Source organism: Loxodonta africana, chromosome 3 (genome assembly GCF_030014295.1).
Source record: "Loxodonta africana isolate mLoxAfr1 chromosome 3, mLoxAfr1.hap2, whole genome shotgun sequence".
Classification (NCBI taxonomy): domain Eukaryota; kingdom Metazoa; phylum Chordata; class Mammalia; order Proboscidea; family Elephantidae; genus Loxodonta; species Loxodonta africana.
The window spans coordinates 26,468,662-26,570,410 of NC_087344.1; the positions used below are offsets into that span (position 1 = coordinate 26,468,662).

The 101,749-nt window shown below is 43.3% G+C and overlaps 1 protein-coding gene across 2 annotated transcripts; it reads right to left on the reverse strand.

Moving 5' to 3' along the window:
* Positions 1-28,523: 28,523 nt before the first annotated feature.
* On the reverse strand, positions 28,524-55,491 carry LOC100659438 (zinc finger protein 791-like). 2 transcript variants are annotated; one of them, XM_064280739.1, is made up of 5 exons: positions 55,186-55,491; positions 49,280-49,527; positions 39,198-39,324; positions 37,889-38,039; positions 28,524-37,285 (listed from the first exon to the last, which is right to left on the reverse strand). In XM_064280739.1, the coding sequence occupies exons 2-5, from the start codon at positions 49,280-49,282 to the stop codon at positions 35,515-35,517; spliced, it is 2,052 nt and encodes a 683-aa protein (XP_064136809.1). In that variant the 5' UTR covers positions 49,283-49,527; positions 55,186-55,491; the 3' UTR covers positions 28,524-35,514. The 2 variants fall into 2 exon arrangements, with proteins under 2 accessions (XP_064136809.1, XP_023408137.2); XM_023552369.2 differs by having other exon boundaries at positions 55,147-55,491.
* Between the last annotated feature and the right edge of the window lie 46,258 nt (positions 55,492-101,749).

A 101,749-nucleotide genomic window follows, 5' to 3' on the forward strand; every position in this document is an offset into this window, starting at 1 on the left:
TTTTTTTGAGTTAGAATTTTGTTCTACATTTTTACCAGCTCTGTCCGGGACCATATATTGTGATCCCCATCAGAGCAGTCAGCAGTGGTAGCTGGCCACCACCTAGATGTACTGGACTCAGTCTGGTGGAGGACATGGTAGATGTGGTTCATTAGTCCTTTGTATCTTTAGCTTTCTTCATTTGTCCTTGCCCCCAAAGCGGTGAAACCAGTGGAGTATCCTAGATGGTCACTCACAGGCTTTTAAGACCCCAGATGCTACTTACCACAGTAGAACGTAAAACATTTTCTTTACAGCATATGTTATGCCATTTGAACTAGATGTTCCTGAGACCATGGTCGCCACAGCCCTCAGCCCAGCAATTTGGTCCCTCAGGGAGTTTGGATGTATCTATGGAGCTTCCATGACCTTGCCCTGTACAAGTTGTGCTCGTTTCCCCAGTATTGTGTGCTGTCTTAACCTTCACCAAACTAACCACTTATCTATTGTCTATTTAGTGTTTTTCCATCCTCACCACTCCCCTCCCTCATAACCATCAAAGATTGCTTCTTTTTGTGTATAAATCTTTTCATGAGTTTTTACAGTAGTGGTCTCATACAATATTTGTCCTTTTGTGATTGACTTATTTCACTCAGCATAATGCCCTCCAGATTCATCCATGTAATAGGATGCTTCACAGGTTGATCGTTGTTCTTTATCGTTGCATTGCATGTACCACAGTTTGTTTATCCATTCATCTGTTGTTGGGCATCTAGGTTGTTTCCATCTTTTTTGCTATGGTGAACAATGCTGCAATGAACATGGGCGTGCATATGTCTATTCATGTGATGACTCTTATTTCTCTAGGATATATTCCTAGGAGTGGGATTGCTGGATCATATGGTATTTCTAATTCTAGCTTTCTAAGGAAGCACCATATCGTTTTCCAAAATGGTTGTATCATTTTCCAAAATGGTTGTATCATTTTGCATTCCCACCAGCAGTACATAAGAGTTCCAATCTCCCCACAGCCTCTACAACATTTGTTATTTCCTGTTTTTTTGATTCGTGCAAGTAATGCTGGGGTAAGATGCTATCTCATTATGGTTTTGATTTTGCATTTCTCTAACAGCTAGTGATCACAAGCATTTCCTCATGTGTCTGTTGGCCACTTGAATGTCTTCTTTGGTAAAGTGTCTGTTCATTTCCTTTGCCTATTTTTTAATTGGATTATTTCTTTTTGTTGTAGAGGTGTTGGATTTTCTTGTAGATTTTAGAGATCAGACATTTGGCTGATTTGTAATAGTCAAAAGTTTTTTCCCAGTCTCTAGGTTCTGTTTTTACTCTTTTGGTGAAGTCTTTTGATGAGCATAAGTGTTTAATTTTTAGAAGATCCCAGTTATCTAGCTTATCTTCTAGAGTTTGTGTGTTGTTGGTTGTGATTTGTATCCTGTTAATGCTGTGTATTAGGGCCTCTAGCGTTGATCCTATTTTTTCTTCTATGAACTTCATAGTTTTTGGCTTTATATTTAGGTCTTTGATCCATTTTGAATTAGTTTTTGTATATGGTGTGAGGTATGGACCCTGTTTCACTTTTTGGCAGGTGGACATCCAATTTTGCCAGCATCATTTGTTAAAAAGACTGTCTTTTCCCCATTTGATGGACTTTGGGCCTTGTCGAAGATCAGGTGACCATAGGTGGATGGATTTACATCTCGGTTCTCAATACCGTTCCATTGGTCAATGTATCCCAGGCTGTTTTGACTACCACAGCTATATAGTAGGTTCTGAGGTTGCATAGCACGAGTCCTCCTACTTTATTCTTCTTCTTCAGTAGTGCTTTACTTATCTGGGGCTTCTTCCCTTTCCATATAAAGTTAATGATAAGTTTTTCCATCTCTTTAAAGAATGTTGTTGGTATTTGGATTGGGATTGCATTGTATATGTAAATCACTTTAGGGAGAATTGTCATTTTCACGATGTTGAGTCTACCTATCTATGAGCATGGTATGTTTTTCCATTTGTGTAGATTTGTTTTGGTTTCTTGCAGTAGTGTTTTGTAGTTTTCTTTCTACAGGTCTTTTACGCCCCTGGTTAGATTTATTCCTAAGTATTTCATTTTTTTAGGGGCTATTATAAATGGTATTATTTTTCTGATTTCCTTTTCATCGTTCTATTGGTGTATAGGAATCCAACTGATATTTTGTATGTTTATCTTGTATCCTGCTGCTCTACTGAATCTATTAGTTCCAGTAGTTTTCTCATGAAATCTTTTGGGTTTTCTGTGTATAGAATCACATCATCCACAAATAGGGACAGTTTAACTTCTTCATTACTAATTTGAATGCCCTTTCTTTTTCTTACCTTATTTTCCTAGCTAGGACTTCCAGCACAATATTAAATAGGAGTGGTGATAAAGGGCATCCTTGCCCTGTTCCTGTTCTCAAGGGAAATGTCTTCAACCTCTCTCCATTAAGAATGATGTTGGCTATTGGTTTTGCATAGATGCCCTTCATTATGTTGAGAAATTTCCCTTCTATACCTATTTAGCGTTTTTATCAGGAATGGGTGTTGGATTTTGTCAAATGCCTTTTCTGCATTGATTGAGATGATCTTGTGATTATGTTGATTGATTTTCTAATGATGAATGATTCTTGCATACGTGATATGAATCCAACTTTGTCTTTTTTTTTTTTTTGATATGATGCTGAATTCTATTGGCTAGAATTTTGTTGAGAATTTTTGCATCTATAATTATGAGAGATATTGGTGTGTAATTTTCTTTTTTTGTGGTGTCTTTGCCTGGTTTTGGTATCAGGGTTATGCTGACAGAATAAATTTGGAAGTATCACTTCCTTTTCTATGTTCTGAAATAATTTGAGTAGTACTGGCATAAGCTCTTCTCTGAATGTTTGGTAGAATTCTCCAGTGAAGGCATCTGGGCCAGGGCTTTTTTGTTGTTGGGAGTTTTTAAAATTACCTTTTCCATCTCTTCTCTTGTTATGGGTCTGTTCAGATTTTCAACATCATTTTGTGTTAGTTTGGGTAGGTAGTGTGTTTCTAGAAATTTGTCCATTTCCTCTAGGTTTTCAAATTTGTTGAAGTATACTTTTTCATAATACTCTGTTATGATCTTTTTTATTTCAGTTGGGTCTGTTGTAATGTCCCCCATTTCTTTTGGGTCATTTGCATCTTCTCCTGTTTTTCTTTTGTCAATGTGGCCAGTCATTTGTTGATTTTGTTGATCCTTTCAAAGAACCAACTTTTGGTTTTGTTGATTCTATTGTTTTCTATTCTCTATTTCATTTATTTCTGCTCTGATCTTTATTATTTCCTTTCTTCTGGTGGCTGTGGGGTGCATTTGCTGTCCTCTATTTTTCAAGATGTGTATCTAAATTTTTTATTTTGTCCCTTCTTTTTTGATGTGTGCATCTATTGGTATAAATTGAACACTGAGGACTACCTCTGCTGTGTCCCAAAGGTTTTGGTATGATGTGTTTTCATTCTCATTTGATTCTAGGAATTATTTTATTCCATCTCTGATTTCTTCTATTACCCAGTGGTTTTTAAGCAGAGTGTTATTCAGTTTCCATGTAATTGATTTTTTTCCCTTGCTCTTCCTGTTGTTAATTTCTACTTTGACAGCATTGTGGTCAGAGAAGATACTTTGCATTATTTCAATGTTTTGGATTTTGTTGAGGGTTGCTCTGTGGCCTAAGATGTGGTCTATTATGGAGAACGTTCCATGTATGTTGGAAAAGAATGTGTACTTTGCAGCTGTTGGGTGAAGTGTTCTATATATGTCTATGAGGTCAAGTTGGCTGACTGTGCTCTTCAGCTCTTCTGTATCTTTGCTGAATTTCTTCCTAGATGTTCTGTCCTTTACTGAGAGTGGCGTGTTGAAGTCTCCTAGTGTTATTGTGGAACTGTCAGTTTCTCTTTTCAGTGCTGTTAGAGCTTTTTTAAATGTATTTTGGAGCCGTCAATGGGTGCATAGATGTTTATCATGGTTAAGTCTTCATGATGGATCAACCCTTTAATCATTATATAGTGCCCTTTGTCTTTTATGGTGGATTTTGTTTTAAAGTCCGTTTTACCTGAGATTAGTATTGCCACTCCTGCTCTTTTTTGGTAGCAGTTTGCTTGATATATTTTTTCAATCCTTTGATTTTTAATAAATTTACAGCTTTCCTTCTAAGGTGTGTCTCTTATAGACAGCATATTGATGGATCTTGTTTTTTTATCCATTCTGTCACTCACTCTCTGTGGGTCCATTTACGCCATTTACATTCAGTGTAATTATTGATAGGTGTGAGTTTATAGCTGTTATTTTGTAGTGCTTTTTTTGTGGTACTGACGTTTTCTTTGTTCCTCTTACTCTACTGTGCTGAATTCTTTTTCTCTGTAGATTTTCTTCATTTCTTCTGTCTTTGTAGATTTTGTTTTTATTGATACTTTATGTTTTTCTTCTTTATTTTGATGAGTAGGTTTGTTAACTTTCTTTGTGGTTACCTTGATATATATGTCATCCCGTTGCCTTCTTGCCTGCACGGTTTCTGCCAAATAATCAGAGCTTAGTCTTATTGTTTCTCCTCCGTATGTGACTTTTTGTTTTCCTCGAGCTGCAGGATTTTTTTGTCTTTGGTTTTAGCAAATGTGATTATGATATACCTTGATAATTTTCTTTTGGGGTCTATCCTATATGCGGTTCATTGAGTTTCTTGCATGGCCAGCTTTTCATCTTTCATGATATTAGGGAAGTTTTCTCTGAGCAATTCTTCAATGACCCTCCCTGTGTTTCCCATTTTCTCCCCCTGCTCTGGAAATCCAATCACTTGCAATTTTTTGCTTTTAACTGTATCCCACATAATTCTCAAGGTTTCTTCATTTTTTTCATTCTTTTTTCTGATTTTTCCTCAGAGTTGTAGCCAAGTGTTTGTCTTCAATTTCACTGATCCTGTCTTATATCATTTCAAACTTGCTCCTCAGCCCTTCTATGAGACTGTTCATTTCTGAAATCTTGTTATCTTTTGGATTTCTAATTGTTTTTGTATGGTTTCTAACTGTGAATTTATTTTGACATTTTGTTCCTGTATTAGTTTCCTGAATTCTTCCATTTTTTTATATGTATGTTCCATGAAATTTGTCTTTTCAAATAATTTGTCTATTTTTTCCTTGTTTTTGTCTGCTTTTTGCTTCCACTCTTCCACAGCTCTGAATATTAGAGATTTGAATTCCCTGTCAGGTAGTTCTACTGGGAAGCCATCTAGTGTTTTATTTTGGATGCCTACTGGAACCATTCTGTCCTTTTTTTTTTTTTTTTTATGTTTTGATATTGTCTGCTGTCTTCAGGACATTCAGTAGTTATTTTCTTCTTTTATTTATTGTAGATCTGTTTGTTTTATCCTGCTCTTCTTTGTTTTATTTGGTTATGTCTGAGCAGGCAGGCTGTGTGTTCTTTGTTGTTTGCTTATCTGTGGTCATGATGCTTTTCATCTCCTTGTCCAATGGGCAGACCCAGTTGCTCAGCTATGGTACAGCAGGCAGATCCAGCTGAAGGGGAGGGGCTGGAATGAGTTGTTTGTGGCTCATATTAGGGCCAACAGGGCAGGCTGGGAATCAGTGCTGGGCAGGTTCCAGTAAGCCATACCTGTGCTGCTCAGGGGTGTGATGTTCAGCACACAGTGCAGGGAGGTAGGAAGGGGGAAGGTTGTGATGTGTGGAGCTAATATGGGCATAGAAAGAGGAAAGAACGGACAGAGAAACAGGAGCCAAAAGTAAACAAACAAAAGAGTATCAAGCGAGCTTGCCATTGGAGTGATGAGAAACCAAGAAATAGAGAAAAACAAAAAGGGGAAAACGTAACTAGATAAAAATTTGAAAAAAAAAAAAAAAGCCCCCAGGGGTCCCAACAGTGTGGCTGCAAAGACCGGGGAGTGACCCCCAGGCTGAACAGTACAGTCTGGCTAGAAGGGGTATAGATGTCACCCAGTGCTAGGTATTCAGGAGACAGGAAAACAAGGTAAATATAGAGATACGAGAACTGAGAAATGAAGAAAGAAGAAAAAAGAAATGCCCCCAGGGATCCCACCGACTTGGGAAGTGGCTCCTAAGCCATGCAGTGCAGCCCAGTTAGAAGGGGCTCCCAAGCAGTGAAAAGAAAAACGAATAAATAAAACAGAAGAGAATAAAGCAAAACAAAGTTAAAAAAAAAAAAAAAAAGCCCTGGGCATCCCACCAGCGTGGTGTCGTGGGCCAGGGGAGTGGTACCCCAGCTGAGTGGCACTTCACAGCCTTTCAAGTAGAGGCAAAGAGGACACATGGAGCCAGGTGTTCGAAAGAAAGGGGGGTGAGGTGGTGGTAGGCACGGAACAAACCAAATGAAATGGAAAAAAGTGACACCAGCAACTGACAAATGGCACTCAGGAAGCCAGCCAGTGTGGACAGGGTGAATCCAAGCAGCCCGGGGTGGAAGCAGCTGCCTCCTGGCCAAGAAGACTACAGCTGGCAGGAAGCAGAGGAGGCCGAGTGGAGGGGTGGAGGGAAGAAGGATGGGGGTTAAGAAAGTGTGTATCACTGGTTACTGGGTGCTCTGTTTCCTGCTTGGAACTGATGAAGCTGCTTTCCCATACACCCTGTCCACAGATCTCTGATATGGGCAGGGTGAATCCAAGCAGCACAGACGCTGCATTTCCTGGCCGACCAAGCCATTGCAGCCAGCCAGGAACTGTGGAGGTAGAGCAGCAGGGAGAGGATGGGGGGTGGGAAAGTGTGTATTGCTGGTTACTGGGTGCTCCGTCTCCTGCTGGGAGCTCCGTGAAACTCCTTTCCCATGCTCCCTCTCCTCCGATCTCCAACAGTAGTCCAAAATGGTGGATCTGTGTTGCGTTAGCTGATAGGAAACCTCCGTACCTATCTCTCCTTGATCTCTTTTTCTTATTCCATTCGGTGTTTGACTGAATTCTTTCTCTCTTAATTTGGCATTTTGGGTTCCAGGAGTGATGTTTGTCTCTGTTTTAGTTTTTTGGGTCTTTGCTGTGGAAGGATGGCATGGTGCTTCTGTCTATGGCGCCATGTTGGCCATACTCAGATGTTTTCTGTGTTCATCCTCCCACTGTGCTTGACGGCTTGGTGGCACCCCCCACATTGGGCCTTTCCTGGTAACTAAAGAGGCCAAGGGGGAGAGACCACCAGTGGAATAACCCTGGGCACAAGAGCACCTCTCTGAATCCCACCAGTCTGAAGTTAAGGACATGTTCACAAAGACCACTATGTTTATTGCAATTGCTAAAAAATGAACAACATTCATAATAACAACGTCCCTTTGCAAAACCACTTGGTCTTGGTTTACCAAGGACCAAGTAAGTTGAAACCTCTGCTGATCCAAGCGACTGAGACGAGCAAAGCCGGCACCCGGTGGCCAGCAGCACTTCTGTCTGGAGACCCTGGAACCAGAACCACAGGGAATGCACATGACCCCCCCAGAGCCATCAGCATGCTCAGTGGCTGTGCTCGCCTGGGCATCTGTAGGTCTGTGCATGTGCACCGAGGGCATGAGAACAGCCACCGCCTTGGTGTTGGGCTCCAGAGAGCTATGGAGGGACCAGGCACCTTCGAAAAAGCCACCAAAGCCCAGGCTTGCCCCCACCAGGCCAGCAGGGACAGAGCCAAGAGCGCAGGAAAAACAAGCGCAGTGGTCAGACCCCATGAATGCCGCCCCTGCAGCCTGCTTGCCTGGATGACTCTGTGGAACGTGGCTCACTCTCAGGGTTGACACCCTAACTCTTCTGTGGTCATGGTCAGATACTTGCTGCTGAAGCTGCAGAAGAGTTCACCCACCTCACAGGTGAGGGTTCGGGTGGGGGACGCAAAACGCAGTATTCCACGCTGCAGTGCAGGTAGGCGAGTGGCAGACAGGTGTGCACTCACCTGCATTCCCCTCAGGGCCGCTCTCTGGCAAACTCACCCCCACACGCTTGTTCTCCATCTGCTCCTCCGCCTTTATCACTCCCCGGGGTCTGCCTAAAGTCGCCTAGAGGAAGAAGCTAGTATGCCCCTCCTCGAGTGGCCTTCCCTGTCCCTCAGCCTGGCTTTGCCCTGGGGACCCACAAGGACCCAAGTGCTGCTGTGTGCGAGGCTAGGCATGGCAGGAGGAGCCCCAGGCACTGACACCAGCCGTAGTTTCAGAGCAGACCTCTGTTATGTGTGTGTGCTCCTACTCCTACCTGCATGCATATGTATGTGTGCATGTACACCTGCGCGTGCAGGGACGCACACTTATACTTGTGTGCATGCCCATGTATTCCCGTACATGCATATACTGTACATAGACATGCATGCATACTACAACACATGCACACATCAGTGCATGCATGATGTATGAAACATAGAATGAAACAACTCTCATGCAGGCAGCTCAGAGGCTTGCTTCCTCACCCAGCCATGGGCTTGGCAGCCTTTCCAGGTAAGTCAGATTTTTAAACTTTGAATAAGTAATGCTGCTGTTACTAGGTGACTCTGAGTTGGTTTTGGCTCATATAGACCCTATGTATAACAGAACATTGTCCAGTCCTGCACCATCCTCACAATCATTGCCATGCTCGAGCCCACCACTGCAGCCACTGTGTCAATCCATCTCGTTGAATAAGTAACACCCACTGCTGCTGCGTTGATTCCGACTCATAGCAACCTCATAGGGTTTCCACAGCTGTAAATATTGACGGAAACAGATTGCCGTATCTTTTTCCCATGAAGCCACTGGTGGTTTTGAGCTGCCGACCTTTTGGTTAGCAATCGATCACTTTAACAAGTATGCCACCAGGGCTCCTTAGAATAATATTGGGTGAAAATCAAAAGGTGCAGAGGTTGTCCCGACTCCCAGGTCTCAGTCTGGGTCAAGGATGTTCACATCATATATGAACAAGTCAGGCACATTTATATCTGGCTCATAAATACAGACTCTGCTTCACCAAACATTCTGTTCTTTTTTCTTTTAGAAATACTTCAGGAGAAAATCAAATGATGTCTAGTCAGTACACAGTAAACAAAATATCACTGAAAGATTATGCAGCCTTGTTATATAAACTTAAAACAAAAATGGGATACCAGATTTTTTGTAGATTGTTTTCAAACAGACTTTATTTTTAGAGAAGTTTATGTTTACAGAACAATCGTGCATAGAGTCGAGTCCCCATGCCCCCACACCTACACCCACGGGGTTTCTCCTATTGTTAACATCTTGCATTCCTGTGGTGTGTGGTACATCTGTTAGAACTCACGTATCGATATTTAGACACTGTTATTAACTAAAGTTCATAGATTAAGTCAGGGTTCACAGTTTGTGTTGTATAGCCCTAGTGGTTTTGACAAATACACAATGTCACGAGTCCATCATTACAGTATCCTACGAATAGTTTCACTGCCCATAAAATCCCCTGCGCTCCTCCTATTCATTCCTCCTCCCTCTCCCTGAACCTCTGGCAACCACTGATCTTTGTACTGCCTCTACAGTTTTGACTTTTCCAGAATGTCACATACTGGGAATCACACAGTATGTAGTTTTTTAAGCTGTCTTCTTCCACTTAGCAGTATGCATTTAAGATTACTTCATGACTTTTCCTAGCTTGATAGCTTATGTCTTTTTATCACTGAATAATCCTCTACTGTATGGATGCCCCACCATCTGTTTACCCATTTACCTACTGAACGACAACTTGTTGCTTCCAACTACTGGTGATTGTGAATAAAGCTGCTATAAACATTTGTGAGCAGGTTTTTATATGGACACACGTTTCTGACCCATTTGGGTAAGTACCTAGGAGCACTGTTGCTGCATCAGAATGGCAGGCCTATGTTTACATTTGTAGAAACTGCCACACTGTCTTCCAAAGTGGAATTCCCACGGAATACTATTTTTACCTTCCATTTTGGCAAAGATCGCAGTTTAAACACTGTGTTGGTGATGGTATGGGGAAACAAGCACTTTTATATATTACTGGTACAGTTTAAATTAGCACAGTTTCTACAGAAGGGAATTTGGTACCAATTTATCAAAATTTGACCGTTATTTCCTTAATACACCACTTAACTGTAAGCAGAGTTTGTGAATTCTGTGAGACATCGCAGTGAATAGCCAAACCCAACTGGGGTAGAGATGAGTGTGAAAGGAGGGAGAGTGGCCAGTGTTGGAGATGGGGTGGCTCAGCAGCTTGCAGAATGTGGAAATCTGGGATGTATTTGACCTCTGCCTCATAGGAATTGGCTTTGTGCTGATTCTTATCTTTGAAGTTATTTTTACAATATTAAAATGTTGTTTTTCCTTTATCCAATATAAATTCATGATCTTAATAATTTTACATCTTTAATAATACTTTGGGGCTTAAAAAGCATCAATAATTCTATTATAGCAAAGAATTTTTTAATTTAGAAAAACCCGCTGGGAATAAAACTGTCCCTCATCGTATGTTGTGGGGGTGAGGCTGCAGGACCTGTTTTTAATGACAGGTGATCAGATACAACAACAAAAGAACGAGCAGCAAAAGACAAAATAGATAAATGGGACTTGATAAAAATTAAAGACATTTGTTCATCAAATGACTTTATCCAGAAAGTGAAAAGACAATCTATAGATTTGGAGAACATTTTCAGGAACCATATATCAGATAGGAATCTAATGTCCAAAATTGATATTTTTTAATAATCTACAACTTAATGACAAAAAGAGAAATAACCCAATGAAAAAATGGGCAAAGAACTTAAACAGACGTATCACCAAAGAGCATATTCAAATGGCCAAAAAACACAGGAAAAGATGCTCAACTTCATTCATCATTACAAAGTCATTGCCCTCTAGTTGCTTCTGACTCATAGTGACCCTATAGGACAGAGCAGAACTGCCCTACAGGGTTTCCAAGGAGCGACAGGTGGATTTGAACTGTTAACCTTTTGGTTAGCAGCAGAGCTCTTAACTTCTGTGCCACCAGTGCTCCTCATTAATCATTAGGGAGATGTAAATCAAAACCACAATGAGATACTACCTCGTCCCCCTTTATAATGGATAATGGCAATGATCAAAGAAAGGAAAACAATAGATGTTGGCATAGTTGTGGAGAAAACTGGAACCTTCATTCATTGCTGATGGGAATGTAAAATGGTATAGCCACTGTAGACAGTAGTTTGGCCCTTTCTCAAAAAGTTGAATACAGAACTACCATTATAACCCAGCAATTCCAACCCTAGGTATATACATACGATGGGATATTACACAGCCATAAAGGAAAACAAAGTCCTGATGCATGCCACAGTAACGGATGAACTTTGAAAATATTATGCTGAGTGAAATAAGTCAGTTACACAAGGACAAATATGGCACAGTCCCACTTATATGAAATATCTGGAATAGGCAGATGTATAGAGACCAAACGTCATTACTGGTTCCCGGGACAAGTCAGAAGAGGAAATGGAGGGGGGATACTGCTTAAGTGGTAGAGTTTCTCTCAAGGCTGATGAAAAAAACTGGAATCATAGAAGAGTGATTATTGTACAACATGGGGACTATAATTAATGTCACTGAACTGTATGCATAAAATGGTTGAAATGACAATTGCTTTGTTATATTTCACCACAATTAAAAAAAAAGGAAATGGACTTGGTGCTATCAAGATGTGGGGACAATTTGGTGATTGGTTTTCCTAGTAATTTTCAGCTAGGAAGTGGGGTGCTTCAAGAGGGGTAGGGTAATCATTCCACCACCCATCTGTCGGTTTGTCGTTCTGTGGTGGCTTACATGTTGCTGCGATGCTGGAAGCTATGCCACCAGTATTTCAAATACCAGCAGGGTCATCCACAGTGAACAGGGTTTAAGCAAATCTTCCAGAATAAAACAAACTAGAAAGAAAGGCCTGGAGAGCTACTTTGAAAACTAGCCAATGGAATCCTATGCATCAGAAAAGATTATTGTTTGACTGGACTCAAACATCATGAGGATGATGCAGGACCCGGCAACATTTCGTCAATAAAGTTATGATGAGTCAGAGCCAACTCAACAGCAACTAACAATAGGTTAATCATTGGTAACTGTTTAGAAGAGAAGATGTTAGTTGTCAAAAGGGGGTGTTAAGCCATGGTATTTTCAATTGTCTCATATGCATGTGAAAGCTGGACTATGAATCAGGAAGACTGAAGAATAACTAATGTACTGGAATAATGGTACTGGTGAAGAATACTGAATATACCATGGAATGCCAGAAAAACAAACAAATCTGTCTTGGAAGGAATACAGCCAGAATGTTCCTTAGAAGTGAGATGGCAAAACTTATCTCACTTTCTTTGAACACGTTAAAAGGGGGAACTCAATCCCTAGAGAAAGACATCCTGCCTGGTAAAGTAGATGGTCATTGAAAAAGAGGAAGACCATCAAGGAGACGGATCACAGGAGATTGCCACAGTGGCTGCTACAACGGGCTCAAACATAGCCATGATTGTGAGGATGATGCAGGGCCAGTCAACGTTTTGTTTTGTTATACACAGGGTCTTTACAAGTCAGGACTGACTTTACAGCACCTGACAACAGCAACAAGAAACTAAGACACCTACATGCAGTGTCAAAATTGTTAGTCCATACCACTTTGATAACCAAATTTATCAACTAAAGCACAGTGCTTCTGTACAGTTCTTTCTGTTTTTAGCCTTACATTTTCCAGCAAAAACATGGTTTCCAAAGTTCTTCAGGTCAGCCCTTTTTTCTTCACCAACATCAGTGAGATAATGTTATACATTTGTTATTTAGATTCAACCGTCACAGTCTGATTTCCATTCTGGGATTTGCCAATATTCTGGAATATTTTTAAAAATTTGTATATAATATAGTTCAGTCTTTGTGATGTATATGTAATTCTGTGGAAGACAAGAACTATCCTTAATGGAGCCTGCAGTTTAGTGGGAAAGATAGGTCAAAGATACAAAGGCCTACAGGAGACAGGAAATGGACCTAAGTTTGTGAAATTGCCCCTGGTGTGAGAGGTTAGGTGATCAGACCCACTGTCTCCTATAGATAGCCTATGCCAAGAATCAAATGGAGGGATCACTGTGATGAAGAAGACTCTGGGGGACTGGAAGGAGCCACAAAAACCAAACCAAACCTGTTGCTGTCATTTTGATTCCAACTCATAGTGACCCTATAGAACAGAGTAGAACAGCAGGCAAAGCCCAGAGAACAGCCCCACAGGGATACCAAGAAGCAGCTGGTGCATTTAAACTGCTAACCTTTTGGTTAGCAGCTGAGCTCTTAACCACTGCGAAACCAGGATTCTGAAGGTGGGGCTAAATCAGCAGAAGAGGATCACAAGGTCTGATCAGCACAAGAGGACATAGCAAACATTTATTATCACAGACTTTGGTAGGGGCTGCCAGTGGGAGGCCCAATCACAGTGACAATAGCTGATGGTGCAGGTGACTGTACAGTGACCTTCATTTTCCAGTTATTACCATTATAATTAGCATACGGCAGTGAGCTGAAATCCAGAGGGCCCACAATTTTAATATCTCAAACAAAAATCTGCTCCCCTCCTCAATGTGTGGGATATCCCTGCAAAGGATTCTCTTATTTTGGCACATTTTTATCAATTACTCCTCAAGGGCATTTTGTAGGCTTTCCTACCCATTCTCTTGCCCAAACAGTTCTACTCTCAGTCTCTTTCCACTTCTACATCAGTCATTCCAGTAACTAGATTCACAGGACCGTATTTGTGGTAGCCAGTCTCCATGATGGCCCTGAGTAACCCCCACCTCCTGGTATTCATGCCCCCATGCAGTCCTCTGCCATGCTGAATAGGACTGAATTGTGACACCAGTAAAATTCTCTGAAGACATCTTAATGCAGCTTCCAAGGCTAGTTCATAACAGACAGTGCAGATTCCCCCTTGCTCTCTCTTTCCCTGTTCACTCTGAGAGGAAACTAACCACCATATTGTGAGGACACTCAATCAGCCCTATGAAGAGGCCCATATGATGGAGAACTGAGGCCTCCTGCCGAGAGCCAGAAGCAGATCCTCTAGCCCCAGTCAAGTCTTCAGATGACTGCAGTGCTAGCCAGTATCCTTCATCAGAGATTTTGAATTAGTATCTCCAACTAAGTCACTCCTGAATTCCTGACCTACAGAAACTATTTGAGACAACAAATGTTGATTATTGTTTTAAACCAGTTAGTTTGGTGTTAATTTCTTTATGGAGCAAGAGAAAACTAATAATGACATGTAATTCTCAAAATCCTGTTTGTCCACAATAATGTATCATCGTATCTTTTTTAAACCATTGTTGTTAGTTGCCATTGAGTCGATTTCAACTCAGGGTGACCCCATAGACAGAGCAGACCTGACACACAGGGTTTTCTTGGTCCTAAACTTTATGGAAGCAGATCACCAGGTCTTTCTCCTGCGGAGCTGCTGAATGGGTTCAAACTGCTAACCTTTTGGTTAGCAGCCAAGAGTTTAACTGTGTGTGCCACCAGGTCTCCTTTTTTCTAGATTAGATCTGCTAAATACATATTTAAGGGATGTTTGATCCCCAGGATAAAAATCTTTCATTGGGAGTTTGCTCAGATGTTTTGCAAGAGAGACAGGACGATGCAGTCATCTCCACTTTCTCCCCCTCTGCCTTCCTCACTCACTGCCCTTCACAGGTACAGAGGTATACTCCCTGTGTCAGGGACATTCTCCCTGCAGTACTAGGACAGGAGCACTTGGAAACAAGTTCAGATAAATGAGACTTAACAGAGCCTGGAGTTGGAGAAGCTTAGCCTTCCTGTGGAAGAAATCCATAAAAATTCCCCAGTATGCAGCAAAGCTAAGGGCTTCCTCATGAGAACAGTGCCTTCCGTCATTCAACAATAAGGCAAGGCCAGGACTGTCTCTCCCGGGTGAAGAATTGAAAACCTATTAATTTTTTATGGAACCTATTTTATAGTATTATTGTAAATGGTCCCTTAGCTTCTGACTATGCACTTATCAGTAAGGAAAACGGTTCTCAGGCACGCTCCACCCAGTCCCCAGGAAATCCCTCTCTTGTCCCTAACTGCAACTGTACCAAATCTGTGTGATGCCTAAATTATCTGGAGTATTTTTTTTTTTTTTTTTTTATGCAACAGTTCTTAAATAGCAATAATCATGACTGGAATCCAGGCTCTAAACAAGGTCTAGTAATATAATTAGTCTGTGATAAATTCCTAGGCTACTATAAAGTCTATGACTGCAAAAATTTTTAGCAACCACACCACATTCATATTAACTTTGCAATCAGCTAAGACTTGCGGATATTTTCCACATAAGCAAATGGGGTCTTGGAAGTGAAAAACTTTGGTTTCAGAAGTGCATGTCAGATGGCAGCAGCAGAGTCTAGGGAGCCCAAAGAGGAATCAGAGCTGCCAAGTGGAGGTGGAAACAATGGGGACCACAGCACCACAGTGCACCAAGCCAAGAGAGGGGAAGTGGTGCTGGTGGAGGTGCACAGACTTCATGATGCACTGGTACAACTGAGAGGAAACCAAAAGACACAGATGGACATGGAGCCTGAGTCAGGCAAAGTTAGAAGGAAATCGCCTGGTGTGGAGCCACGGGGCCCCTTCAGGAACACTAGGAAGCAAAATAAAAGTACAGCTGAGCCAGGAGACCTGTGGAAAAGAAGACCAGCTGAGCTAAGGAAAGTTATGGGGACAAGATGTGGGAACCGTTTGAAAGGAAGCACACCCCAACTGAGGAAGACTGCGCCTGTGGGGAAGCTGCAACTTAGATCAAAGTGAGGACCAAGTGCAAACCCAATCTCCAGGGACACCACTGAGCTGCGGGAAAGGGAAAAGGCTCCCCTCAGGGGAAACCAAGGGGAAAGGCCTGAGTTGGAGAACTAGGGAGTGAGGAGGGAGGAGGACTTATCAAGGTACAAGACTGGGTTGGTGAGCCAGTTCCCGGAGTTGAGTGGGGGTGGGGGGGAGGGGCCCAAGACACAGAGAGGTGCTCACTCCTTAAATTGAGCACCATGGAGGCATCACTGGTCTCACCCTAGAACAGGTCCTGTTGGCTTGGCATAATTCACTCATGATGTGGATTCATGCAGTGACCAACCTTGACACAGCTGGGAACCTTCAGGCCAGGCCACAGCTGAAGGGACCACAGGCTCCCTACTGGCAGGTGGAGCCCAAGGAGAGGTCAGGGGAGGGGCCAGGCCTGCATGTCTAGTCCCTTTTACCTAAGTGTTAAGAGGAGTCATTTTCCATGCTGGGAAGAGGTGCTGGGAGGTGGAGAGAGGCCAGAAATGGCTCCTGGTAGGTGTCCTTCCACAGGAGAATGTGAGAGAGATGAAAGCAGTTGGCTGTGGGCAAAAGTAAGTGTCATTCTTCACCTCTCCCCGTATCTGTATCCACACTCTGTACTATGTGAGTTTGTGACTCCACCCACCAGATGGGCAATTAAATTGGCCTAATATCTTGCTTGGAGTCCCTGAGTGGTATCAACAGTTAACTCGTTCTACTGCTAACCTGTAAGGTTGGTAGTTCAAGTCCATCCAGGGGTACCTCAGAAGAAAGGCCTTCCAATCTACTTTAAAAAAATCTGCTATTGAAAACCCAGTTGCACCCAGTTCTGCTCTGACACACATGGGGTCGCTGGGAGTCAGGTTCAACTTCATAGGAAACTGCATTTTTTTAGTGATTTGCTTTGGCACTAGAAAAATGAGTGTGTGCAGATTCCCAACTAGGCCTCAAGAAACACTGAATGCCTCCTCTCACTCTTGGGAACCCCCTCCACCAGATGAACAACATGGGCTGCCCGCTGGACCAGGCACCTCGTGGAGCAGAGCATAGTTACCCCACCCGGGGCCATCCTGTACCAGCTACCATCTAGCCAACCTGAGCTCCTGAGAGAACACAGCGTGGAGAAGCTGCTGCCTCCCAGACCCACAGATGACGGAGATGCATGCAGGGGCCAGCCAAGATCGAAACCCACCCTGCTGATCCAGAAATAAGGGCCTCTTGTTTTAAGTCCCTGAGTATTCACACAGTTATAGCCAACTCATACAGTTTGTCCAATGGCATTTACCAGGATATACAGAGAAAGAGAACTCTTGCATTTTTCAACAGAAACTTTAGGACAAATAGAACTGGCCAGGACTACAAAAAGAACATCATATAAATAACTAGTCCCAATAAAATATACAGGCCAAGTAAACCAAAATAATCAAACCCACTGCCCTCAAGTAGACTCTGGCTCATAGCAACCCCATGTGTTACAAAACAGAACTGCTCCAAAGGGTTTTCTTGGTTGTAATCTTTACAGAAGTATATCAACTTCCTTGGCACTGTGGGAGATGGGTTTGAATGAACCTTTAGGGTAGTCGTCGAGTGCAAATATTTGTCCCACAGACATAGTAGAGGTTGTTATTCATTCTCACAGAATAGTTTCTGATTCCACGTAGCAAGCTTTGGCCAAAGGCCTCTGAGCCTTTGACGTGGCCTTTTTGGCCGTGTGCATTTCTGAGCATAGCCCTTAAGAGATCTTGTGTGTTTTCACTGCTCTCGAAAGCCTCAGCCATTTCAATGAGAAGTCCATGCCCTGGCTAGCCTACTGAAGAGACATGGGGAGCAGAGCCAGCCTGGGCACCCACAGCACGAAGTAGATCTGCAGCAAGAGCTCAACAATGGACACCAGTGATTCAGATGGAGTGTCCTACACCCACAGGTCCAAACATTAGATGATTTAGTGAGTGCTGACCATGTCCCAGACCCTGCATAAACTCTTTCACTTGCATACATTTTTACTGGGTCCTCACATTTACTTTGAAAGGTAGAGTATTTTTATTCCCATTACCAAATAAGAAAACTGAGGCTCAGAGATCACAAGCCTGCCATAGGGACAAACAAATGCTCACGGCAAGTATGTGTATGTGTACATACATAAAAACATATATTTTGATTATATATTTACAAATATACACACATATATAAATACACACATATACCTACTATATACACACAAATACATATGCATGCATATTGAGTCCCTGGGTGGCGTCTGTTGACCACTGAACTGCTAACCAAAAGGTTTACACTTCATGCCTACCAGAAGCGTCTCAGAAGAACAGGCCTAGATATCTGCTTCTGAAAAGTCAGAGACCTGAAAACCCTATGGAGCACAGTTCTAATCTGACACACATGGGGTCCCTGTAAGTCAACACTGACTCAATGGGCAACTGCATTTTTTAGTGACTTGCTTTGGGCAACAGGAAAAACTAGTGTGTGCCAGGTCCTAGCCCAGACCTACAGGGCCTTTAATGTCTCCTCTCACACTGGGCACCTGCCACCCCCATGTGAATAGCCTGTGTTGCCCCAATGTTACACTGGTGGTCAGTGGTGGCCCCAAAGGGCTATTCAGAGGAACATTAGTAAGAGAATTAATTCTCAGGCTATTGCAACCCTTAGCACAAATGTTTTGTTCTATTTATATATATGTGTGTGTGTATAATACATACACACACACACATATATATGTATATATATACAGTTGCTTTTGTATATACCACGTTAATGGAACATAACCACAACCATTTGTATATGTACCATCTACAGCTGCTTCTGAGCTACAATGGCAGGCTTAAGTCTTTTCACAGGTGTATATGTGGCCTCCAAAACCTAAAATGTTTACTCTCTAACCATTTACAAAAATGTTTGCTCAACCCTGCTCTAAGTCACTGTCTGGAACGGATTTTATTTTAAAGTAGAGCTTCTTCGTAGAAAGGAATGAATACCCTGTCTGTGTGAGTAGCCAAAAAATTGTTATGTCCGTATAAACATGTGAATGTGCTTACCCCAGATACACCTACTGAATGACAGGACCTAAAGGAACATGTACCATGAAACTCTTTGTAAAAAATGAGGCTTTCTTCACCACTCTTATTCAACATTGTGCTGGAGGCCCTAGACAGAGCAATTAGGCTAGATAAAGAAATACAGGCTGTCCAAATTGGTAAGGAAGAAATGAAAGTATCTCTATTTGCAGATAACATGATCTTATACACAGAAATCCCTAAAGAATCCACAGGAAAACTACTGAAATTAATAGAAGAGTTCAGCAGAGTCTCTGGATACAAGATAAACATACAAAAATCAGTTAGATTCCTCTACACCAACAAAGAGAATGTCGAAGAGGAAATCACCAAATCAATACCATTTACAATAGCCCCCAAGAAGATAAAATACTTAGGAATAAATCTAACCAGAGATGTAAAAGACCTACAAAAAGAAAACTACAAGACACTACTGTAAGAAACCAAAAGAGGCATATGTAAGTGGAAAAACATACCTTGCTCATGGATATGAAGACTCAACATTGTGAAAATGTCTATTCTACCTAAAGGGATTAACAGATACAATGCAATCCTGATCCAAATTCCAATGACACTTTTTAAAGAGATGGAGAAACAAATCACCAACTTCATATCGAAGGGAAATAGGCCCCAGGTAAATAAAGCATTACTGAAAAAGAAGAACAAAGTGGGAGGCCTCACATTACCTGATTTTAGAACCTATATTATACCACCAGACGAGTCAAAACAGGCTAGTTCTGGTATAACAACAGATACATAGACCAATGGAACAGAACTGAGAATTGAGACATAAACCCATCTACATATGAGTAACTGACATCTGACAAAGGCCCAAAGTCTGTTAAATGGGGAAAAAAACAATTGATGCTGGCATAACTGGATATCCATCTGCAAAAAAATGAAACGAGACCCACATTTCACCCCATGTACAAAAACTGAAAATGGATCAATGACTTAAATATAAAATCTAAAACGATAAAGACCATGAAAGAAAAAATAGACACAATGCTAGAAGCCCTAATACATGGCATAAAGAGTATAGAAAGCATTACAAACAATGTACAAACATCAGAAAAGAAACTACATACCCGGGAGCTCCTAAAAATCAAACACTTACGCTCATCCAAAGACTTCACCCAAAAGAGTAAAAAGACTACCTAAGACTAGGAAAGAGTTTTTGGCTATGATAAATCCGATCAGCGTCTGATCTCTAAAATCTACATGATACTGCAAAAACTCAACTACAAAAAGACAAATAACCCAATTATGAACAGACACTTCACTAACGAAGACATTTAGGTAGCTAACAGATACAAGAGGAAATGCTCACAATCATCAGCCATTAGAGAAATGCAAATCAGAACTACAATTAGATGACCCCAACAAGGCTAGCATTAATCCAAAAAACCCAAAATAATAAATGTTGGAGAGGTTGTGGCGAGACTGGAACATTTATACACTGCTGGTGGGAATGTGAAATGGTACAACCAATTTGGAAATCGATTTGGCACTTCCTTAAGAAGCTAGAAATAGAACTACCATACAATCCAGCAATACCACTCCTTGGAATATAGCCCACAGAAACGAAAGGCCTCACCTGAACAAATACATGCACACCCATATTCACTGCAGCACTGTTTACAATAGCAAAAAATGGAAGCAATCAAGGTGCCCATCAACGGATGGATAATTATGGTATATCCACCTAATGGAATACTACACAATGATTAAGAACAACGATGAATCCATGCAACATCTCATAACATGGAGAAATCTGGAAGGCATTCCAAATCAAAAACCAAACCCACTGCCGTCGAGTCAATTCCGACACACAGCGACCCTATAGGACTGAGTAGAACTGCCCCATAGAGTTTCCAAGAAGCGCCTGGCAGATTTGAACTGCCGACCTCTTGGTTAGCAGCTGTAGCACTTAACCACTAAGCCACCAAGGTAGGATGAGTGAAATTAGACAGTTTCAAAAGGGCAAATATTATATGAGACCACTGTTATAAGAACTCAAGAAAAAGTTTAAACACAGAAGAAAATATTCTTTGATGGTTATAAGGGTGGGGAGGGAGGGAGAGGGGTACTCACTAATTAGACAGTAGGCAAGAAATATTTTAAGTGAACGAAAAGACACAATACAGGGGAGATCAGCATTAACTGGACTAAACCAAAAGCAAAGAAGTTTCCTGAATACAACCAAAACCTTTGAAGGCCAAAGTAGCAGGGATGGGGGGTCTGGGTACCATGGTTTCAGGGGACATCTAGGTCAACTGGCATAACAAAGTATATTAAGAAAACGTTCTGCATCTCACTTTGGCACGTGGCATCTGGGGTCTTAAACGCTAGCAAGTGGCCATCTAAGATGCATCAATTGGTCTCAGCGCACCTGGAGCAAAGGAGAATGAAAAACACCAAAGACACAAGGTAAATATAAGCCCAAGTGACAAAAAGGGCCACATAAACCATAGACTCCATCAGCCTGAGACCAGAAGAACTAGCTGGTGCCCGGCAACCACCAATGACTGCCCTGACAAGGAACGTAACAGGTAATCCCTGATGGAGCAGAACAGTGGGATGCAGATCTCAAATTCTCATAAAAAGACCAGACTTAATAACGGTCTGAGACTGGAAGGACCCTAGAGGCCATGGCCCCCGGACCGTCTGCTAGCCCAAGACTGGAACCATTCCTGAAGCCAACTCTTCAGACAGGGATTGGGCTGAACTGCAAGACAGAAAATGATACTCGTGAGGAGTGAGCTTCTTGGCTCAAGTAGACACATGAGACTATGTGGGGAATTCCTGCCTGGAGGCAAGATGAGAAGGCAGAGCGGCACAGGAGCTGGCTGAACAGACATGGGGAATACATGGTGGAGAGGAGGAGTGTGCTGTCACATTAGGGGGAGAGCAGCTAGGGTTACATAGCAAGGTGTGTCTAAATTTTTGTATGAGAGGCTGACTTGAATTGTAAACATTCACTTAAAACACAATAAAAATAAAAAATGAGGCTTTCTTCCCCTCATCTTTTCATTTCTTCTAGAATCTATCTGCAGTATCCAGAAGTCAGAAAGGAGAAGGGACAAGATGGCAGCACAGATAGTAGCACCCTCGCAATCTCCCACAACAATGACAAAGAAAACAAGTAAAAATCTGCACGACCAATGATCTTGGAACTCTGGACACCAAATGAAGGAATGAGGAACCAGGCTGAGCACCTAATTAGGGGAGAGTAGAAGCAGAGACTGTAAGGTGGAGATTCCTGGACCATCCGCACCCTACTCACTACGGAGCTCAATGTGGCCATTCTGAGATGGTCACAGGTTCCAGCAACTTTTTTCATAATTACCAAAAATCCCAGGGTGGGAGCAAACAGAGGACTCAAGACTAAGACAGGCCTGGAAGGAGTGACAAGGTGGGCAAAGCACGTACAGGGACTAGGCAAATCTGAGAGGGAGTAGCGCAGGAATGCAGCATAGATTTGAGTCCCAGGAAAACACAGGGTACAGTGGTGTAGACTGGCCTGGGGGAACTCACAGGCGGAGGGCAGGAAGGACAGAGTGTGCACCCCTGGAAAGGGACACCAGGTAGCTTTAACTATGTAGGCATGAGCCATGGTGAGAGATCACGAGGAACAGGACTCAGAGTAACTGTGCAGCCATGGGACAGCAAATCACCGGGAAACATCTTGCCCCCCCACCCCACCACGGCCAACTGAGAAATGGCTCAGTGCTTCGTCACTGGCTAGGGCCCCACTCCAAGAAGCACAGTGCCACTGACACAGATTTTTATTCAATAGCCTTCTTTTGTATCGAAAGTCTTGTCTGTTTCTCCTTGAAGTAATCTCCAGATAAGTCTTAGAAACAAAGTACCATTAAGCCTTTGTGGGCCAGTGGTTAAAAGCTTGGCTGCTGAACAAAAGGTCACTGGTTCAAATCCACCAGCCAGTCTGTGGGAGAAAGATGTGGCAGTCTGCTACCATAAAAATTACAGCTTTGGAAACCCTATGGGGCATTCTACTCTGGCCTAGAGGATCATTACGAATTGAACCAACTGGAAGGCTCACAGCAAACATCCATCCATCCATCCGAGACAGCAATAAAAATACAACTATAGGTATGCCAAACTAATAAATGCTCCAAGGACAAATGAGACTTCCACTTTCAGTAGTCTGAGACAAGTCTTCCAGTAAAGACACCTAAAAAGTCTGGATGAAATAAGATATATCTTCCTAAGAGTATCAAAAAATAAGATATACAGTGGGCTGTCTCATTAGGGGGAGAGTAATAGGAAGTATGCAGCAAGGTATATATAAGTTTCTGTGTGAGAGACTGACTGAATGTGTAAACTCTCACTTAAAGCACAATAAAAATTAAAAAAAAAAAAAAAGATATCGAGGAATTGCTGGACCCAATTCAGAAGAATGGGGAATTAGAGAGAGAAGCTAAAAATTTCAGGTTAACTTTACCAAAAGGAGGCCGATTCAGTTAGAAAACTATGTAAACAAGGTTCAGATGTAGACGGCACAACTTGGAACTCAGTCTTCCCAAAACTGGGAGCCATAGCAATATAACACAAGGACCTGGCGGCCTAGCTGTGAGCCATTCAAATGAGGATCTCAAGCTCTGAATACTTTTTAAGGTCTCTGAGATTGGTGGCAAATTCAAACATCTGGTGTACCAAAAATTTTTTTAAAATCCTCTTTGGAAGAAAAAAGTTTATCATATCTTCCATTATGTCTTTTAAACATCTACCTTATTGACAGCTATTGATTCTTGCATTTTATTAGTATATGTTAAAAACTGTTCAAAAAAAGAAAACCTAATCAACGCAACGTCTATCATGTTGTTGTTGATGTTAGGTGCTTCCGACTCATAGCGACCCTATGCACAACAGAACGAAACACTGCCCAGTCCTGCGCCATCCTTATAATCGTTGTTATGCTTGAGCTCATTGTTGCAGCCACTGTTGTCAATCCACCTTGTTGAGGGTCTTCCTCTTTTCTGCTGACCCTGTACTCTGCCAAGCATGATATCCTTCTCCAGGGACTGATCCCTCCGGACAACATGTCCAAAGTATGTAAGACGCAGTCTCACCATCCTTGCCTCTAAGGAGCATTCTGGCCGCACTTCCTCCAAGACAGATTTGTTCGTTCTTTTGGCAGTCCATGGTATGTTCAATATTCTTCGCCAACACCAAAACTCAAAGGCGTCAACTCTTCTTCGGTCTTCCTTACTCATTGTCCAGCTTTCACATGCATATGATGCGATTGAAAATACCATGGCTTGGGTCTGGCGCACCTTAGTCTTCAAGGTGACATCTTTGCTCTTCAACACCTTGAAGTGGTCCTTTGCAGCAGATTTGCCCAATGCAACGCGTCTTTTGATTTCTTGACTGCTGCTTCCATGGGTGTTGATTGTGGATCCAAGTAAAATGAAATCCTTGACAACTTCAATCTTTTCTCCGTTTATCATGATGTTGCTCATTGGTCCAGTTGTGAGGATCTTTGTTTTCTTTATGTTGAGGTGTAATCCATATTGAAGGCTGTGGTCTTTGATCTTCATTAGTAAGTGCTTCAAATCCTCTTCACTTTTAGCAAGCAAGGTTGTGTCATCTGCGTAACGCAGGTTCTTAATAAGTCTTCCTCCAATCCTGATGCCCCATTCTTCGTCATATAGTCCAGCCTCTCGTATTATTTGTTCAGCATACAGATTAAAATAGGTATGGTGAAAGAATACAACCCTGACACACACCTTTCCTGACTTTAAACCACTCAGTATCCCCTTCTTCTGTCCGAACAACTGCTGCTTGATCTATGTAAAGGTTCCTCATGAGCACAGTTAAGTGTTCTGGAATTCCCATTCTTCGCAGTGTTATCCATAGTTTTGTTACGATCCACACAGTCGAATGCCTTTGCATAGTCAATAAAACACAGGTAAACATCCTTCTGGTATTCTCTGCTTTCAGCCAGGATCCTTCTGACATCAGCAATGATATCCCTGGTTCCACGTCCTCTTCTGAAACTGGCCTGAATTTCTGGCAGCTCCCTGTCGATACACTGCTGCAGCCATTTTTAAATGATCTTCAGCAAAATTTTGCTTCCGTGTGACATTAATGACATTGTTCTATAATTTCCACATTCGGCTGGATCACGTTTCTTGGGAATAGGCAGAAATATGGATCTCTTCCAGTCAGTTGGCCAGGAGGCTGTCTTCCATATTTCTTGGCATAGATGAGTGAGAACCTCCAGCACTGCATCTGTTTGCTGAAACATCTCAATTGATATTCCATCAATTCCTGGAGCCCCGTTTTTCACCAATGCCTTCAGAGCAGCTTGGAGTTCTTCCTTCACTACCATCAGTTCCTGATCATATGCCACCTCTTGAAATGGCTGAATATCGACTAATTCTTTTTGGTATAATGACTGTGTATTCCTTCCATCTTCTTTTGATGCTTCCTGCATCGTTTAATATTTTCCCCATGGAATTCTTCACTATTGCAACTCGAGGCTTGAATTCTTTCTTCAGTTCTTTCAGCTTGAGAGATGCTGAGCGTGTTTGTTCTTCCCTTTTGGTTTTCCATCTCCAGGTCTTTGCACATGTCATTATAATACTTTGTCTTCTTGAGAGGCCCTTTGAAATCTTCTGTTCAGTTCTTTTACTTCATCAATTCTTCCTTTTGCTTTAGCTGCTCGACACTCAAGAGCAAGTTTCAGAGTCTCCTCTGACATCCATCTTGATCTTTTCTTTCCTGTCTTTTCAGTGACCTCTTGCTTTCTTCATGGATGATGTCCTTGATGTCATTCCACAACTCGTCTGGTCTGTAGTCACTAGTGTTCAATGTGTCAAACCTATTCTTCAGATGGTCTCTAAATTCAGGTGGGATATACTCAAGGTCATATTTTGGCTCTCCTGGACTTGCTTTGATTTTCTTCAATTTCAGCTTGAACTTGCAAATGAGCAATTCACAATCTGTTCCACAGTCGGCCCCTGGCCTTGTTCTGACTGATGATATTGAGCTGTTCCATCGTCTCTTTCCACAGATGTAGTCAATTTGATTTCTGTGTGTTCCATCTGGCAAAGTCCATGTGTATAATCACCGTTTATGTTGGTGAAAGAAGGTATTTGCAATGAAGAAGTCGTTGGTCTTGCAAAATTCTATCATTTGATCTCCAGCATTGTTTCTATCACCAAGGCCATATTTTTCAACTACTGATCCTTCTTCTTGGTTTCCAACTTTTGCATGACAATCGCCAGTAATTATCAATGCATCTTGATTGCATGTTTGATCAATTTCAGACTGTAGCAGTTGATAAAAATCTTCTATTTCTTCATCTTTGGCCCTAATGGTTGGTACATAAATTTGAATAGTCATATTAACTGGTCTTCCCTGTAGGCATATGGATATTATCCTATCACTGACAGCATTGCACTTCAGGATAGATCTTGAAAGGTTCTTTTTGACGATGAATGCAACACCATTCCTCTTCGAGTTGTCATTCCCAGCATAACGTCTGCCCCTCCAACATGTCTGTCAGTTTGTCGTACCATGGGGGCTTGTGTGTTGCTGTGATGCTGGAAGCTATGCCACCGGTATTCAGATACCAGCAGGGTCACCCGTGGAGGAAAGGTTTCAGCTGAACTTCCAGACTGAGACAGACTAGGAAGGACCCGGCAGTCTACTTCTGAAAAGCATTAGCCAGTGAAAACCTTAGGAATAGCAGCGGAACATTGTCTGATATAATGCTGCAAGATGAGCCCCCCAGGTTGGAAGGCACTCAAAACGTGACTGGGGAAGAGCTGCCTCCTCAAAGTAGAGTCAACCTTAATGACGTGGACAGAGTAAAGCTTTCGGGACCTTCATTTGCTCATGTGGCACAACTCAAAATGAGAACAAACGGCTGCAAACATCCATTAATAATCGGAACCTGGAATGTACGAAGTATGAATCTAGGAAAATTGGAAATGGTCAAAAATGAAATGGAACGTATAAACATCAATATCCTAGGCATTAGTGAGCTGAAATGCGCTGGTATTGGCCATTTTGAATCAGACAATCATATAGTCTACATCTATAATAGAAAACTAAATTATCAGGCACACAGGAATGACCAGCATAGACAACAGAAACAGATACACAGATATATAACACCTATGCTGACCACAGTCATTAGGATAAAAGGCAGAAACTAGAAATAACAAAGGACCCTGCAGATTTGAAAGGAATCAATCAGAAATTCTGTACTGAAATATATAGTTACAAATTTAGAGGGAATAAATGGGTTTAATACCATTCGATACACAGCAGGAGACAGATGTCATGAATGTAAAAGATAGGCACAAAAAACCAAGGAGAATAAAGCAGAGCTATAAAAGTTGGAAAACATTGAAGTGATAGTAAGCAAAACAGGATAAAGAACTCATGGTAAGGTGGGTTGAAGTGGGCAAACTTCCAGTAGTTATGAGCTCTCGTTTGTGGACATTCTATTTTGTGTGAAAGCCTCCTTTCTTCAGGTCGTTTCTGGATTTTTCAAAATCTATTCAACACTTTGAATTTCATGTCACACCCTTTGTACCTCTGATTCCAGGAAACCCTATGGGGCAGTTCTATTCTGTTCTATAGGGTCGTTATGAAGTGAGACCAGAATTGTTCTCAATTCCTAGTATCATTTGGGGGCTCCCCTTCATTCCTATGTAAAATCCTTTGTTCCCCTGTCTTTTGACTATTCAGCTTCTTTCTACCTACATTATGTTGTTTGCCCACCTCCCATTTACTCAACTAATTAATGACTTTGGAAGCTGGCTCATGCTTATCCTGTTTCCTAAATTCTCCATCATTTTTGGGGGCTTAAGTGTCTGCATAGATTTTTACCTACTACTTTGGCTTCTAGTTTCATTGACCTCATTGCTGGGGACATGCCACTCTACTCCACTTCAGATAACCAATTCCACCGACCTGTGGTCATCAAGAAGAGCTCTGTGCCTCTGAAATCAATGTCGCTCACTTCAAAACATCTGCTCACTTCCCTGAAGCGTGACCCACATCTATTCCTTGATTAAACAAAACCTATATTCCTGCAGTTCTTCCATCTCTTCCTTCTCAGGGCACTCTTGATTCTACTACTTTCAGACACCATGAATACAATGATGTCATATATCCAATGATTTCCTAAAACAAGATACATTGTTGTTAGGTGCTGTCCAAACAGTTCCAACTCATACCGACCCCGTATACAAGAGAATGAAACACTGCCTGGTCCCGCACCATACTCAAAAATCATTGTTATGCTTGAGGCCATTGTTGCAGCCATGGTGTCAATCAATCTCAAAGAACATCTTTCTCTCTTTCACTGACCCTCTAACAAGCGTGATGTGGTTCTCAAGGGAGTGATCCCTCCTGACATGTCCAAAGTACATAAGATGAAATATTGTCATCCTTAATTCTAAAGAGCCTTCTGGCCGTATTTCTTCCAAGTCAGACTTACTCAGGCGCACCTTAGTCCTCAAATTGACATCTTTGCTTTTTAACGCTTTAAAGAGGTCTTTTGCAGCAGATATGCTCAATGCTCCTCGTTTGATTTCTTGACTACTGCTTCAATGGGTGTTGACTGTGTAACGAACTAAAATGAAATCCTTAACGACAACTCTCGTTTCTCCATTTATCATGATGTCGCTTACTGGTCCATTTGTGAGGGTTTTTTTTTTTTTTCTTTATGTTGAGGTGTAATTCATAGTGAAGAATGTAGTCTTTGATCTTCATCAGTAAGTGCTTCAAGTCTGCAATTTCAGCAAGAAGGCTGTGTCATCTGCATACCTCAGATTGTTAATAGGCCTTGATCCAATGGTGATGCCGAGTTCTTCATCATATAGTCCAGATTCTTAGATTACTTTCTCAACATACAGATTTAATAAGTATGGTAAAAGAATACAACCCTGACGCACACTTCTCCTGATTTTAAACCACGCAGTATCCCCATGGAAACCCTAGTGGCATAGTGGTTAAGTGCTACGGCTGCTAACCAAGAGGTTGGCAGTTCGAATCTGCCAAGCGCTCCTTGGAAACTCTATCGGGCAGTTCTACTCTGTCCTATAGGGTCGCTATGAGTTGGAATCGACTTGACAGCAGCGGGTTTGGGTTTTTTTGGTTCGTATCCCCTTGCTCTGTTCAAACGACTGTCTCTTGGTCTATGTACAGGTTCTTCATGAGCACAGTTAAGCGTTCTACAATCCCAATCTTCACAATATTACCCATCCTTTATGATCCACAGAGTCTAATGCCTTTGCAGAGAAAATAAAACACACAGATAAACATCTTTCCAGTATTCTCTGCTTTCAGCCAAGATCTATCTGTTATCAGCAATGATATCCCTTCTTCCAAGTCCTTTTCTGAGTCTGGCTTGAATTTATGACAGTTCCCTGTTGCTGTACTGCTGGGAGCATTTTTTAGTTACGTTCAACAAAATTTAATGTGCAAGCAATATTAATGGTAATGTTCAGTAATTTGTGCGTTCCGTTGGATCACTTTTCTGTCGAATAGGAGTAAATATGGATCTCTTCCATTCGACTGGCCAGGTAGCTGTCTTCTAAATTTCTTGGCATGGACGAGTGAGCCCTTCAAGCACCATATCCATTTGCTGAAATATCCCAATTGGTATTCCATCAATTCCTGGAGACTTGTTTTTCCCCAATGCCTTCAGTGCAGCTTGGACCTCTTCCTTCAGTACCATCGGTTCCTGAAAATATACTACCTCCTGAAATGGTTGAACATTGACCAATTCTTTTTGGTATAGTGATTGTGTGTATTCCCTCCATTTTCTTTCAGTGCTTCCTGTGCTGTTCAATGTTTTCCCTGTAGAGTGCTTCAATGTTCCAACTCGAGGCATGAATTTTTTCTTCAGTTCTTTCAGCTTGACAAATGTCAAGCACGTTCTTTCCTTTTGGTTTTCTAACTCCAGGTCTTTGCACATGTCATTATAATACTTTACCGTGTCTTCTCGAGCTGTCCTTCAAAATCTTCTCTTCAGCTCTTTTACTTTATCACTTCTTCCTCTCACATTAGCTACTCGATGTTCAACAGCAAGTTTCAGAGTCTCTTCTCACATCCATTTTGGTCATTTCTTTCTTCCTGTCTTTTTAATGACCTCTTGCTTCTTCATGTATGATGTCCTTGATGTCATTCCACAACTTATCTGGACTTCAGTCATTACCATTCAATGCATCAAATCTATTCTTGAGATGGTCTCTAAATTTAGGTGGGATATACTCATGGTCATACTTTGGCTCTCGTGGACTTGTTCTAATTTTCTGCAACTTTGATTTGAACTTCCATATGAGCAACTGACAGTGTGTTCCACAGTTGGCCCCGGCTTTGTTTTGACTGATACTGAACTTTTCCATCGTCTCCCTCCACAGATGTAGTCGATTTGATTCCTGTGTATTCCATCTAGTGAGGTCCACATGTATAGCTGCCGTTTGTTGTTGAAAGAAGGTATTTGCAATGAAGAAGTCATTAGTCTTCAAAATTCTATCACGTGAACTTCAGCATTGTTTTTATCACCAGGGACATATATTTCATCTACTGATTCTTCCTGTTTGTTTCCAACTTTTACATTCCAACCACCGTGTAATTATCAATGCATCCTGATTGCATGTTCGATCAATTTCAGACTGTAGTAGTTGGTAAAAGTCATCAATGTCTTCATCTTTGGCCTTAGTGTTTGGTGAGTAAATTTGAATAATAGCTGTATTAACTCAGGGACAAAGAAAAGTACCAAGATAGTACAGAGAAAGGGCAGCTGAGGTGACGATAGAAGAGTTGCTAGAAGTGGTAGCCTTACAGAGGGGTCTTGATGTAAAACTAAAGAAACAGCGAGGGCAATCAATTTTAGACAGGTAAAATGGAAATACAGATGTTAAGCAGGACAGCAACGTAATTAGACTCCGCATTTAAAAACCAACATTCTGCTAGTAGTTGTATATTCGCTAAAGGATACAATTACAACAAGATCGATCTCTTTGGAGCTTGTTGTAATGATTACAGGACATCTGCGGCTTAAGCCTGGGAAAGACATCACTGCTGGAGATATGGGCTTGAAGGATTTGATTGCATTGGTGGCTGAAACTAAGAACATGGGGGGCTGTATCACCTTTTCAAAGGAGCTTAAACATGTAGATTGTGAAAGGAGCTGAAACATAGCCAGAAGAAGATTCTAACTAGTTTGGAGCAATTTGATACTAAGGGTAAATAATCAGGAGACAGGAAATATTGAAGACGCTGGAGAGAGAGTAAATGATTGATGGTATAATGCATCAGAGAAGGGAGGGAACCCACAGCTGAAGGAGAGGGCCAAATTTTTCACTGAGATACAGAGTATGGAGGTGTGGATGGGTGTAGGTGCAGAAACTTTTGTACGGAGAAGCAGGAAGTCCCAGCCTAATTGTCTCTAAATATATTCATTCATTTATTCACTCATTAAAATTTATCGAGTGTACAGACATCAGGTGCACACTCATCAGTCTGGTTAAGTCCATTTTCTAATCCTAACTAAAATTCTATCAGTCACATGATACAACAGTTGAGGCACCGGTTTTAGGGGCAGATGGAGCTTATTGGTCTCAATTTCTTACTATCTGTATCAAAAAAAAAGGAAACTAAAAAATTCCCACTTCATATGCTAACTGTGTCATGTAGTAATCTCAGGGTCCTGTCCTTGCTTGGTTCTGGCAGCAGCCAGCCATGCAGGATTCTGTCTCTGAATCTAGCCACCTGAGGGTAGGGAAGACCACACAAGTTAAAAGGACGCCATCCTTTAGGCTGTCAAACAGGGAGACACCAGCTGCAAGTCTGGGAGTCTGAATAACTCCCAACTTCTGATCTACTTGCTCAATGTCTGGAGTTTTGCTCTAACCCCCCCTCGGAATACCAGCCTCAAGATCAGAAGATCCCAATCCTGTTACTTCTAACCCTTTCAGTTCAATAACTCACCAGAATGACTCAAGAATTCACAAAATGGCCATCCTTATTATAACGGCTTAAATATAACAAAAAAGAATAAAAACGAAGAGATGCACGGGGTGAGATCTAGGAGGATACCAGTGCAGAGTTTCCATGTCCTTAGGACATGCTACCCTCCCCATGGATGGATATTTCTCACCAGCTGGGAAGCTCCCTTTAGTCTTCAACTTTTGGACTTTTATTGGCCAATCCTGCATTATAAGCTAAATTATACTTCAAAAAGTTAGCATCAGGCCACCAGGTAGTCCCTCTGACCTTACCCACCCTCAGTCTCAGCTGCAGTTCAACACTCAGGAACCTTGAACAAAGGCCAAATGGCTTTCTGCACAGTTGTTCATCACATGACGGTAAGCAACTCTGAAACTATGTTTATTCTATGATGCAGCAAATAATGCACTGTGGATAATCAGAGCCAGGAGTGTTACTGTTAGAGAAACAAGAACATATAAAACAAGGCAAAAGGCTAAAATGAAACATGGTGTTGGGACGGGAATCAAAGATATGGATATGTTCTTGTGGTTTTTCAAATATATACAGATACATATAGAAATCGGTATAAACACATGTCTTTCTACATGCATGTTCACAAACACATATTTCCTAGATCTTTCTGCTGTAAGGGCCAGTAGACATAAGCATGTCTAATGCTGAGATCTTTGTTTTTAAATGTAATTTTCTAATAAAAGGAACCAGTGTTTCTCATAGAAAAGTCTAGCTCCACAGCTTGAGCAGGAAAAGTACAAGATAAGCCTTGAACACTGGAAGACAGAAATGTACAAATTATAATGGGGATATGTCAAAAAATTTATAACACACATTTTATATATACATATATTTTGCCTATTCCAAAGAAAGGTATTCCAACCAAATGTGGAAACTATCAAAAAATATCATTAATATCACGTATAATCAAAATTTAGCTGAAGTTCATTGAAAAGTGGCTGTAGCAATATATTGAAAGGGAACTGCCAGAAATTCAAGCCAGATTCAGAAGAGGATGTGGAACCAGGGATATCATTGCTGATGTCTGATAGATCCTGGCTAACAGCAGAGAATATCAGAAAGATGTTTACCTGTGTTTTATTAACTATGCAAAGGCATTTGACTGTATGGATCATAACAAATTATGGACAACAATGCAAAGATTGGGAATTCCAGAACACTTAACCGTGCTCATGAGGAACCTGTGCATAGATCACAAGGTAGTAGTTCAAACAGAACAAGGTAATGCTGCATTGTTTTAAAGTCAGGAAAGGTGTGTATCAGGGTTGTATCATTTCACCATACCTATTCAATCTGTATGCTGAGCAAATAATCTGAGCTGGACTATATGAAGAAAATGGGGCATCAGGATTAGAGGAAGACTCATTAACAACCGGTGTTATGCAGATAACACAACTTAGCTTGATGCAAGTGAAGAGGACTTGAAGCACTTACTAATGAAGATCAAAAACCACAGCCTTCAATATGGATTGCACCTCAACATAAAGAAAACTAAAACCCTCACAACTGGAACAATAAGCAACATCATGATGAATGGAGAAAAGACTGAAGTTGTCATGGATTTCATTTTACTTGGATCCACAATCAACACCCATAGAAGCAGTGGTCAAGAAATCAAGGGACACATTGCATTGAGCAAATCTGTTGCAAAAGACCTCTTTAAAATGTTGAAAAGATGTCACCTTAAACACTAAGGTGCACCTGACCTAAGTCATGGTGTTTTCAATCACCTTAAATGCATACGAAAGCTGGACGATGAATAAGGAAGACCAAACAAGAATTGACACCTCTGAACTGTGGTGTTGGTGAAGAACACTGAATATACCATGAACTGCCAAAAGAATGAACAAATCTGTCTTGGAAGAAGTACAACCAGAACGCTCCTTAGGAGCAAGGATGGCCAGACTGCGTCTCACATGCTTTGGACATGTTATCAGGAGGGATCAGTCCCTGGAGAAGGACATCATGCTTACAAAAGTAGAGCATCAGCAAAAAAAAAGAAAACTCTCAACAAGATGAACAATGGCTGTTACAACACACACAGTGGCTGCAACAACAGACTCAAGCAGAACAACGATTGTGAGGATGGTGCAGGACTAGGCAGTGTTTCTTTACGTTGTACATAACAGTCGCTATGAGTCAGAGCTGGCTGAACGGCACCTAAGAACAATGTGTTGAAAAATACATGAAACTACTTAAAAAAAGCTGTCAAGTAGATTCCGACTCATAGCTACCCTGTATGACTGAGCAGAACTGCCCTATAGGGTTGTCAAGGAGTGGCTGGTGGATTCAAACTGCCAACCTTTAGGTTAACAGCTGAACATTTGATCACTGAGCCACCGGGGCTCCAGAGCCTACTCAAGGGAACTCCTAATAACCAAATCTGTGATAATTTGAGCTAGGAAAAAAAGAATTTGGATTAGCCTATACTGGTATAAACAATAATAATAAAGGGGAGAAAAGGGAAAGATATCCTTGCAGAATTCCAACTAATACACATAGAAAAAATGACTGGAACAGAAAATACCATTTGGTAAACACTACAGTGAGAATATTCATAGGTAATAATTATCAATGGGTACTAAAATTAGCAGGCTAAAGCACAATGAAAAAAACAGAATATTTGTAGTTTCATGGTATTGGCCTACGAGAAACTTACTAATTACTTTCCAATAAAAAACCAAACCAAACCCGTTGCCGTCAAGTCAATTCCAACTCACAGTGACCCTATAAGGCAGAGCAGAAGTGCCTCATAGAGTTTCCAAGGAGCATCCAGTGGATTCCTGCCGACCTTTTAGTTAGCAGCCACAGGTCTTAACCACTATGCCACTAGGATTTCCAACTTTTCAATAGGAAAGAAAAACATAGAAGAAATGATTGGAACAGAAAATACCATTTGGTGATCACCACAGTAAAAATACTCAAAGGTGGTAATTGTCAATGGGTACTAAAATTCGTAGGCCAAAGCACCATGAAAAACAGAATATCTACATCTCACAGTAATGTCCTATAAGGAACTTCCCAATTATAAAGGGTACAAGTTTAATTTTCAATACAAAAGAATGGAAGGACATGCGATAAATAGGGAAACAAAACACTCTTATATCAAATACAAGATCAGTGTATTTTATTGTTTGCAAAATAACATCAATAAAACTTTAAGAAGTATAAAATCAGATTTATCGAAGGTTATTCCCTGCAGCCTTATTTGTAATAACTGAAGAATTTAAGAAAGGTAAAATTTAGCTTGGATTAAGAAAGTAACAAACACTGATGATGACAGTGCAGCAGTTATAATGAAATTGTCATTTCTCCCAAAGGCACAAAGTAGCTCTCATGACCCACTCTTTGAGTTCATATTGCTTTCTTACTCACTGAGAAACTTTGTTCTTTAATCAGAGACTTTGGCAATTTGGTATTTGAAATTATACCAGTAAGGATGAAACAACCCACTTTGGACATAGTCTTTCCACTATGAGTTCTTACGTGTCCAGAGAGATAGGAAAGAATGACTAAAGGTTTTCCCACGTTCCTTACATTCATAACGTCTTTCTCCACTGTGAGTTGTCGTATGTCTAGTGCTGTGTGAGGAATGACTAAAGGCTTTCTCACATTCCTGACATTCAAAAGGTCTTACTCCACTGTGAGTTGTTATATGTCTAGTGAGGAGTGAGGAATAACTAAAGTCTTTCCCACATTCCTTACATTCAAAAGGCCTCTTCCACTGTGAGTTTTTATGTGCCTAGAGAGATAAGAGGAATGAGTAAAGGTTTTCCCACATTCCTTACACTCATAAGGTCTTTCGCCAGTGTGACTTGTAATATGTTTAGTGAGGTGTGAGGAATAACTAAATGCTTTTCCACACTCCTTACATTCAAAAGGCCTCTCTCCACTGTGAGTTCTTAAGTGTTGAGAGAGAGAGGAGGAATGATTAAAAGTTTTCCCACATTGTTTACATTCATAAGGTCTCTCTACACTGTGAGTTCTCATATGTCTAGGGAGGTCTGAGGAATAACTAAATGCTTTCCCACATTCCTTACATTCATATGGCCTCTCTCCAGTGTGAGTCCTTATATGGGTAGTGAGGACGGAGGAACACCTAAAGCCTTTTCCACATTCCTTACATTCATAAGGTCTCTCTCCACTGTGAATTCTTATATGTGTAGTGAGATGTGATGACTGTCTAAAGGCTTTCCCACACTGGTTACATTTATAAGGTTTCTCTCCACTGTGAGTTCTTATGTGTTCAGAGAGGTAATAGGAGTAACGAAAGGTTTTCCCACATTGCTTACATTCATAAGGCTTCTCTCCACTGTGACTTCTTAAATGTTGAGAGAGATAGGACGAACGAGTAAAGGTTTTCCCACATTGCTTACATTCATAAGGTCTTTCTACACTGTGAGTTCTCTTATGTCTATGGAGGTTTGAAAAATAACTAAACACTTTCCCACATTCCTTACATTCATAGAGCCTCTCTCCAGTGTGAGTCCTTATAAGGGTAGTGAAGACTGAGGAACACCTCAAGTCTTTTCCACATTCCTTACATTCATAAGTCCTCTCTCCACTATGTACTCTTGTATGTGTAGTGAGATGTGATGGCTGACTAAAGGCTTTCCCACATTGATTACATTTATAAGGTTCCTTTCCACTGTGAGTTCTTATGTCTTCAGAGGGGTAACAGGAATAACTACAGGTTTTCCCACATTGCTTACATTCATAAGTTCTCTTTCCATTGTGAATTCTTACACGTGTGAGGGATGAGGCCTGACTAGCCTTCCCACATTCCACACATTCATAACGCCTCTCTCCACTGTTAGTTCTTATATGTTGAGTGAGGGATGCCGCACTAAACGCTTGCCTACATTCCTTATGTTCATAAGGCTTATCTCTATTACAAAAATTTTTATGTGAAATGAGGGATGAAGGATGACTAACGGTTTTACAACATTCTTTACATTCACACCTATGACCTCTCACATGTGTCCAAAAGGATGATAAACTACAGAAATCTTTCCCACACTCATTACATTCAGATCGTTTCTCACCAGTGAGTGCTGTCTCAGAATTCTTAAGGGTTGAGATACAGATTAAGTCCTTCCCACATACCTTACATTTATGGGATTTCTTTCCAGTACAAGTCCTCATAGGAGTGGTTAGGTGTGAAGGACAACTCCAGGCTTCTCCACATTCCTTAGACTGATACATACTGCATCCAGTGTGAGATATGGCATGATAGTTATGTGACGAGTTATCCATGAAGGCATTTCCACATTCACAGCATTCAAAATGATTTACTTCTTGAGGATTTCTCCGTAGCACAGTTTGACTTGGAATCCGGCTGAAGGTTTTCCCACATGGATTACCTTTACTACTTTCATAGAGGCTCTCTACTATATGACTTCTGTTAAAAATGGGCAACATGCTGTTGGAAATAAATTTGTTACCATTTCATGATTAACAAACACAGTCAAAGTGCACAGTTTTTGCCCTGACTTGTCTTGTATTTCATAGGTTAAATCATCTAGCAGAAATACTACCATTACTGTTAGTTATTCTAAGATATGTGGCACTCTGATAACTGTGTCCAAAAGAAATGTTTCAAATACTCAGTATCTGACTCAAATTTATGAGAATGTTATATTGTGAAAATTCTCTGAGCACATAATTTTACAACTACGTTTATGTATACTGTTGTTAGGTGCTGCCAAGTCAGTTCTAACTCACAGCGACCCCATGTATGACAGAATGAAACACTGCCTTGGTAATGCACCATCCTCACAATCGTCACTATGTTTGCACCAATTATTGCAGCCACTGTATCAGTCCATCTCATTGAGTGTCTCCCTGATTTTCGGTGACTCTGCTTTACAAACTATTTTATATATACACATATATATATGTGTGTGTGTATATATATATATATATATATATATATACACACACATGTGTGTGTATATACGCGATGTCAGGGCACCTTACAACTTTCTCCTGAAACACTGTTTTCTCTTGTTTGAATGGCACTCACCTCAAATGTCTCTTCTGGTTTTTATGCTGATCTTTATTGCCATACGATTTGGAGACTTCTCCTAACATGGAGGACCATGTGTTCTTCTTCATGAACTGTACCATTACATGTTCGATGAATAGCGTTTCTGCATCATTAAGGTTTTGAGAGACTGACCCAAAAATTCAAGTTGAGGTTCACAATGTAAAACAAAAAGGAAGAGAATTATTTGGAAAATAAAAAGACTGCTAAACAAAACCCACTGCCATCAAGTCGATTCCAACTCATAGCGACCCTACAGGACAGAGGAGAACTGCCCCATAGAGTTTCCAAGGAGCGCCTGGTGGATTTGAACTGCCGGCCTCTTGGTTAGGAGCCGTAGCACTTAACCACTATGCCACCAAGGTTTCCATAAAAAGACTGCTATGAACAAAAAAAGACTTAGTCACGTTTTGTTGTTTCAGCCCTCTGACAATGGTTAAAAATCAATTTGCCAGAAAATATACCCATGAAGATTGACAGTAATGATGACACAAACAGGTGTAATTAGGAGAGCTAACTAGAAAGATACTGGACACAATACACATGTAACATTAAAGGATGAAAATGGACTCCATAACCCAGGTGTGAGAGGACTGCTAAAGTCAGGAAGGTAAGCTCAGGTATCTGTGAAGCTGTGTCCTCAAAACAAAAGAGACTTCTAGTCAACTAATTCAAATGTAATTCCCTCCATGCAGGTCTGGCCCTTCAAAAAATTCTTGCTTTCCTGGTGCTTACTGACACAGTGGCCCGGGATGAGTTCTATCTCCACTGTCCTTCCTTCTTTGGCAAAACCAACGGGTATAGCTGACATGGTGCTTACAGAGAAATGAATATCATTAGGGAAGATAGGACAGAGCAATGAACATTTCCCTGACACTGAGCCAATACTTTGCTCATCAGGGTCTCTGAAGATGGGCAGGTGTGAGCTTATCTGCAGCAAAACAATTATGTCAAACTTGTAACGAACACAGTCAAACTCTCTACAAGGTCCCAAAACACAAATCTCTCAGAGGTCCAAAGTGACCCCTGAAGCCAATACTAACACTTAGAACACTCAAAGAGCCTCAAAGTTTTTAATCACAAGAGAACTGAAAACCATAATACACAGAGCTTTATGATCATGGGGAAGCCAGGATTTGTGAGGTCCATATACCAAGGAACCATTCTTGTTTTATTTAATGATTTATTCCCATTCCTCAGCCCAGATACTGGAGCAAACTCAATGAGTAAAATATTTTTGTTCACTGAAGGGATAAAATTATTTTTTTTTAAATGATACCAATCTTACCCACAGAGGCCAGGTTTCTGAAGGTTTCCATCATCACATCTCTGTAGAGCTTCCTCTGAGCAAGATCCAGCAAAGCCCACTCTTCCTGGGTAAAGACCACGGCCACATCCTCAATAACCACTGAGTCCTAAAACATCCCACACATTATGGATCAGCAAAGTACCATATACTCTAATGTGTACAAAAATGAACAGTGAGGCTGACTGTCCTGGGGAACTGAGAATTCAAAGGAATTGACATAAGGTTTTGTGTTCTCCCAAGGTATACTGTAGGGTATACCCATTACCCTTGTCCCTATACTAACTACATTCACCTCCTGTCTCACAGACTTCCAACACACTGAAATAATCTCTCTACAGTTTGACTGTGACCAATTGCAGTCTTAGTCCTCTCTGTTTATGGTTTAGAACAGTTAGAAAACATAGCAGAAATTAGAGAAATGCCCTAATTCAGGTCATCACTTCCTTCTGTACAATTTCAACTCTTTCCATAAGACCCACTAGAAGACTCAACAAAACATAAAGCACAGGCCGAAGGAAAAACGAGGTATTAACAACTGGGAAACACTGTAGAAGGGCAGTGATTCCTTTTGCCCATCACAGCCACTGGAGAAGGGGCCCACACAGACTGATAACCCTAGGCCTTGCGCTAATCATATTTTCTTGAACTCTAGGAGATCAAGAGGTGACAGATGCACATGCTAAAAAAAGAATCTTTTGGAGAATTAGCAATTTTTACATGTCAGTCGCCTATTTTTTTTAAATTGATTATTCTGTCATCTTTTCTATCCCTTTCATAGGAACAGGGGAAAGTAATAAAAGTTTAAAAAAAAAAAGCTCAGGTGAGAGACAGGAAACATGAGAATCCAGATCTCCCCATGAGTCTCAAATTTCGAGACCTGATGTAAGTGTACACCAATTATTAGTGCCAGTTCCCCTCAACAAACATAACCCATAACCCTCCCCCCACAAAAACAGAGTCTAATCGTATAAGACAACAAAGATCACTACCTCTGTAAAAACAAGAATAGCATGTCCTTGCGTTTGCCAACCAAGAAGCAGTTACAATTCCTGTTTCGTAATGACTGCACAACATGATGAACGTAATTAGTGTCACCAAGTTATACACGAAAACATTGTTGAATTGGCAAATGATTATGATTATCTAAATCCTTTGCTGTCATTTCAAAAATGTTCACAGAATCATCAGCAGGAGTAGACTTCATCTCAAAAAACCACTTTCTTTGCTCATCCTTAAGAAGCAACTCTGCATCTGTTAAAATTTTATCATAAGATTGGAACAATTCAGTCACATCTTCAGGCTCCACTTCTAATTCTAGTTTCCACCACATCTGCAGTTACTTCCTCCAGTAAAGTCTTGAACCCCTCAAAGTCATCCATGAATGTTGAAATCACCTTCTTTCAAATTCCTGTTAATGTGGATATTTTGACCTCCTCCCACAAATCACAAATGTTCTTAATGACATCTACAACAGTGAATCCTTTCCAGAAGGGTTTCAATTTACTTTGTCCAGATCCATCAGAGGAATCATTATCTATGGCAGCTATGGCCTCATGAAATGCATTTCTTAAATAAGAGGACCTGAAAGTCAAAATTACTTCTTGATCCATGGGCTGCAGGATGGATGCTGTGTTACCAGGCATGAAGACAACATTAATCTCCTTGTTCATCTCTATCAGAGCTCTCAGGTCACCACTGTCGATGGGCAGTAATATTTCAAAAAGAATCTTTTCTTCTGAGCGGCTTAAAATATTCCGTAAACCATGCTGTAAACAGATGTGCTATCACCCAGGTGGTTTTGTTGTTTATAAAGCATATGCAGAGTAGATTCAGCTTATCCTTAGGGGATCCAGGATTTTCAAAATGGTATATGAGCATTAGCTTCAACTTAAAGTCACCAGTTGCATTAGTCCCTAACAAGAGGGTCAGTCTGTCCTTTAAAGCTTTGAAGCCAGGCACCGGCTTCTCTTCTTTAGCCTTGGAAGTCCTGGAGGGCATCTTCTTTCAACGTACAGCTGGTTTGCCTACACTGAACACGTGCTCTCTACTGTGGCCCCTTCGTCAATTAGCCTAGCTAGATCTTCCGGATAACGTGCTGCAGCCTCCACATCAGCACTTGCCGCTTCACCTTCTCCTTTTATGTTATGGAGACGGCTTCTTTCCTTAAGCCTCAGGAACCAACCTCTGCAAGCTTTTCTTCTGCAGCTTCCTCACTTCTCTCAGTCTTCATAGGAACAAAAAGAGTTAGGGGCCTGCTCTGGATTACGTTTTGGTTTAAGGGAATGTTGTGGCTGGTTTCATCTTCTATTCAGACCACTAAAACTTCCTCTACATCAGCAATTACTCGATTTCGCTTTCTCATCTTTTGCGTGTTCACTGGAATAGGACTTTTAACTGCCTTCAAGAACTTTTCCTTTGCATTCACAACTTGGCTATTTGGTGGGAAGGCCTAGATTTTGGCCTATCTTGGCTTTCGATATGCTGTCCTTATTAAGCTCAATCATCTCTAGCTTTTGATTTAAAGTTAGAGATGTGCAGCTCTTCCTTTCACTTGAACACTTAGAGGCCAGTGTAGGGTTATTAACTGGCCTAATTTTAATATTGTTGTATCTCAGGGAATACGGAGGCCCCGAGAGAGGGAAAGAGACTGGGGAATAGCCAGTCAGTGGAGCAGTCCACACACCACATTTATCAATTAAGTTTGCCATCATCTATGGGTGCAGTTCGTGGGGCCCCAAAACAATTGCAATAGTACTATCAAAGAACACTAATCAAAGATCACCATAACAAATACAATAATAAGGAAAAAGTCTGAAATATTGTGAGAATTACCAAAACGTGACAGATGAAGGGCACACGTGCTGCTGGAACAATGGCACCAGCAGACTTGCTCAATGCAGGGCTGTTAAAAACTTTCAATTTATAAAAAACACAGTATTTGCTAAGTGCAATAAAGCAAAGCACGATAAAACAAGATATGCCTGTACTCCAAAGTACACACTTATTGAAAAATTCCTTTCTCCCAGTAAAAGCAGATAGAAAAAAATGATACTCATCGTTCCATTCCGACTCAACATTATCCTAAAGGTTGTAGCTGGTAAATGCCAAAAAAAGAAACAAAGAACAGTAAAGAAACAAAGAAATAAGATGTTAAACGGGGGTGAGAGGGAGGAGCACAACCACATTTTATTCTACAAGTAACTTACTGTTTATTTAGAATCCCTAAAGATGGTATATGTGATAATAGGATTGTGAGATTTTAGGTAATATTCAGATTACAAAAAAAGAAAATCAGAGAAGGGTTTACTTTAAATATTTCAGTTCTATACACCAGTACTAAGCAGTTGAGAAATTAACTTTTAAAAGACAACATGTATTTTAATAAAAAGTACCTAAAAGGAACATAATTAAAGATAATAATGAGAAAGTTATAAAATATTATTAAATGACATCCAAATAGACTGAAAATAAATGAAAAGGTATGTATGCTCTTAGAAAATCATTCTCCCCAGATAGATCATTATTTTAAATGCACTTCTATAAAATTCCAACCAATTTAATTATTTTTTAGGACTTCACAGAAGAAAAAAAAAAACACATTAAAAATGTATTTAATGTATACATTTAGAACTGCAAATGCCCACAAACTATCAACATGTTCTAATAAAAAAGGCATGGGGGCTTGTCCAAACATGTCCATGTGTAATTATACTTTTATATATTTACTTTCCAAATAAAGCTGTAATATTCTAGACAGGGGAAACCCTGGTGGCATAGTGGTTAAGCGCTACGGCTGCAAACCAAGAGGTTGGCAGTTCGAATCCACCAGGAGCTCCTTGGAAACTCTATGGGGCAGTTCTACTCTGTCCTACAGGGTCACTAGGAGTCGGAATCGACTCGATGGCAGTGGGTTTGGTTTTTTGGTATACTAGACAGCATGGTATCAGTATAGGAATACACAAACATACCAACGGAAAAAACAAACAGCCCTGAAAAAGGCCCATTGATCTATGTTAAGTTGACTCATGACACAGCGAGTAATGCAGGTCAGTGTCAGAAAGCACATACATTTCCAAATGTGGGGTAATGTCAACTAAATGAAGTCCTTGCTTAGCGCAACGGGTTAAGCGCTCTGCTACTAACTGAAAGGTTGGTGGTTTGAGTTCACCCATGGGCACTTACGAAGGTCTAGTATTATACTCCCCAAAAAATCAGCCACTGAAAACCCTAGAGAGTACAATTCTACTATGAAACACATGGTATAACCATGACTCACAATCACTTCTACAACTAGCTTATTTTTTTTAATAAACTAATTACCTAATTCCCCCACGTATCTGTCAGTTAGTTGTACTGTGGGGGCTTCTGTGTTGCTATGATGACAGAAGCTATACGTCATGGATTGAATTGTGCCCCCCAAAAATATCTTTCAACTTGGCTAGGTCATGATTCCCTTGTATGATTGTCTATCATTTTATAATCTGATGTGATTTCCCTATATGTTGTAAATCCTATCATTATGATGTTATACTGACGAGGTCTACAAGATTAGATAGTGTCTTAAGCCAATCTCTTTTGAGATATAAAAGAGAGAAGCAAGCAGAGACACGAGGACCTCATACCACCAAGAAAGCAGGGCTGGGTGCAGAGCGTGTCCGTTGGACCTGTAGTTCCTGTGCTGAGATGCTGCTAGACCAAGGGAAGACTGATGCATCACAAGAACCTTCCTCCAGAACTGACTGAAAGAGAAAGCCTTTCCCTGGAGATGGCACCCTGCATTCGGACTTCTAGCCTACTGGACTGTGAGACAATAAACTTCTCTTTGTTAAAGCCATCCACTCGTGGTATTTCTGCTATAGCAGCACTAGATGACTAAGATACTATATAACCGTTTTCAAATGCCAGCAGGATCACCCATGGTGGACGGATTTCAGCTGAGCTTCCACAACAAGACAAAGAAGAAGGACCTGCCGGTCTAATTCTGAAAAAAATGCGCCAGTGAAAACCTTATGAATAGCAGGAGAACACTGTGTGATATAGTGCTGGAAGATGAGTCCCTCAGGTTGGAAGGCACTCAAAACACAAATGGGGAAGAGCTGCCTCCTCAAAGTAGGGTTGACCTCAATGACATGGACAAAGGCAAGCTCTGGGAACTTCATTTGCTGATGTGACATGACTCAAAATGAGAAGAAACAGCTGCAAACATCCATTAATAATTGGAACCTGGAATGTACAAAGTATGAATCTAGGAAAATATGAACTTGACCAAAAATGAATGGAACACATAAACATCAAAATCCTAGGCTTTATTGAGCTGAAAGGGCTGGTACTGGCCATTTTAAATCTGACAATCACACGGTCTACTATGTCAGGAATGACAAATGGAAGAGGAATGGTGTAGCATTCGTTGTCAAGAAGAACATTCCAAGATCTATCCTGAAGTACAACGCTGTTAATGATAGGATAATACCCATATGCCTGCAAGGAAGACCAGTTAATATGAGTATTATTCAAATTCACGAACCAACCACTAGGGCCAAAGATGAAGAAATTGAAGATTTTTACCAACTCCTACACTCTGAAATTGGTCAAACATGCAATCATGATGCATTGGTAATTACTGGCAATTGGAAATGCGAAAGGGGGAAACAAAGAAAAAGGATCAGTATTTGGAAAATTTGGCCTTGGTGATAAAAAATGATGTCGGAGATTGCATGATAGAATTTTGCAAGATCAACTGTTTCTTCACGGAAAATAACTTTTTTCAACAACATAAACAGTGACGATACACATAGACCTTGCTGGATGGAATACACAGCAATCTAACTGACTACATCTGTCGAAAGAAACATTGGAAAAGCTCAATATCATAGGTCACAACAAGGCCAGTGGCTGACTACAGAACAGACCATCAATTGCTCTTATGCAAGTTCAAGTTGAAGATGAAGTAAATTAGAACAAGTTCACCAGAGCCAAAGCACAACTTTGAGTATATCCCACCTGAACTCAGAGACCACCTCAAGAATAAATTCGATGCACTGAACACTAATGACCAAAGACCAGACAAGTTGTGCAATGATATTAAGAACATCATACAAGAAGAAAGGTCATTAAAAAGACAGGAAAGAAAGAAAACAACAAAATAGATGTCAGAAGAAACTCTGAAACTTGCTCTTGACCTTTGAGAAGCTAAAACAAAAGAAGAAATGATGAAGTAAAAGAGCAGAAGATTTCAAAGGATGGCTTAAGAAGACAGAGTATTATAATGACATGTGCAAAGACCTGGAGTTAGAAATCTAAAAGGGAACAACACACTCTGCATTTCTCAAGCTGAAAGAACAGAAGAAAAAAATTAAAGCCTCGAGTTGCAATATTTAAAGATTCTAGGAGCAAAATGAGTCAGAATCAACTTGACAGCACTGGGTTTTTGGTTTAGGAACAAAATACTGAATGAAGCGGTAAGCATCAAATGAAGATGGAAGCAATATACAAAGTCACTATATCAAAAAGGATTGGTCAACGTTCAACCATTTCAGTAGGTGGCATATGATCAAAAACCAGTGGTAGAAAAGGAAGAAGTCCAAGCTGCACTGAAGACATGGGTTAAAAACAAGGCTCAAGGAATTAACAGAGTATCAATTGAGATGTTTCAACAAACAGATACAGTGCTGGAAATTTTCACTCATCTACGCCAAGAAATTTGGAAGACAACTACCTGGCCAGCTGACTGGAAGATATCCATATTTATGCCTACTCCAAAGAAAGGAAATCAAACAAAATATGGAAATTATCAAACAATATCAGTATCACACATGAGAAAAATTTTGCTGAAGATCATTCAAAAGCAGTTGCAGCAGTACCTTGACAGGGAACCGCCGAAATTCAAGCCAGACTGAGAAGAGGATGTGTAGAACCCAAGGACATCATTGCTGGTATCAGCCAGATCCTGGCTGACAACACCAGACAGATGTTTACCTGTGTTTTGCTGACCACGCAAAGGCATCAGACTGTGTGGATCATAACAAATTATGGATAACATTGCAAAGTATGGGAATTCCAGAACACTTAATTGTGCTCATGAAGAACCTGTACTTCAACCAAGAAACAGTCGTTCAAAAAGAACAAGCGGATACTGTGTGGTTTAATGTATGGAAAGGTCTGCATCAAGGCTGTATTCTTTCACCATACTTATTCAATCAGTATGCTGAGCACATAATACGAGAAGCTGAACTATATGACGAAGAACAGGGCATCGGGATTGCAGGAAGACTAATTAACAACCTGCAATACAGAGGTGACACAACCTTGCTTGCTGAAGTGAAGAGGACTTGAAGCACTTACTGATGAAGATCAAAGACCACAGCCTTCAGTATGGATTACTCCTCAACATGAAGAAAACTCAGATCGTCACAACTGGACCAATAAACAACATCACGATAAACAGAGAAAAGATAGAAGTAAGTTGTCAAGGGTTTCATTTTACTTGGATCCACAATCAATGTCCATGAAACCAGCAGTCAAGAAATCAAACAATGCATTGCATTGGGCAGATGTGCTGCAAAAGATCTCCTTAAAATGTTAAAAATCAAAGATGTTGCTTTGAGGACTAAGGTGCACCTGACCCAAGCCACGGTGTTTTCAATCACCTCATATGCATGTGAAAGATGTGCAATGAATAAGGAAGACTGAAGAACTGATGCTTTTGAATTATGGTGTTGGCAAAAAATACTGAATATACCACAGACCACCAGAAGAACAAACAAGTCTGTCTTGGGAGAAGTATAGCCAGAGTGCTCCTTGGAAGTGAGAACAGTGAAACTTCCTCTCATATACTTTTGGACATGTAATCAGGAGGGACCAATCCCTGGAGAAGGTAAGAGGTAGTAAGGTAGAGGGTCTTCGAAAATGAGGAAGACCCTTGATAAGATGGATTGATAGAGTGGCTCCAACGATGGGCTCAAACACAGTAACCACTGTGAGGATGGCAAAGGACCAGGAAGTGTTTTGTTCTGTTGTACACAGGGCGGCACCTACCAACTACAGTTCAGAAGGGCTTTTATATGTAAACTATTGATACCCAGATCTTAGAAATTTACATTTATATTCACTACAACAAATGTTGTAAAGCAAAATAATGGATACAATCCCAGCAACCATTCATGCCCATACACTTAAACACAGCAAGGAAAAAAACTAAGGTCACTTGTATACAGTATTCCGAAGTTTTTATAAGAATTTAGATTTAAGCTCTCTATGTATTTTTTTTACGTATTGTTAGGAAACCCTGGTGGCGTAGTGGTTAAGTGCTATGGCTGCTAACCAAAAGGCTGCAGTTCAAATCCACCAGGCGCTCCTTGGAAACTCTGTGGGGCAGTTCTACTCTGTCCTATAGGGTCGCTATGAGTCGGAATCAACTCGATGGCAATGGGTTTTTTTTTTTGTTTGTTTGTACTGCTATGATCAACGGCACTGGGTTTGGTTCTTGGTTTTTTGTTCATTGTTATGAAAAGATCGCCAGGATAATTTGTTCAGTAAAAAGTAAGTGTAAATTCCATTCTGTCTTTTGTGTAACAAACTAAGGGAAATAGAAATTCTATTTGCTTCCATATACATAACACTGGCAAGATGCTTCAAACAGTAATAAAAACGGTTATTTAAGGGAAGCTGAGGGAAGAGGGATGACCTGGGCGATGACAAGAGTGGGAACAAGTCTTCATAAGCTATACTTTTAAAATTCATATTAAGTTTCAAACTTCGAAGGTATTATCCACTGGAAAAACGTAGTTTCAGTGAACTATATTGTACTTTTAAACATAAATTTTTACTTGGAATTCACATTTGTAATAATAAAACCATTTAATCATTTAGGACCAACTGTTGTTAAATGATCTAATGCTTGTACAAATCACAAAAGTATAAATTAAGAGCTCTCTTTCTAAACACAGGAACCAGGGATATCAGAGTCCACACATTCATTTTAGCTCAGCCAGGACGTTTCTAAAATGGCTAAAATATGCAACACGTTAGGGTTTCTGGCATGACTAGTTAAATGTAACAGAAGTCTTTTAAGATCCATCTCAAAATTTAAGTAAGCTTTAGAGTAAGTTTTACATCACTTAAAATAGACTACTCTGTGTTTCAGAGGTTTATATTCGTTAAATTGAAAAATTATCAGTAGAGACACAGCAAATGATCTAGAAATTTTCTTCCAGTGGAAACTGTAAACACAAGAACTTAAATACACATGTCTCAGATGTTGAGCTTCTCTAGCAAAAGAGAACACTTTAATTTTAGATTCTAATTCAAGACTATGGAGAACAGTGAAAAATTACAGGGATTAAACACCAGCTCTAGGCATAGGCGGGACACCAAGAACCTACATAAGGGATGCTTTCCACACACTTGCAAGCCTCAAGGAAAAAGCATTCCCCATTGTGGGGTGGGGGAAGGTGAAAAAAAACTGTGTCTGGAGACTCTACAGAAGTTCCAGATGGACTCACTGTCCCGAGGTTCATACCTTTGGTGACATTAGGAGAGCACTACCACCACCCAGGACCCCATAAACAGGGCCTTTACCCACAAACTCTCTTCCTCCTTTTCTAACACATAGCACTGTGAGAAAAGTGGAGCTGTAGTTTTAGAACAGCACAGAAAATGCTCCAGTGGCTGGGAAAAGTCAAGAAAACTGCTAAGAAATATAGGACAAGGATGGCTCTGGAGGGCCAAGTCTCAGCCTCCACAGCCAGAGCTGCACTGTCTTCAGGCTCTGGTCAGGAGACTCTGTCATTCAATACAGAGCACCAAGGCCCAGGGTAGGGATGCTAACACCCCGTGGTGCCAGTTCTGAGAGTCACATAGGGAAGGCGATCCCAGGCATCTGAATCTTGAAAAGCCACATATGCACAGAGGAAGGGCCCAGTGACAGTGGAGCAGAGCCTTAGGATGCCTCCTAGGACTCAGTCCCTTGGCCTCCTCTGCCACATTTTTTCTTCACTGAGGAACCACAATCTCAACCTTCATCCACTTACAGTAAGAATAACCCAGTTCTCTGCAGAACTCACCATTTCCTTGCTCCAGTTTCTGGAAGTCTGAGAGAATGTTGTCTCTAAGCCCAAGAACCCACTTCTGTTAAAAGGGATGGGAGTGGAAGCAGAGCACAGGGTAGTCTGGAAGCAGATGAATAATGTCTGGTCCACACACCAATCAGGGCAGTTGAAGCTGTACTTGTGATTTACAGATGTGCAAAATGGTTGCCCTAGGTTCCCAGATGCCTGGACTGGACTAGTTCTTCCTGTACCACGCTTGAGACCTGAAACGGAAGAAGGACGGGGAGGCAACAGTGTTGAGTAAGCAAGGAGTGACACGTTTCTGGCTTCCTCCCAGGCTCCCATGGAGCAGTGGTCCTTCAAACCAAGAAACTTTCAGTTAACAGCCAATCACTTTAACCACTGTACCACCAGGGTTCCAAAATGGGGAAATAGATCTGCTAAAAGCAAAGGTTATATTTAATTCAATTTGCTTGTGTTTCAATGATTAAAATTAATATCAACCTAAACTGGATTTACCTCATTCTGAAACCTACAATGGTATTTAAGCAGAAATGAGTGGGAGTAACTGAAGGGATATGAAGGGCACTCTCTGAGGAGGTGACATTTGACATGAGACCTGAATTGTAAGAATTATCAAATTCCTATCGTTAAAACCTTTTTCTCTGATAAGAAGAAATACTAGACGCAAAGGCTAAAAGGCAGAGAAAACCTTCACATCATTCAAAAAGTTTTTTAAAAATGTGTCAAGAACTTATCTAACATGAGGGCGTTATAAATTTAAGCCAGAGAGCAATACATAAGCCTGAACGTGTAGGATCTTGTCGGCCAACATAAAATATATGAATTTTATTCTAAAATAAATACATTGATTTATTTTAAAAAATTATCCTAAAATAAACAGATTGATAGCTTACTTGGTTGACATTTTTGAAATATGCCTCTTGCTGCTGGGTGGAGATTATAATTTCTTGTGACAAGAAAAAAAGTAGAAAGTTCAGAGGCTGCTTTCATAAGGCAGATCTCTCACAGACTAGCGTGGACTACTTCCACTAATCTAGTAAATGGATGCAGATACCACTTACCAGCTGGGCAAGCTAGGTGAGAAGTAGATTTGTTCAGGTGAGATTTTTAAAAGATCTGCCTTAGACATGTAAGATTTCAGAGCCATATAGTCCTTAGTGCCCCAAGTGGACTATGGGGAGGGTTTGGTCTCTGAGTCCATTGGTGCCCAAGACCCCGTATCTCAACCCGCAGGCTGTCTTCCTGGACACAAAGAATCAAACTGAAACCTCTGTAACAGGCTCCTTCCCACTTCTGAAGCTTCAAGCTGAAGGAAAGGAAAAGCACTGTTCTGGCATGTCTTAGGACTTTTAGGAAATGTGGGTGGGTTTAAGCTGATACTGTGGTGTTATCTGAAGGACAATTCTTAGATTCTGAACTAGGAAAATTCAGTAGTTTTGAGTGAAAGTTTGAATTTGGCATGAAGTGACTACATTCCCAGTCATATCTCCAAGGGGAACTCCAGTCCAAAAAGGGAGTACTTTCAGAATATCTATCTCTAGGGAAGAAAAGGGAAAAATAAAAGGCACCACATTTTTCTGTCAATGTTGAGATTACAAGTGGTATTTAATGATCATTTCTACTCTATGCATTTTTGAACTTTTGGACGCATGCAACACTATTACAATTTTCAAAAAATAACATCATTTATTTTCTCCACACATTAGTTTTCAACACTGGATTTTTAGATATGACACCAAAAATACAATCAATGAAAGACAAAGCAGATAAATTAAAAATCTTGTGCATTAAAGGACTTTGTCAACAAAGTGAAGAGGCAACCCACAGAATGGGAGAAAATACAATGAAACCTTGAGAGCAGGACCGTCTTGCTTTTATGGGTCTCGAAGTTTTCTGCCCTTGAAAAGGTGTGGTCTTACCACTTTTGTATCTCTTGTTTTTGTGGAAAATATTTGAGTTTTCCTTCTCTGGCAGGTTTCCGCCTTACATAGGTTCCAGCTTTCACAGGTGTTACTGTATTGGGGAATCATATGCCCCATAAGGGGTATCCAGGATATATAAAGAACTGCTACCATTCAACAACACAGAGACCAACAAATCATTTTAAAAATGGGCAAAAAACCTTAGACATTTCCCAAAAAATGATATACAAACGGTCGACAAACATGAAAAGATGCTCAATGCCATTAGTCATTAGGGAAATGCAAATCAAAACCATATGAGATACCACCTTATCCCTACTAGGATAATTACTATCAGAAGCACAGAAAACAAGAGTTTGTGGGAATGTGGAGAAACCGCAGTGGGATTGTAAGAAAATTATGCAGCCTCTGTGGGTAAGTTTGGTGGCTCTTCAAAAAGTTAAAACTACATCTCAGGGAACATGTAGCTCAACTGCTATAACACAGTTTATAAAAAAAAAATGTTCTACATTCTACTTTGGTGAGTAGCATCTGGGGTCTTAAAAGCCTGTCTGGGGCCATCTAAGATACTCCACTGGTCTTACCCTTTCGGGAGCAAGGGAGAATGAAGAAAACTGGAGACACAAGGCAAAGATTAGTCCAAAGGCCTAATGGACCACAACTACCATGGCATCCACCAGACTGAGTCGAATAAAACAAGATGGTGCTTGGCTACCACCACTGACTAGTCTGACAGGGATCACAATAGAGGGTCCCGAACAGAGCTGGAAAAAAATTGAGAACAAAACTCTAACTTGCAAAAAAAAAAAAAAAAAAAAGACCAGATTTACTGGCCTGAGAGACTAGAGAAACCCCAACAGCCTGACCCCCGGACACCCTTTTAGCTCAGTAATTAAGTCACTCCTGAGATTCAGTCAAAGATTAGACAGGACCACAAAACAAAATGAGACTAAGGGGGCACAACAGCCCAGGGGCAAGAACTAGAAGGCAGGAGGGGACAGAAAACCTGGTAATAGGGAACCAGGGTGGAGAAGTGAGAGTGTTGACAAGTTCTGGGGTTAACCAATGCCATAAAACAATATGTGTACTAACTGTTTAATGAGAAGATAGTTTGTTCTGTAAACCTTCATCTAAAGCACAATAAAAAAGGAAAAAAAAGTTAAACCTACAATTACCCTATGACCCATAAATTTCCATTTCTATGAGCGCTGGTGGCACAAACGTTAAGCACTCGGCAGCTAACTGAAAGTCTGTCATGTTTGAACTCATCTAACAGCTCTGCGGGAGAAAGGCTCGCAATCTGCTTCTGTGAAGATCACACCCGAGAAAACATTACGGCAGTTATGAGTCATTATGAGTCTACAATAGATTTGACAGCACCTAACAACAGCAGTAGGTATATATCCAAAAGGCTTGAAAGCAGGGATGCAAACAGGTATTTTTACACCGATGTTCACTGCAGCACTGTTCATAATACCCAAAAAGTGGAAAAACCCCAAATGTCCATCAACAGATGCATGGATAAACAAAATGGAATATTATTCAATCAAAAAAAGAGAAGTTCTCATAAATTCTACAACATGAATGGAATATGTCAGACACAAAAGGACAAATACTGGACCATCGCACTTAAATGAAATGGCTAGCACAGGCAAATGTATAGAGATCAAATGGTTACTGGAGCGGATGGGAAGGAGGCGGTGAGTCAATGTTTAAGAGGCACCAGGTCTCTGCTAAGGGCGATGGAAAACTTAGAAACTGACATTGGTGATGGCTGCGCAACATGCTGAAAGTAATCAATGTTACTGAATTGTACATGTAAAAATGGCTGAAATAAGAAAAGGTTTTGTCATACATATTTTACCACACACAAGAATAGACAGCATGAAATGACATTATTAAAACAAGAAAGAAACTCAGTTCCTTGGTCTGAGTGTGTGAGTGAAAAGGGACATCTTATCATGGGGATAGAAGGAGGAACATGTGTACTACACAGGTTTAATGCCAATCTTAGGCTGTACTAACCTAGAGAAATAAACCCAGATTTGAGAAACTGCAGTATATAAAGGAAAGACTTTTTAAGGTAATTGGATGTGGATCACCTTTTTATTAACATGAAAAGGAAAAAAAGACTGCTTCCATAACAAACAAAAATTCACATATATTATAATCCTAAATAGTTAAAAACAAACAAACAAACAAACAAAAAGAGGAGGCTAATAGCATTGGAGTTTCCAATAACTTCTCAAAGAGGACACTTAAATTTGGACACTTTAAATTCACTCCATAGGGTTTTCAGTGCTGTGACCTTTCAGTAATAGATCGCCAGGCCTGTCTTCCAAGGCAAATCTGGGTGATTCCAACCACTAACCTTTCAGCTAGTAATCTTAACCTTTTCTTCCACCCGGGGACTCCCTACTTGACACTTTTACTTTGTAAAATAATTATTACAATGAGGTACTTTTTGTAGCACAGGATCCTGCCTGACCCTTTAGGATCTGTTCAAGTACTTTGGTTAGTTTTACTACACACGCCTCTCTGCCTTCATTCCTAATATCCACTGTTCTGACATTGGGAATATGAACAGTTTTTCCTTCAAGAAGCCTTCAACCTTTTAAGAAGTATGGAGCTTTGGAAGCAGAAATTATGGTTGACTCCCCAGCATCCAATCCCTCAAAGATCACACACATTGGGTGTGTGATCTCCCACATCGCCTATATTAAGCTTGTTCGGCAACAACACATTTTACATCAGAAGACCTAGGGTTGGCTGTAGTGTTTCTCACACAATCATGATGACAGTTTCTGCCTTCCAGCCAAAGAAATTCCTCGTAACATGCCTCTTACTAAATATTTCCCCCCTGAAATTGGGATAAATATGGTCCTAAATATACAAGCTAGCTCCAACTTGTGTTTCTTAATTCTTCGTCTGTCTTAAACATCTATAACGATGTTTTAAGAAGGGGGCTACATTCCTCACCACAATCTTAACTGTTTGTGTGACCAGCAATACCCAACAAAAGTCCTGCCTTGAAGCAGCACAGAAAACAAAGGAGAGCCATTTCAGGCAGGGAAATTGTGATCAAGAATATGCCCTTTTAAGAACAGACCTGAATTTGATTTCAGACACTGCCATTTACCAGATATGTATCCACGGGCAAGCTATTTAATTTCTCCAAGACTATTATTTTTGGAAAATGCCACAAATACTCCCTATCTCTGTGTTGTTAATAAAAGGAGATGCAGTATATAAAGTGGAGCCTTGGTGGTACACTGGTCAAGAGCTATGACTGCTAACCAAAAGGTCAGCAGTTCCAATCCACCAGTGGCTCCTTGGAAACCCTATGAGGCAGTTCTACTCTGCCCTACAGGGTCACAATGTGTCGCAATCCACTGGACAGCAATGGGTTTGGTTTGTTTTTGGTTTTGTTCTTCTAGTTAGCAACCCTATAGAACAGAGTAGAACTATCCCATAGGGTTTCCAAGGAGCGGCTGGTGGATTGGAACTGCCGATTTTTCCGTTAGCAGCCGTAGCTCTTAACCACTGTGCTACCAATGCTCTTTAACATATCAAGTATTTAGCAAATTGCCCAGCCCTTCCGAAACAGCTCAATAAATACTAAACCATACATACAGAGCAAAGCGTGACTGAGGCCTAGTGAGGAGTGAAACATGACTCGTGTGTGTACGTGTGTGTGTGTGTGCGCGCGCGCGCGTTCGAGAGTGGTGGCAACTGAGAACCTAGATTGTAAAAGAAAACGAAAGGGAGCATGGTGAGCTTCAGACAGGAGGGGGCGGGAGCAGCACATTAAGACTCCAGCTGACTGCCCTGGGCATACATGAGGCCCGTGACTGCATTTGTCAAACACTCGGATGAAGTTGACGCTGGTGGTCTGAGAACCCCACTTTTACTTAGAGAGGATTCACACGATTTTACCTGTGAATGCACCGAGAGACACAGGTCCGCCCCACCTACCCGGTCGTTCAGAGAGCAGCTGCGGCCCGGTGGGCCCGGATCTCAGAGGAAGCAGCAAAGCGAAACAGCCAGCGACGGCGGCAAAAGGGCAGCGGCTCCCCCGGCTAGAGAAGACCCGAGGCTCTGGGAGGCCGCAGAGACCAGAAGTGCCAGGCAAGCGGGAGACGCGCCCTTAGACCCCGAGACAGGAGCCTGTGGGGTCACCTGGTATTGCCTTAGGCTGACTGGTGACAAAGCAAAAACTACCTTACACCGGAGGAGAATAGCAACCAAACGAGGCTGCCTACGGAGGACGCCCTCCCCCACTTCCGGTTTCTGGAACTCTCGGTGCATCAGGGGAAAGGTTCCGTGCGGGAACACAGAGAGGTCGGTTCAGCGTCTGCCCCTTGTAGTTGGGATCTAGCCACAGCTGTCGTTATTTCCTCTATAGCGAGAAACCCAGGTTTTCTTAAATGTGTACATAACTGAAACACTATTTCAGTAATCAAAGATACCCTTGGGGAGCAGAGAAAGTTGGTATTTGCGTATCTGAGCATTTGAAAAAATTTTACCATGGTCTTCAGAGAAATAATTTCTTTGCTCCTCATGAATATTTCCCCATCTTTAGAATTGTTGAAGTCTCTAGTTTGGCTTCTGTTTCATGGTTTGTTGTCCCTTGCATATTGGGTATCTGTCCCTAGGAGCAGGGTACAGACTGTGCAAAGCCAATAGGGTCTCTCCAAGTGCTGAGGATTCTGGAGAGAGGACTCTTCCAGGGTGAGAGGCAGGAAGATACCAGTCGTTCTCTGGGCCAGTGAGTAGAAGGTGAAATACTTTTGAAAATGACAGTCATAAACAGTTTTTACTTTTTTCTCATATATACACACGTAATAAAGTGGTGCATAACGTGTACTAATCTTAAGTGTACAGCGCGATGAATTTTTGCATCTGGATATACACTCATATAACCTCCTCTGTGATCAAGTTAGGGAAATTTTCCAGCACATAAGATTCCCTCCTGTATTCCCAGGTGACAAGAGCAACTAACCAGTGCTCTGACTTACTGCCAGAGATAAAATTTGTCCGTTCCTGGATTTATTTAACTGGAATAATACTGTATGAAATACATTGTCTGACTTCATCTAGTCACCACAATGTCTGTCACATTTTTATTCTTTTTTTTATTGTGCTTGAAGTGAAACTTTACAATTCAAGTCAGTTCCTCATACAAAAACTTACACACACGTGACGCTAGTTGCTCTCCCTAAAATGTGAGAGCGCTCTGCTCCTCTCCACTCTATTTCCTGTGTCCATTCAACCAGCTCCTGTCCACCTCTGCCTTCTCATCTCACCTCTGGACAGCAGCTGCCCACATGTGCTTTTTTGCTGTCTACTTAAGCAAAAAAGCACATTCCTCACCAGTATCATTTTATGTCTTATAAAGTCCAATCCAGTCTAATCTTTGACTGAAGAGTTGGCTTTGGAAATGGTTTTAGTCCTGGCTAACAAAGAGTCCGGGGCCGTGTCCTGTGGGGTCCCTCCAGTCTCAGTCAGACCATTATCTCTGGTCTTTTTACTAGAATTTGAGATCTGCATCCCACTTTTATCCTGCTCTATCAGGGATTCTACGTTGTGTTCCCTGTCAGGGAAGTCATCCGTAGTAGCCAGGCACCACCTAGTTCTTCCAGTCTCAGGGTGACAGAGCCTCTGGTTTATGTGGCCCTTTCCGTCTCTTAGGCTCATATTTTCCGTGTGTCTTTGGTGCTCTTCATTCTCCTTTGCTCCAGGTGGGTTGAGAGCAAATGATGCATCTTAGATGGCCGCTTGCTAGCTTTCAAGACCCCAGACACCACCCACTAAAGTGGGATGAAGAACATATTCTCAATACTCTTTGTTACGCCAATTGACCTAGACGTCCCCTGAAAACATTTTCCCCAGGCCCCTGTCCCTGCTGCCCTGTCCCTTGAGATGTTTCGTTCTATTCAGGAAATTTCTTAGCTTTTGGTTTAGTCCAGTTGTGCTGACTTCCACTGTATTGTGTGTTGTCCCTCCCTTCACCTAAAATAATTCTTGTCTGCTATCTATTCACTGAATACCACTCTCCCACCCTCCCACCTCATAACCACCAAAGAATGTTTTCTTCCGTGTTTAAACCTTTTCTTGAGTTCTTATAACAGTGGTTTCATACAATATTTGTACTTTTGCAACTGACTAATTTTACTCAGCATAATGCCTTTCAGATTCATCCAAGATTAGATGTTTCACAGATTTATCATTGTTCTTTATCGTTGTGTAGTATTCCATTGTGTGAATATACCATAATTTGTTTATCCATTTATCTGTTGATGGGCACCTTGGTTGTTTGCATTTTTTTACTATTGTAAACAGTGCTGCAATGAATATGGGTGCGCATATATCTACCCGTGTGAGAGCTCTTATTTCTCTAGGATATGTATAGCCCAAGGAGTGGGATTGCTGGAGCCTATGGTAGTTCTATTTCTAGCTTTTTAAGGGAACACCAAATTGATTTCCAAAGTGGTTGTACTATTTTACACTCTCATCAGCAATGTATAAATGTTCCAGTCTCTCCATAACTTCTCCAACATTTATTATTTTGTGTTTTTTAGATTAATACTAGCCTTGTTGGGGTAAGATGGTGTCTCATTGTAGTTTTGATTTGCATTTCTGTAATTGCAAATGATCATGAGCATGTCCTCACGTATCTGTTAGCCTCCTGAATGTCTTCTTTGGTGAAGTGCCTGTTCATATCCTTTGCCCATTTTTTAATTAGGTTATTTGTCTTTTTGTTGTTGAGATTTTGCAGTATCTTGTAAATTTTAGATTAGATGCTGATCGGATTTGTCATAGCCAAAAACTTTTTCCCAGTCTGTAGGTTGTTTTTTAACTCTTTTGGTGAAGTCTTCGGATGAGCATAAGTATATGATTTTTAGGAGCTCCCAGTTACCTAGTTTCTCTCCTGGTGTTCATGCATTGTTAGTAATGTTTTGTATACTGTTTATGCCCTGTATTAGGGCTCCTAGTGTTGTCTCTATTTTTTCTTCCATGATCTTTATTGTTTTAGATTTTATGTTTAGGTCTTTGATCCATTTTGAGTTAGTTTTTGTGCATGGTGTGAGGTATGTGTTTGTTTCATTTTTTTGTACATGGATATCAACTTATGCCAGCACCATTTGTTAAACCGACTGTCTTTTCCTCAGTTAAGGGACTTTGGGCATTTGTCAAATATCAGCTGCTCAAAGGAGGATGAATTTATGTCTGAATTCTCAATTCCATTCTATTGGACTATGTATCTCTTGTTGTACCAGTACCAGGCTGTTCTGACTACTGTGGTGGTATAATAGGTTCTAAAATCAGGTAGTCTGAGGCCTCCCACTTTGTTCTTTTTCAGTAATGCTTTGGTTATCCAGGGCCTCTTCCCTTTCCATATGAGGTTGGTGATGTGTTTCTCCATCTCATTAAAAAATGCCATTGGACGTCTGGGGTCTTAAATGCTAGCAAGCAGCCATCTAAGATGCATCAATTGGTCTTAACCCACATGGAGCAAGGAAGAATGAAGAACACCAAAGACACAAGGTAAGTATGAGCTTAAGAGACAGAAAGGACTACATAAACCAGAGACTACATCAGCCTGAGACCAGAAGAGCTAGATGGTGCCTGGCCACAACCGATGACTGCCCTGACAGGGAACTCAACAGAGAAACCCTGAGGGAGCAGGAGAGCAGTGAGATGCAGACCCCAAATCCTCGTAAAAAGACCAGACTTAATGGTCAGACTGGGACTGGAGGGACCCCGGAGGCTATGGTCCCCAGACCTTCTGTCAGCCCAAGACAGGAACCATTCCCAAAGCTAACTCTTCAGACAGGGATTGGACTGGAATAGGGGATGGAAAATGATATTGGTGAAGAACGAGCTTCTTGGATCAAGTGGACACATGAAACTATGTTGGCATCTCCTGTCTGGAGGGGAGATGAGAGGCCAGAGGGGGCCAGAAGCTACCCAAATGGGCACAAGGAGACAAAGTGGGGGGAAGAACTGTGCTGTCTTATTGGAGGGAGAGCAATTAGGAGTGTATAGCACGGTGTATGTAAATTTTTGTATGAGAGACTGACCTGATTTGTAAGCTTTCACTTAAAGCACAATAAGAATTAATTTTAAAAAATGCCATTGGGATTTGGATCGAGATTGCACTGTATCTGTAGATTGCTTTGGTTAGAATAGACATTTTCACAATGTAGAGTCTTCCTATCCATGAGCAAGGTATGTTTTTCCACTTATGTAGGTCTTCTTTGGTTTCTTGCAGTAGTGTTTTATAGTTTTCTTTGCATAGGTCTTTAGGACTCTGGTTAGATTTATTGCACTGCCTTCCTTCAAAGCACACTAGTATTTACCACTAGGCTTTTGGTTACTTTGACAATGAGAGACTATTTGACCACTAGTCATTTCTTTAAGGGATAGTTACCTTATTTAACATAACTTTGAATCAAAGTCTGTTGTGATTTGGAAAATATTTATACAGTACTTTTTCTTTGAATGTAGTAAAGTGTAAATTGTTCCCTCGAGGAAATACAATATAAATCAAAGCAGTATTTGTTACCCAAGTGTCCTTGTCTCCATGTCTTCTTGTCGAAGTTGGAGAGGTTGAAGACCTCATGCCATATCACTTACCATTATCTTTCAGATCTATGATATTAAATATCTGTGGTGGACATGAAAAAAAAAAGTAGGTGAAGATAGATAAAGGCATGTTTAATGAAACTAATCAAAATCCTTAAACAGATCCTAAAGGGTTGGCCATACTACAGTGTTGTAAAAAGTACTTCATCCTTCATATTCATCACTTGGGGAAGTCCTCTAATACAGTCAAACTTGCAGTTACTAGAAAGTCATAATTTATAGTAAACAATATCAAGTATGAAGAAGTAAAGCTTAAATTGATGAGTGAACCATGAATGGCATGTATGTGACTAGAGAATATGTTTCTTTTTAAACCAAATATAATAATGTAGAATGAACACAATATGTATACCAAATCTATTGAATATAAGAGGAACAAAAGGATATCATTTTACATGGAACAAAAGAGAAGAAAAAATACATAGATGCTAAAGAGTCAAGCAGCAGCTGCATATATCATTTCAAAATTTTAAAATGTTCTAAATGTAACTGTCCTATTGAAGAAATGGTCTCTAACTGCAATTTCAGGAGCTTCATCTTTTTTTTTTTTTACAATTTCGAATTATAATTCACTAGAATTTTTGTTATGGAAGTAGATCTTTTATTTATTTATTTTTCGTATGAATAACCACCTGATGCAGATCCATTTACTTTAAAAAGTCCAGTGGGAGTATGTGTGCTCTGGAAGGCCGGAGATTTTTCTGCCTTAAATGTAAATACCCTCAGGGTGAGGCACTGCTTTCAGCTTGGGAGGAATCCCAGCCTAGAGAAAGAGCTGAAGGCCATGAACCTGTAACTCCCTCCTTACTCAACACTCTCTCCTCCTCATCCTTCTTCCATTTCAGGTCGCAAGTGTGGTGCAGGGAGAGCTAGTTCAGTCTAGGCATCTGAGGACTTATGGCTACCATCAGTGAATGAAGGTCCCATGCTATCACAAGTAAGAATTTCAACTGCTCCGACTGACTGTGTGGACCAAACATTATTCATTTGCCTCCAAATTGCCTAGTGACTGTTTCTACTCCGATCCCATTCTGACAAAGGTATCTCAGCAGCATAGAAGGTGAAGAAGAAGAACTGAAATGGAATTAATAATCCTTAATAAACAATGATTATTCCACCTATACACCAGGATTCTACCTTCATTGATTATTCAATAATTATTCTCAAATTACCCTTGTCTGTGAGCATGTGTCTACAGGGCAGACTCTTATTCTCTTTTCAGATCTCACAACCTGATTTGAACACACCCCCAGGCTCATCTCTGCCACTTCCACATGCCCACCAATGTTGCTGCTACATAGAATATCTTGCCCCTTCCAGATCTATATGGCAGACTTACACAGAAAAGTATTCGTTGTTTATCAGAAATTCACATTTAACTGGGTGTCTCTTATTTTTATTTGCTAAATTTGTCATACTGTGCTGGCTTGCATGTTGCTGTGATGCTGGAAGTTATGCTACCAGTATTTCAAATATCAGCAGGATCACCCATGGTGGACAGGTTTTAGTGGAGCTTCCAGATTAAGACAGACTAGGAAGGAGGGCCTGGTGATCTACTTCTAAACAAACAAACAAAAATTGGCCAGTGAAAACCTTAGGAATAGCAGTGGAACATTGTCTGATATAGTGCCTGAAATGAGCCCTTCAGTTTGGAAGGCACTCAAAAAACAACTGCGGAAGAACTGCCTCCTCAAAGTAGAGTTAACCTTGATGTGGATGGAGTAAAGCTTTTGAGACCTTCATTCACTGATGTGGCATGACTCAAAATGAGAAGAAACAGCTGCAAACACTCATTTATAATTGAAGCATGGCGTGTATGAAGTATGAATCTAGGAAAATAGAAAGTCGTCAAAAATGAAATGGAATCAGCCTGAGACCAGACGTAGATGATGCCTGGCTACAACCAATGACTGCCCTGACAGGAAACACAACAGAGAACCCCTGAGGGAGTAGGAGAGCAGTGGGATGCAGACCCCAAATTCTCATAAAAAGACCAGGCTTAATGGTCTGACTGAAACTAGAAGGACCCCAGTGGTAATGGTCCCCAGACCTTCTGTTAGCCCAAGGCAGGAAACATTCCCAAAACCAACTCTTCAGGTAGGAACTGGACTGGACAATGGGATCGAAAAAGATATTGGTGGAGAATGAGCTTTTTGTATCAAGTAGACACATGAGACTATGTTGGCATCTCCTGTCTGGAGGTGAGATGAGAGGGCAGAGGGGCTCAGAAGCTGACTGAATGGAAATGAATAGAGAGAGTCGAGGGAAGGCGTGTGCTCTCCCATTAGGGGGAGAGCAATCAGGAGTATATAGCAAGGTATTTATAAATTTTTGTACGATAGACTGACTTGATTTGTAAACTCTCACTTAAAGCACAATAAAAATTAAAAATAATGAAATGGAGCACAAACAATGATATACTAGGCATTAGTGAGCTGAAATGAACTGGTATTGGCCATTTCAATTGGACACTCACATGGTCTGCTATGCTGGGAATGACAAATTGAAGAGGAATAACATCACATTCATCTTCAAAACGAACATTTCAAGATCTACCTCAGAGTATAATGCTGTCGGTGATAGGGTAGTGTCTATATGTCTACAATAAATACCAGATTTTTACCAACTTCTGCATTCTGAAATTGATCAAACATGCAATCAAGATGCATTGATAATTACTGGTGATTGGAATGCAAAATTTGGAAACTGACTCAACAGCACCTAACAACAACAAATTTGCCAACTGTACCCAGATCACTCTGTGCTGTCAACATTCCCTGACCTTGTCATGCTCTTCCTTTTACTTAATATGTCCTTCAGCAGTTCCCTCTCTTTGGCAAAATCACCCTTCAAGAGACGACTCAGTCGTGATTTTCTCTGTAAAATATCCCTTATTTTCCTCAGATAGTTCAAGTATCCTGGGATCCTTTTCTCAAATCCCATCTGAAGCACCTGGCATACTGAATTGGCTACCTGTCTCCACCACCGGCCAAGAGCTCTTCAAACCCATGTCTGGGTTTCAGATACCTTTGTATCTCCATGCCTGCTACGTAGCAGATACTTAATAAAAGTGTGTTGAAGGAATGAATTAATGCATTTCTTTGTAAATGAACTACTGCTATCACCTATTAACTGCCATCCTACTATTTCCCACTGTGCCTTCCACTCTCCATCTACTAAAGACAGTATTTTTCGAACTTCAGATCACTCCTTTGCATGAAGAAAATTAATTTAGTGAGTAAAACCAGCATGAAATAGAATCAAGTGAAATAGGGTAGAAGGATGTAGCATGGAGTGTAATGGAAACAGAAGTGCTGCACATAGTAAGGTTAAGTTTTGTTTTGTTTACCTTAGGTTTCAGTTGTGTGTATGTACTAGATTTCAGCATAAAATGTATTTTTACTGAGTTCCGGACAAAATACTATAAAAGCCACTGTACTAAACCTTAGTTTGTGCACCTCATACTCCATTGTGCATATCAAAATTAGATGTGATTCTCTACTAATATATTTGCAATTGCTTGTAACTCCCTTCAGTAATCTTTAATGGTTCTTCCTTTCCTACAAGATGAATAACTTAGCTTCACATCCAAGACCTTCTATAATCTGTCCCCAATCTACCACTTAGTCCATTCTCCCACAACCAACTCCCCTGCACAAAACATCTTTTGTTAGGTGCTGTCAAGCCGGTTTTGACTCACAGCGACCCCACATACAACAGAAGGAAATGCTGCCCAGTCCTGCACCATCCTCACAATCATTGTTATGCCTTCAGTCACTGTTGGAGCCACTGTGTCAATCCATCTTGTTAAGGGTCTTCCTCTTTTTCGCTGACCCTGTACTTTATCAGAGTCTGATAAAGTACTTCTCCAAGGACTGGACCCTCCTGATAACATGTCAAAGTAAGTAAGATGAAGTCTTACCATCCTCTCTTCTAAGGACATACATGAACCTAATTTCATATAGACCACTTCTACTGTGCACACCCTTTATTGTTTGATGGGTCAGACAACACCCAAATCTTGATGGGTAGCTGAGGTTGTACATAACTTGGTGGACCATGATCAAGCGTTCAGTCTCTACCGGGGTCCCAGAGCAAGCCAGACGCTGTTTCTCAAAAAGAGAATAGTTATCTGAAGAGGATGGCATGGCTTGGCTCCTTAATCCTAAAGGTCTGTTGTATGAGTCACCTGCAAAAGGCTCCATCAGGCTTCCCTACGTGTCACAGACACTTGAAGCACCATCACATCTGCTGGGTCGTAAGGCACAATTTGCAGAGCAGCTTGTCTGCAGCTGGGACCTGTTGCTGAATCTTTCCTTGCTCTGGGCTCCACTCAAAACTGGTAGTCATTAGGGTTACTTAGAAAATGGGTCAGTGTAGCAGGCCCACATGATGTGCATGTTATCTCCAAAATCCAAAGAGGCCCACTAGGCTTGGTGCCTCTTTCTCAGTGGTAGGAAGGAATGATGCAACGACTTGTCCTTCACAATGGAAGGGACATATCACCATGCCCCAGACCCTGGTCTCCCAGAGATTTCACTAAAGTGGCAGGCCCATAAATTTCTATGGGGTTTATTTTCCACCCACTCGTACACATGTGTCTTAACCAAGGCATCTAGAATTGTTCCTACTTCCTGTATATACTCTCCAAATCAGCACGATGCCATCAATATCACAGTGGAGCAGTGTGATGTTTTGTGAAATGGAGAAGTGATGAGTGTTTATGTAGAGGAAAGAGTGACAGAGTCCTGGAGAGTTTATATATCTCAGATGAGATAGGGAAGAAGTATTTCTGGTCCTGCCAGCTGAAAACAAGCAATGTCTGTTAGTCTTTACCGCCCACATAGAGAGTAAAGCAGTTACCCAATAAAAAGCTGCCCACCAGGTGCCAGGAAATGCGCTGATTTGCTCCAGCAGTGAAAAATCATCTGGAAGAGCAGTTGAATTGGAGGAACCCTTTGATGAAGTAGAAATAATATGCTGTCCTTCACCAAAACCCGTCTGCATTTTGCATAGACTTAAGTATTGAAGGAATCCATCCTTTAAAGAAGAAAACTTTGGGTTAAGTTCACACAGTGTAGAAGTGTCTAAGCAGGATTCACTCCAGCTTGTCTGGCTCCAAAGTCTAAGCTCATCTTCACCTTAGTGGCTCTATAAGTTCATCAGGTATCCATCCACTCACAAGTCTGGACCTGCAGATTTCATCAATAGGAATTAGTTAGTCTCACTTTGTGGTAAGGATTTTTTTTTTTAAATCACCCTCCCCAAATATTAACTTGATTGCAAAGTAGTTAACACAATTAAGAACCAATCCTTCTCCTGCAATATTTAAAAGATTTCTGGTGAAAGTTCAAAGTTTTATTCACTCTTTAGATGACAGTTTGGAACTCAGGGACTCCAGCTTATGCCTAAGTCCCCCTGCAGTGGGGAGAGGGGTAAGGAAATAAATTTCTGATTGTCCAAGTCACCCAATTGTGGAATTTATGTTATAGCAGCACTAGATAATGAAGACAGCAACTAAGACCAGGTATATATATTGTAGAGGAAAATCTGACAACACAATTTTTCACTTTCATATCCATCATTTCTTAAAGTATCACCTCCTTAGCCACTCTTTCTGATAATTTAGACTTTAACATGCTACTTTATTTTGTAGCTGGTCAGCTGGTTCTAATCTCTTCATTAGGATCCTATTGTCTGATTCAGCAGCGGGGAGGGGCGCTGGTGGGGCAGTGGTTAAGCATTTGGCCGCTAACTAAAAGGTCAGCAGATTGATTCCACCAGCAGCTCCTTGGAAGATCTATGGGGCAGTTCTGCTCTGTCCTATATGGTCATTATGAGTCATAATCAACTCAACGGCAACAGGTTTGGTTTTTTTGTTGTTGTTTTTTACTTATTCAGCTCTGTGTCCACAGTGCCTACCATGGTCCTGTCACAGGGCACTAAAGCAAAAATTACCTATCAGATATATGTCTTTAAAGTTGTGTCTACAAAAAAAAGATTTGAAAAAATTGATTTTTGACTTAATATATCCTTACAGTCAGAGATGACCTTAAATATGATGAAATGAAATTCTAAATCATATTCTGTATTACTATGGACAAAATTTTATTTTTTCATATGTAAATGTACCCACTAAAATATGGAAGCTTGATGTCCATGTGTAAGGGCTTTTATTCCATGAGGTCAAGGACTAAGTTACATGGTTTATGTTGTTTTATTGAATTGTCTTACTGATTACCTTCTCTATTGACCTAGCATGAGCGTTCCTTCTCTAGGTCTGATCTTTGTTCTATCTTGCCATTTTCACCTCTTTATCATTTCTTATTATTTCATTGGAGGCATGCTTACCCTCTCTCTTAAGCTGGGGTCTCTAGAGAAGCAAAACTGGTAGAGTACATAAATATATAGAGAGAGAGATTTATATCAAAGAAATGGCTCATGCATTTGTAGAGGCTGGACCGTCCCGAGTCCACGGATTAGAATAGGGGTTTCTCCCAATTCACGTAGCCTCAGGGGCTGGCAAACCCAAGATCGGCAGATTGGAGAGCAGGGCTCTTGCTCACAGGATGAGGAATCCCAAGACTGGCAGGCAAGACACAAGGCTTCTCCTGATTCAGGTAGCTGCTGGGTCTGGCAAACCCAAGATCTGTAGGTCGGAGAGCAAGGCCCCTCTCACAGGCTGTGAAGATCGATGAATCCCAAGATTGGCAGATAAGCTGATAATTCAAGTCCCGAGAACCGGAGGTCAGACAAACAGGAGGCAGCCACAGGATCCAGAAGGAGCAAAAAGCCAAAACATCTCCTTATATTTAGATGCAGGCCACCCCCAAGAAAACTCCCTTTCAACTGATTGATTCACAGTAGATCCCACCATGTGAGTGATCACATATACACACTGAGAATCATGGCCCAGCCAAGTTGACACACAGTCTTAACCATCACAGTATGGGATTCTTAGTGAATGGGCTTTTCCTTCACTTTGCCTTCCTCTGTCTTCTAGAAGTTACTGCTCACCAAAGGTTACCTTCTCTCCATACCCCAAGATCAATATTTCTCAACCCGTTTTCATTATTGTCCCTGAAAGAACTATTTAAGGCATTTTTTTCTTAATCGGCCTACTCCTTACCCACGAAATTTTATAACCACAGAAGTGTGAAATGAGTTCCTTTATGTGGCCCTTTGCCTTAATTCTTTGGAAAAACGCCTTGAAAGATTTTTCCCCCAAGACCTGAGGAGTTACTTTTGCCTTAGTTTTCTACCCTGGAAGTTTTGTTACTTTTATTCAAATTGATTTACGTTACCTGGTAAATGAATCTTTTCTTTTATAAGGATCAGCACAACACTGGTTCCTAGGAAGTGGAAGTTAAAGATGTCCCAAATGTCCAACTTTTCCAAACTGCTGTACCACTCCATCACCTCTAACTTCAAAAATTCCCTCTCGCTTTTTTTTTTTCAGTACTCTCCCTCCCATCTTTGGTTTCCTAATTCACTGCAACATCTCACAGAACTCACGAATCATATAAAGGAAACGGCTCATACAGTTGTGGAGGCTGGCAAGTTGCAAATCTGTGGGTCAGGCGTAGGCTTCTTCCAACCCACAGTGCTGCCGGGGCTGACGAACCCTAACTGGCAGTTCAGGCCACAGGGTGCGGCCCACAAGGCTGTGGAAGCTGGTGAATCAGGTCAGATGAATAGGCCCCTGGCTCCACGGGGCTGTGGAGGCTGGCGAATCCCAGAATCCACGAGTCAGACAGCAGACCTCTGGCTCAAGTCCCAAGAACCAGAGTTCAATTGATCTTGAACCAGACATGGAATCCAGATGCAGAGAGAGAAAGCCCCATTAGGTCATCCATACTATAAATATCTTAGATGCAGGCCACACCCCAGGAAAGGGCATAACTTGAGTAAGCGTGGGACTTGAGTCACGCCCTCCTGCAAGTCTGTGGCCCAAGACACACCCTGCCTCATCAACATATAAAGGTCAGGATTCACAACACATAAAACAGAAGACAACCATACAATATTGGGAATCATGGCGTAGCCAATTTGACAAGTAGCCCCAACCATCGCAGGTTCGAAATATCTTATTTGCATTGTCCTAGTCAATCCTTGTGTGTGAGTCACAAAGACTAGAAGGGACATATTAAGTAATTCACTACACTGCACCTGGGTAAGCTGGTTTTAATACTTTTGTCTGGCCCTGGGATGCAGCCTGTCCTGTGATTTTTATGCACCTTGCAAGGATTGGCCAAGAGACTGGGCAAATGCGGTGACTATAGCCTACTATGCATACGAAGTATCTGTTACCTATGGAAAGGGAATTGGTCAGTTTCTGGCCCCCACTGGGAGGAGCTATGCCTTGAAATTGACAAGGACTTGTATCTATAAGCAAGGAACCCTGGTGGCGCAGTGTTAAAGTGATCGATTGCTAACTGAAAGGTAGGTGGTTCAAAACCACCAGCAGCTCCACAGGAGAAAGATATGGCAGTGTGCTTCTGTAGAGATTTACAGCCTTGGAAACCCTATAGGGTCACTATGAGTCAGAATCGACTCAACAGCAGTGGGTTTGGTTGGCTTGTGTATATAAGCAACCAACCCCACAGAGGTTTTCAGACAGAAGCGGGAAGAGAAGCAGCAGGAGGAAGCAGAAAGGAAAAAAGAAGAGATAAGAAAGAAGAAGCAGAGAGAAATGAGGCAAGGAATCTTATAAAAGAGATGTAACATGGGTTGAAGGCTGTCTAACACCGAAGACAGGGACAGGCCTGGAAAGGGCCCAGCAGCAGAGCCAGTGGTCACAGATGGTAGGGCCAAGAGGATCATGTCCTGAGGGTGCTGAGAGGAGGTCTGTCCTAAAGGGCCTGATAGGAGCCTGTCCTCAGGGGCCTTAGACTAGGCCTGCAAGGTTGAGAGGAGCTGAGATACCTGTCCAGCACTGATGGAGACTTTGACTAAATACTTCCTGTGTGAGGAACTTTTCAATTTTGAGTTGGTATAACTGGGGAGATTTCAGAACTAAAATTAAGTGCTCCATTCAGAAATTAAACTGGAGGTTTTGCTTTTACTCTCCTGATAACCATTAAAAAAAAAAAAAGCTTCTGTTAAAGTTTGCTGCTTGAAAAACAAAGCTCAGTTGTGCTTGTCATGTTAAGAATGTTCCCATAGCTGGCTTTAGAGAAAGCTTCATTGAGTTGTTAAAGTAAATTAGAGCCTATAGATAAACATGTTTTAACTGCCTGAGAGAAGTTCCCCAGCAAGTACCTAAGCATTAGCTCCTTTCTCTAGGCTAAATAAGCAGAATTTATTTACACTTTCTTAACTAATGGTCAGTGCTGTATCCAAAGATTCCAATTAATTTGGTCCAGCTGCAAATATATCACTAAGCTTTCATGTAGAAATTGTTCATACTTTTCATTTTAGAAATATTGCCTTAGTTCAATTGTATCAACTATGAGAGGTTTGTGTTAGACTAGAAACTGATGTAAAAACAGTGTCACAGTAAATTGCCACCCGTGTAAACCTCACCTCCTTTCCTGCCATTGCTTTGACGTGGATTTGTAATCTGTACTCGCTCTACTTGTTAAACATCTCTTTGTTTTGCCATAAGGCAGAGCATACCATTACAGGCAAACTGAACACATGCATTCCCATGGTTCATTCCTTCAATAAATTTTGTTTAAATATCAAATTAGAGTGTTGGTCCAGTGACTTCACGAGGACATTCCCGATCCTGATCCTGAGTTGTACCCTGTTCCCTGATAAACCACTTAACTGTAAGTGTGGTCTGTGAGTTCTGTGTGGCCATTGCAATGGATTATCAAGCCCAGGAGAGAAGTTGAGAGTGCCATGAGAGGGATGGCTGATGTCAGAACTGGAAAAAGGTTGGAGAGTGGGGGTGTGTTTGACCTGCACATCATAGGGATCAGCCTTGGGCTGATCTTGATTTGTATTATCCCCCCTGAAGTTTGGCGGGTTCTGACGCTACCATTACTACCCCCACCATTTCACACCAAATGTACTAGATAAATGTACATATACTGTGATCCTGTGGAAGAGGTCCTTGGGTGGCACAAGTGTTTGCACTCATTTGCTACTCAGTGGCACCACGGAAGAAAGGCCTGGTAATCTTTTCCTGTAAAGATTACAGCACAGAACATCCTGTGAAGCTCAGTTCTACTCTTTAACACATGGGGTCGCCAGGAGTCCAAATCAACTCACCAGCAACCAGTTTGGTTTGCTTTTTTGGTCTTCGAAAGGTCACAAATCACTGTAATACCTGGGAATTTTTCACCCCCCAAAACTAATTCTGCTTCTATCCTCCATGCCCCTGAATAATTCTGACCTTATTTACTGTTTGCTCAGTTGCACCAGTGGTTCTCAAACTTTACTTTGCAAATTAATCACCTCTGGATCGTGTTAAAATGCAGATTCCAATTCAGTGGGTATGGGGTGGGGTCCCAGAATCAGCATTTCTGATAAACTCCCGGGGAATGCTGATGCTCCTGGTCCATGGACCACACTAAGTGTCATAGATTGAATTGTGTTCCCAAAAAATATCTGTCAACTTGGTTAGGTCATGATTCCCGGTATTGTATGATTGTTTACCACTTTGTCATCTGATGTGATTTCCCTATGTGTTGTCAATCCTATCACTGTGATGTAACGAGATAGATTAGTGGCAGTTATATTGATGAGATCTACAAGATTAGATAGTCTTAAGCCAATCTCTTTTGCGATATAAAGGAGAGAAGAGAGTAGAGACTTGGGAACCTCATACCACCAAGAAAGCAACACCAGGAACAGAGTGCATCCTTTGCACCTGAGGTTCCTGCGCTGAGATGCTCCCAGACCAAGGGAAGACTGAAGCATCACAAGGACCTTCCTCCAGAACAGACAGAGAAAGACTTTCCCTGGAGCTGGCACCCTGAATTCGGACTTCTAGCCTACTGGACTGTGAGAGAATAAACTTCTCTTTGTTAAAGCCATCCACTTGTGGTATTTCTGTTATAGCAGCACTAGATGAATAAGACCCTGGGATAGGGAGGCATAGGAATGTGGTTACCAACATTACCTCTCATTATTTTATTAATGGAGGATAGATACATTGTCCTGATAGTGCTGGGATACAGGGTACACAAAAGTTTTGTTAGTGCATAGGCTGACTTCCATCCCCGACACCAGTTAGTAGCATGCAACATGAATGAACCCCTTCCCCATCCCACTGTCTCTCACATGCCTGTGATTTATCAGCATGAAGATGATGCATTTAGTGGAGATGGGCCCTTGGCTATGGCTTGAATAAATTAATATTCTTTTACATATTTTTCTTTTTTAATTGACCTTCCTAAGACATTCATAAGGGTTTCCAGCCTGGTACTAAGAGCTAGGACAATGGGAGTCCATGGGGCAGTTTTCACCTTCCTTCCAGAAAATCAAAAGTGTTGCTGGGAGGAGGTGACATTTGAAATACAAATAGACAACAGTGACTTAGGAATTGGAAGGAGCAGGAGACTTGAGGCATTACGTTCATTCACTAGGCAAAACTTTGCTTCATCCTGTATGTGAGAGTTAAGAATAGACAGGAGTCACTGGAGACTCCAAGGTTACTGTCTTAGAATGGGTTCTCTAGAGAAGCAAAGCCAGTGAAGTATATATGAGTATATGTGTGTCTGTATATATATACACATATACATATACATATACATGTACGTTATGTATATGTTAGGCAAAACAATTATAAAGTCGTTTTTCTGCCTAACATAATACAACTAACATGCGTGCAACCAAAACCATACTAGCCCTGTTTACATCTTATATTTTGTAAGCGAAGAAAACAAATATTTGATGCAGACATATAAGGAAGAAATACTCATAACAATTACAGTCCTCGTTTCTCCAGCTGATCAGGTGGTCATAGCTGGTATTTAGAACTATCTTCTTCCACCATCCATTCCGTATTTCCTTTACCCTCAGTAAGCACCTCAGCAAGTCGTGGTTCTTTGCCTGGTGGGGTGACCCAAACCTTCATTCCTGAAGGGTCTGAGCCCTTAGTGGTCATGTCAGAATTGGTTTGCTGTAGTTTTCCATTAACTTTAATCACAAGGCATGGTAGTACTAATAGACAGCCTAAGGGATCTCCTGCATTCCACACATACTCTTCTTTGCCTCCATTATGTAATATCAATTCGATATCCTCTTGGTAATCAGGATGAATCACAACAGCCAATATGGTAATGCCCTTCTTTGCCTGTTGATCCAGAAGCATAATGAGCCCAAAGTGGTCAGGTGACATTCTTAACTTCCAGTTCAGTGGAATCAGTGATATCTCTCCAGCTGGGAACACTCCTCCGTTTGGAACTAAGACCACTAGATGCACAGGCTATAGGGTCTCAGGGTCTCAGGGACAGGAAACAAAAATTTTGCAAGGGGGTCACTAGGGAGAATAGTGAGTGGTACCACTCCAGTTTCCACCCCTTGATTCCTGGACCCATGTATCCTGGCTATGGAAGAAACAGTACCATATATTGGAGGCTGCTTTAGAGCATATATAGCCTCCTAAAGAACATTCTCCCAACCCTGCAAAATATTGCCACCTAGCTGATGCTCTAATTTTGTCTTTAGAAGGCCATTCTATCATTCTATCAATTCACCTGCTTCAAGATGATGGGGAACATGGTAAGACCAGTGAATTCCATGAGCGTGGCCCCACTGCCACACTTCATTTACTGTGAAGTGAGTCCCTTGATCTGAGGCAATGCTGTGTGGGATACCATGATGGTGGATAAGGCAGTCTGTAAGTCCATGGATGGTAGTTTCTCAGAAGCATTACCTGCAGGGAAGCCAATTCCGTATCCAGAGTGTCTATTCCAGTAAGAACAGAACGCTGCCCTCCCACGATGGAAGTGGTGCAATGTAGTCAACCTACCACCAGCTTGCTGTTTGATCATCTCTAACAATGGTGCCATATCGAGGACTCAGTGTTGGTCTCTGCTGCTGGCAGATTGAGCACTCAGCCGTGGCTGTAACCAAGTCTGTCTTGGTGAGTGGAACCCCATGTTGCTGAGCCCATGCATAACCTCCATCTCTGCCACCATGGCCACTTTTTTCATGGGCAATGTCAGCAGTGGCTGGGGGAAGAGGATGAATGGTTTCCACAGAACATGTCATCCTATCCACTTGATTGTTAAAGTCCTCCTCTGCCAAGGACACCTTTTGGTGAGCATTCACATGAGACAGAAATATCCTCACTTCTTTGGCCCGTTCAGAGAGGTATATCCACATACCTCTTCCCCATTAATCATTGTCTCCAATTTTCCAATCATGTTCCTTCCAAGTCCCTGGCCATCCAGCCAAACCATTGGCCATAGCCCATGACTCAATATACAATTGCACAAGTAGCCATTTCTCCTTCCAAGCAAAGTGTACGACCAGGTGCGCTATCTGAAGTTCTGTTGATTGGGTGGATTTCCCTTCAGCGCTGCCCTTCATGAAGGTCCCAGCAAGGGGCTGCAGTGCTACTGCTCTCCACTTTCGAGTGGTGCCTGCATACCGTGCAGAACAATCTGTAAACTGGCACAATTTTTCTCTTCCTCAGTCAACGGATCATAAGGAACTCCCCATGAGGCCACAGCGGCACTCTGGGAGAGGGCAGATAAAGTGACAGGAGCAGAGACCATGGGCATTTGGGCCACTTCCTCATGCAACTTATTTGTGACTTCAGGTCCTGCTCAGGCCCAATCTCGTATATACCACTTCCATTTAATGATGGAGTGCTGCTATGCATGTCCAAATTTATGACTTTGAGGGTCAGACAACACCCAGTTCATGATGGGCCGCTCAGGCCACATGGTGACTTGGCGGCCCATGCTTAAGCGTTCAGTCTCTACTAAGGCCCAGTAACTAGACAAAAGCTGTTTATCAAAAGGAGAGCAGTTATCTGCAAAAGATGACAGGACTTTTCTCCCAAATCCTAAGGGTCTATGCTATGATTCACCAATAGGGGCCTGCCAAAGACTCCAAAGAGCATCTCTACCTACCACTGCCACTTCGAGTACCATTGGATCAGTCAGATCATATGGTGCAAGTGGCACAGTGGCTTGCACGGCAGCCTGAGCCTATTGCAAAGCCTTCTCTTGTTCTGTGCCCCACACAAAACTAGCAGCTTTTTGAATCACTTGATAAATAGGCCTGAGTAGCACACCCAAATGAGGGATAAGTTGCCTCCAAAGGCCAAAGAGGCCCACCAGGCATTACGCCTCCTTTTTAGTTGTGAGAGGGGCCAGATGCTATAATTTATCCTTCATTTTAGAATTAGTATCTCAACATGCCCCACGCCACCGGACCCCTAGAAATTTCACTGAGGTGGAAGGCACCTTAATTTTTGTCACATTAATTTCCCACCCTCTAGCACGCAAAGTTTTTACCAGTAAGTCCATAGTCATTGACACTTCTTCCTTACTAGGCCCAATCAGCATAATGTCATTACTGTAATGAGCCAGTGCGATATGGAAGAGAAAAAGGATCAAGTTCCCCGAAGACTGAATTATGACATAGGGCTGGAGAGTTGATGTACCCCTGAGGTAGGAGAGTAAAGGTGTATTGCTGGCCTTGCCAGCTGAAGGCAAACTGCTTCTGGTGGTCCTTTGAAACAGGTATGGAGAAAAAGGCATTGGTCAGATCAATAGCTGCATACCAGGTACCAGGAGATGTATTAATTTGCTCAAGTGATGAAACCACATCTGGAACAGAAGCTGCAATTCAAGTCACCACCTGGTTAAGTTTTCAATAATCCACTGTCATTCTCCAAGATCCATCTTGTTTTTTCACAGGCCAAATAGATCCATTGAGTGGGCTGTGGTGGAATCATCAGCCCTGCATCCCTCAAGTCATTTGTGGTGGCAGTAATCTCTGCAACCCCTCCAGGAATGTGACCTCCATATGTCCCCACTCTGACTGGTGGGCACTTCAACTTGATTTATTGTGGGCCACCACATTATCCATACTTCAGTGAACAAAACAAATAAACTATTACGGCCTTTCCTAACCTCTCAAGCTGAAACAATGAATGAAGAATCTGTGCTTAGAGGGCCCGTATCAATAAGCTCAGACTGATCTAACTCGATGTTCCTTGCACCATTACTCCACATCCTTAGTAGCCATTCCACACATATTCCCCAGGTTTCTGTGTGTACATATTAGAAAACTCCAGCAGTTCTTTTGGAGTGGAGCATACCTCCTCCTGGGTTATGCTTTGTACTTTACCTCTTGGGGCTTACTGGTACTTAAATCTAATTACAGTTTTAATAAAATTGCTTTAAAAACACTAGTTGGGATTTTCCAGTTTCCATCCTACTATATAAGGAGTTTGAATGTCATCCCTCACACCCTCACAATAAGGGAAAAATACTGAAAATCAACAACTCTTTGTAGATATATCATAGAATGGAGGTCATAGAGCAAACTGCTTCCTCAGAAGCTGAAGGTACAGGTGGACTACTCCATAGAACCATCACTTACTGGGACAGAGAATGCCACCACCATTGTGGCTGCCTCCTGAATTAATATCATATGTTGTTAGGTACCGACGAGTCGATTCCAACTCATAGCAACTCAATGTGACAGAGGAGAACTGCCCTATAGGCTGCAATCATTATGAAAGCAGATGACCAGGTCTTTTCTCCGACAGAGTCATGTCACTGGGTGGGTTTGAACCACCAACCTTTCAGTTAACAGCTGAGTATGTAAAAATTGCACCATCAGGCCTCCTTACTTTAAAGGTGATTGACTAATGGCTGGAGATTGAGTATGGACTACACTGAGAGATATAATTTTCTGGAGGCCCAACATTGTGGCACCTTCACACTTTGGTGAATTTCTCTTCCAGGAGACCCACTAGGTTTTCATGGCCAAGCTGCAAGCAAAAGTCTCTCATACTTCCAGCAGGGGAGAAAAAAGTAACCAATTGGAACTAATACTCTGTTCTTGACAGCAGCAGTCTGTCCTCAAGGGAAATGGTTTTACCACCCTCCTAACCCTGGTGGCATAGTGGTTAAGTGCTATGGCTTCTAACCAAAAGGTCGGCAGTTTGAATCCGCCAGGTGCTCCTTGGAAACTCTGTAGGCAGTTCTACTCTGTCCTATAGGGTCACTATGAGTCAGAGTCGACTTGACGGCAGTGGGTTTTAACCTAGCTAACCATATTCCAGTTTTAGAGTCTAACAGACTTGAGGAAGGGTAAATACCAAACACCATCTAAACTTTCACGTAGGGAAGGAGAATTGCCAAACTCCAGCCCTCATCAAGCATAGGCTTGCCAAACAGGAAAAAAAAAAAAAAAACTAAAGAGACAAGGCTCCTTCTTTTGCTGTTAGGCACCTTAAAACTCTCCCAGCCTCCAAAAATTACCCATTTCCAAAACCACTTCCACATTTTAGGTATTTGTTAGAGCAGCACCCCACTCTCCAATACCAAATTCTATCTTAGTTATCAAATGTTTCTACAACAGAAATACCAAAATTTGGATGGCTTTAACAAACAGAAATTTATTTTCTCACAGTTTAGGAGGCTAGAAGTCTGATTTCAGGAAGCTGGCTCCAGGAAATTCTTCTTCTGTGGCCTCTAGAGGAAGGTCCTTGTTTCTTCTCAGCTTCTATTTCTTGGTTCATTGGTGACCTTCACGTGGTGTGGCATCTATCATCCCCCATCTCTGCTTTCTTGCTTAGTTGCTTACTCAATCTGCTCTTTTTATATGTCAAAAGAGATTGACTTAAGACACACCCTACACTGATATGGCCTTATTAGCATAACAAAGAAAACCCACTCCCAAATGGGATTATATCCACAGGTATAGGGATTAGGATTTATAACACATTATTTTGAGGAGATACAAACAATCCATAACAGGAAGTATAAAGCATTTTCCACCTGCGGGTCTCACCTCTCAGTTGTCTCCTTTTTCTATGGAACCTGCCTCTGTGTCTATCTCAGTTCTACATCTATATATGCCTCTTGGGCAAGGGCATTCGCTTCCATCCTGTACACCGTGGTCGTTCCCATGAGGAATCCTTTCATCTACATTGAGAAACAAAGACATGAAGGGAGCCTTGTGGAGTGAGTCTTCCTCCCCATGACAGCACCAATGTCATGTGCAGGAGAGGTGCGTTCAAAGACAATGGAACAGAGTATTTGATAGTGTGAACTCTTAGGTTTCCCTTTCTGGGTTGAAATCTTGATGCCACCTGTTTTAGTTATCTAGTACTGCTATAACAGAAATACCACATGTGGACAGCTTTAACAAAGAGAGTTTTATTCTCTCACAGTCTAGTAAGCTACAAGCCCAAATTCAGGACCTCAGCTCCAGGGGAAGTCTTTCTCTGTCAGCCCTGGAGGAAAGTCCTTGTCATTAATCTCCCCCTGATTGAGGAGATTCTCAGGGCAGGGACCCCAGATCCAAAGGACATGTTATGCTCCCAGTGCTTTTTTTCTTGGTAGTGTAAGGTCCCGCTGTCTCTCTGCTCACTTCTGTCTTTTATGTCTCAAAAGAGATTGCCTTAAGACAACACCTCTATCTAGTTTCAGAACATTTTCATCACACTAAATGGAAACTCCATACCCCTTAGCTGTCGCTCCCCATTCCCTTTACCCCAGCCTCTGACAACCATGAATCTGCTTTCTCTCTCTAGGTATTTGCCTGTTCTGGACATTTCATATAAGTGGGGTCATACAATATATGATCTTTGTGTCAGCCTTCTCTGATTTATACTTCTTAAAAACCAGACTAGAAGGGTAGGAGTGGAGGCCAACCCTGTGCTTTCGAAGGGCTGGCTGGGCTGCTGGAGTGACCTTTGCCTCCAGTCCACTGGAAGGTCGGAAGTGCCTGGATCACAAACACATTCAAAAGCCCTGAGAGACAGAGCTACCAGTCTGAGGTCTGGGGACCATGGTCTTGGGGGACATCTAGCTCAACTGGCATAATGTAGGCTATAAAGAAAATGTACATTTAACTGTGGCAAATAGCGACTGGGGTCTTAAAAGCCCGTGAGCTGCCATCTAAGGTACATCTACTGATCCCATCCAGGCTAGGGCAAAGCAGAATGAAGAAGACCAAGGACACAAGAAGAAGATTAGTTCAAAGGACTAATCAACCACAACTACCACAACCTCCACCAGACCAAGCCCAGAACAACTAGGTGGTGACCGGTTACCACCCCCGACTGCTCTGGCAGGAATCACAATAGAGGGTTCCGGATGGAGTGGGAGAAAAATGTAGAACAAAATTCAAATTCACACACACACAAAAAAGATGAGTCTTGATGGTCTGACAGAGACTGGAGAAACCCAGACAGTACAGGTCCTGGATCCTCTTTTAACTCAGTACTGAAGTCACTCATGAGGTTGACCCTTTAGCCAAAGATTAGGCACATCTATAGGGCCAACAATAACACACATGAGGGACGTGCTCCATAGTTCAATCATGTATAGGAAAGTAATGGGCACACTAGCCCAAAAGAAAAGACAAGAAGGCAGGAAGACTGGATAAATGGAAACAGGAAACTTGGGATGGAGAAGAGGAAAGTGTTGACACATCACAGGGTTGGCAACCAATGTCACAAAACAATTTGTGTACTAACTAATAAGAAACGAATGTGCTCTGTAAACTTTCACCTAAATCACAATTTTTTTTTTAAAAGTGCCTGGACTTGATGTCCCCCAGAGGCAGCCCTGACCAATGACTGCAGTGTGGAGTGCAAACACCCCAGCTCCCTCGCCCTAAATCGTGAGGTGTCTCCAAGTCTCCCTGGAGGCAGAAGCCAAAGTCGCCTCCAGTGGACTTTCTAACACACACCCTTGCCTGGCCTCCAGCCCTCCCCTCCTTGCTTCCTGACTTCCCTGTGCAGGCCTTCTGAAGGTTTCGTGCAAAACCACTTGCTTACTGTGTGAATCTCCTGTGTCTGCTGCAACAAAGAACCATGAACTGAGAAAATAAATGGAAGTTTATCCTCTCACAGTCCTGGAGACGAGAAGTCCAAACTCAGGTTGTTAGCAGATATGCACTCCTTACAAAGGCTCCAAGGGAGGATATTTCCATGTCTCTTTCAGATTCTGCCGGGTCACAGGTGTTCCTGGTCTTGTGGCTGCCTCACTCCAATCTCTGCTCTGTCTTCACATGGCTTTCACCTCTGTGTCTGTGTCTTCTCTTTTTAAAAGGTTACCTGGAATTGGATTTAGGGTCCACTCTAAATCTGGGATGATATCATCTGGAGAATCCTAACTATTTATGCAAAGACGTTCTTCCCAAATAAAGTCACATTCTGAGGTTCTGGGCAGGCATGAATTTTGGGGGGACACCATTCAACCCCTCACATTCACAAACCCTCGGTGCAGGCTCTGCCCCACGGGCCCGGTCTCGGAGGATACAGGAGACGAAGGTTGAAGTCACCCCTGCCCCAAGGTCAGCAGGAGCCACAGTCCCGGTGTCCTGGTGGCCATTCAGTGAAACAGCCTAGGTGTCCTCACTAGGAAGGCAATTCAACTGATGTTCCATCCCACCGAGGCCACATCAGAAAAGCCTCGATCTCAGGGCCACTGTCTGAAATGTGCTGTTTGTTCTCAGAGTTCATCCCAGCCATGAGCCCAAGAAAGGTTATTTCAAAGGAATATGGAGCCAATCATGGCCCTGACCTTCCCAGAAATGGTCCCTGGAACCTCTCTGACCGTTTCCTCAGAGCCCTGTACCTGGGGATGTCTACTCCCTCTGTCCTCAGGCCTTTGACGTCCTGAGCGGGTTGTTGCAGTGGGCAAGGATGGCCAGGGTCAACCATGTCCATTGGAAAGCCTTCTTGTATCCAAGTAAGAAAATTGCAAAAGACAGAACAAGCTTGGGTATTCTTAGATACTATCAGACATTTATTTAACATCAAGATGGAGCAGGGCAGTCAGCACACATACACTCATTTCATTTTTGACGGCCACAACCCAATCTGCAGATGAGGAAAGCGAGACCCAGAGAGGCTGGTTACCAACCATCGTCACACTGCTAGTAAGAAGTGTATCACTCTTTAGGCTGTATAAAGCCAAAAAGGGAATTCGTCAGTTAATGGAACTGAAACTGATGGCTTCAGGCTCAGCTGGATCAAGGCGACCCAACAAACTCACCAGGGCTGCCTCTCCCTCCATTTCTTGGTTCTACTGTCCTTGTGTCAGCTTCATTCCCAGGTAGGCACGGTGATGCACAGCAGCTCTGTGCTGTGAGCTCAAAAGCCAAAATCAAACCCATTGCCATTGAGTTGATTCCAACTCATGCTGACCCCATGTGTTAGAGGAAAACTAAGCCCCATAGGTTTTTCTTGGCTGTAATCTTTACAGAGTCAGATTGCCAGGCCTTTCTTCTGCAGCACCACTAGATAAGTTAGAACCACCGACCCTTATGTTAGTACTTGAACACAAACCGTTTGTGCCACCCAGGGACCTCCTGTGAGCTTAAGCAGCATAAAAAGAGCCCTGTTGTCCCTACAGCTTGGGCAAAAGCACCAGGATTGCATCTTACTGGCCAATCTCAGTGGCCAGGGGGCAACAATGCACTGACCAGCAGGGCCTGGGCAACATTGTTGAGAAGGGACCTAAGCACATTACATGCTGTTCCCAGGAGAGGCAGGAACAACCCCCGGGGTGTGCATAGCCAGGATTGAAACTCAGTCCTTCACTACTGACCTATACCGTCTCAGTTGCTTTACCAGGTGCATTCACCCCTCAGATGCTTCAACTACACCACCTGTCAGTCCTGGGGAGCACATTCAGGTTATTTCCACCTTTTGGCTATTGTGAATAAGCAATCAATATTGGTGTAAAGTCTCTGTTTGAGTCTCTGCTTTCAAATCTTTTGGGTACATATTAGGAGTACATTAGGGTACATATTATAGGTCATATGCCAGTTCTATTTTTAGTTCTTTTGAGGAAGCATCACACCGTTTTCCACAATGCTGTACCATCTTGCATTCCCACCAGCAATGGGTAAGAGTTGCTATTTCCCCACATCTTTGCCAACATTTGCCATCCTCTGTTTTTCTTATCTTTCTTAAACCAAAAACTAAACCCGTTGCCATGGAGTCAATTCTGACTCACAGTGACTCTATAGGACAGAATAGAACTTCCCCATGAGGTTTCCAAGGCTGTAATCTTTACAGAATCAGCCTGTCACATCTTTCTCCCGCAGAGTGGCCTGCGGGTTCCAACTGCTGGCCTGTCAGTTAGCAGTCGGGTGCTTATCCACTGTGCTACCAGGACTTCTTTAGCCATCCTGGTGGGACTGAAATTGTATCTCATTGTGGTTTTGATTTATATCTCTCTGATGGCTAATGACATTGAGCATCTTTTCATATGTGTAGTGGCCGTTTCAATGTACTCTTTGGTAAAATGTCTATTCAAGTCCTTTGCTCATTTTATGATTGGGTTGTCTTTTTGTCGCTAAGTGGTCAAAGTTTTATATATATATATATATATATATATATATATATATATATGCTATTAGATTCTTATCAGATATATGGTTACCGCTGATATTCTCCCAGTTTGTGCCACCCAGGGAACTCCTATGAGCTTAAGCAACATAAAAAGAGCCCTGTTGTCCCCACAACTTGGGCAAAAGCACCAGGATTGCATCTTACTGGCCAATCTCAGTGGCATGAAAGCCTGGGGCTAGTGGTAACACTGGCTTTGGCTGAAGAACTTATGGTAGTAGGTGCTGAGGCTGGCACTGACTTTAGAGACGTTCTGGGTGTGATGTTCCCTGTGGATCTTGGCAGGCCCTGCTTGTGATGCTCAGTGTGTATCAGAGGTGGGTCCCACAGGTGATGCTCCATGTGTATCTGGGGTAGGTCTGTGCAATTGTCATGTCAATTGGGGGTATGCCCCACAGGCGATGATCTGCATGGATCGGGGTGGACCCCACAGGTGATGCTCCCTGTACATCACAGCTGGGCCCTGCAAGTGGTGCTCCTTATTGATTGGGGGCAGCCTGACAGGTGATACTCTATGTGGATTAAGGAGTGGAACCCAGAGGTGACACTCTGTGTCTGTTGTGGGGAGGGGGGTCTGGCCTTCCAGGTGATGCTCTGTGTGAATGGAGGCAGGCCCCCTAGATGCTGCTGCATGTCGATTGGGAGCTGGCCCCTAAAGTGATGCTAAGAGTGGATCAGTGGCAGGCTCTGCAGGTGATGCTACATGTAGATCGGAGGGGGACACTGAAGATGATACTCAGTGTGGATAGGAGGCAGGCCCCTAAGATGATACTCTATGTCCATTAGAGGTGGACTATGGAGGTGATGCTCTTTGTCCATCAGGGGTGGGCCCTGCAGGTGATGCCTGGAGTGAATACTGAGTGGGCCCCACTTCTGATTCTCCTTGTAGATTGGCAGCAGACCCTGCAAGTGGTGCTCTGTGTCAGTTGGGGTCAGGCCTGAAGGAGATGCACCAGGTGCATCTGGGGCTGGCCCAGAAGGCTCCATGTGTACCTGCAGCATCAGAAGGTGATGCATCATGGGGGCTTGAAGAATGCACTCTAGCTGAGGTACCATGTGGACCAGTAGGTTCCCCAGGCGATGCACGTTCTGGACCTGGATTGCTCACTTCAGGTGATGCATCCTGTGGGCCTGGAGTAGGGTCCACAGGTGAGAAGCCATGTGTACCTGCAGTGGGCTCCACAGATGATGAACAGTATGGACCTGGAGTGGGCTCCCCAGGTAATGGGTTGTGGGGCACAAAACCTGGCTCTCCAGGTAATGCATCTTGTGGACCTGAAAAAGAATCCTCAGGTGATGTGGTATGTGGACTGGGAGAGGGCACAACAGGTGATGAGCAGTATGGATCTGGAGTGGGCTCCCCAGGTGATGTGAGTTGTGGAACTGAAGCAGTCTCTTCAGGTGATGTGCCCTGAGGACTGGGAACGTCCTCCCAAGGTGATGAGCAGTATGGAGTGGGCGAGATCACCTCAGGTTCTACACCATGTGGACCTGGGTCAGGCTCCGCAGGTGATGCCCTGTTTTAACCTAGATCAGACTCCACAGGTGATGAGAAGTGTGGACCCACAGCGAGGTCCAGAAGTGGTATTCCATTTGGACAAGGAGCAGTCTCTGCTGGTGATGAGTCATATGGACTTGCAGTGGGCTCCTCAGGAGATGGGCTTTGTGTACTGGGAGAAGGCACCACAGGTGATGAGCAGTGTGGACCTGGAGCAGTAACTTCAGGTGATGTGCTATTTGGACTGAGAGCAGACACTCCAGGTGATGCATCTTTACTTCAAGCGGGCTCCACAGATGTGGAGCCAGGTGGGTCTGGAGCAGTCTCCTCAGAAGACGTGCTCTTTCAATCTGGAGCAGCCTCCCCCAGTGATGAGCAGTGTGGACCTGGAGTGAGGTCCAGAGCTGATGTTCCCTTGCAGCCAAGACCAGACTCTGCTGGTGATGAGTCATGTGGACCTACAGTGGGCTCCCCAGCTGATGGGCCTTGTGTACTAGGAGTAGGCTCCACAAGCAGTGAGCAATGTGCACCTGAATCAGGCTCCCTAGGTGATGAGCAGTGTGGACTTGGAGCAGGCACCCCAGGTGATACGTCATGTTTACTTAGAGCAGGCTCTATAGATGTGGAGTCATGTGAGCCCAGAGCAGGTTCTCCAGGTGATGTGCTGTTTTGATCTAGGACAGCCACCCCTGCTGATGAACAGTGTGGACCTAGAGTGAGGTCCAGAAGTGATGTTCTCTAGACCGGGAGCAGCCTCTGCTGGTGATGAGTCATGTGGACCTGCAGTGGTCTCCCCAGGTGATGAACCTTGTGCACTGGGAGCAGGTTCCACAGGTGTTGAGAAGAGCGAGCCAGGATCAGATATCCCAGGTGATGTGTTTATCTATAGTAGGCTCCACAGGTGTAGAGCCATGTGGGCCTTGAGCAAGCTCCCCAGGTGATGAGCAGTATGGACCTGGAGTAGGCTCCTCAGGTGAGCCATATTGACTGTGAGCAGCCACCCCAGGAAATGAGAAGTGTGAGCCTAGAGTGAGGTCTGTAGGTGATATTCCATTTGGACTGGGAGAAGCCTCCACTGGTGATGAGTCATGTGGACCTGCAGTGGGCTCCCCAAGAGATGGGCCTTGTGAAATGGCAGTGGGCTCCACTGGTGATGAGCAGTGTGGATCTGGAGCTGTGTCTTCAGGTGATGTGCCCTGTGGACTGGGAACGGCCTCCCAATGTGATGAGCAGTGTGGACATGGAGCAAGTTCCCTAAGTGATGAGCCATGTAGACCAGGAAAGGTCTCTTCAGGTGCTGCACCATGTGGACCTGAATCAGGCTCCCCAGGTGATGCCCCATTCGGCCCTGGATCAGACTCCACAGGTGATGACCTAGAGGGAGGTACAGAAGTGGTGTTCCATTTGGACAAGGAGCAGGTAATGAGCAACGTGGACCTGGACCAGGCACCCCAGGTGATGCATTATGTTTACCTAGAGGGGCCCCACAGGTGTGGATCCATGTGGGCCTGGAGTAGGCTTCCCAAGTGACGTGTCATTTTAAGCTGGAGGAGCCTCCCCCAGTGATGAGCAGTATGAACATGGAGTGAGGTCCAGAGATGATGTTCCGTTTGGACCAGGAGCAGCCTCCACTGGTGATGAGTCATATGGACCTGCAGTGGGCTCTCCAGCTGATGATCTTTGTGAACCAAGAGCAGGCTCCACAGGCGAGGAGCTGTGTGGGTGTGGAGAGGGCTCCCCAGGTGATGAGCCACTTTGACTGTGAGTGGCCACCCCAGGAGGTGACAAATGTGGACCTAGGGTGAGGTCTGGAGATGATGTTCTGTTTGGACCAGAGCAGCCTCTGCAGGTGATGACTCATGTGGACCTGCAGCGGGCTCCCCAGGTGATGAGCACTGTGGGCCTGGAGCAGGTTTCCCAGGAGATGAGCAGCAAGAACCAGGCAAGGTGTCTTCAGGTGATGCACCATGTGGACCTGGATCAGGCTCCCCAGGCGATGCCCTGTTTGGACCTGGATCAGGTTCCACAGGTGATGAGCAGTGCGGACCTGGAGTGAGGTCCTGGGTTGGTGTTCCCTTTGGACCAGAAGCAGCCTCTGCTGAAAATGAGTCATATGGACCTGCAGTGGGCTCCCCAGCTGATGGGCCTTGTGCACCAGGAGTAGGCTGCACATGTGATGAGCAGTGTGGACCTGAAGCAGCCTCTCCAGGTGATGAGCAGCGTGGACTAGGAGCAGGTTCTTCAGGTAAAGCATCGTGTACACCTAGAGTGGGCTCCACACGTGAGCCCTGCGGGCCTAGAGCAGTTTCCCCAGCTGATGCACATTGTAGACCTGGAGTAGGATTTTCAGGCGATGGGCCATTTGAACTGTGAGCGGACCCCCCTGGTGATGAGAAGTGCGGACCTGAAGTGAGATACGGAAGCCATGTTCCATTTGGAAGAGGAGCAGACTCTGAAGAAGATGAGTCATGTGGACCTGCAGCAGGCTCCCCAAGTGATGACCAGTGTAGACCTGTAGGAGCCTCCCCAGGTGATGTGTCTCGTGCACTAGGAGAAAAATCCCTACGTGATGAGCATTGTGGACCTGGAGCAGACTCTCCAGATGATGTACTATGTGGACCAGGAGCAGGCTCCCCAGGTGATGCATTTTGTGTACCTGGAGTGGGTTCCCCCTGTGATGTAGCATGTGGATCTCGAGTAGGGGCGTGATCTCCAGGCGTCTGTGCTAGGGCTGTTAATGCAGTAGCTGGGGCAAGACCAGGTGTTAGTGCCTGAGCTGGCTCTAACTCAGAAGTTCGTACTACATCTGTTTCTGGAGATGGAACGAGACCTTGACCTGGTTTGAGAGCAGGCAGTACAACTGGCACTGGGCCTGGTGCTGGAGATGCAAGAGGAGAAACGTTTACAACACAACTGCCTTTCCTTCTGCCTTTCCAAAGATAAAAAACATTCTCCTGCCATTAAGAGAAGCCCATTCCCAAGAAGTCCTCTCCAGGAAGTCTTCCCAGACTGCAGTCCACCAGGTGAGTGGTCTGAGTTTACTCTGAGCTCTGGCCCAACACCAGCTTCTGGAGGCTCCTCCTTGTGTGGACCAGCCCCACACCCCTACAAACACCCTCATTCCTCCTCACCCTCTGGCTCTGTTTCGTTGGCTTCTATGAGCTCAATCTGGGCGAGGAAAAAGCAGGAATGGTGTCCAGGTCAAAGATGGGCACGTTCAGCCTCACGTAGGCTGCCAGCATTTTCACAGGGAGGAAGTCCAGAAGCTGTTCAAAGTCCTCTGAGTACTTTCCCCTCTGGGTGCCCAGGATGGAGATGGCACTTAGGGTGGTTGGGAGACCAGTAGGGTCAGAAGCCTGGCCTTCCTTCCATACTGCCCTCCCACAGCACCCCTGCGGGCACTGGACCCCTGTGCCTGCCCCTCACCTTCTGGAGGCCAGCCCCATCCCATTCCCCCAACCCACTCTAGCTGCCCTGGCAGTGGCAAGCCTGGTCACCCAGAATGGGCTAGCAATGAGCCTTGATCCCTGGCAATCTCCATCAATGATTTCATCCACACTCTTCTTCTTCAGGAATCCTAACACACTTCCCTGTCTGGCTCCCAAATCCTTTCCCCACTGGAAAGAAAACTCCCCAAAGACACGGAGGAGTTGTGTCTATGTGTTCACTGCAGGGCCTGGCACACTGTAGGCCCTCCATGAATATCTGATGGCTGAGGGACAACGGAGTCTGTCCTCCTGCCCCAGCCTGCCCAGGGCTCTCCTGGCTCCTCAACCTGGGGCTTGGATACCAGCGTGCTTCCTTATTTCTGTGCACTTGGGAGGGTCGCTTTTTCCCATACTGGCACTACTCTCCCAAAGGACAGGTGCCCAGCCAACCCACCTTCACATGCAGCTGAGCCCCCATGACTGAATTTCAGCAGATTCAAGAGCAGGTCTATCAGCACACCTCTTGTATTGGGGAGGGGGACAAGCACTTGGAAGGGACTATGGTGGGGATGGACTCTCTCAAGGGCTTACTATGAGCCCCCAGGCTCCTACTCTGCTCCCAAAGACACCCGGAGCTCCATCCCCGGCTCTACGTGCCATCTTTCCTCCTGCAGGGGGAAGCCCCTGAACTCATTCCTCTAGAGGGAATCTAGATGTGGGGGACCCTGGGCTATGCCTAGCTACTCACCAAGCACAGCCCCACATACACAGCTCTCCTCCCTTCTGTGGAGACAGGAGGCCCTTCTTTTCTACTCAAAGCCCACTCACTCTTTCAACGGGACCTGGGATCCACCATCTGTGTCAGAATACGGGAGGATACATCCGCTCCTAAAGGAAGTGGTGAGGGTGTCACATGTAATGTGCTCTGGACACTGTCTAGTGTTCCTGTCCAACTTCCCGACTAGAATGTGAGGCCCTGAAGGGCAGGGAATTTTGTCTTTTGTGCTAATTGAATGATATTAAGTACCTAGAAAAGGTGCCATGGTGGCACAGTGGTAAGGCACTGAGCTGCTAATAGGTCAGCGGCTAGAACCCACCAGCTAGCTGCTCCACAGGAGAAAGACATGACAGTCTGCTCCTGTAAAGATTACAGCCTTGGAAACCCTACGGGGCAGTTCTATTATGTCCTATAGGATCACTATAAATAAGAATCAACTTGACGGCAACGGGTTTGGGTGGGTGGGTGGGTGGGTGTGTGTGTGTGTGTTTACGTGCCAAGGAAAGCTTCTGCCGAGTAAGTTCTTCCTATATATTTGTTGAGTAAAGTCAACCAGTACCTTATCTGATAATCCGAGTGGGCCTTTTGCCCCTCTCCCAGCCCCAAGGGATCCTACTTCTGGCTATACCAAGGATGGGTATCCACTAGATGGAACCTCAAACCCCCTTTACAAATGGGAGGAGAGCTTTGCTCTAGTTCATGAGGTCATGGAGGGGTGAGCCAAAGAGCTTCTTCACTGGGGAGAAGCAATAATGAGTGTGAACATCCCCAGCCCCTTCAACAGCTTTTTCTTCAGAGCAGGTTCTAAAGTTAGCACTGTCCATGCCTTATACCAGAGAGTCCTCACAACGCCCCTAGGAGATCAACTGTCTTACCACCCCACTTATCAGAGGACCAACCTGAGGCTCAGTGACATTCCCAAGAGGCACAACTGGTAGGTAGCAGAGTTGCCACTGGGCAATGGAGGTATAGGGTACCCACTTTAGGGAGAGTGGGTCCTGGACCTGCTGGGTGGTGGTGAGTGGTTTGTAGGTGCCAAAGAAGTTGGGCACTAGGTGCACCACAAGCTTCTCCAGTGTGCCTACCTTGATGGTTCACACAAAGCTGCTCTTATCCAGGTCCAGAGCCGACTCATGGTCACACTGGAGGTGGGACCAAGGAAGGACTTACAGTCAGAGATGGCACCATGAACTAACAGGAGGGTCAAGGGTTGGAGCTCAGACTGGGAACCCCCAGGCCCTCAGTGACTTTGGCAGGAGATGAGACATGAGTGCCTCCCGCACAAAGCGGTTCCAGGTTTTCAAAGCAGAATTTGAGATAGGATATGATTAACAATATCAGGAAACACATTAACTAGTCATAGTATCTTGAGGACTAAGGTGCACCTGACCCAAGCCATGGTGTCTTCAGTTACCTCATATGCACGCGAAAGCTGGACAATGAATAAGGAAGACCAAAGAATTGATGCCTTTGAATCGTGGTGTTGGCGAAGAATATCGAGTATGCCATGGACTGCCAAAAGAACAAACAAATCTGTCTTGGAAGAAGTACAAGCAGAATGCTCCTTAAAAGCAAGGATGGCAAGGCTACGTCTCACATACTTTGGACATGTTTTCAGGAGGGATCAGTCACTGGAGAAGGACATCATGCTTGGTAAACTAGAAGGTCAGCAAAAAAGAGGAAGACTGTCAATGAGATGGACTAACACAGTGACCTAAACAATGGGCACAAGGATAGCAACAATTGTGAGGATGATGCAGGACCAGGCAGTGTTTCAATCCGTTGTGCATAGGGTCGCTATGAGTCGGAATCAACTCGATGGCACCTAACGACAACAACGTGGTATCTCCCTATGTTAAGAGCATAATTCTCTCAGTGAGTCTTCACAAAACATCCCCCTTCTAGAGATGAGAAACAGAGGCTTAGCGATGCCAAGTACAGTTAGAGCCCAGGACCCTCAAACATTCGGTCTGTGAGTATGCCATGTTCCCTGTGTGCCACACAAGGTTTAGATTGCCCCTGCCATGCAGAGGAAGGGGTTGGTGAAAGTTCATTTCCTCCCCAATCTGTAGACAGTCCACACAGCAGTCACACCCCTTTGTTGGCAAAGCAAGACATGCATTTCTCTTTCTTTACATTCAAGAGAGTTTTGAGAGCCTAAAGCTGTGGTGGTCCCAGATCCAGCCAAGGATGAATGCCTGAAAATACCGGGTTGGGAGAAAGATCCCCCACAGGGCCAAGGATCTGAAGAATTCAAATGGCTGGTCAACAACTGAAAGGGGACTCAGCATCTCGCAGGGCAATTGTAAACCAAATTAAACACTGCAATTCCTTTGGCCACCCTGACACCAGGCTGGCAACAATTTAAAAAAAACGATTACACCCATGGCCAGGCAGGGATGCAGCCACCGTCATAGACTGCTGGTGGCCACATGACTGCTACAGCTGTTTTAGAAAGGAGTCTAGCTCTAGTGATCCTAACTTCAAATATGCATTTCCTTTGACCCAGCAATCCCATTCCTAGGAGTGTCTCCTGAGTGTGAGATCAGTAGATTAGGATGCACATAAGACATTTACTGCAGCACTGTTGAAAAGAGAGCAGAAAGCAGTCCTATTCAGGTCCCCTTGCAGTGAGAGGCTCATTCTTTGTGGTAACCGGCCTGCCTTCTGGAATATTCTGTAGCCCAGTCAAGTCTCCACTCCTAATCTGGAGGAGTCATGGTGTTGTGACCTATGAGATTGCGCGTTGAATAAAAAGGTATATCATAGAGTGAATCCTGCCCTTTTTGGGTAAAAAGAAGCCTACTAAGTGTGAAGATGTGTGAGGCTGGGAGGTGTGGAAGGACAGTCCAGCTGACTGCCCACGGGACACCTGGGGTCAGTAGTTAAAACAGTAAAAAAAAAAAAAAAAAAGTAGCAAAATGCAAGAATAGTGACAACTTCACAGGAAGAGTAAGCTGTGTAAAAGCCTTGATTCTGATATGGATGTAGGGTAAGTCATTTTGCACTGGGCCAAAGCTGGGGATAGGCCAGGTAGGGGGACGAACGGTAGGGATAGTGGCCGGATTCATTTGGAAGGGAACTGGGGGCCTCAAGTAGAGCTCAGGAGGGAGCTCTGGGGAGTCTCCAGAGTGGTGTCTGTGCCCCAGGGCCCCCTCTGGCCTCCTGGATGTGCAGGCCCTGCCCCATCTGTACTCACCTTGAGCCTGTGCCTGCCTTTCCTGGCCCTTTTCTCAGGGGAGGAGTACATGATGGCATCACCCTGTTCCTCGCCAATCTCCTGCAGGAGCTCTGCAAAGATCGTGCCCAGCAGCAGGTCCAGGAGGCACCAAGGGCCCACCTCCAAGGCTGCCTCCTTGTGCCTGCTTAACCAACAGAGGAACTCTCAGTTCTCCATGTGGTGGGGGTGGTGAAACATGATATTTTTGGGATGCAGGCTGATTGATGGCTAAGTGTTCACAAAACCCCCAAAACACCTGGCCTTGGTTGGGACAGAAATGAGGGCTTCTCTGGCTGTCCCCTGGATCCGCAGGCAAAAAGGAAAGGCCTTGTTGAGGAGGCAAGAATTCCTCCTGCTGGGCAGCCTGGCCTGAAGGCTGCACCATCAAGCCCTGGACAAGTCCATCAACCATGGTCTTCCAGGCTCTACAGCCCCCTCTCCTGCCTCCTGCTGTCCAGGGAAGAGGAAAGCTTACAGCAGAGAGGAGGGAGCTCTAGGAGCAGGGGTAAAGATATTGACCACTAAAACCTGCAGGAGGCTCTGGGAGGGGCTAGGCCGGCACAAGGTCATCCATAGCCCAGTCAATGCCCACTCTAGGCCTGGGGGTGACTGCCGCACAGGGTGAGCGTGCAGCTCAGAGAGGGCCCAGGTGAAAGTGCTAACATGGTCTGTGGCCCACTGACAGTCTCTTCCCTAAAGCCCTGAGTCTAAACTGGAATCTCTGGGTAGAAACTGAGGTCCCAGCATCCTGTGTGATCAGGAAAGTTGGGGCAGGGATCTGAACCAGGTCCCATGCCACCCTGCCCCCCAGTCCTGAATGCACTCAACCAGACAGACTAGGCCCAGCCAGGACCACACCCCTGGTCAGACTCAACCTCATGAACCCAGTGATGGTGAGACGTTTCGGGGATGGAGCCTAGATCAGTCCTCAGTAAGTACAGCAGCAGCAGCAGCAGCAGCAGCAGCAGCAGCAGCAGCAGCAGCAGCAGCAGCAGCAGCAGCAGCAGCAGCACTATCATCTTCATCATCACCTCACCCCTCCTATATCTTCCCAGATTGCATGACCTCTCCTTTTTTGACCCACACCCATCTCTCCACCCAAATGAGCCCTGTCTTACTTCAACACTTTGGGTCTCATCAGTTCTGTCCTCCCTTCTTCCTTGCCCCCAGACTGGGTCCCCATGGAGATAAGGGCTGGCATAGCCTGGGAGTTGGTATGGCCTGGGCGGGGATGTGGGGATGCCCAGGTGGGATCACAGTGGTGGTGTGGACTAGATCGGACTGCCCTGGCCCACCTCGTGTTACCTTCCTGCCTTTCATGAGTGCCAGTAGGATGGGGCCATATCTACTGCCCAAAGGTGAGGGGGCAGGGCTGCCATGCCCAAGGGGCAAAAGAATGGGGCACGCTGGGGCTGATGGGGCAGAGTCGTCATCCAGATGGACGAGGAGAATTCTTTGTTAAAACCATCCATTTGGGGTACTTCTGTAACAGCAGCACTTAGATAACTAAGACAACCATATATTGTATGACTCCACTTCTGTGAAATATATAGAACAGGCAAATCCATACAGAAAGCAGATTCATGGTTGTTAGAGGCTGGGGGAAGGGGGTAGATGAGTGGCTGCTAATGGGTATGAGAGTTTCCATTTAGAGTGATGAGAATGTTCTGAAACTAGATAGATGTGGTGGTTGCACAACTCTGTGAATGTACTAAATGCCACTTTAAAATGGTAAATTTTATGTTATGTGTATTTTAATATACACAATGTATAAATTAGGTCATGTCTCTGCTGTTATCTGAAGCCTCCCATGGCTCCCCATTGACTCAGGACAAAATCCACACTCCGCTCCCAGTCCAGGAGTCCTGTGTGGTCCCACTCTGCATCCCCCTACCCTGTCTCCTTTCCTTATCTCCTTCTCTCCAGCCACACCAGCTTCCTCCCTGCTCCTCTGACATACAAGCTTAGTTCTACCTCAGTGCCTTTTCACATGCTCTCATCCTTCAAGTCTCCAGTGAAATGTCACCTCCCAGCAGACCAGCCTCAAGTTCAATGTCTTTGTACCTTGGAGGTTCCTTTAAAACACTGCCCACAGCTTGTCATTCAATTGTGGTTTTAGATGTTGAATGGTCTCTCAGTCTCCTAATGCTGCTGAAACAGAAATACCACAAGAGGGTAGTTTTAAATAATAGAAATGTATGTTCTCACAGTTCAAGAAGCTAGAAGTCCAAATTCAGGGCATTGGCTCTAGGGGGAGTTTCTCTCTCTGTTGTTTCTCCAGGAAGATCTCTTTCACTTTCTGTAGTCCCAGCATTCCTTGATTCCCTGAAGATTTCCATGTGACATCTATCTTCCCCTCTGTGCTGGCTTCTGTGCCTAATCTGCCCTTTTTATATCTTGAAAGTGAGTGAGTAGGCTTAAGGTCATTGACATGACCTCGTTACCATAACTAAAAAAAACCCTATTCCCAAATGGATTTACATCCACAAGTACGGGGGTTAAGATTCCAACACATATTTTGAGAGGGACAGAATTCATGACAGACAGGAAGTTCTACTAGGTAGGAGTGCTAAGGTGCTCCTCAAATATGTTGTGAATGAATAAGTGAGTAAAGGGACCAACAGATGGAGGAAGGTGAGGACAGTCTCTACCTGGGAGATGTCTGAGGGAGCCTTTCCTGGCAGCCCGTGAAGACAGCCCCAGAAGAAAGTGATGCCTCTTCACTGAAGAAAAGTTCTCCATTCAAAGCTGTTGTTTGTTCTCCCAAGCTCACAGCTGTCTCTGGACAAAGGGCACAATTACTGCCAGCATGTGCTCCACCAATTTCACTTTCCTTCACCATTCTTCAGAAAATTTTCCTTTCAAACTGAACAAGGTGAACTTGGTGGGGGACAGGGTGATGCATAGCTTTGTGGGATGGAGAAAGCCTATCGTGTCCTTCCTGCCTCCCCCACAATGCCTCTTTTAGCTCAAACTCAACCCAACATGCCTATCTCTGTGTATGGGGTTTTTTGGGTGTGTGTCTACTTTTTACAGAATTTTTACAAAAATAACATCACACACTCTCCTCTAAAGCCGGCTGTTATTCTCCAGAATGGAACTCATTTCTTCAAAGCTCTGTATTATTTCACAGCTGAAGACACCTTAACTTATTCCATTCTTCCTTCTATTTGCTTCATTCCCAGGATTTCGCTGGGGACAAGGGGCTGCTGGACACATCTGTGAACATTGAGCCTTTGTCCCCTGGGGCTCTGATGTCAGTGGGTTTGCCCCACAGGACAAAGGGAATGCAGGATTTTTAAGACACTGTCCTAGATCAGTTTGTAAAATGGTTGAGTGTGGTACAGCCACTGTGGAAAACAGTTTGTCGGTTGCTTATGAACTACTATATGACCCAGCAATTCCATGCCTAGGTATATACTCAAGAGAAAGGAAAACATCTGTCCACACAGAAACTCTTACATCAATGTTTATAGCAGCAGTATTCACAATAATCCCAAAAGGAAACAACCCAAATGTCCATCAATAAATGAATGGGTAAACACAATGTGGACCATCCACCCATCGAAATATTGTTCAGTCATAAAAAGAAACAGAGCACACATGTGTGAGTGTGTTTATGGTGGCTGCATGTGGATGTGAGTGCATCGAAAGTGTGTGCGTGTCTGCACGCATGTGCACATGTAGTTGCGTGTACACATGTAGTTGTGTGTGCATATGCGTGAGACTATGTACATTTGGGTGTGTACCTTTGTAAGCATGTGTAGGGAGAGTTTAGAAACCAGACAAAACTGGCTAGAATCATTAGCCATTAGAGAAATGTAGACCAAAACTACAATGAGATTTCATCTCACTCCAACAAGGCTGGCATTAATCCAAAAAACACAAAATAATAAGTGTTGGAGAAGCTGTGGAGAGACTGGAACACTTCTACACTGCTGGTGGGAATGTAAAATGGTACAACCACTTTGGGAATCGATTTGGCACTTCCTTAAAAAGTTAGAACTACCATACGATCCAGCAATTCCACTCCTTGGAATATATCCTAGAGAAATAAGAGCCTTTACTTGAACAGATATATGCACACCCATGTTTATTGCAGCACTGTTTACAATAGCAAAAACATGGAAGCAACCAAGGTGTCCATTAACGGATGAATGGATAAATAAATTATGGTATATTCACACAATGGAATACTACACATCGATAAAGAACAGCAAGGAATTTGTGAAACATTTCATAACACGGAGGAACCTGGAAGGCATTATGCTGAGTAAAATTATTCAGTTGCAAAACGACAAATATTGTATAAGACCACTATTATAAGAACTTGAGAAACAGTTTAAACTGAGAAGAAAACATTCTTTTGTGGTTACGAGAGGCGGGAGAGGGAGGGTGGGAAAGGGGTATTCACTAATTAGATAGTAGATAAGAACTACTTTAGGTGAAGGGAAAGACAGCACACCATACAGGGGAGGTCAGCACAATTGGACTAAACCAAAAGCAAAGAAGTTTCCTGAATAAACTGAATGCTTCGAAGGCCAGCGTAGCAGGGGCAGGGGTCTGGGGACCATGGTTTCAGGGGACATCTAAGTCAATTCGCATAATAAAATCTATTAACAAAACATTCTGCATCCCACTTTGAAGAGTGGCGTCTGGGGTCCCAAACGCTAGCAAGCAGCCATTTAAAAAAAAAAAACCCACTGCCATGAGTCGATTCCGACTCATAGTGACTCTACAGGACAGAGCAGAACTGCCCCTAGGATGCATCAATTGGTCTCAACCCACCTGGATCAAAGAAGAATGAAGAACACCAAAGACAAAAGGCGATTACAAGCCCAAGAGACAGAAAGGGCCACATGAACCAGAGACCACATCATCTTGAGACCAGAAGAACTAGATGGTGCCCGGCTACAATCAATGACTGCCCTGACAGGGAACACAACAGAGAACCCCTGGGGGGGAGCAGGAGAGCAGTGGGATTCAGACCCCAAATTCTCATAAGACCAGACTTAATGGTCTGACTGATACTGGAAGAGTCCTGGTGGTCATGGCCCCCAGACCCTCTGTTGCCCCAGGACAGGAACCATTCCCGAAGCCAACTCTTCAGACATGGATTGGACTGGACAGTGGATTGGAAAGGGATGCTGGTGAGGAGTGAGCTTCTTGGATCAGGTGGCCACTTGAGACTATGCTGGCATCTCCTGCATGGAGGGGAGATGAGAGGGTGGAGGGGTTTGTAAGCTGGTGAAAAGGACAAGAAAAGAGAGGGTTGAGGGAGAGAGCAGGCTGTCTCATTAGGGGGACAGTAATTCGGAGTGTGTAGCAAGGTGTATACGGGTTTTTTGTGTAAGAGACTGACTTGATTTGTAAACTTTCACTTAAAGCACAATTATTAAAAAAAAAAAAAAAACTAGCTAGAGATCCTGATGGTTAGAGCACAGGCTCTAGAGTCAGCCTGTCCTGGGCTCAGTTTCCTCATTGTGAAGTTGGTTGACCTCCACCGACAGGAGGATCAGTCCAGTGAGCATCAGCAACTGTTAGGAGATTTGCCCAGGCCAAACCCCCAAAACATGGAGGATTTCACAATCAGCACCCTCCCACGTCCCAAAGAACCCTTATAATAGGTGGTTGTGGAGTTTTCCAGAAAGTTTTTGATCATGTATTTATACATTTGTATGTTTCTATTTCTATAAAGTACACTATAGTATGCTAAAACAACTGTATAAGTGCTACCTAAACCAACTTTTTCAATTAACAGTACATTTGGGATTCCTCCTCACTGGACTTCATACTCATGCCTCATTCAACTTCCCCACTGAAGGAAAGGAGGCTCCAAAGGGGAAGGCCTTGCTTGAGGTCACTGCTGTTACCCCCCAGAGCTGACACTAAGCCTGGGTCAGCCCGTCCATCCTGCCTGGAGTCAGGCCCCATCCAGGATGGAGGGCTGGTTGTCAGGACTTGAGACTTTGTACAAAGTGTACTCCTTCATTACTCTTTCATCTATGCTAGAGGTTTGGCGCTAAGATTCTGGCCCAGGCGGAGGAGGACCCAGCTGGGCAAGACAGAGCTGGTCATGGAGGACCCCAGCCAAGGCGGGCCTGGGACAAGTCTGGGGGAGCAAGAGGTGGAGCCAGGGCTCTGTCTGGGGAGAGCAGGCAGGGCTGCCTGGAGTGCAGGGTGTGCGAAGTGAGCCCTGATGATTGAATGGTGGTCTCACAGGCATAGTCTGGTGTGGGGCAGGGTAGAGACTACCCCATGAGTCGGGGCTGGATATCTTTAGGCATCTCCTCAACACTTGACGCTCATGAATAGAAACTGATACTTGATACTGGGGCTTAGCTGTGAGTCCCAGCTCAGTGCAGAAAAGGTAGGCGCCTGCTGCAACACAGCTCTGCCAGTTCCCAGGTGGGGAAACTGAGGCTCAGGTAGGCGAGGTGACTTTAAAAGAAAGCAGCCAGGGAGGGGGCGGAGCCAAGGTGGTGGACTAGGCAGACGCTACCTCGGATCCCTCTTACAACAAAGACACGGAAAAACAAGTGAATCGATCACATACATAACAATCTACGAACCCTGAACAACAAACACAGATTTAGAGATGGAGAACGAACTAATACAGGGAAGCAGCGATTGTTTTCAGAGCCTGGAGCCAGCGTACCGGTCAGGTACGGCACAAGCACAGAGAGCTGCTCCACCCCCCTGAACTAACCCCGGGAGGGGGACCAGCCGGATCCGCAGGCGGCGTGGGACGCAGCCGGTAGGAGAAGTCCCCGGGAGGCAGTGACTGGTCTTGGAACGGGGAGAGCAGCGTCCCAGCCAGGGAACCAACCCGCCGGGATTTGGACTGGACACAGGCGGCTTCATTAACATCCGAATAGCCTGAGGCAGAGGGAGAACTCTGATAGGGATCTGACTGCATTTTTTTTTAGCGGATTTTCTGGAAAAACTAGTTTCCCAGTGATGGCTCCGAGACAACAATCCATATCAAACCACTTAAAGAAGCAGACCATGACAGCTTCTCCAAGCCCCCAAACAAAAGAATCAAAATCTTTCCCAAATGAAGATACAATCCTGGAATTATCAGATACAGAATATAAAAAACTAATTTACAGAATGCTTCAAGACATCACAAATGAAATAAGGCAAACTGCAGAAAAAGCCAAGGAACACACTGGTAAAACTGTTGAGGAACTCAAAAAGAAGGCAGCCAGGGATGGTGCTCTTCCCCTTTGTGGGCCCGTCTCCCTGTCTGAGAAATGGGGCCGGATACTTGGCAGAGTCACCTGGGTCGGGGTTTGGCACTTGGTCAGCTCCTGGGTCCCAGGCACTGCCTCCAACTCCCAGAGCACCTGGGGGGTTCGACAACCGACCCCTCTTCCGGTCAAACCTTGGCTCTTATGGGCTTGGAGGTACAGGTGAGGATAGGGTGAGTGGCACACAGCCCCACCCCGGACCAGTGGGCATGGTGATGGGGTGGGGTAGACAAGACAGAGCTTCGTGGGTGGAGAAACTGAGGCCCAATTCGGCGGGATGTGAAAGGCTGAATAACAATAACAACAATGACAAGAGCAAGGTTGCGGTAAAAACTTCTGCCCTGGGAGCAGCCCTGTTACCATATACTATGGATTGAATCGTGTCTCCCAAAAATATGTGTTATAAATCCTAAACTGCCTGTGTTTAAGATCCCATTTGTGAATGAGATGTGTTTGTTATGTTAATGAGGCAGGATTAGGTTACATCCGTGAAGATTAGGTTATATTACGTTAAAGGGGCAGAATTAGGGTGTCTCTTGAGTCATTCTCCCTTGAGATACAGAAGAGATTAAACAACAGAAGAGATGAGCCACATGAGATCGCCCAGGAGCAGAAGCTCAAAGAGACAAGGAACTTCCTCTGAGCCAACAGAGAGAGAAAGCCTGCCCCTAGAGCCGGCACCCTGAATTCAGACCTCTAGCCTCCTAAACTGTGAGAAAGTAATTTTCCTTTTGTTAAAGCCACCCATTTGTGGTATTTCTGTTACAGCAGCACTAGATAACTAAGGCACCATATTTAAGCAACAAGCCCATGGCTGCATTTTGTGGGAGGCAGCGGAGGTGCAAGGGTGATGGGGCACAGGGCAGGAGCGCAACACCAGCCCTGATGACCCCCTTTGTGGGTGGACAGGGGGAGAAGTGGATGCATGGAGGGTGGGGCCTGGCCCCAGAGGAGAGCACAAGGTACACGGGGATCAGTGGGGGGTGGTCATGGCTGACGGCACAGCCCACTCCCAAGATGAGCACCTGCCCAGGACACCACAGAATCAACTGCCACTTGCGGGGATCCACAGTCCCCCATGTTCTCTTGAGGCAGGCACACTGACAGGTTCACCCACAAAGTTGGATGGCTCACAGATGTGGAGGGAGGGAGGGTGGGGGCAGGAACCTGTGGTCCCAGAAATACCCCTTCTAAGCCTTTGTCCACAAAGAAGTGCGTTCTAGAATGTTCATGGTGAATCTGCCTGTAGGAGCCCAAGTTTGGGGACCACCAAATGTTTCTTGAGAAAAAAAAAAATGAGGGAGGTTGTTAAATAAATAAGGGCCCATAGGTGCAATGGACAGGACACCTCAGTAGCCACAAACTCATCCAGTCCCCAGATTTGGTTTCTAAGACATTTCCTGACTAAAATGAACCAGGCCTCTTTGGAGAAATAGCTGATATGGGGGTATAGGGAATACAAAGATGAGCAGGGAGCCCCTTGTAGTGCTGGAAAGGAAGGATGTGCTTTTAAAATCTCACAGTGATAGGGTATGTGGAAGGGACCCGGAGCCACCTGAATGAGCTCTGGAGGGCCAAAGCTGAGATAATTTGAGTATTGGGTTATAATCAACAGTATAAGTAAACATTCACAAGTCCACCCCGATATAACAAAAAGAAAAATCTTCACACTGAAGGATCCCAAGTGACGTGTGCAGACACTGCCCCCTGGAGGAGGGGAGCGTCACCTACCCCTCAGTGTGGCTGTATAGGGCAGTGACCTCTATAGTGTGGGATGGAAAAAGTGTTTCACAGTGGAGACACCTGGCAGCACACCTTGGCCAGGTGAGCAAGGCCAACACCAGTGGTAAGTCAAGTGGAAGCACATACCCTGGATACGAGGTGCTGAGGAGGGCACCTCACCTCCCTGGTCTTCCTCCCAGAAACCCATCACCATAGTCCAACAATGAGAAAAAAAAAAGGGAAAAACGTCAGAAAATCCCAATATTGGGGCATCCTACAAAACACATAGCCAGCACCCCTTAAAACAGTCGAGGTCTCAAAAACAACTAGAGTCTGAGAAACCATCACAGCTCAGAGGAGCCTGAGGAGAGGTGAGGACTCACTGTCATACGGGTCCTGAAATGGATGGATGGTAGGACAGAAAAAGGACATTAGGGAAACACTAATGGAAACTCTGGTGGCATAGTGGTTAAGTGCTACGGCTGCTAACCAAAGGGTCGGCAGTTCAAATCCACCAGGCACTCCTTGGAAAGTCTATGGGGCAGTTCTACTCTGTCCTATAGGGTCACTATGAGTCGAATCGACTCGACGGCAGTGGGTTTAAGGAACTCCAAATAAAGTATAGACTTTAGTTAATATGTCAATATTGGTTCATTGTAACACATGTACATTACTAATTGTCCTCAGGAAAGATCAATCGCTGAAGGAGGACATACTGTTTGGTGAAGTACAGGACCAGCGAGGACAAGGGAGACTCTTGGTGAGACAGGCCGGTCCAAGAGCCACAGCGATGGACTCGAACATGCTGGAGACTGTGAGGATGATTTGGGACCAGACATGCCATACTGTCCACAAAGGGTTGTCTCAAGTTGGAGTCGACTGGACGGCAGCTACCACCACCACCACCGCACTAATGTAAGACGTTAATAATGGGAGAAACTGAGTGTGAGGTTGGGTATATGGGAACTCTCTGTCTCTCTGTATTCCCAATTTTTCTGTAAATCTAAAGCTAGCTACTCTAAAAAGATAAAGTTTATTTAAAAGAAAAATACAGGCAAAATGTTAGGTAATAATAGCAATATTTTATCCTCAAAACAAACAGAAAATCCAGGTGGTTCTCTCCGTGCATGAAGTGGCATGTGGGGATAACCAAGATAGGTATTTTGATATTAACGTATAATTTACCTTCATAAATTACAACTGACTACCATAAAATCCACCCTTTTAGTGTACAGCTGTGCAACAGAGACCAAACTGATATGTAGAACAGTTCCAGCTTCCCCTTGATCCCCCAGCCTCTCCCTTACCTTGCTCCATTTTTTTTTTCTAAAATGTCGTAGAGATGGATTCATTCAGTAAGTATGCAGCCTTTTGAGTCTGGCTTCTCCAATTTAGCTAAATATAAGTAAATACGTTTTTTCAGAAGGATTTTCAAGTGGAAAAAGAATAGAACATGGGTGAAGCAGAATCTGTATTTATGAGCCGGATCTAAACGTGCCACTTAATCATCTATGCAGAGTGCAACCTCTGAGATTGAGACCTGGAAGTCAGGACAACCTCTGCACCATTTGATTTTCACCCACTATTACTTATTCAATGAGATGGATCGACCCAGTGGCTGCAAAGATGGCAGATTGTGAGGATGGCACAGGACCTGGCAGTGTTTCGTTCTGTTGTACATAGGGTAACTATGAGCTGGAACCAACTCAGCGGCACCTAACAAGAGCGACATTACTTATTTAAAGGTTAATTTAAAAATCTAAATTACCTGGGAAGTTCACCAAGCCCATTGCTGGGTGAGGAAGCGAGCTCCCGAGCTGCCTGCAGGAGGCTTGTTTCATTCTACATTTCAGGATGTGTGAGGCAGGCAGGGAGGAGTGGGACTGGGTGCTCTGTCCTGAATATATCTGGTTTGTATGTGATTCTTCCACAAAGAAAATGTACTCATGTGTCACTTGAATGTGTAGGCATGTATGTATCCATGATCTGTGTGTGCAAGTGTACGCATAGATTCATGCATTATGCACGTACAGATATGTGCATGTGTTGTAGTATGCATGCATACGTACATTTACGCATGTACCAGAATACATGGCACGTACACATGTATAAGTGTGTGTGTAGATGCATGCACGTATGTGTGGGTACATATGCATGCAGGCAGGAGGTGGGCACACCCACATTGCGGAGGCCTGCACTGAAACCTCGGATGGTGTCAGTACCTGAGGATCCTCCCGCCATGCCTGGCCTCCAACACTGCAGTGCTGGTGTCCCTGTGGGCCCCAGGGCAAAGCCAGTCCGAGACACAGGGAAGGCCACTGAAGGAGCGGGCACGGGGGACCCAGGACTTTGGAGATGGGGGGAGGTGCTCCCAGGCCACAAGTGGCCACTTGGCTTTCTCCTCTAGGTGACCTTCCCAGCCCCGGGGCAGTGATAGAGGCAGAGGGCAGATGGAGAACACACTCCTGAACTGCTGC

Coding starts and splice junctions, on each gene's coding strand:
- LOC100659438 (XM_064280739.1), bottom strand. Junction 38,040..39,197: donor CAGAAACCTGGCCTCTGTGG/GTAAGATTGGTA, acceptor TTTTTGGGTCAG/TCTCTCAAAACCTTAATGAT. Junction 37,286..37,888: donor AACCAGAAGAGACATTTGAG/GTGAGTGCCATT, acceptor TATTTCCAACAG/CATGTTGCCCATTTTTAACA.